The 121,896-nt window shown below is 39.3% G+C and overlaps 1 protein-coding gene across 1 annotated transcript; it reads left to right on the forward strand.

Moving 5' to 3' along the window:
* The first annotated feature begins 36,034 nt into the window (after positions 1–36,034).
* Positions 36,035–120,652, forward strand: LOC124794974 (N-acetylgalactosamine kinase). The gene is made up of 10 exons (XM_047258705.1): positions 36,035–36,440; positions 49,076–49,234; positions 62,993–63,160; positions 63,678–63,879; positions 63,960–64,068; positions 82,534–82,691; positions 88,580–88,720; positions 88,907–89,021; positions 118,077–118,275; positions 118,356–120,652. Exons 2-10 carry the CDS (start codon positions 49,086–49,088, stop codon positions 118,519–118,521), a joined length of 1,407 nt encoding a protein of 468 aa, XP_047114661.1. The 5' UTR covers positions 36,035–36,440; positions 49,076–49,085; the 3' UTR covers positions 118,522–120,652.
* The last annotated feature ends 1,244 nt before the right edge of the window (positions 120,653–121,896 follow it).

Here is a 121,896-nt window from a genome sequence, read left to right on the forward strand (position 1 = left end):
GGCCAGAGAGGCAGCTTCCTATACCAACATGACAAGGGACGGACGGGACCACACTAGGGATAGAAACCTCTTTCCTTTTAGAAAGCGTAGTTACCTGTTCCGACGTTGGTCCTACTGTTCTCTAGCAGACAGGCTTGTCTGCTACCATCCAGCATGCAACTAGAAATACATTTGCTCATTCATCCTCTCACCCAGAAGGGAAGGGGGATGACAGTATCTTATCATATACAGTATATAAAAGAAAGCAGATGTAGGTTCCGTATGAGACTGTGTGACATGAATTACATATAATCCGTGTTTTAAAGTGTAGTAGTGTGACAGATCATTCCTGTTTATGTGTAAAAGTAACACGTTTCACTGCTCAGTCTCCTCCCAGATAGTCAGAAACACCACAGTAAATTTAGAAGAGGAATTTATGCCGTAAATGACAACAGACTTAAGAAATTAACATGAAAGGAATCCAACAGAGACCTTTCAACACTGTTCCATTGCACTGTGTTTTGGACACTTCATTGGAACTCGGCATTTTAAGGTTCATGGACAAAAGCAGGTAAGGCATAGGTTACTTTTTTGTCGAAACTTAGTTGCTGTGACATCTCGATTCAGACTGATTGTACCCACCTGTTGAGAGAGAAAAACTGAAAAAAAAAACGCTAAGCGGGTTCCAGAGATATTAGTATTCAAAGTTCTGCTGTAAGGGGAATGAACCAGCTAAGTCAATTTTCCAGGGCAAAGAATCTGATAAGACCAAGTCAGCAGTGACTCATTCGGCCACGACAGGGCAGTGCAAACAGAACTTTGTGCAGTCTCAACCCCCCCCCCCCCACCCCCCCACCCCTCCCGCGCCCTTTCCGCCCCATAAAGAGGAGATAAGGAAAGGAAAGAAAAGAATCGTTACCCATATAACTTGGCGAAAAGTGTATCCCTACAAAAATCCACACTTTATCAACGGGCTAATTCTTTTTTGTTTATCCTGAACGGATTGTGAAAAAGAGCGCAAATAAAGTGATTTCATTCCTTTTTCACTTCAGCACTCATCCTGTGGATGAAGTCACTAAAGAGTTGTATACAGGATGTCCTAACAGATGTGGTGGTCGATTTTCCGGGATACAACAGGAACGATCATTCGAACCACAACGTGTAGTAAACATGGGCCTAGTGCATACCTAAAGAGCTATGACCAATTCCTCAGAAAAAGAAACGTCTTCCACATAGGGAAGGAGAACAAGTGCTCATAGTAGTTAAGGTATGCCCTTTAGAGCCGATGTTTACTAGACTTTTGGCCTGAATGATAGTTCCTGTCATATCCCTGAATGTTAACAATTTATCCTGGGACACCCTGCACATTTTATGATTATGCTGATGGTCCAAATAAAAGCTACACCATCTCCCCCTTTATTTATTCTGTAACTCGCAATCACATTACTGACCCAAAGAAAATAAAAATTATATTCCCTGTACCTGGCCATTCGTACTTAGAATGCGATAAAAATATTGGATTATGGAACTTGAAGGCACTGATGGAAACACCTGAAGATTTCAAAGAAATGATCAAAGCTTCCAGATGTGAGCCACCTTATCCTGTGGTTCAAGTTAATCAAGAAATGGAAAGCACTGTTTGACTCAAAGTACACTGCAAAACGCACTTTCTAAACTCAGCGTATTAGTATGATATTATCTGAATTCAGCCACTGCCGTATGCTGAAATATCAAACGACTTATCTACATCTACATGATTACTCTGCAAAACGCAGTTAAGTGCCTGGCAGAGTGTTCGTCGAACCACCTTCAAACTATTTCTCTGCTGTTCCTCTCTCTAACAGCATGCGGGAATAACGGACGCTTAAATCTTTCCGAGCGAGCTCTGATTTCTCTTCTTTTATTATGGTGTTTGTTTCTCATTATGTAGACCGGCGCCAACAAAATATTTTGACTTTTTGAGGACAGAGTTTGTGATTAAAATTTCAAAAGCAACGAAAAATGCCGTTTTTTTTTTCAAAGATTGCCACCCCAGTTCGTGTATCATATCCGTGGCACTCTAATCGCTATTTCGCGATAATACAGAAAGAGTCGTCCTTCTTGGAGCTTTTTCGATGTCCTCCGACAATCCTATCTTTTGCGGATCCCATATCGCGCACAGCATTCCAGAAGAGGGTGGACAAGTGTATTGTAGACCTGTTGCATTTTCTAGGTGTTCTGCCAATAAAATCGCTGTCCTTGGCTCACTGTCCCCACAACATTGTCTATGTGATAGTTCCAGTTTATCCGTAATTGTAGTCGCTAAGATGTATTTCAGTTTACAGCCTTTAGATTTGTGTGCTTTATCGTCTAACAGATATTTAGCAGATTCCTTTTGGTACCCATGTGGAATTGCGGATGAGTTCACACTTTTCGTTATTTAGAGTAAATTGCCACTTTTCGCACTATATATCATGTCTAAATCATTTTCCAGTTTAATTTGTTCATATGGTGACTTAACAAGATGGTAAATGACAGCACCATCTGCAAACAATCTAAGAGGACTGTTCGGATTGTCTCCTACATCGTTTATGTAGATCAGGAACAGCAGAGCGCCTATAGCACTTCCTATGGGAACGGCAGATATTAATTCTATTTTACTCAATGACTTTCATAGAGGAATGCAAATTGCCACCATAAGGACACCATAACAATGTCAACCAGTGGATGGGCTTGCCTGCTTGTCTAGTGCACAATAGCTGTGCAGCTATCTTCTACACGCTATACACTGAGGTCACCTAACATTGTGTCGAACGTCCTTTTGTCCAGCATAGTGCATCAGCTAGACGTGGAATGGACTCAACAAAACGTTGGAAATCTCCTGCAGAAATATTGAGCCATCCTGCCTCCAGAGCCGTCAATAATTGCGAAATTGCTGCCAGTGTAGTATTTTGTTTACTAACTGACCTTCCGATGATGTCCCACAAATATTCGATGGGGTTCGTGTCGGCAGATTGGGTGGCCAAATCATTCGCTCCAACTGCCCCTAACAATTGTGGCCCAGTGACACGGCGAATTGTCATCCATAAAATTCCATTGTTTCTTGGGAACATAAGGTCCATGCGTGACTGCAAATGGTCTCCAAGTAGCCGATCATAACCATTTCCAGTAAATGATCGGTTCAGTTGGACCAGAGGACCCAGTCCATTCCATGCAAACACAGACCACATAGATATGGAGCCACCACCAGTTTGCACAATGCCTTGTTGACAACTTAGGTCCATGGCTTCGTACTGTCTGTACTACACTCGAACCCTACCATCAGCGCTTACCAACTAAAATGGGGTATCATCTGACCAGGCCACGGTTTCCAGTCGTCTAGCATCCAACCGATTTGGTCACGAGCCCATGAGAAGCGCTGTAGGCGATGTCATGCAGCTATCAAAGGTACTTGCATCGGTCTCCTGCTGCCATAGTCCATTAACGCCAAATTTCACCGTTCTGTCCTAACGGATACGTTAGTCGTACTTTCCACATTGCTTTCTATGGTTATTTCACGCAGTACTGCTTGTCGCTTAGCACTGATCACTTACACGACGCTGCTGCTCTCGGTTGTTAAGTGAAGGCTGTCGACCACTGCGTTGTCACTGGTACAAGGTATTGCCAGAAATTTGGTATTCTCGGCACATTCTTGACACTGTGTATCACGAAATCTTGAATTCCCTAATGATTTCCGAAATGAAATGTGCCATGCTTCTAGCTCCAACTACCATTCCTGGTTCAAAATCTGTTAATTCCCATCGTGCGGCCATAACCTTGTCGAAAGCCTTTTCACACAAATTGGAATGGAAATGAAGTCCCATACTTGAGTACAAATGGAACCTCCTCCAATGCATTGTTCTTTTATACCCTGTGTACACAATACTACTGCCATCTGTATAGGGGCTTATCCCTATCCCATGACTTTTGTCGCCTCGGCATAATCTAACTTGAGTAATTCCGTTCTCTGTTCTACACCTCCTTCCAGTTTCCAGGCTAAATATCAATTATTGCAAAGATTGTTGAGTTTTTCCATTCTGGTGCTATAAAGTTCTTCGGTTAGCCGCCCCCAGCTAAATATACGTGATTTGAGTACTATCGCCGTAGTATCAGTACCATAATTTCATTTAGTCGCGATTATTGTGGAATGATTTCGTATGTTTGGCTTGATTTACCTGTTTCTTTCCCTTTTACCTCATGTTCCCAACAAACTATGGAATATTATGGATGACAGTTCGCCATGTCACCGGGCCAGAATTGTTTTGGACAGTTCGAATGAATGATTTGGCCACCCAGATCGCCCGACTCGAATCCCATCGAATATTTATGGGACATCATCGGGAGGTCAGTTTGTGAACAGTATTCTACACTGGTAGAACTTTCACAATTATTGACGGCTCTAGAAGTAACAAGGCTCAATATTTCTGCAGGAGACTTCCAATGACTAGTTGAGTTCATTCCACGTCTAGCTGGTGCACTATGCTGGACAAAAGGACGGCCGACACAATATTAGGTCACCTCAGTGTACGGCGTGTAGAAGATTGCTGCACAGCTATTGTGCACTAGACAAGCAGGCAAGCCCAGCCTCTGGTTGAGATTGTTTTGGTGTCCTTATCGTGGCAATTTGCATTCCTGCATTTCAGTCATCGAGCAAAACAGAAGTAATATCTGCCGTTCCCAGAGGAAGTGCTATAGGCGCTCTGCTGTTCCCGATCTACATAAACGATTTAGGAGACGATCCGAGTCGTCCTCTTCGATTGTTTGCAATGATGCTGTCATTTACCGTCTTGTTAAGTCACAAGATGAACAAATCAAATTAGAAAATGATCTGGACACAATATCTGTATTGTCCAAAAAGTGTAAATTGACTTTAAATAATGAAAAGTATGAACTCATCCACATGAGTACCGAAAGGATTCCGCTAAATATCGGTTAGACGATAAAGCACACAAATCTAAAGGCTGTAAATTGGAATAAATTCTTAGCGATTACAAGTGCGAATAAACTGGAATGATCACATAGACAATGTTGTGAGAAAAGCAAACCAAAGACTGTGGTTTTATTGGCAGAAAGAAAATGCAACAAGTCTACTAAAAAGATTGCCTACACTACACTTGCCCACCCTCTTGTGTGTTGCTGCTGCGCGTAATGGTATCTGCAAGAGATAGGATTGACGGAGGACTCTGAGAAAGTTGCAAGAAGGGCAGCTCGTTTCGTGTTATCGCGAAATAGTGATTAGAGTAACACGGATATGAAACACGAATTAGAGAGGTAATCTTTGAAACAAAGGCACTTTTCGTTGCCCATGAAATTTCAATCACAAACCCTCTCCTCAGAATGTCAAAATAATTTGCTGGAGCTGGCCGTTGTGGCAGAGCGGTTCTAGGCGCTTCAGTCTGGAAACGCGCCACCGCTACGGTCGCAGGTTTGAATCCTGCGTCGGGCATGGATGTGTGTGATGTCCTTAGGTTAGTTAGTTCTAAGTTCTAGGGGACTGATGACCTCAGATGTTAAGTTCCATAGTGCTCAGTGCCATTTGAGCCAATTTGTTGGAGCCCGTCTACATAGTGAGAAACAATTATCATAATAAAATAAAATAAATCAGAACTTACTCGAAAAGATTTTCCGCGTGCTGTTTGAGAGCGGAACGGCAGAGAAATAATTTGAAGGTGGTTCGATGAACCCTCTTCCAGGCATTTAATTGCGTTTTGCAGAGTAAACATGTAAATGTATATAAGTCGGATATTTCAGCATAAGGCAATGGTTGGATTCATATGATTTCATATTAATACGCTGAGTTTTGAAAGAGAGCCGCGTGGCGTGACCGCGCGGTTTGAGGCATCATGTCACGGGCTGCGCGGACCCTCCCGCCGGTTGTTCGATTCCTCCCTCGGCCACGGGTGTGTGTGTTGTTCTTAGCATAAGTTAGTTTAAGTTACTTTAAGTAGTGTGTAAGTCTAAGGGTCGATGACCTAAGCAGTTTAGTCCCTTACGAATTCACACACATTTGAAAGAGCATTTTGCAGCTTTCTTTGAGTCCAGCGGTGTTTTCAATTTCTTGATTAACTTAGACCACAGTCAGAGGAGGTGGCTTACATCTGGAAACTTTGATCAATTGCTTGAAATCTTCAGGTGTTCCATTAGTGCCATCGTATTCCATAATCCAATAATTTATAGCATTCTGAGAACGATTACCCATGTACAGAGAATGTAATTTTTTATCTTCTTCAAGTCACTAACGTGACTGAGGTGACTGAGAAATGGAGGGGTAGACGGTGAGGTTTTTATTTTGACCATCAGAATAATCACAAAATGTGCAGGATGTCCCAGAGGCAAGTGTCAGTATTCAAGGATATGATCGGAACGATCATTCGAAGCCAAAAAGCCTAGTAACCGTGGGCTCTAAAGTGCATAACTTAACTGCTATGATCACTTATTCGCCTTCGCTATGTGAAACAAATTTATTTTACTGAGGATGTGGCCGAGGCTCGTTAGGTATGCATTTTAGAGTCCTATACGTTTTGGTTCGAATGATCGTTCCTGTCGTATCCCGGAATATTGACCACACCTCCTAGGACACCCTGTATACAATCTTCAGTACCTCATCCACGGCATGAATGCCGAAGTGAAAAAGGAATGACGTTACTTCATTTGCGCTGTTTTTCACAATTCTTTCAAGATAAACATTAGCCCATTGACAAAGCATGGATTTTGGCAAGGGCTATATTTTTTGCAATGTTTATGCAGGTACCCATTTTCTTCTTGTTTTTCCTTGACTCCAATTTATGGAGAGGTGGGGCTTGGGGAAGGGAGAGAGACTGCATCAGAATTCTGTTTGCTCTGCCCTCTCGTTGCCGAATGAAAGTGGTTCAAATGGCTCTGAGCACTATGCGACTTAACTTCTGAGGTCATCAGTCGCCTAGAATTTAGAACTAATTAAAGCTAACTAACCTAAGGACATCACACACGTACATGCCCGAGGCAGGGTTGCCGAATGAGTCACCACTGACTTGGACTTGCCAGTTTCTTTCCCCTGTAAAATTAACTTAACTGGTTCATTCCCCTTACAGCAGAACTTTGAACGCTAATATCTCTGGAGCCGACTTACTCTTTTTTTCCAGTTTTGCTCTCTGAACAGAAGTGTATGATTAATCTGAATCGAGATGTCACAATGACTCAAAATATTATCACAAATCATGGAAGGCAAATCGAGAGCCAAGTACTCGACGAGCTCATGTTATTATATGGCTGGAACCATCTGTGCACAATAAACTACAGTCCTGCCAGTAAAATGGCATGGTGAAACGTTTCCATAGCACACTCAAGAAATCGCTAATCTATTATCTGTCAGAGTGGACAGAGACACTCATTGAGATTACGTTTTTCAATAACGTAAGATATTCAATGCTCTCCAACACAATTAGCTTACGGTGAAAAATTCTGAGTTCCAGTGAAATTAATCTTGCCAGATTCGACACAGCAAACGGAACCACAGTTTTGCACACAATTTGTAGAACAGCTTAGTGTTCGAAAGAGGAACATAGAACCAATCAACACCATCAGACAGTAAATGAAAGTATTCTTGCAGACATGCCATGTGTGGCTTCAGTACGATGCGGTTCGTTCCGCACCTATTGCGCCAAATGCTGGTCGTTACAAAGTGATGAAAAGGGGAAGGCACACTGTCAAATTCGATAAACACAGGAGAAAAGTAATGGTCTCCATCGAGAGGCTCAAACCAGCATACATGGAAGCCGAAGACATCACTTTCTGAGGAGCAAACTGATAAGTGAATCGACAGTTCCACGGAACAGGCAAAAACAGACATCGAACCCAACACTTCAGTCTCCACATGAGAGCAACCTACTGCTGCACCCACTATTTGTACGAGGACCGGCCATCAAGTAAGTGGAAGTTCCCTTACATACCAGGAACGCCTGGCTTTAGGGAAAAGGGGGACCCATGTGGTGACATCAATCAGACGATGCGTCACAACAAGTGGCTAGTGTTCTCTCTGGAATGTAAAAGGATTATCTTTGCTGCTGTCAGCAAAGGAACTCGTGTTTGCTCCCTTATGTTTTCCTTTGTAATGTGAGTTTGCGAGACGCAAATAAATTGTTGTTTGAAGTAACCTTTCGTATTCTTCTGCAACAAATGCATATATGACGAATTCCCAAAATTCCTCGATGAACTGATGGGGAAAGATAAGCGATGTTGTTTACTCATCAAACAGAAAACACTCTCCCCAACTGACACAACAGTCAGTGAAGTTCATTCCTTTACACACCAGTACCTCTCTCATATGTGTAACGATCTGATGGCACAATTTTTTATCGTGAACCATGTGCACCACGACCATATTATTGTCAATATGTTTTCGATAAATGGCAGCATCAGGTGTAAATAGTGAAATCCGTTATTTTGAACAATAAAGGATTTCAATATTTACGACCCATGCTGCCACTTATCCAGAAAATATATACAAATTTTTATTTAAAACATTCAAGTTTTCAACATGTTTCGACAAATTTACCAGGCCAAATTTCGTTAACTCGCTTGCACTATCGATATTGGCCGATGAAAAATTACTACTGTCATTACTGTCAACCACAGGGCGTTTTTTATCTGGACACAACAAAGTAACCATTGACAAACATCAAAGTAACCATTGACGATTCTGTGTTCCATTTAAGGAAAACAGTCTACATTACGTTTTGTTGACACATCTGGATGATGCACATACTTCACCTTTAATCTCCAGAATTAGCGTTGTTCCTTTTTTGATACTAAGCACATACCTATGTCCAACACAGTTCCTACCAGAAACAGACTGAATTTTAGTTCAGACTCAAAAAGCTCTCACTAAGTAGTGTTTTGATAAATTTTGCCCTGTTCCATGCATACAGTTTCACAGTACGACACCCAGTCCATCATGAAGTTTACGATCACCAACAGCAACTTTCATTGAGATTCGACAGTTTCCAGTTTCTGAAACAAATTCCCTTATTGCACATATGCTCACTGGTAACTGCATCAATGAGCCAGTAATCTTGGTCAACTCCTTGACTCATACACATAAGGGCATCTACATTCTGAGTCTTTTTGCCTTCCTTGTACTTCAATGCTCTGCAGTCTGTCTTCAAATGACCTCTTTTCTTACAATAACTGCAGCTTCTCGTTTCTTCCTGTGTTTTATTTTTTCAGTCTTTTGCAAGACAGCCCTCTTTATTACAAGCATAACAAGTAATTTCTTGCTACCGTCTTACACTGGCCAAAGCTACTTCCAGCCTATGGTTTCTCTCTCCCTCAGTGAGCAGTCTTGTAGTTAACTCATTAAGAGTTTGCTTCTCAAAAGGGACGAACTCCCATGCTGAACAGAAATGTTTGCACCTCTCGGGCAATGACACCAACACCTTTGTTATAATAATTTTCTCTCAGAGTGTTTCACCGACTTGCTTCAATTTAGTGTTAATTCTTCTATATTCGATATAACTGTAACTACCAAGTCATCGCCAAACTGGAGTGAAAAAACGTTTGCTGAAGAAGATGAATGCTCACTGTGGCCTCCTTCTCGTACATGGTCTTCAGTTTGGCCCACACGTCAGCTAATGTCATCCATATCACAATAAGTTACTGTGATTTTGCATCCTTTTCCAGCCATGTTTATCCTCTGCTTCTTTCTCCTTCGGAAGCTTAATAGCTGTGCCACTGACAATATCTAAAAAGGCTTTTCCTCAGAATATCACTTCCATTTGGAATTTCCATACTGCGAATGGTTCTCTCCAGATAACTTCAAGCATTCATACATAGATTGTTCCATGCCAACACCAATACCGTAATGACAAATTTTCTGTTGCTCTTCATACCCCCAAAATAACTCTTCCAATATCTGAAAAAGAAACTTATTCACCTGGGCCCATAACCTGTTATCTTGTGCAGTATATGAAGCTTGATAATAAGTTTGTACACAATTTATTTGAATATGTAATAGCTTTCAACTCAATGGTGGACGAAAATAATGTGCACACAGGGTCTAAATAAAATAAAAAAGCTACCGAGAATGAAAGTTAACATAAATCAAAAGAAGCAACCTTAAAACAGTATTAACATTGCATCTCTAACACTTTACAATATGTGGTTTCAAGCCGCTCCAAAGTACGTAGATTATATAATTATGGCCACTTGCCTACTGCACAATTTTGCTAAAAAGTATGAAAGAAATACACATAATTACATCACTTTGCAAGTATATTTGAGTAGTGAGGGGTCACACATTACAAAATTTACATTTACAAGGAGGGAACAAACTGACAGTTGTAATTTGTGTAAGAAAAATATTCACTAAATACTTCCATTCTGAAGCTGCATCTCTACCTTGGTTATCAGACACCAGATATAAGAAAACATCATAGTTGTAGCCAACACTCTCAAAAAATTGTTGTATTCTTTGACACAAAAACAGAAATATACATGTATCTATTTGCCAATGTTTTTATTTCTGCTCCTATTTTATTCCAGAGTGTGTTCTTGAGCTTGTTATCTATATATTTAGGGTGGAGAACTCTTACAATACAAGATAATTGTGCACTAATTCAACAAGTATTTAGTCATTCATGCTTGTGATAAAATAATGCATGTCAACTCAAAGTATAGCTGTTTTGAGGCCAAAAAGCGAGCAAATACTGGATGCAAGGAATGCGGCAGTTACAGTACAAGGTAGCAAGAGCACGATTTACACTGTCGTGGTCGCTCAATGGGCGAGTTTATATTCCTATAACAATATTTTCAACCACGTCAGCGGAATCACAGAGCGGTCACAGCACTGTTGCATCACTGATGTGTGTGAATACACTTTTACTTGTAGTTTGAATGACTAGAAATAACATTTCCAGGGTCCAACCTTACATAGTGAAACTGCTCTGGTGCTCAAATTATATATTTTAACAATGTGCATATAGTTCTGACTGCAAGGGATAAGACAAATAGTTAAAATTTGTTTGCGAAAGCGCAAGTTCATCTTAGCTGAGCTATAAGCAATTAACTAAAGGAACACTGATGACACTAGTGCTCTAATTACATTGTTTAAACACTGCACAGGATTATGCATACACTTGTTACATTCTTTCCAGGTAAACTAGCTATCACTAAAATAACCTAAGTTTAAAAATTAATCTTTTTCTAACTAAATAGTAATCTAATGTACAATCAATACTACACGGCCAAAGATAACTAAATGTTTCAGGCAAAGTACTGCTTGGAACAAAACTGAGAATCCACAGAATTCAGTTGTTATCTCTTCATTGAGAGTCCTACAGTCTGCTTTCAATGATACATCCATTCATATAACGTCACCAAAAACAGCCATTGAAGCTGTTATCAATGTAAGGTTGGCTTGAACATTCGATTGGTTTTCTGTTGTAGGTGATATGCCTTTGCCTCTAACCTTTTAATTGACCTACTGTCTAACATGGACTCAGAATCATGGTACAACTATGTATTTTACACATATAGAAATCATTGCCAGAAGTAAAAGAAATAAAAAGAGACAAAAGATTCTTGAACCCCAGAGCCTTGAATTTTTACTCTAACACCCACCTAGGCACTGAACATCCACCCCCCCCCTCTCTAGACACACACACACACACACACACATACACACACACACACACACACACACACACACACACACACACACACACACACAAACAACCTATTTTTGAACTTATTCTGCTTGCAGTTAAGAACCTGGCTATGGAATTTGAATAATCATCTTATTATTTTCTTTGGTAACAGACAGAACAGAATGTTTGGCAGATAAAGAGCACTTTTTCATGCATAGAGGGTGCCTGATTCTCTATATATGACTCCTTTAATTGCTCATATTGTTGCTTTTGATAAATGTGTATAAATGATCATTTAATGAGACTGGTATTCGCCAAAACACTATACCATATTGAAAGGGTCCTGTTGTCCCCTTACATTATCATTTTATTTACCTTCTGGTGATACAAAACTCTCTGATAGGCGTGAGTGAATCAATGTGGGTGTGTTTCTTGTTGCTATACGGTGGTTTAGTCTGCTGCAGAGAATCAGCAGTAGTCGTACAGAATGGCCAACCCCTCTAGTTTTCAGGAAGGCACAGGGGTTTGCTCTCCTTGCTTAAAAGTTACCAGTGTTAGGTTGGTGGCGGAAGTCTCATCTCTGGGTTTTCCTGGCTACGGAATAGCGTAGGAGACGTTGGAGTGTGCGAGACGGTCAGTCTGCTTCCAGCGCGCCGAGGGTCTGCAGCTGATTCAAAATGGTTCAAATGGCTCAGAGCACTATGCGACTTAACATCTGAGATCATCAGTCACCTAGAACTTAGAACTAATTAAACCTAACTAACCTAAGGACATCACACACACCCATGCCCGAGGCAGGATTCGAACCTGCGACCGTAGCGGTCGTCCGGTTCCAGACTGTAGCGCCTAGACCCGCAAGGCCACTGCGGCCGGCGTCTGCAGCTGAGCTCCCTTCGAAGGACGGTGAGTTGGTTTAACTGCGTGGCGCGTTGTCTCGTAGCGAGAGGGGAGCTTTTAGCTTTTGGTCTCGCATCTCGTCTTATAAAGATTCTTTAACCTTGTCGCAGCAAGGAATGCAAGGCTTCTGTTGACTTTCAGTTTGATTCCTATTGCAGACTTTGAACTGTAAGAAGAACATAACACAAAGGTGTTTCATATGTAAGAAGTGCGCCCTCGGTTCAGTGTGAATGTTTGTCTGCCGGCAACTGCGCCTGTTTACGTTCTAATCTTTCCTGAATCTTAATAATTTTGCCTCTCCGTGAATTTTCTTTGTCTCATTTACCTTTTGTCCATTGGGAGCCATCCACATGGTTTAATATTGGGGCTTGTTGGCCCACTGCCATCACCTTTTGTCCATTCAAATGTCCCTTCTGAAAAATGTTAATTGTTCCCGGCTGCGTGGTTTAATGTGGTTAAAACTTGACCACAATATGTAGAAACTGTGTCTCCGCAAACCATGTGTGCATACGAGTGTGTTGTGAATCGTGTACCGTTTCACATGCAATTGAACTTAGTTACCAGGCAACAGCAGTTTAGTAGATGCATTACATCAATGTACTAAGGAATAAATAATTTTGCCACCAATCTTATCCTGTGTGCCGACGTTATGTCTCTATTACCTACGCCATTTACTTTGTAGTTTCCTTGTTAGCCCATCCATAGCGTTTCCATGTGCACAGACCCAATAATTAGTGTTCCCTTTTTATTTAAAACAAATTCTTTAGAATAGATGTTGTTTTCAGAAGTGCTGCTGCAAGTTGCTCTTATGCACAGTGTTCACACATTATCTACTCTATTTTAATATTTGATTCATGTGAACGATGCCTGGACCAAACTAGTAATTACATCCCATTCTTTAGGAGTGATAGGACAATGAATGTTCTCTTATGAATCTTTTCTCATGATTAAATTGATTAATTTTCCGATTCAGCCAAGCCCTTTATTTGTCATGTGGCTAGAGTTGCGGGTGACCCAATATTTTACATTGATTTCAACGTCAGATAGCGTTTTCTTATTCAAAGTGAGCTTCACGCAAATTACACATAATGCCATTTTTTTCCACAACTTACATATAGTGACCATGATGCAAGCTAACTTACAATACCTTAAAATGTTACATTTGAGTGTACAGTAAGTACATAACACTGTTTCAATACTAAAGGAATTTTTAAACAATCTTAGTACACAATAGTACTGATTTAATTTTTTTGTTTGTCGATTCTGTACATTTTACCCATCTTAAATGTTCATCCAGCCATACTCCTAATAGTTAGTATGTGGTATCTGTTCTGCTTTATGCTGCCACAGTTCTACTGTTAGGTTGGTTCCTAGTTTCTTTGTTTTTTGGGTAAAGTTAATAAAAATGCCTTTTCATCATACACAGTTAGTCCTATATGCCTACATTATATGTTCTTCTTCTGTTGTCACTGTGACTTTGTACGGTATGTCATCTGCATTGACTGAATTAACAAACAGTAGCATCATTACCAAACAATATTTTATCTGCTGCTGATATATGGCTTGGTATGTCACTCATAAATATTAAGAGCAGTAGTGGTGCCAGTGCAAAGCTCTGTGGCACCCAGTTCAAACTCTGAAGTATGCTAAGAATAAATATGAATGTCGTATCTATACTCTTTGATGGCTGTTAGGAGGATGGGATTTCAACCAATGATATATCAGTACTAAAGGGTAAATTGTTGTTCAGTAATTTAATCATGCTTATATCTCAATGTGCTGAAACTGGACTGCTACACGAAAACTCTCTTGTGCAGCCAGTGGCAAACTTTATTGAATGTGTTCACAACAGAAACGGCAAGGAATCCGATGGGAACAGTACATTCAGCTAATTCCATAAAGATGCACTAATAATTAGGAATGGAAAATATTAAAACATAAATCAAAGACTAAACAAAACCAAAACACAGATGTGAAACACTGTGCCTCTGGTGTCTGGCATGAAATATGTGACAGTGAAATGTTTGTAAGCACATGCACTCGGCGTAAACGACACAACACTACGTAATGGAAGATGGTCAGTACATCAGTCCCCTCAACGGAAGTGGAATGCTATCAAAAAAGTGGGCTGGAAAACTATCATTACGGCTTAATCGTTAGATGTGTTCTGCTGGTGGATTCGCTAATGCTGGAGTCTTTACTAGTGATGGTGATGTTGGTACAGCTGAGAGATGAGGTTGGAGCCATAGAACTTCTGATGGGAGTGCTTCTTGAAATATGTATTCCATCTAGACTCTGTTGATGGATCATAGTGGATTTCCCATTAACCGAAATGTCAAGTGTTTATTTTACCCTTACTAGCACACTATGTTAGCCTCTGTACTTATGCTGTAGAGACAGTTTGATGTTCATCATTTAGCATGACATGGGAACGGGTACTGAGGTCCTGATACACAAAGGTACAGGATGTTTCATGTTTGAAATGCTCGCTTTTTGTGGTCTCTAAGTTGATGGACAATTTTGGGCTGATCTTGATGCAGCAATGGCAAAGTGTTCGAGTCCACAAATTCACCTGATATATGCAATGCTTCGCTGTACGTTAGTTAAGCCTATGAAGCGTCTGATTTATAAGTGTTGCTGAGGGCTTAATAGCACCATGGGAAGGGTCTTAGTTCACTTGGTGTCATGGAATGTCAGTTCTGCTTTAAATGAGTGGTGCCATCTCTCAATCATCATGTTGCTGGCCAGGTGGTAGCTCGTCGTTTTGGCAAAATTTGTCGAGTTGCACAGACAGATCAGACTCAGATTGCTCCAAACGGTCCATTATGTTGTACAGCGGACAGCTAAGTTGTGACACTCAGTGTGATACAAAAGTAAAGGCTACTTTTCTGCTGAAATATTGTCCATCAGTGCAGCTTCTGACCAATGTGTGAAACAGTTTCGGGAGTAGATAGCATTGGTCATTGGACAATGGTAATGGCCTGGCAAAATTGATATGGACATGGGCAAAGCGAGTGGTTGTGTTCGGAAAGTTCCCTGTAAATGTGTGCATTTGTTGGTGACTTTTAATGCGACATCAATATTAATTGTTTTGCATTTCTGGTCATATATAACGATTTGTCATCGGAAGAGTCCTTGATCATATGCCAGGGTGGCACAAATCGTGTAAAGTAGTGAATTCATCTCTTCTGAATGTGACTGGTAGGAAAGGATGAGGTTTCAAGGTGACATGTCGCAATACAGTTTAACATCAGTCTCAGAAATGTCAGTTAGCTGGAGGTATAATGCTGATGATGCTGCTGTTAGTAGTTCCCACAGTACATGGTCTGTTGGTTGCACTATGGCAAGCTTAGTGTAATCGATCATGCTGTAGATGCTGCTGACCCAAAAGAGACAATTCACCACCACACTGTTAATGCCAGGTATGTGTTGAACATAGGTGCTGAACTGTGAGATGACTGTGAGCTCATTGTGCCGCCTTGTCAAACAGTTCATGTTCTGAGCAAAGGCATACACAACAGTTTGTGATCTGTATAGATTATAATGACTTTGGCTTCCATCTGAGGCCTGAAGTATTTAATGGCCTTGCACATGACTACAAATTCTCAATCATGCGTTGCAAAGATGACAGCTTGTATGAGAAGAATGCTAATAGTTGACACATGTCACTGCATCATTGCTGTAGCACTGCACCAATTTCTGAGTGATTAGCATCAATTACCATCACCAAGCGCGCATTAGGCTTGGGGCATGCAAACAATGCAGAGTGTGTGATATTCTTTTAGCTGCTTCAAATGCCAAGTTCATACCACCAGTCTGTGCTATGTTTGAGATGCCTTTATTCTTCAGGTCAAATTCATGGCTATTGGAGCTCAGCCAAGTGTGGCAGATGGTGGCAGTAGAAATTCAAGGTGCCCAGAAATTGGTGCAATTTCTTGGCGGTTCTTGGCCATGGGACTCACAAGATAGTTCCACCTTCTCGGATAGCAGCAGCAATCAGATATTCTGTAACCTGGGAAATCCACGTGTATCTGGCCGAAGATACATTTAGTTCTACTGAGGACTACACCATATCGTTCCGACTGTTTGAACACTTCTATTGAATGTTAACGATGCTGCTCTGATGAGGCAAAGAAATCAAGATGTCGTCAAAATAGGCAAAGCAAAAGGACACACAACGTAGAGCTGAATCAATAAATCTTTGCCAGTTTGTGCAGCGTTCTGGATACCAAACACCATAAACATGTTCTTGAACAGTCCAAAAGGAGTAATTATAACTATCTTTGGGATATCCTGTTCGGATATGGGTATCTGGATTTGTGTTTTAGCACAATATAGTACACTGAAGATATTGGCACCATTCAATGCGTAATTGTGGTCATACAACAACAGGACAAGGTATCTTCCTGGTATAGTTTTGGTGTTGTGTGTGTTGGGGTTTTATTTTGTCCCATTGCACAATGGATTGATGCAACCAGTACCATTTGGTTCCTTCAAGAAACAATTTCCACCTCACACTATGACAGTAGTCAGACAGACGCTCCTAATGTACCAACAAGAACTGCTTGAAAAACATTCAGCAACAAATATCTTCTGGAGTCGTCCGCTGTAAGGAAAAGACACAAAAAAAAATTGTATATTCTTACGTAACTAGTGGAATACTTGGATACTGGAGTATTGCTAGTTAGTGTAAGATAAAACATTAAACGAACGAAATATATTATTTATTGCATAGTAGTGTAAGAAAAACATTAAACGAACGAAATATATTATTTATTGCAAAAAAATTCTGAGAAATCAAATGAAAAATAATAAATTTCCGGGTTCTTTTCGGAACAGTAGATTGCCTCTTATGGATAGGAATGCTGTTATTTTACAAAGTATGGAATGGTTGTTTTCTCCCTTTTCTTTAAGAACGTTATTTACTCTGCAGAATGGCTGAGAGCCACGCCTACACAACTTGAATAACTTTCCTAGGTACGGTCAAGGCTGTCGTGTAAGAAATGTAATGGAGTGGACTGTTAGGGAGGAAAGATGGGGCTCGCATACACTGTAGCACACAATACCGTGAGCTGTGGTGACTGCTGCCTGCGTTGCTCGCTGCTGTCCAATAACACAACTATCTCTTTCTGTCTGGATTGACTTTCGCCAATCAAACTCTCCCTACGCCTTGATGAAGTAAAGGACTCCTATTCGCCCCTAGTCTAACTATTGGCGTGGTACACTGGTCAGATAACCAGTCCACTGCGATGCCACTCAATATTTGCTCACAGGCATTTAACTAGTACTCTGTCTGTGTTCACACCGCACAATAAGTGTGGCGGCCAACACAGTGAACAAAGCTTAATCACGAGTGACTCAATATAGAGTATCACTCCGATTCGCTAACAGCAGAGGTGCTCTCCCAGTGAAATACTAAGTAGAGACTTTGTTCCTCGCTCTTTATGTACACGTAAGAGCGCACTAGCTCTCGTTACGTGTTCCCGTTCCAAGAGCGACAAAGGAACGGCCCCTTTTTCTGGAAATGTTTGCAAGGGTATATCATTTGCTGTCTTCCCTCACTCCTCTGGCTCTTTGTGTCAGAAATATTCCACCAATCAGCGTTGCTTTTTTAAACGGAAGAATGACGTTTCATTTGAGTCGAACAATGCGGAAATATGTAGCATCTCCGTTAGGCGTATACTGTCCTCCTGTGAGAACTTCGTAACTGCGCAGCTGGTCCATCACTTAATGTGTCTTCTGGGTGCTTTTAAGTCGAACATGGGGGTCGTTATCCCTTCGCTCTGGCAAAAGCTGTCCTCTCTGTGGGCGGTCGCTTCGGCTGAAGTAGTTATGCACCTACCCCTCTGAAGAGACGGACCTCCCAGTAGGCCGGCCGCCTCCCTAGAATGAAAATTCCTGTGGCCGACATGTTCTGTACGCCAGCCTCGACTTTTTCAACCTTGGTGCGCGCTTGCGATTTACTTATTAGATTTGAATATCGCTTATATGAATTCATACAAAATTGACTCTACGTTATAGAGTTTGGGTTCGAATGAAGCGTCTTGATGAGCAGAATACGGTTGTGAGGACGGAATATGTAAGAAATGAAGGTCAGGAGACCACACCACCTTACATTCCCCTCCCCCCCCCCTTGTGACAAAAATTTTGTCTGGGGTTTCTTAATGCTGAAGAAAACATTGGCAAAGTCAGGCAAGAATTGTTCTTTTAGATTTTACAATGAACTTTCTCAGTCATTCTTAACAATTTTGTAATTATTTCTTTATAGCTATTGTTTCTATTTTTCAATTATACAATTTGTGTTTTGTTGTTATGCAAACATAGACTTTACAAAGGTTGATTTTCTTTGTCATTGCCATTACGTGTCTCTGTTTATCTTTTTCATTTCCAAAAGTTGCTTTTACAATATTAATTTTTTTAAACTCATTAGTGTACAGTGTATCATGTCTTAGTGTGGTCATTTCTTTTCTTCAGTTAAGCTTTGCGTGAATGTTCGCAAAAGCTCTGTTGTGTCACTTTGTTTCGTTTATTTATTTCTTTTATGTGTCACTGTTTTTCTTTTTAAAGAATGAAGAAGCTTTTCTCTTAATTCTGTCCTCATTACTGATGTTATGATTGCAACAAAAATGTATTTATGAACATTCTTTACAGAAGGAAAATACTACATAATTCTTTTTCTAATTCTACATATAAAGGAAATAAGATTGTATGACTATCCTAATTCAGTTTCTCTCTCAAAAAACTTGAGGTATGTATAAATTAGGGACTTTGTATATTTGATAAAATAATTACTTTTACAAATAGAAAGGTAAGTATTATTCACATATATCTAATTTTTATAATCCACACTGGTTGTATTTACTCTGTCCGTTTCTTTGTTCGATGATCCCCATGGAAGTGCTGGAAGGCGTTGACTCATTTATATGGGTGTCACAAATCATGTGAGAAGCACTCTAGCATGTGATGCCGGGTCTTATTCGTTGATGTTACCATCATGAAGTGGTATTTGTAACCGATGGTGATGACTGGGGTTTATTGAGTATACGGTAATGTCTTGGTACTCCTTTGCTGTCTCACCCTCGGTGCTATGGCTGTTCGATGATTGTAGTAAGTTGGTGATTACCGACGATCGTCACCCAATATATGTGCCGTGACGTCTTGGTACTCCACACCTGGTTCGGTATGCCAGTTTGGTGATGTGGCAGGGAGAATGATGTTTATTTTGCTGAATCCATTTCTGGATAATGTTTGTTGGTAGCACTTAATATTCCGTTTGCCGTTCGTTTGTATTTGTTTGACTGTTCCAGGTTTATTTTTGGAGTGATGGTTGTAGTAATTACCATGCCTCAAAGTTCATGGAAAGAGTTTTGTAACAATTGTGTTTGTAGGATAGGAGAGAAAGGTATCTTGCTGTCTTCTGCCCTTCTTCGTCTTGCATCTTCTGTTCTTCTCTTCTTTCTTGCATTCTTCTGTTCTTATTGGGCTAGGGATATGCGAATTTTAATGTAGGAGAGATTTAGGATTTGTAGGATCTGACTGCCTTTCCGAATATAAGTTGATGAGTTTATTTCTTGTACCTTCTTTGTAGTCTCATGATATCATGATTCTCACCACTCTTGTCCATCAAGTAGCAGTATCATAGCATATGACATGTCCATGCTCACGTTGTTCTTCTGAAGTCCAACCTGGTTGCAACCTGCATTTCCAGTGTGGCATTGGTCTTCATGTTGTTGTCATTGCCCTAAGTGCTTTCTCAACATGTCTGTACCCTCTCTGTCGCTATCTCTGTAATATTCCTTCTTTTGACTTGTGTGTGTTATTTACTGTCCTGACATGCAAAACCAGATGTAATACTTGCGTGTATTTTGCATTCTCTGAATTGGTTTACAAAACATACTGTCACACAAAGCCAACTCTTATATTCTTATACTATACTGTTAATAATAAGCAATGTAACAAACAGAAATACAGTTACATATCCAGACAGCAAAACCACAAAAACAAGTGTAATAACCGTGTGTGTTAACCTAAGGAATAAGCATCAGATTTTAACTCATTTCTTCAAATAAGTCATTGGTTCAGAGGTATGGCAAATAACAGTAGTTAGACTACTATTCTTCGTTGATAACAATATATGTTGTTGGTATTACACTATTATTTGCCAGTCTAATTAGGCACACATAATGAAGCTGAGTAGGACAGCAGAAAAGATTACAACTCCCTACTTACCTAACAGACTTCACTTTAAATTTAGATAAAGATGGTTCAGCAATACAAGAAAAATTTAGCTGCTCGAAACAAAACTACAGCACCCAATTGCTTAATCAAACAGACTGATTTCATGAAAACAAAAGTAAATTTGGACGGGGGGGGGGGGGGGGGGTTTCTACGTCGACATATTTGCTACTCAACATTTCATTGATTCACTATAAACTGTTTAGTGTTACTATTTATCACCATTAATCATCAACTTAGTATTTCCTTTCATTAATACGTAATGTGAAAGCAGCAAACAATTTATCTAATGTGGTCTCTGAATCTGACATAACCTTATATAATCAATTTAACACAGAAAATAATAGCAATGGTAATTATGAAATTCTCAGTTATTCTTTCTGTCAATTATTTCACTGATTAATCACTGATTTGCCAACAATATATTAAAGATTTCACAGTCTTGGCTGAATACAGGTCACTCGGAATTTTCATTTACCAGTTTAGGATCCTGCTTGGTTTATGAGCGGGATAAATTACCAGGTGGATACAATTGTTAATTTGGATTATGGTTATTATTCTTAAAGCACATTTCAACTTAATGGTACACACTATAATACATAGCTAAAATGTCGTGCCCTGTAAGCTGTGATCAGCGACGATGGCGTTGGTGGCAACAACTGCATTAATATCAGAATGGCCAAGAGCAGTTATCCATGTCAGACTTATTTCCTCTTCATAGCGATGATCCATCTTATAATCATTAGCCCGTTTTTCTCCCCATAGCAGGCCGTGATAAACTGCAGTTTTCAACCGAGGCAGAATGCAACAATACGGCGCACTCCACACTACGCTGGCGCTGTACGTGCTGCGTCTAAGATCACTGGCCACCGAGTGACTATGTTCGTGCCCGCCAAAGCGCCCCAAACGTTTCCGCTCCCACCTTTTCCTATGCTTACACAGCTTTCCGTTCCTGACGGAACTACTCCATCTTTTATACTACACATATCTCATACAGCCCCAAGTGAGTGCCAGTAACTATTACATACATAATTATAGCACCTTTTTACATTTAATAATTATAACAAATAGCTATATTTACAATATTTGAAAGTAAATATTACACCATTTTTCTTAATATGTACATTCATTTTAATCTTATCAAAGAGTCTCAGAATCGATTTCGCTGCAAACAAGATGTCTCTACTTCTGCTTTAACAGTTTCAATAAAATATTTACAAAAATAAAATTTAATAAATATGAACAATAATGTCACACATGCCACTGTTTCAGTAATGTGTACTACCGTTAAGCATTATTGAAACAACCAAAGTTACAGTTTTTCATATTTTTTTTAACTTCAACACCTCAAATTTTTTTATGTTCCCTACGTAACCAATAAATCTCTTATACTAAACATCATACACTTTATAGTCATATAATAAATACACATAATCTCATGAAAAATAGAAATGGTTTCATACTAGTACTGTACCTACATATCCACAGAAGAAATACCTATGATTACATGAGAAAACACACCTTCTGCCATACAAGAAAATATACATAATTACACAAAAAATACATAGTCACATTGCAAATACACCTAGTACAGTATAACATTACTTTAGCAAAAAACATCTATGTACCCTTCATCAGTTGTTTTACCTAAACTATATGCTTTCACACCTCTGTTGCTGCCCCCAGTATGAGTTACTATGGCAGTCTATTATTTCAACAAATTGCTCTTTCACACCTTATGGCTGCCTCTATGTTTCAATATACTGGCAGTCCCTTTTCAAATTTATACTGACTTTTTGATCACCCGGTATATGTGAAATTACCACACGTTCTCGGCAGAGATCAAAATAAATCCACGGATAGTAATTCTAAACTATCGTTTGGTTTGATACTTTGCATTGCCCCTCTACTTGTAATGTTAGTAACCTTTGCCCTCTGACATACATCACAGGATTTTAAGCGACTAGTTACTTTCTTCAAAGCGTTGATACCAATTTTGGCTACGCTTGCTAATTTGTAGCACTTCTTTGCACCACAGTGCCCATAAGCCAAATGAAAATAGTCTATCAATTCGGTTTCGAATTGTGACGGCCAGCAAATTTGCCATTCCTCACTGTCCTTACTTTTCCTCACATACTATATTCCTTTAAATATTTTATAAAACTTAGGTATCTATGGACAATCTTTACTGTCAAATTTGACCTTTACTGATTTCTATACTTCATCGTCATTTTGCAATCTCCTCATCTTTTTGCAAATAGAAACTATCTTCTTGCTGCCCACTACACCCTTTAAATAAAATATTTTGAACGGCCCTTTGTCATAATTACCTTGCACATTTAATCCTTTACCATCTGGTAATCTAGACAAAGTGTGTGCTACATTGTTTTCTGTTCCTTTTACATACAGAATTTTCTAATCAAATTGTTGCAGATAAAGAGCCCAACGAGCTAAACTTTGGTTTATCAACCAACACTCCTTTAAAAATGTAAGTGCTTTATGATTTGTGTGTATAATTAATTTATGTCCCTATAAATAATTACGAAATTTTTGCAGTCCCCAAATTATAGCTAATGCTTCCTTTTCTGAAATTGTGTAATTCCGTTCATATCTAGTGAATGTTCTGCTTGCAAAAGCAATTGTTTTGTGCACAATGCTGCCTTCTTGTTCTACCTCTTGAAATATTTCTTCTCCTGTCCTTTAGTTACTACTGTCAATACTCATGTGAAATGGTAGTGACAAATCTGGATGGTGTAACGCGTTGTTTTTTAGTAATTCAGTCTTAATTTCTTCAATATCCTTCTGACATTCCTGCGTCCAAACAAACACACTGTTTTTACGTAACAAATTGTTCAATGCTTCACTGTTAAATGCATGTCGTTTTACAAACTTCCTGTAAAATCCGCATAACCCTAAGTATGCATTTAATTGTTTCTTATTCTTAGGAGGAGGACACCTTTCAATGACTTTACGTTTTTCAGGGTCCTTTACAATACCAGTTGTAACAATATGGCCTAAAATGTTATTTCTTTTCTTACAAGTTCACATTTTTTAAATTTCAGAGTCATTCCTCCCTTCTGTAAAGCCATCAGCACTTGTTCCAACAATTCGCAGTGTTCCTGCCACTCTTGGGTAACTATTAACAGATCGTCTTCATATATTGTAAGTCCAGTACTCAGAAGTTCTACCAAGTACCCAATCCAAAGCACGAGTAAATACTGACACTGATGTGTTCAGTCCGAATGGCAACACTTTATAGTGGTAACACCTTCCGACGAAGAGAAAAGCGGTATACTTTCTCGATTCGACACTGAGCTGCACCTGCCAGTAGCTAGCAGTCATGTCAAGGCTAGATAAATGCCTTACATTATAGAATTTCTGTAGCTTATCGTCGAGAGATTCAGGACGATCAATTTCCTTTTTCACTATTTTATTCAGTGTCCTTCCATCAATAACTATCCCACTCCACCATCCCGTTTGGCTACAATAAAAAGCGGGTTACTGTATTCGCTATTACTACGCACAATAATTCCCCATTCTTAGATTTTGTCGATTTCTGCTTGAACTGCCTGTTTCTTTGCTGCAGGCACTGGATAAGGATGAACAAAAAACGGTTTGTGTGGTTGAATTTCCATTCTGTATTCAAAACCTTTTATTCTACCTGGTTTGTCCGAAAATACCGTACAATTTTTTTCCAAAATTTGTAGCAGTTCCTCCTTTTGACTTTGATTTAACTCAGGTATATTGTTTACTAGGTTCATAATTTCTCCCAACATCTGTTCTTCATGCTTCTCATATGGTAAGCTTCAAACAGTTCAGATAACCCTTCGTTAACTGTTTCTACGTCATTCATCATAGCTGTAAAGTCCGCTTCTAACTTCTCGTCGTTTCCTCAAAACCCATATCCAAATTTACGTCCTCGTTTGTTATGCTAACTGTCTCGTTAGCACAATTGATACTCGCCTTTTGTTTGTGCAGTCAATCCACACCTAGGATTACTTCAGTACGAAGCTCTTCAATTACTAGAAAGTCATGTGAAAACGTTTGACCTTTTATCTTAAAATCGATCAAGATTTGGTTCTTTACCGGTTTGCTCCTTTTCCCAGTAGCCCATATAATACGTATGCCTTGGACAGTCATTACTACTATTCCAGGTTTGTTCGCTATGTATTCATAAAACGACTTAGACAACGCGCTAACCTGCGATCCTGTGTCTAATAATGCTCTTAATTTATAACCATATATCTCAATCGGTATAATAGCCTGCTTCTTAGACTTCTCTTCCGTATCGCCATGTCCTTCCAATACCAAGTCCTCATCCACCATTGCATCTTTCCACGAAATAGCGTTCGTTTCCTTTGATTGTACGTCTGGCGGCTCTTTCTTCCTTCTGATCGCAAATTCGTCCACGATCTCCTTCTGCAATACCTGACACATTCCTTCAATCAGTTCTCTCTTGTCGTTTTCGGTTCCTTCATCTGTAAATTCTTTCTGTTCTACGTTAGCATCAGTTTTCGGCAATTTTCCGCATGAAAGGTTTTCGTTTTCCGATTCTACTGCTTTTATAAAACAAAGTTTTTCTGATAATTCTCTTACGTCGATTTCAGAGTGACTCGAATAATTACTTTCTTCGTCTTCTTCCGAGGGAGCACTTTCTACACCGCTTCCAGGCTCTAGCAAGACTGCTTGTCGTAACTTCTTGGTAAATTCCCACGTCATTACTAGTCTCGAAATCCATGCATTTTTGGATTCTTTCGAGAGTAGTAAGATCTTCCTCCTTATTTTCGTTTGCAGTTCCCAGGTCTTTACTAACACAGAGATTGTTTTCATCCGAACTATTTCCTACATCTTTGGCAATGACATCAGCTTACACTTCAAATACACTGTAATCCTTGTGGAGTTCAATTAATCGCACGCATTCATTGTCTTTTAATTCAGGCTTATGGCTAACAGCAACACTTTCCTTCGTTTCATGGCCGCGGAATGATTCATCAGCAACGTGTAAGATTCCATCTTTCATTGTGCGGCTAAGTACGGCTTCCTCCTTTTCAGCCACTCGTATTCTTTGCACGGTGCTTTTTGTTTCGTTTAAATTGGCAGTTCGCGAAATCTGCACGGCTCCACTGCAGAAACTTTCCTCCCTTCCTGCTGAGTTCGCCGTATTAGCGCTACTTTGTGTATCTTTACACTGCTTCAGACCGTCATACAAATTGCTCATTTGTATATGCCATTTACCTATTCCTTCGGGCCAATTCTCCGTTTCCTTTGCCTCCCATTGTCTGTCGCCTGCCTGAGACATTCCTACTGCGAGCGAAACTCCTTCCACCTGCTGGTCTACTACTTCAGCTGATTGCCTCGCCAGGTTACTGACCGACTCTATTCCGTCATCTGCAGTCCGAACTGCTTGAGAGAACTTGCATTCTGCCACAGCTACTTGTAAACACGCCGTAGCGCCCTCACTGCGCTCTCGCCTGTCAAATTGCGGCACGCTCTCCGCACCATGTGTCACTGCGCGGCGACTGCTCCAGCTCGCTTTAGCACACACACAGCACTGCGGTACTTCTGCACTGCGCTCATGAGGTTGAAAACCTTTCCTGCGTCTGGGCCATTTACTGTGTTTCTTTACCGAGTCCGTCCGACCCTTAACATTCACGGACTCTAGTTTTCCGAACAATCCAGTGGGGAATAATTGCGCGGTCCATTTCCTCTACCGCGTCTATTAAAATTACCTCTTCCCCTTCGCATCATATTGATTTGATAACGTTCGTTATCTCTTTAGTCGTCATCATGCAATCTTTGGTTCCTATTCCTGCCGGCCGCGGTGGTCTAGCGGTTCTAGGCGCGCAGTCCGGAACCGCGCGACTGCTACGGTCGCAGGTTCGAATCCTGCTTCGGGCGTGAATGTGTGTGATGTCCTTAGGTTAGTTAGGTTTAAGTAGTTCTAAGTTCTAGGGGACTGATAACCACAGTAGTTAAGTCCCATAGTGCTCAGAGCCATTCGAACCATTCGTTCCTATTCCCGTTATTTCTATTCTGGCGGTAATTATTGCTTTCGCGCCAATGGTCCTATCACTGACCTTTTCCAGAAACGCTGAAAACGATCTGTAGTTACTACCCACATACCTCTTAGAATCTTCTGGCAACTTCTGCCAGAGTTCCCAAATAATTTTGGAATCTGATCAACGATTCCTTAAATGAGCTAACTTCCTATACCAAGACTTACAAAACTCTTTCATGATCATTCGATTCCTGCTTTCGAACATTTTGACCATTACAAACTCACGCCATAGGCTATTTTGTATATTTTCGGACCAGTATTCGTCCAAGAATTGTTGCCTAAACGTACAGAAGGACATTTTTTCAGTACTCAGGTTTATGCCCCATCTTTTAGCATCTCGTGCTAATCCACTAATTACGATGTTGATCTTTTCCTGACCAGTGCTATTTTCAGGAAAAAGCCTCACGATTTTTTTTATGAAATCCACAGGGGATAATCCGCTGTGTTTTTTGTAAGGGTCGAATTTTTCTTTGCCCTCCAATACTTTGCTATGATTTACTCCATTTACTACGTAAGAGATGTTGTTCTTAATTTGATTTTCAAGGTTGGTAACCTTCTTCTGAATGCAAGTCGCGTTATACAGCATTTTGCCTGGCAAAGTTCTACCTGTTTCTTTAGCCCTTTTTCAGTTTCTTGAACAGTATTTCTCAGTTGAGATATCTGTTCTTTATTCGTCTCAATGATGGTTTCCTTCGCTTGTGAAACCTCCTTTTTCACTTCATCTTTAACCATAGGTTCGACCTGCTCTTGTATTTTCTCTACTTCTGTTTCAAACCTAGCATTGATTTCAACGATTTCAGTTTGAATATTACTAACATCTTCCTTCAGATCCTTAATGTTACTTTTCATATTTATTAATTCCTCAGTAAGAAATCCTATTTTATTATGTACCTTTTCTATATGTTCAGTTTGTTTTTTAAGCTGTGTATCTACATGTTTTGTGTGTTCTTTAAATTGTTGTTTTGTGTGTTCTTTGAGCTGTTCATCCTGAAATTTAATTTGCTTAGTGTGCCTTTGAAGCTGTTGTTTTGTTTGAATTTTAAGATGTTCACTTTGGGATTTGATTTGTTCACTTTGGGATTTGATATGTTCACTCAGATTTTTGGCCTGTGTCTGTATGTGCATATTAATGCCGTTCAACAAAGCATACCAATCGACTTGTGATTGTGCTTTTTGTTCTGTGTCATTTCCCTGATCTCTGTCTTCCTCTTCAGAATCTAACTTTTCTTTCTTTATCTGGGATGGACTTAACAACATAAAAGTCTCATCTTCCAGATCTACCTGCTGTACTTGTTTTTCTACCAGTGAGAGAGATTCATTTATGTTTTGTTCACCATCACTGTGTACAGAGCTTGTTTCACTATCATCCTCCTGCTTCACTTCCCTGTATTGCATTGCCTTATCTTTATCCATTGTTAACAACTTCTCAAAGCACATGTATTGTTCCTATGACTGTAAAAGATCCGTGCCCCTTAACTTTCTGTACCTCTCTCAAAAGTCCTGGCACGCTGCGCCAAGTGTAATATTCCTCCTTTTGACTTGTGTGTGTTATTTACTATCTTGATATGTAAAACCAGATGTAATACTTGCGTGTATTTTGTATTCTCTGAATTGGTTTACAAAAAATACTGTCATGCAAAACCAACTGTAATATTCTTATACTGTTGTTGTTGTGGTCTTCAGTCCAGAGACTGGTTTGATGCAGCTCTCCATGCTACTCTATCCTGTGCAAGCTTCTTCATCTCCCAGTACGTATTGCAACCTACATCCTTCTGAATCTGTTTAGTGTATTCATCTCTTGGTTTCCCTCTACCATTTTTACCCTCCAAGCTGCCCTCCAATACTAAATTGGTGATCCCTTGATGCCTCAGAACATGTCCTACCAACCGATCCTTTCTTCTAGTCAAGTTGTGCCACAAACTTCTCTTCTCCCCAATCCTATTCAATACCTCCTCATTTGTTATATGATCTACTCATTTAATCTTCAGCATTCTTCTGTAGCACCACATTTCGAAAGCTTCTGTTCTCTTCTTGTCCAAACTAGTTATCGTCCATGTTTCACTTCCATACATGGCTATGCTCCATACAAATACTTTCAGAAACGACTTCCTGACACTTAAATCTATACTCGATGTTAACAAATTTCTCTTCTTCAGAAACGCTTTCCTTGCCATTGCCAGTCTACATTTGATATCCGCTCTAATTCGACCATCATCAGTTATTTTGCTCCCCAAATAGCAAAATAGCAGAACTCCTTATACTACACTGTTAATAATAAGCAACGTAACAAACAGAAATACAGTTACCTATCCGGACAGCAAAACCACAAAAACAAGTGTAATAACCGTGTGTGTTAACCTAAGGAATAAGCATCAAATTTTATCTCGTTTAAAAAAAATTATTGAGTGTTATGTAATATTTTGTCTAATGTAATATCTTGTATAGACACCTTTTATTAACCTGACACGTTCCACATCATTAGAAAGTGTCGTATTCATGATCTATGGAACAAGTACTAATCTAATCTAATGGAAAATAACAGTAGTTAGACTAGTATTCTGCATTGATAACAATATCTGTGGTTGGTGGTACACTATTATTCGCCAGTCTAATTAGGCACACATAATGAAGCTGAATAGGACAGTAGAAAAGATTGCAACTCCCTACTTACCTAACGGACTCCATTTTAGATTTACATGAAGACGGTTCAGCAATACAAGAAAAGTTTAGCCGCTCGAAACAAAACTACAGCACCCAATTGCTTAATCAAACAGACTGATTTCATGAAAGCAAAAGTAAATTTGGACAGGGGGGGTTCCTACATCAACATATTTGGTACTCATCATTTCATTGATTCACTATAAACTGTTTAACGTTAATATTTATTACCATTAATCATCAACGTAGTATTTCCTTTCATTAATACGTAATGTGAAAGCAGCAAACAATTTATCCAATGTGGTCTCTGAATCTGGCGTAACCTTATGTAATCAATTTAACACAGAAAATAATAGCGATGTTAATTATGAAATTCTCAGTTATCCTTTCCATCAATTATTTCACTGATAATCACTGATTTGCCAACAATATATTAAAGATTTCACAGTCTTGGCTGAATACAGGTCACTCAGAATTTTCATTTACCAGATTAGGATCCTGCTTGGTTTATGAGCGGGATAAATTACCAGGTGGACACAATTGTTAATTTGGATGATGGTTATTATTATTAAAGCACATTTCAACTTCCTGGCACACACTACAATACATAGCTAAAATGTCGCACCCTGTAAACTGTGATCAGCGACGGTGGCAACAACTGCATTAATATCAGAACGGCCAAGAGCAGTTATCCATGTCGGACTTATTTCCTCTTCATAGCGATGATCCATCTTATAATCTATAGCCCGTTTTTCTCCCCATAGCAGGCCGTGATAAACTGCAGTTTCCAACCGGGGCAAGATGCAACAATACGGCGCACTCCGCACTATGCTGGCGCTGTACGTGCTGCGTCTAAAATACTGGCCACCGAGTGACTTTGTTCGTGCCCGCTTACACAGCTTCCCATTCCTGACGGAACTACTCCATCTTTTATACTACACATATCTCATACAGCCCTAAGTGAGTGCCAGTAACTATTACATACATAATTATAGCACCTTTTTACATTTAATATTTATAACAAATAGCCATCTTTACAATATTTAAAGGTAAATATTACACCCTTTTTCTTAATATGTACATTCATTTTAATCTTATCAAAGAGTGTCAGTATCGATTTCCCTTCAAACAAGGTGTCTCTGCTTCTGCTTTAACAGTTTCAATAAAATATTTACAAAAAATATTAAAAAAATATGAACGATAGTGTGACATCTCGAAGCATATGGTGTTGAGGGAGTTGGTGATTGATGTTGGTGGCGATGTCCGTCTGTTGCGTAGAAATATTTACAGTTTTTGTTTTACATATATTTGTTATTGTTATTTACAAAAAAACTCTGATTTTATATAATGCAAAAATTTTCTGATAGCGGCAAATATTTTATATATATATATATATATATATATATATATATATATATATATATATATGATTTCTTTTCTTTATTCTAATTATGTCCTACCACCTCTTTATCCTTTTATGGGTTGTGTGTCATTTCTTGTTTGTGTGCATGTTGTAGGATACTCAATACTACAAGAAATTGATAGTCCGTTTTGTGTGCCTTTTTTTCTTTTAATTATGTTGTTCTGTTGATCTATTAATTTAATTTTTATTTAGTCGTTAGTATAAGATAGGGTGGACGTTAGTTTGCCTAACCTCTTCCGCATTTTTTGCGTCAGTCTTTATGTTTTGCAATATTCGGTGGCTTAACTTCTACTTCTGGTTTCCCTTTGCTGTGTTGTTCTTGTCTCTGTGGACCATAATTTCCTGTGTAGTTATTTGCGCCTTGGTCTCGCCAGTTGCTGTTTCTGTCATCGTGACCTCTTTCAAAGGTCCTAAACCTATATCCACCACTGTATAAGTATCCATTACCGTTCCTATTTCGGTACCAATTATTCTGGTTCTCGTTTCTAAGCCAATTACCTTCATTATGCCACTGTCCTGGTCTGTTAAATTGCCTGAAATTATTGGTATTAGGATTACAATAATTATTATTCGAATATTCGTTCCTAGACCTCTCCTTTTGCTGTTCCCGCTCCTTTCCTTTTTCTTTCACCTTGTCTTCTTTAAACATGACTTCTGAGGTCATCAGTCGCCTAGAACTTAGAACTAATTAAACCTAACCAACCTAAGGACATCACACACATCCATGCCTGATTCAGGATTCGAACCCGCGACCGTAGCGGTCGCTCGGTTCCAGACTGTAGCGCCTAGAACTGCACGACCACTCCAGCTGGCCTGGTCTGTATCATATCTACCCATAAATCCTGAAACTCCTATGCCCTAACAGCTACACAAAAATCTTAAAAATCCAAAATTTTCCAACACAATATACCACAAGACCTTGTCCCTACAATTCCACTTTCCTCGCTACTGGTATCTACTCTAATCCTAAATATTTGCAAATATCTCTGTAATACATGAAAGAAAATTTTTCAAAGTGTTAATGCTGCGACCTGCCATACCTAACTATCATATATCACCTATTCTGACACTTTTCTATCTTGGTAACGTACCTATTTTACATATCCTGGCAGTTTTGCCTATCCTGGCAGGGTCGGAATATTCTGTGAGTGTGAGGGTTTTATTTTGTCACATTGCACATGGATTGATCTAACAGGTACCCTTTGGCTCCTGCAGGAAACAATCTCCACCTCACTCTACTACAGAAGTCAGACAGCGCTCCTAATGTACCAACAAGAACTGCTTGCAAAACTTACAGCAACAAATATCTTCTGGAGTCGTCCGCTGCAAGGAAAAGACACAAAAATATTCTATATTCTTTTGTAACTAGTGGAATACTTGGGTACTGGAGTATTAGCAATAGTGTAAGAAAAACATTAAACGAACGAAATATATTATTTAGTGCAAAAAAATTCTGAGAAATCAAATGAAAAATAATAAATTTCCGGGTTCTTTTCGGAACAGTAGATTGCCTCTTATGGATAGGAATGCTGTTATTTTACAAAGTATGGAAAGGTTGTTTTCTCCCTTTTCTTTAAGATTGTTATTTACTCTGCAGAATGGCTGAGAGCCACGCCTACACAACTTGAGTAACTTTCCTAGATACGGTCAAGGCTGTCGCGTGAGAAATGTAGTGGAGTGTAATATTAGGGAGGAAAGATGGGGCTCGCATACACTGTAGCACACAATACCGTGAGCTGTGGTGACTGCTGCCTGTGTTGCTCGGTGCTGTCAAATAACACAACTATCTCTTTCTATCTGGATTGACCTTCGCCAATCAAACTCTCCCTACGCCTTGATAAAGTAAAGGACTCCTATTCGCCCCTAGTCTAACTAGGTCAGATAACCAGTCCACCGCGATGACACTCAGTATTCGCTCACAGGCATTTAACTAGTATTCTGTCCGTGTTCACACCGCACAATAAGTGTGGCAGCCAACACAGTGAACAAAGCTTAATCATGAGCGACTCAATATAGAGTATCAGTCCGATTCGATAACGTCAGAGGTGCTCTCCCAGTGAAGTACTGAGGAGAGACTTTGTACCTCGCTCTTTACGTACACGTATGAGCGCACTCGCTCTCGTTACGTGTTCCCGTTCCAAAAGCTACAAAGGAACGGCCCCTTTTTCTGGAAATGTTTGCAAGGGTATATCATTTGCTGTCTTCCCTCACTCCTCTGGCTCTTTGTGTCAGAAATATTCCACCAGTCAGCGTTGCTCTGTTAAATAGGAGAATGACGTTAGTTTGAGTCGACCAATGCGGAAATAATTAGCATCTCCGTTAGGTGTATACTGTCCTCCTGTGAGGACTCCGTAACTGCACAGCTGGTCCATCACTTAATGTGTCTTCTGGGCGCTCACACACAATGTAGCGGAATTTGCTTTTAAGTCGAACACGGGAGTCATTATCCCTTCGCTCTGGCAAAAGCTGTCCTCTCTGTGGGCGGTTGCTTCGGCTGAAGTAGGTGTGCGACTACCCCTCTGAAGAGACTTACCTCCCAGTGGGCCGGCTGCCTCCCTAGAATGAAAATTCCTGTCGCCGTCATGTTGTGTACGCCAGCCTCGACTTTTTTAACCTCAGTGCGCACTTGCAATTTACTTATTAGATTTGCATATTGCTTACACGAATTCATACAAAATTGACTCTACCTTATCGAGTTTGGGTTCGAATGAAGCGTCTTGATGTGCAGAATACGATTGTGAGGACGGAATATGTAAGAAATGAAGGTCAGGAGACCACGCCACCTTACAGTGTCAATAGCTCTATAATCACCACAAGGATACTATGCACCACACTTATTCGGAACTATATGTATCGGCGAGGACCATAGACTGCTGGACAAGGCAGTTCTCCCTAATGGATCATACTGTAAAACTCTGATTCTGCCATCGCCATCCAGTCCAGAGCCAAACGTCGTGGTCTACAAGATGTTGGTGGTCCATCTGTTGTCTTGTGTAACAAACCATGTTGTGTATTACTTACTTAGGGGCGCCATATGGTCATGTCAGGGCTGGAAATCCATGCAACCGTTTGGCGTACTCTCCATCTGTGAGATGAATCAGTTTGGCAGAATGTATAGCTGCATCTCGATGAAACCCAGATGCTGTCAGACCAGTGGCGTTATCAGTTAGGCGCATATTCTTTGTGTCTGGCGAGAAAGTCTGCTCTGATAGTGGGTTTGGTGATGTCCACGATGGTAAAATCCTGTGTGAAAGCTCGATGCAAACCCAGATCTAATTCTGGTTGCAGAGTACCATACATCGTTATGACCGAACTGTTCGCTGCAGTCAGACAGAATCATCATCTGCGCATCATGGTCCATGGACAAATACACAGATTGGATCCAGTGTCTATTAAATATTTCCAGCTAGACAGCCAATCTTTACCAAACAGGTGTGGAGACATGGACCAGCAGTTGGTGGAGGCACCTAGTTCCGACTGTAGCTGACATTCAGGTAAGTGTAGGAATTTGTGTATTTGAGTGCCTACTCGCGAATACCAACAGATACCTTGCTGCTCAGGCCCAATTACAGAAGAAGTCGTTGATGATCTTCTCCACGAATGTCAGCAGTTCCGATTCCGGCCTCTGCCGTTTCTTCAGTCGTTACGAGATAATAATTCGCCCATCTACTGCGTCACTAGATCTACCTTGGCTTATAAGACGTCGTAATGTGCGCGCGAAGCAATTGGCATCGGGCTAACACACTACGTGGTGAATGCGCTGATAGGAAGTAGCATCATTGCGTCTTGGAATTTATCTGCCAAACCCTCTAACGCGTTCAGCGATGTGTCAGTCTAGGATGATATGATTACTTCGATGGGCGGTGGTAAAGGACTGCTCCATATTGTGCGCAGTAAGTTGTCTGGTACCGTTTCCGCGTCCATTTTGCTTCGTAGGTGCCGCAAGTACTACAAAGGGTTTCTGTCTGTGGTATATTCTTGGGTGAGCACCATAGGTGAGCACCTGTCGGATTCGTTCTTCCTGCGATGCTGACACTTGCCAGATCGATTCTTCTTGCACTGCAGCGGTGTACTGGTAACCTAATTGACTTACTACCGCCGCAAACTTAGTAATATCTGCTGACATTTCGGAATAGAAAAACTAGGCTCCACTTGCACACGCCACAAAGCCAAATTGTGTGGCCAGAACGGTAGTAGACATACAGCCAGTACCGACAGGATTAGTCGTAGACGGTGAGCCAGTCATTTTGCAAATCTCCTCCACGAGCACTCGTTAATTCAGTGATACTATGCAGGCGATCACGTCTGCTGCGCCAGTTTGTCGGTACAAGCCAGATAGGCTTCGTTCGACGATTTAATCCTGTGTATTTATCTCAACACGGTGAAATTGAAGTACTACATGAAAAACTTACTCATGCAATGTGACAAATTTTACTGAATGCGGCCACAGGGGAAACGGCGAAAAAATATAACGGCTTCTTAGAATCCAATTCACAACTTAACATAAATAAGCCGGGAACATGACATTCAAGTTATGCCGTAGCTATGAACTAATAATCAGACACAGTAGACATAAAACCTTAAAAAGCATAAATCAAAGAGTAAACGAAACCAAAAACATGCATACAATACAGTGCCGGTGGTGTCTGGTGCGAAATGTTTGACAGCACAATGTTTGTAAACACACGCACACGGCGCGTGCGTCATATCGCTATGTAACGACAGATGGTAGCTACAAATCCCATGGAAGTATAGTTTCGTGAGCAGAAAATTATGATCAGCGACACCGAACACCTTACGTAGATCTAACAGGCTAAAATTCAATTTTTTTTATTACTTGTGGAATTTATGACCAGTTATAAAAATTTGGAGATGGCTGTGTTAGTTGGAGCAGTTGTAACATAGTAATTTTAGATTCTGGTTGTAACGACAAAGCAAACGCAATAGAAAGTTTAGAGTCATTGGGTAATTCGCATGATTGCAAACAATTGCGTCAAAGATGTGCTAAAATACTGACGGTGAAAAAAGCAGGTCATGGAATGAACCTGTACCAGAAGGCGCTGGAGAAATGTAAACAAGAGGAAAGTGTGAGATATAATTGCAGTCATCCTTTTTAGGCGCCAAACTTATGCGAAGCTATAAACTAACTGCAATGCTATATTAAAAAAAAAAAAAAAAATGGAGATTGAAAATTTTATCTTTGACTGTGCGCTGACATCTCATTGGTTACAATCGTTTCGTCTGCAGCGTATCAACAAACTCAAACTGAAGCGCTGTTTACGTGTAGCCGGAAAAGGCTTGCAAGAGATAACGTGTGTTTGCATTGACATTTACTCAACTGTTATCGTTTGTTTTCATTATGTAAACCATTTTATTTGTTTTAAAATTAATGTAGAGAAACTGCTATCTCTGTGACTGTGGTTTATTGAGAGCAAGTTTGGATAAGATAAAGTTTGGCCCATTTCGTAGGCACTTTATCGTTGCTGTACAGTGACAGCACACACTGTTTACTTTGCGTCTCAACCTGTTCGCTTTCGTTGCAAGTAAGAAGGTAAGGACGCCTCGCGTTTTATGTTTATGTCATTTTAACGATGGGATCCGTCTGTTTGGGCTTATAAGCCGCTGAAATTGTATTTATAGCTGTGTGTCACAAAATTTGTATTAGTGAGCCTTAGAACCATCCACGAAAATGCAGTCGTTGAGTTAAAATTTATGTAAAACTATAAGTCGAAATGTTGTTCCCAACACAGCTTGTGCTTATTGTAGTTTTTGGCTGCTCCACAGAGATGTCAACTTAGTGATCAAAGGCCGGTTGTTGACGCCGTGGCCCAGCTATGGCCCAAAATATTAGAATGTGAACCGGGAATCGCCGTAAAAGTATGCAATAAACTCTTGCATAATTTGTGTTATTCCGTATTTATTGTTTAAGTCTCGTATATCAAACAGATCCGAAAATGTTGTAGGTTGCATACATTCCGAAGCATCTAAATGACAGCGCCTTTTCTGTGGTTTTCACCAAAGAACCAGAGTCATGAGAGATACAGACGCATGCTCATGGGAAAATATGTTGTAAAAGTGAGAGTCTTCCGCTGTAACTCCATGAAATTGCCTTAGATATTCAGAAAACCATGTCACTTATACTACTTATATTACATAAGTAATTCAGTGAACTTTATCATAACTGAGTGAGGTTACGCCACAATGATTAAGACATTAGACCCAAATTCAATAGCAGTGGTCATGCTGGTTTAGTTTTCCTGTAGTTCTGTAAATCACTTAAATTGCAATAGTAATTATTTTTGGAGTCCATGCTTCATTCTTCCCTTCAAGTGTCCAATCCGAGCTTTTGCTCATTCAGTAATGACATCAATGTTATTGGATTACTCAGCTCAAAAACTTAATTTCTTCACCGTTATAAACAGGTATCTGCAAAAATATATGAGTGCTAGGTTATAGCAATTGCTTCTAATGCTATTGTAATGTGTGGAACCAGTTGCAAATACCCTTTTTTCTTTCTGCAACAGTAATCATCGCAATGACCAAATATTAAATGTGTCTATCTCATGCAATACTGTGTGGAATGATGATTTTTTGAGTGAGCAATGTGGAAAGGAAAAACTAAACTCCACCTCCTGGGCGGTAGGTGGGAAAAAGTTGCGTCTTGAATCCCTCATCCCTGCATTTTTCAGCATGGCATGGATGGAAACGTAAGGCTTCTCTATGCCAGTTAGTTACTCAACCACATTTTCTGCTTTCACATTTGGTGTCTTTGCCATGTCACAACCAGTTGTCACCTTCCAGATTAACCTAAACCTCGAGCTGGTTTACGGATCAGTCTGTTACCACAACCAAGACGTCAGAGTGGCCAGTATGTATCTTTAACCCATAACGTCTTGGTGGAGGAAGTTATGCACAGAAACCATGCACATACTCATTTTAGAGTGTGATACAACAACTTGGAAGTTTCCTAAATAGTATTTGTAGAAGAAAGAGGGAAAATTTTGAAGTGGCAGTATTTTACTTGTCAGAAATATGTTAAGTCACCACAAAAATGGTCAAAGTACACTAACAGACTGGACCAACTATGATAAATGTCAGTAAAGGCATACTCTTTATGTGATAACACATGTTGAGTACTATGTTTGCTAAAATTCCTCCAGAGCAAGCAGCTCTATAAATTACAAAATGAAGAGTAGTGACAATTTTCCATGAGAGAGATCATTTTCCTTTAAACTATCTGTGGTTATGTCATCAGGCCTTTTGGTCTAGTGGTAATGCACTTGACTGGAAACCGAGAGGTCGCAGAATCAAATCCCAGTCCCACCATAGAAATTTTTCAGTCTGACTTGATGCTAACTTTCACCTCACAGTGATGTGAAGATTTGCCAGGAATGACACGTAGTTCAGGTGTTACATTAAACTGTAGGTCGCCTTTCTCTGATAGAATTACTGTATTAGGTTAAGAACACACAAATCGCCAAAGTGGTATACAATTGAACAAACTTGTGAACAGCTCACTGACCATCCCCCCTGAGTGTCTCCTAGCCAAACATGCCATAAAAATTTACTTTACTTGTGGTTTCACCAGTGGGAATAATTAACGAACAACATAATGTTTCAGGTAGTGTGTCTGTTTATGAAAAGGAAAGCACCTTAGAAAGAATATCATTCATTTAAATAAGAAAGACTCAAAGTATACTGCAGGATCTCTTAAATCTGGAGAATCTTAACAGGACAATGTTAATAAAGAAGTTGACATTTCGCCATGAGCTGCACTACTAGATACTACCAGGTTACTAGGAGATTCTCCTGTTATGATACACTCTTTAGATGAGTTTAGTCCTGCTGGAGCTCAGAAAAGAATGAAAAGGGAAGATTTCACTGATGTGAAGGACTAATGAGAAAGCTGAACACAAACCTGGAAGAAACAGCCACTTTTATAATCATATTTAGGTTTCCATTTTTTTTTTTTTTCCAAAATGCATAATAGCTGGATTCCTCTCTCTTAGACATAACCTACTATTCAAAACTTGGTGAAGTGCTCTAAGTGTCAGCAGTCTGTGCCACACAAGTAGAGAAATCTGCTCAACTGACCCTACCAATACTCGATGTTGACTTTTTCCTGTGACATAATGATGTGACATGACATGTGCAAACAGCAAGAGAACAGAACATTGGCAACAGTTTTTTTCTTTCTTTTTCTGCCTTATTTTTTGGAATGTAGGTTGTGGTGATAGACTGATTTGCAGCATAGCCTGAGGTCTAGGTTAAATTCAAAGGTGACAGTTTTCTTGAGAGCTAGTGAAGCCAACGAATGCGATTAGAAAATTTCAGTTGTGTTGAAATACTTATCCTAAAATGCTTCAAACAAGGAAACAGATATAAACAGAAGAATGTAGTACCACCAAGAGAAACCTCAAATCAAAATAAAAACTGACCAAAATGACACTCAAGCAGTGAGCCTGTAATCACTGGTAGAATCTGAAGAGACAGAAGCTGATCCAACTAAAAGTGACATACATCTTCACATCTTCCTGAAAAAGCTGTCAGGTTCTTCAACCAATTTCTTTTATTTGAAGCTGTTTCCATCTCAGTGAAAATATAAAGTGAAAGCAAAAGAGAAACCTCACCAGTAAAATAGTTTACAGAATATACTAGAACACAAATGGGTTGAGAACTGATCTCTGGGAAATGTGCTTCTCGGAATAGCAGAAACCTCTCCCTTCTCTGCAAGACTCCAATTTTGCATATAACAAACCTCGGGTAATGGAAATGTCCAATTCCACCCGTCTGCTTTAACCAAGGACGTCACCAATATGGCGGAAACGACCATTCACAACTACTCCCATGTTGCTACTATAACGTCATTAGGTAAACGTGACAACAAACACGAAAATAGATAAAAGAAACCATCAAACACATATTCCTGCTATAATATAATGAAACTAATGGGACAAGCCAGGAAATTGGGGGTTTTGGGGTGGGGACAAACTAACAATAAACACACGCCACTAAACCAAACGACAAAACCGGTAAAATAAACAAACCACAACATTCGCAAAATCAACTAGAAACAATATCCAATGGAATCGAACATTTCCCTTGACCTATATAGGTCAACGGAAACTACTTATACCAATTCATAAACCCCAAAACCTACAACCACTTCCACAATCATCACTACCTCAAAAACCACAAGAAAACACAATACTTGGAATGAAACACTTCCCTTGACCTCACAGGTCAACAACAACACACAAAACCAACTCACCAATACCAGCAACACAACCTCCCCGACACATGATCCACAAATCATCTAACCAGACAAAAACATGGAAAAAAAAAAAAAAAATGAAAACTCGCCACATGAAAGAGCCGGCACTGCCTACTAGATCGGACACCACAATCTCTCTCTCTCTCTCTCTCTCTCTCTCTCTCTCTCTCTCCACACACACACACACACACACACACACACACACACACACAATCTATACACACAACTTCACCGACAGAATAAAGGACAACCAAGCAAATTTCCCAATCTCTCTCTCTCTCTCTCTCTCTCTCTCTCTCTCTCTCTCTCTCTCTCTCTCTCCACACACACACACACACACACACACACACACACACACACACAATCTATACACACAACTTCACCGACAGAATAAAGGACAACCAAGCAAATTTCCCAATCATTGGTACTAATGGCAAACAGGGACAATTTAGGTATTCCTGCAATTCAATGTAAAGACAATTTAAGCTGAGGGAGCATCCCCCTTTCCCCACCCATTCCTATTTTGTGGAGGACTTGGATACATACAGTGCACTACGGGGCCGACACTTACCCTCAGAAGTACACTGTTGAGTGCCTCAAGTCTAAAGAAATTGTATGACTTTTGAACAGAGGTTAGTGCACACACTTCGGCACTGCTGTGGCATCAATCTCCTCAGTCAGTATTTCAATATTCACTGCTGTCTTCACACACACTGCTCATGGGGATGTAGTTGATAACTTGCTGTTTCAATCTGGATTCACTTATCAGAACAGTGCTTAGAGATAAGCCTATGAGAAAGATGCACAACAAGGAAAACTGGGGCCTTCATGCCAATCTCTTCATCCAACTGTAGCATTTCCATCCAACACCCTATGTTATTTGTTGGATGTATTCCAACCTCCGCCTTCCCCTAGATTTACTGCTCTCTAATAGTACCATGGAAGTTATTCTCTGATTTTTTTTAACACCTGTTCTATCTCTCTCCTGGTCTTCTTGTCACTGTTTTTCATGCATTACTTCCCTTAACAATTCTAGAGGTAGCTTATCAGTTCACATGATTTTAAACATCATATTGTAATACCACCTCTCAGAATCCCCAACTACCTTCTTTTTGGTTTTACCGTAGTGCATGATTCACTGTCGTGCCATGCTGTGCCCCAGTCTTACATTCTCAGAAACTTGTTCCTTTAATTTGTGGCCTACGTAAGATGTTAGTGAACTTCTTTTAGCAAGAAATCTCCACTTTGCCTATGCTAGTCTGTTGTTATATCTTTCTTGCTTCGTCCATTGTGTGATATTTTCCTTCCAAGGTAGCAGAATTCCTTCAATTTCCTTACTGCATAATCCACAGTTTTGGTGTTTAGTTTAATACTAAGCTCTTTTCTACTGCTCCTCAGTACTTTCATCTTTCTTTGGTTTATACTCAATTCAGTCGTTAGACTGTTCATTCCATTCAACAGGCCCAGTAATTCTCCCTCATTTTCAATGAGGATAGCAATGTCATCTTCTTTGCTTAAATTATAACTCTCCCAAAGCTGTGTTATACTGTGACTCTAACACAGGTTACTCTGTGTTTTCCAAATGGACATCCTTTTCCTCTTCTACCACATTGGCAGACAGTTACTTATCCACGGAAATTCCATCATTGTATTCTTTTTACCTATCCAGTCTCTCTTCTATTTTTAACAGTAGAATTCCTTTTATACTCTTGATGATGATGCAATTGCTTTAATTTTGCCAAAAGCTATTTTGGCGTTTTGTAATGTTGATTGTGCTGCTGCTACTCATTTACTTTTTGTTTTCTTCACATACTTCCTGTGGCCATTATGCTTTATTTTCCTAACACTTCATATTAATTTCATTCTTAAATGATGTATATTGCTCTCTCTTTCTCCTTCCCTCTCTCCCTTCCCCTTTTTTGTGTTTGGAGCATTATTGTTTTCTTCTTTTGTCAATCGATTGAAGTGCACTGTTTCTTCTGTTAATAGAATTTCTTTGCAGTTACCTTCCTCTTACTTGCATTTGTTTGTCCAGTTCCTGTGAGGGCTAGTTCATGTATGTCCATTCCTCATCAAGTGAACTCCCTGCTGTGGTATTTATGAACACTGTATTTGGAGTCTCAGAGAACTTTAAACAAACATCTTCGTTCCTCAACAGTTCAGTATTGTGCATATTTATTGGATAGATTCTTCCTGGCGATTCTCTTAGAATTCAGCCAAATCTTCACCATTAGCTTACAAGATTGTGGTCTGAGTCTGTTTCTTGGTATCCTTTAAAACAAATATCTGATTTTGGACTCTCTCTCTCACCATAATGTAATCCCACTGTTATCTTCCTGTGCCCCAGAACATTTTCACATATATATTCTCCTTGTGTGATTCTTGAATAATGTGTTTGCTACTGTCCGCTGAAATTTATTGCAGAGCTCCAGGAGTCTCTTTCCCCTCTGATTCCTATTAGCGAACCTGTACTCTCCAGTAACCCTGTCTTCTACTCCGTCCCCAACTACAGCTTTCCAATCCTCCTGAATTATGAAATTTTATAAAATTTCCATCTTTCTTTACGTACTGAGTTACTCATTCAATGTCCTTATACACTTTCTCTTCATCTTTTATTTGTGACATTAGTATGTACACCTAAACTACCATTTACGTTGGTTTGCAGTTAAATCTGATGAGAATAATCCTATCCTATTCACAATAATTCACTCTTTGCTCTATCTGTGTATCCATAACAGACCCTACCCAGTTATTCCATTTTCTACTGTTCTTGATATTACCTGAATCAGACTGAACACAAATACTTATCTACTTTCCATTTTATTTCAGTGACTCCTACTATATGTAGATTGAGTCTTTACATTTCTCTTTCCAGATTTCTGTCTTACCTACTAAGTCAGAGTTCTGACATTCAATGCTTGGGCTCACAGAATGTCATTTCTTTGAGTGATTACCAACATGAATTGCTACACTGGTGAACCATTCACTCCACAGAAATTGTGTCTCTTGACTGAATGACAAGTCCCCTTATGCAATCAGCACAGGTGCATAGCCATGCAGAAGTACAAAGCAAGACCATCTGTTGTAACACAACACACTTTTAGAAAGAAAAGGTAAAATGTGATCATCCAAATAATGAATGGAAGAAGAGATCATAATAGAATTCTGGAACTCAGGACATCATTCTGCTACATCTTCAGGTGAATGGGAGATCACCAGAAGGATTTCAGACAAGGGTGCAAATATCAGGCAGTGCTTCAGTGAAAAAAATAATTCTTCAGAGCAGCAGTGAAGATAATGCCCAGACCATGATGGAGCATTTTGCACAAGGTACCACCATCACCAATCAAGAATCAGATTTCCAGCCTTTCTGCAGGAAATGTACTTTAATTGTACTGACATTCCTGTTCTAAGGGGATGCACAAATCTTGGAAAGGATTACATGAGCAGAGGTGAGGTTGACTGTGTAAACTGATTCCTCCCTCATTGCTGGGTAAGACAACTGCAGATTTATAAATGAGAAGGACAAAACTGTGTGTTCAACACCTTGTAGAACATCCACATTTTTGCACTTTTATTTATAAATATTAAATGACTTTGTTTATGACATGACACATATCACTAATGTGCTGTCACAGTTAGAGACCTTCACGCATTTGTTGCTATAGTACATATGGTGTATAAGATACCAATATGTTCCATCTACTTATAATCATCAGAGCTTTTAGTTGGCACAGCTCTCACTGACTTCATAATGTAACTGCCCAGCAGATATAACTTGCTATGTGATTTCAGTCCACACAGTGTCCTGTGGCACTACCTCTAGATATGTACTTGTGATGAGCTTTGTAACTGCTTGGGAGCTACGTATTCTCAGCATTGGCTGACACATATTGTTTGTTACTTTTACAGCATTACCTGCCCTAGATATCTTCTTCTCTTTCCTCCAGCCCTCGCATATTGTTCACTGGGAAGTTGTCAATGATCTGCATTCTGCTGATCAGTTCCCATTCTGTCTCCATCTTTCAGATGGCGAGTCCATGGGAGAGTCAAAGATGCGTGGGTAACAGAGCAAACTGGACATTTTACACTTGAGATCGCAAAAAATGGCTAGAGCTGAAATTACAAGCCATGCTATACAAGACTGAATCACATTAGTCAGTGTAAATAACTCCTCACAAAACTAAAGAGTAATTGGAACTGCAGCTGTGTAGTGCAAAACAATACACATTATGAAAACCCACAAGAATTCTTAATGTGCTTTTCATATGACACAGATGTTGTCATGCAGTGTAGTCAAGGATGGAAAAGCAATAAGAAATACCTCAATGTAACAGTAATTAGTATAATGGCTTCACAGTTCTGTGGCATAATCAATGGACTGGAAAGCAGCAACATGATGCTAGTGTCAGTTTGTGTCCCACATGTGGAATTTAAGTTCATATTATTGCATTATTTTTTTTTAATTTGTAAAAAAACAGAAGACAGTAACAAAATAAATGTTTCAGAGTACTTAATAAGTCCTTTATGGTCGTCAAAAAGGCAGAGCTTGAGGTTTCCTTACCTCTTGATGGTTCAGCCAAACACCTGTGACTTCAATAACTATCTTTATCTATATTTCTTTCCTGGCACCTACTCTGAAGCTTCAACAGTCATTGTGGTTTCCTGGTGCAGAGTAAGGCGACTTTTCTGGTATGGTACATTTTGTCTTTGTACATATATCATCAATGTGGCTTAGGTTTCATTCAGAAGGCAACCAGGTGAGGAGAGAAATCACATTCCATTCTGAAAACCGCTGCTGAGCAGTTCCTAATAGGGATACCAGAGACTGACCCTGCTGAAACTGACAAATCCCTCAAGATGTACATTTTCTGACCAGAAATATCTGGACATGTCTATGTAATATGTAATTGACCACTAGGTGTCATGAAAAGTGGACCTGCCAGTATAAAAGTAGGCAGGGAGTATTATGTTGTCAGTAGAGAGGTAGTGACAGCAGAATGGATTCATCAGGAGAGGTAGCTGACGTCAAGTGTGGGTAATATATCGGATGTCACCTGAGTAAGAAATCTATCAGGGACATTTCAACTCTTGTAAAGCTTCCTAAGTTGAGTGTTGTTAATGTGATTGTGAAGTGAAAATGCGAAGCAATAGTCACAGCTAAACCGAGACCAGTCAGACATCATATACTAATGGACAAGGTCCATCGAATATTGCAGGGAGTGACTGTAAAAAAATTGCATGAAATTAGTGGAAGGAACCTCTCATGATTCTGAGAAAGCTACCAGCAGTCCAGATAGCACAATGACTGTGTATAATTCTTGGTGTGTTTGCTCTGTCGTCTTCTTGATCATTACACTCCTTATTTCTCTTCAACTCGTATACTATTGTCTGAACAACACAGCCGAAATACTTGTTTTCAACGAAGTAAAATCTGATCTGTACCAATGTACAATACTTACATGTTCTCTAAATCATTTTCTGTATCAGGAATCTGACTTTGGAACAATCTTTCTCAAGATATTATAGAAATTAAAATCCTTTCAAACTTCAAAAGACATCTAATGGTCTACCTTCTGTCACTGTAACTATCACTTCCATATACTTGTCTGCAACTCACTCTCGTCAACCCTCCCTCCCCAACCACTTTTCCTTACCATTATGAACAGAATTCTCTATTGAAATTCACTTGTTCCCTAAGCCATTAGCATTTTCATTTCAATCTTGTCCTCTTTCATTACACCTTTCACTTCTTCTGATACCAAACAAGGCTTCAAAAATGCTAAACTAATTAATATCATTCTTGATGTCACCATTCTTTTATAATAATAATAATAATAATAATAATAATAATAATAATTATTATTATTATTGTTATTAGTGTTGGCATACCATCACCTAACCATGAACCCCTTACTGACCATTTCAGATTCCTGCAAGAGATCTTGATTGGTGTGCATTTGTATTGAAAAAATAGATCTTTGGTTGTCGACCTTGTATATCTAATTCATTTCAGTGCCCAAATGCAGTAGTATTTGTATGGGTGCTGGATCATGTAAGATGTCTGTTCTTTAAAGATCTGATCTTCCATTGTGGACGCACACCAAACCCGATCCCTTGCAGAAATCCTAAATGGCAAGTGAGCGATTCATGGGTAGGTTGCTTTGCTGGTAGTGTGAGGTGACAGCTCCCACTAAATTGGAAATGCAGGTTCGTGTTCCTCTCTGGCACAAATTTTCACCTGTTGCCATTGAATCATTCCAATGCCCAAAACCTTTGAATAAGGATCATATAAGGAGTCTGATACTTCGGACATGTCCAAAAGAGCAAACACAACATATACACAAATTATTATGATTGTTATGTAGTATTTCTAGTATGTGTTGCTCCTGGTCAGTTGTAAGACAGTGCCTTAAGGCCCTAGTCTGGTCTGGCTAGAGAAGCAATAAATAAGTAAAAAGAATGGGATTCAATGCTCAAGCAGCTCCTCATAAGCCATTTACATTTCTGTAGCCACTGCTAACCGATGCTTGAGTTGGTGTAAAGAGCAATGTCACTGGGCAGTAGATGACTGAAAATGCATAGTTTGGTGTTCTAAATAATCCTATACCCTGTGGTAATCTGATGAAAGAGTTTAGGTTTGACAAATGCACGGAGCACATTACCTGGCATCATGTGTAGTGCCAACAGTGAATTGTGGAAGAGGTGGTGTTACAGCATGGGAGTGATTTTTGTGGTTATTGTGTGGTCCTCTTATTGTCCTTGAGAAAACATTAATTTTGGAAGAATATGGACATATTTTACAGCTTTGTGTATTGCGTACGTTAGGGGAACAATTTTGAGATGATGATTGATTGTATTGGCATGACACCACATCTGTGCAGCAGTGGTTTGCGAACAGTAACATTCCTGAAATGGTTTTGCCTGCCCAGAGTCCTGACCTGAATCCAAGGGAAAGCCTTTGAGACGAGTTAGAATGTTGAATTTGCTCCAGCGTCCAACATCACTAACTTTTCTGGTTTCTGTTCTTGAGGATGAATGGGCTGCTATTACTCACAAGTATTCAGGCTGCTCCTTGAAAGTGTCCCCTGCTGAGTTGAAGCCATCATGAAGGCGAAGAATGAACACATCACATATTAATGTCCGCTAATAGGTGCTGGTATACTTTTGATTTATTAGTATAGTTGTCATACTTATGGAATCATAATATAGGTTAGGCTGGGCAGCATTATGCTGGCCATCTATCTTGTGAAGCATTCTAAGACCCACAGGACCACATGCAGCTTGAAACTGTTGCAGACACACAGCCATGCTGAGATGAATCATGGATTATTTAGAATCAAAATGGGCACTTTGTGGCATATATAAATGTATTGGACCTTGATTTGCAGAGGAAAGGGTGATTAGTCAGAAAATATCATATTGTGCCTGTCACAATGTTGTCTTCTGTAAATGCTAACTGTAATGTGGGTTCCAAACCATGTTCACTGAACCAGGAAATGCAGCTGTATTTTCTGACTACTTAACCTACTGATACTGGATGTCAGTTTCAGCCTATGACATAATGATGAGGCGATGTATGTTGTAATACATGCAAAGAAGAAAAGCATTGAGAAACTTTTTTGGTATATCTTATCCACCATTGTGCTGTGTGCTCATAAATGCCCCAGACACAGGTGCTGTCTAACTACCTTCCTCCATAAGGGCATGGTAACAAACAGCCTGTTGATGGTGAGGCATTTTTGATGAATAATTTTTCTTTTACTTCATTTTGTTTACAAGTTAAAAGTATCAGGAAGCAATCATAATTTATTTCACTTCTTCTCATACCAGAAATAGCAGTTCTGTCAAAAACCTTTTCGCAGCTGGGTTCTTGGCATCTGTCCATTTCTGAACACTTCATACTCCAGAGATCTCAAAGGGCTTCTTCTACAGGGATCAGGTGCCAGTCACCACATAGGGGTTTTCACTTTGTGTAAATGGCCAGTTGTCTGCAGTGCCTGCTATTGCTCATTGCTTTGCAGGGGGTAAAGTGTTTCATTATTGTTACATTATTTTTAATAGAGAATATCGATGATAAAGGAAGTAAATACTGGATGTGATTAAGTGTCAGACATTCTTACAAAGATAACATCTAACACACACAATCTTGCACATCAAAACAGTCTGAAGGGATAATAATCTGACAGTTCAATCTCTGGTTGTGTTACTGCTCAGAATGCATATATTTCTTCATTGTCAAACTTTCTAGTCATGTATTGCAGCTGGTAGGAAGTCATCACAGGGCTGAAAGAGGAACAGAGAACTGAAAAAAATATTCCACAAATAAACACTGTAACTGACTGCTTGTGCCAACTATAGGGTTTATATTAATAATATTTTCTTAAGGATTACCATTCTCCGGTTTCAATAGACCAGAACTTTGTCAGTTTGGTACATAGAAAAGTGTGCTTTCCTATGTACAGAATTGATAAAGAGCACATTTTTGTTTTCCCTACATCTGATGAAGGACTTGCTCAATAGCTTATAATATCTAGCAGTCTTTTTTCTGTATGCCTGTCTGCCGCTTAATGCCTTCTCTATTTGGTGATAGTTTACCCGTATCATTTTGTTTGTATTCAATACATTCTGATGAAAATTACCAACTTACCAAATATTGTAACAGGAACAGTAGTTTGAGCCAGATCTTCGTAACACTGAATATATGTATTTGACTAATTTAATTTGTTTCTAAAACTCAGATTGGTTGGCTCCAGTTGTGTGCTTTTTTTCCTCTCATTTCCATACAGAGCCATTTTTAATGCATTTTGAAGATATTTTCTTCCTATCTTTGTTTTACCTTTTTTAAACATTCATGCATGTAATTTATATGTAATATGTTGCAAATTTACTCACATAAATGATTTTTATAGGAAGAAACACATGGACTTGCCAGCTAGTAATAATGATAACATTCAGGTCATTCAAATGAGAAAAGATGATGTGGAAGAAGGCAGATTTCTCTCTCTCACACAATTATTCGAAGCAAAGTTCATGGAGAAGCCATCATTCTACGTCCGCGTTCCAGGAAGGTATTATGATGCACAGCGACTGCTAATTTAAATACCGAAGTATATCACCATTGGTGCGAATGTGTCATGAAATGTCAGATGGTGTGTAATGCTTTTGGAATTTTCCATTTGTTGTTTGGAGAAACTCTTAATACTGTAAGTTCTTGTGTGATTTATTGAATGTCTATGTATCAACTGCTGCTTGGTAGCTAGTACATATGGACTTCCATAATGTATTCAGTTGTAACATTTGATGTTTAGTATGTGGCATACACTTTTTTCCATTTATGTTGCTTTTCAGCTATATATTCTCACAGATAATCCTTAATACCTACCTACTTAATTGTCTCAACTGCTCAAAACTAAATGTACAAGAAGCAAGGAAACCAGAATCTTATTTATTTACCTAACACTCTTGTTAATGTAGGTGAAGTTTCAGATAGTGAAGTAAAAACAGATCAGACAATGTTGTGTAGAGATTTTTGACAGCATTTAATAAATGTTAACTGTGACTGCAGTCACTTTAATTTTCATAATTTCCAGTTGAACAATGGCCTCTACATTCATGATTGTACTGTATGTATATCTAATCAGTCAGTTGTGAATTATCTCTTCAGATACTTTATCTGTGTCTTCCATCTCTCTTGATTTGGGGTTTATTGACTTTTTCTTTTATCCATCTTTTACCAGTTTGTATTTGCCTTTCCTTGTCAGTGAAGAGACATTCATTGTAGTTCCAAAAGCAAGATATTTGGCTCATTATTTAGTGTGCCAGCACTTTTGTAGTTGTTTCTGCCATGGGACTATTAAATCTCTTCTCACCAGAATTACCTTAATGTATCTCTTTCCAAAGGTTTGTGGTTCCATCAAGGCTGGCCTACATGTAACTTTTGTCATCATTCTTGTATGATCATGCAAGACTGATGACAAGAATGACACAAACCGCACAGCTACACTATTCAAACTTTTGCTCAGTTTTTCCGAAATAGTTGTGGAAGAACTGCCGTCAATGACAGCTGCACTATGTGCTCTGAGAATACAAAGCCTACATGTTGTTCACAATGGTGCCGAGGTTGGTTATTGAAGAGAGGGGCATTCCTCTGTGTGAACTTCCTCTGAGAACTACAGCAGGAACTAGAAAATTTTATTTATTTATTTTTATTTATTTATTTATTGTTCCGTGGGACCACATTTAGGAGAAGTCTCCATGGTCATGGAACGAGTCAATACATGAAATTATAACACGATTGTAGAAACACATAAAATGAAACAAGTCGTTAGTTTAAATAAAGAAAATCAAGAATGTAACACTGGAATTTGCTTAATTTTTTATCTCTTCCAGGAGCTCCTCGACAGAATAGAAGGAGTGAGCCATGAGGAAACTCTTCAGTTTAGACTTAAAAGTGTTTGGGCTACTGCTAAGATTTTTGAGTTCTTGTGGTAGCTTATTGAAAATGGATGCAGCAGAATACTGCACTCCTTTCTGCACAAGAGTCAAGGAAGTGCATTCCACATGCAGATTTGATTTCTGCCTAGTATTAACTGAGTGAAAGCTGCTAACTCTTGGGAATAAGCTAATTGGAGCAATTATGTACTTATGGACACTGACATGTACAGTAAAGTGTTAATGCTTGTAACTCCAGAAATTGAAAAAGAAGATAATGTCATATGGGCAGCTATAAGCTTCCACTGGGTCATTCTGGTTTTTAGTAATTGACAGGCACAAGGACCTAGAATTGAATAATTTTGTATGAGGTACATAATAAATAATAATTTTTGCCCATGAAAATTACAAGTGATTTTTATTACTTAACTCATTTTCAGACTCTTCTATGTCTGACAATGATATTTGACATTCAAGGAGGGAAGTAAATCAAAGTACCACAATGAATGTGTATAAACTTCTTCTGTACCAGCTCCAGACCTCATATACCCTATAATTTTTGCACTCTGGATTAGATTAGATTAGATTTGCTTTCATTCCAATTGATCTATAGTAAGGAGGTCCTCCAGGATGTGGAACATGTCTGAAAAACAACAATATATGACAAATATTTACATCTCAAACAAATAAGCTAATGTACCATTCCACAGGTGCCAAGTGGAATGATCATCATTTTTTTTATGAACACTATATGAAAGAATCATTTTACAAATACTAATGCACTGAATTTAAAATAAAAAAGTTTTTTTATTTGTTTATGGGATAATAAATGTGTAATACAACTACTGTAATACTTATTTACAATGAACACATTACTGCACTGAAATGGTGCAAGAGTTACATTGTACTTATATATATACATACACACAAATCAGTTGGTTCTACTGAGAAATTCATCAATGGAGTAGAAGGAGTTGGCCACTAATAAATCCTTTAGGTTTCTCTTAAACTGAATTTCATTGGTTGTTAAGCTTTTTATGGCTGCTGGCAAGTTATTGAAAATGTGTGTTCTTGGATAATGCACACCTTTTTGTACAGGACTAAGTGACTTTAAATCCTTGTGAAGATTATTCTTATTTCTAGTATTGATTCCATGAATTGAGCTGTTGGTTTGAAAAAGTGATATATTTTTAATGACAAATTTCATTAAAGAATAAATATATTGGGAAGCAGTAGTTAGTATCCCTAGTTCCCTAAACAGGCTTCTGCAGGATGTTCTTGAGTTCACACCACATATAACTCTTAATGCATGTTTTTGTGCCCGGAAAACTTTAGCTTGGCTTGATGAATTACCCCCAAAAAATAATCCCATATGACATTATGGAATGAAAGTAAGCTGCCAGCATTTTCATTTTCATATCCCCTATGTCTGACACAATTTGCATTGCAAATAGAGATTTGTTAAGATGCTTCAGCAGTTCTGTGGTGTGCTTTTCCCAGTTGAATTTATTATCAAGCTGTAATCCCAAGAATTTAACACTGTCCACTTCTTCTATCTGCTTGTCATCAGATGTTAGGCATATACTCGTGGGACACCCTTACAAGTTCTGGACTGCATGTAGTGTGTTTTTTCAAAGTTCAGTGACAAGGAATTGGCTAGGAACCAGTGATTAATGTCCAAAAATAATTCATTAGCTGATCTTTCTAAGACTACACTTGATTTGTTATTTATTGCAATGTTTTTATCATCGGCAAACAAAACGAACCTGGCATCTGATAATGTTACTGATGAAAGGTCATTGATATACACAAGAAAAAGTAATGGCCCTAAAATTGAACCTTGTGGGACCCCCCCACATGTAATTAGTTCCCAGTTGGATGATGCTTGATACATGTCTCTTTCCTAATAACACCCTTTGTTTCCTGCCAGAGATATAAGATTTGAACCATTTTGCAGCATTTCCTGTTACACTATAATATTCTAATTTACTTAAAAGGATATTGTGATTTACACATTCAAATGTCTTTGACATATCACAAAATATTCCAGTTGCCTGCAATTTTTTATCTAATGAATTAAGCACATTTTCACTTAAGTGTAGATAGCCTTCTCCATATCAGAACCCTTTAGAAATCCGAACTGTGACTTTGACAGTATGTTATTTGAGATAAGATGGTTATAAAGCTGATTGTACATTACTTTTTCTAAAAATTTTTGAGAATGCTGGCAAAAGTGAAATTGGATGGAAATTTGATGCTATTTCTTTATCTCCCTTCTTAAACAGTGGCTTAACGTCAGCATATTTTAACCATTCAGGAAATATTCCACTGATAAACAACTGGTTACACAGATAGCTTAATATGTTACTTAACTCAGAATCACATTCTTTAATTAGCTTTGTTGATATTTCATCATACCCACTAGATGTATTTGATTTTAAAGATTTTATGATAGACGTTATTTCTGCTGGGGTAGTGAGGGTCAAATTCATATTATGGAAGTTACTTGAAATCTCTGGTCTGAGGTATTCCATAGCAGCATCTACAGAACCTGACAACTCCATCTTTTTAGTAAAAGTTATGAAATGTTTGTTAAAAAGTTCTGCAACACTATACACATCTGTCACCAGTGTATCATTTACTCTTAATGCTATTTGTCCCTCTTCATGTCTGGTTCTACCGGTCTCCTCCTTCACTATATCCCATATTGTCTTTATTTTGTTATCTGATATGACTATCTTTTCCTTGTAATATATTTGCTTTGATGTCCGTATTACAGTCTTTAATATTTTGCAGTATTTCTTGTAATGTGCTATAGCATCAACATCGGAACTGTTTCGGATTGACAGATACAGTTTTCTTTTTGTTTTACAAGATACCCCTATTCCTTGAATAATCCATGGCTTCTTTGTAGACTTTGTTCTAACATAGGTAAGTTTTTGGGGAAAACAGTGTTCAGATAAGGTAAGCACTTTATTAGCAAAAGTGTTATATTTTTCATTCATACCATGAGCACTGTAAACATCAGTCCAGTGAATTTCTCTGAGGAGTGTCCTAAAATAATCAATTTTTGGCTTATTGATTACCCTCTTGAGCTCAGATTTAACAGATTTTATATCCTGTTCAGTGTTAACATTTAACAGAAGGAAATGCATGTCATGATCTGAGTGGTCATTGACTATTGGTTTTGTAATATAATTTTGTTCATCGGATTTTTCTATAAAGATATTATCAATGGCTGTTTGTGAGCAATTGGCTATCCTAGTGGGGAACTTTACGGTAGGAATTAAGTTGAATGATAGTGTTACTAACTCAAATAACTTCCTAGTGGGAGAGTCTTTAATGGAATCTCCATTGAAATCACCAGCAACCACTAGTTCTTTGTTTTTGGTAGTTAAATGGCCCAGTACAGCTTAAAGGTGGTTTACGAAGAGATTAAAGTTACCTGCAGGTGCTTGATATACACTTAATATTATGAAGGATTTTTTGTGAAATTCTACTTCTGGTGCACATGCTTCCGTATGCTGTTCTAGGCAAAATTTATGAATGTCTATGTTCTTAAATTTATGACAGTTCCTGATGAATGTGGCAAACTGTTCAAAAGAAGTTGCCCATTTTGGTGACCAACTCTACTGTTGCGTCAAGATCCACTTTCTTGTACTTATTAACCAAAGTGATATATGCCTGGTTTTTCTTGCCTTTGTTGCTATAATTCTTAGATTTTACTTGCCAGAGACAAGGAAAACTTTGGTACACTGTATGAACTCTGCGAAAAATTTATGAGTCCAGTGCCATAAGTCTATAATTTTCTTTTGCCACTATATCCACTAAAATGACAGTTGGATTCTCTAGCATCACTGAGAGTAGACTGGCAGCAAAGCTAAGCTTGAGCGATAAGGCTCATGTGTGTCTACATACACAGATTTGTCAGCAGTCTTGCATGTACACAAAGCTCCAGTCCATCAGTCTTCTGCAACTTCATTCAGTTCATGCAAGACTGTCAAACTTCTGTCCACATAAATGCTTTATTTGACAAATCTGGTATGATCATGCTAGACTGATGACAAAGCATTATGTTTAGACCAGGCTTTAAATTTCACCATTATTTAAAACAGAATATCTGCTGCTGTTAATGTACTGTGACCTACATCGGTTGTCTGTGATTCTCTCTGTCCCATTTTCTTTCTGTACCAGTTTAGTTAGTAATTTCATATACCATTGGAACCACCCTAAATCATTTACTGTTATTGTATTATGCTACTTGGGAAATATATGCTTAATCAGATTTGCGATAGTCTTTTTGTTGTGCCTATCTGCGAGTCAGCATCTCCACTATATGGTGAGTAGCAGCTTTCCTTTTCATAATATTGTTACAATCAGATTTTATGATGGTTCCAGTCTGACAAAATTTTATGCAGTACCATGTGAGTGGTCTGTTATCACATGACTTGCAGATATGCAAGAACCCATTTTTCTCATATACAAAGTGTCTGTCTTCCTCCACTGCTGAATAGCAGATATGTTTAATATAATTTAACTCCCGAGAGCATGGTTGACCAAGGCATTAACAAAGAATCCTCATCTTTGAGCAAGTTGTTCAGTATGATACTAAAAAGCTCCAGCATATCACACAATAAAGGCTCAGAGGTGTTCTGTCGCTTGACTTTTGAGCCATCTTGATCTGGTTGCATTTAAAGAAGATACTTAAATTCATCTGTAATGACATCTGCCCACACAATCAAATCTGCCCACACAATCAACCTGCTACCACAATGTTATGATGTTTCTTGCAAAACTATGTTGTTGTTCCCTCCATATGTAAACTATATGGCATTGTGGGTCTGTCTTGATGCAAACGTGGATTTGCATTCTGGAGGACAACAATTCAAATCCCTGTCCAGCCATCCAGATTTACGTTTTCCATGATTTCCTTAAATTGCTCCAGGTATATGCTGGGATAGTTAGAAAAGGGCATGGCCAGTTTCCTTCCCCATCCTTTTGCAATCTAAACTTGTGCTCTGTCTCTAATGACCGCACTGTCAACTGACTGTTAAACTCTAATCTTCCTTCCTTTTGATGCAAACAAGGCAGATCCACAAGCCCAGATTGTTTTTACACAGACATGGATCAACAGAAGAACTGTTCAAGTTGCAATGATTCCATATGCAAATATGTTGCTTACCAAACCCAACAATATAGTTAATGACTCGTTAGCGAACAATGCTCATTCCACTTTGGTGTGTTCCAGTCCATGGCGTTCTCTCAGCCAAGTTTCATAGGTACTATAATACAGAACTGTTTTTAAAAAATATTAATCAAATTTCACAAGGTTATTTTATCCTGTACCTGGATGAAGATAGAAACTTGAAGTAAATTTTAACTTGGGCATTGAAACTGAAAGTGCACCTTCGCGGCAGTTGTAAGTTGCCAGTTCATGTGCTTGTCAGTAAAAGTTCCCCTGTTTCAGCTAGCTCACTCATTCATTAGTCAGTGTATGTCAGAGTGAGATGATGTTAATGTAGCAGCAAAAGTCATTTTGAGTTTGCTGTTAATGGGTACAATCCAGTTGCAACAATGCAGTGTGATCTCCATTGGGAGTACAGCACAGCTCAGTGCAGTAGTTGGTGACACCAGCAGTTTCAAGACACTTTTTTAGGCAAGGGAAAATTGACAGGTGGCCCCATGTGCTTCATCAAGACACTGAGCCATTCATCAGTGTACACATAAACCACAAAAGTCTACCTGTCGAGCCAATCAAGGCTAGTCATTCCTTTGTGTCTGTTCACCATATTTAGTAGTGACATTCGTGTTTCAGACTGTACAGGATTTGACTGCTACAAGCCCTTCATGATGATAAACAGCATAGTGTATATGGTTTTGTGAATTTGTTCTTAACAAGGGGATAGAAGATAACAATTTCCTTCCACATTCAATGTTCAGTGATCAGGCTACATTCCATTGAAGTGGAAAAGTGGACTACCACAATGTAAGAATATGGGTAACACAGCAGCCCCCTGCTGTGGTTGAGTGCAAGACTGACTCTCAAAAGCTTCATGTGTTTTTTGTCTTCCAAGATAACAAATGTGGACCATTCTTTTCTTGTGGAAAAGACACATACAGAAGTCACATTCCTGCATGTCATGGTGATGTGGAGTTTTCCACTGTTAGGAGAACATGCCAAAAGTTTCATATTTCAACATGGTGGAACACTATCCTACTGGTGCAGCGAGCTGCCTCAAAGGTGAATCGACCATAAAGGGAATTTGGGCCTCAGATTGCACGGTTGGCCTCCTACGGCACCTGATCTCACAGTTTTTTGAAAATTTTTGTGGGGGTTTGTTAAAGATTCCATGTACATCCCCTGCCAATAACATTGGGTGAAATTTGGCACAGAATAGCAGTAGTAGTGATTGCAGTATGTCTAAATACACTCATAAAATTGTCTAAATACACTCATAAAATCATAACACAAGTTTGATTATCATCTGAATGTTTGTGATGTGTTTGGTGGAGGGCACAGTGAGCATTTGTGAAAGGTAAGTGAAAAATTTGATTCTAGGTGCAATTGTAAAAATTACTCCAGGGTCGTATCTGCATGCATTGAAATGATATGCCCTTAAAAACTGATTGGTTCTTTTCAAAACAAAACCTGCATAGCCCTATGCATAAGTTAAAACTCAACCCAAATTTCTGTCTTCATTCACACAGAAGATATTGTCTTGTGAAATTTGATGTTTGAAACTGTTAACACACTCATCATGGCTCTTATTGCACGTAAGCTGCCATGGCAGAGATAATTGCTGATGTTTAGGTTGGTGTTCCACAATCTTGTCATTGTTAGTGAGATTTAGTACTGTTGCATAACTTTTCTCTGCCTATCCTGGTTCACTGTGAATTTGAGACAAGAATCATTCATGAATGGTATGCCTGAGCTTCATTGAATATCTGATTTTGTTTGAAAATAACTGAGAGCTTATACACTGGGACTCTCCCTATTCATTCTTCCTGTAACATTACTGATAAGATGCACCCAAAACTTGTCACAGGCACAACATTCCCCCCCAAAGCACAACATTCCTCCCCAAAGCACAACATCCTGAACCCCCCTCCACCTCTCAAATCACAACATTCCTTCAAGTGACGCTGTTGTAATGAAGTGCCTTCATTGAGACCTTATTGCTGCCTGAGTTTAAACAGTTAAAACATTGTTACATGAAAAACCTATCACCGTGCTACAGAGAACTGACTAAATTGAGATCTAAAGAGTCTAATTTACTTCAGCATGCAGTTTTCTGTAGCTATAGTGCATACTCAATTGTATACCTAAAAATGGCTATTAATAATTTATTGATGTACTATAACAGATACAAGGCATCCCAGGAGGAATGATGACTATTCAGGTATATGAGAGGAACAGTTATTTGAAGCAAGAAAGTTTAGTAAACGTGGGCTCTGGAATGCGTACCACAAGACCTATGAGCACTTGTTCATAAGAAGCCATGTGTGTGATAGTAGTGAAGATGAAAAAGTGTTTACAACTCTTAAGATATGCACTTTAGAGCCCATGTCTACTGTATATTTTGGCCCACATTACAATCTCTCAAAATATGAAAATCAAAGAGCTTGCAGAACAAGAGATTTGTTTCACATTATCGAAGATCATGTAGTGTCCATGCTCTTATGGTATGCATTTTAGACTCCAAGTTTACTATAATTGTTGCTTCAAATGATCGTTCCTGTCATATCCCTGAATATTGACCAGTCCCCTGGGAGACACTGTATACTGATAATAGGTAAAGTGTCCAGGATGTTTGCGAGTGTCTCAGTTGGGGGCTATTTCCACTTTGGAAATAAATTATATACTGACAAAAGTAGTTTTTACATCAGTTTCAACCATGTTCCCATGCTTAATGTATTTCAGCAAGGAAATGTTCATGTGGTATCCTGTGTCCCTACCTCTAGGTAAAAGTTGCAGACTCTGACTCTATGGCTGATTGCCACTCTCATGCTATACTGCAGCATTGATGTGATCCTGATGTTGGTTACTGTACTGAGATTGTGGCTGAACACTTCTTTGATACTACAGATATTGTTAGAAATGACCCAATGCATGAAAGAATGAAGGTAATTGGAGACTATCTCTTGTCTCAATCAGTCAGGAAGGTCACAGCTACACTTTCTGAACGTGGAAGACTGATTATGCATTATCATCATGTATTCGTTGTTCTACAGTCATTACTTTTTAGTATCGTATACCAACAATATTTTACTCCTAATTCTGAAATTACTTTCCAGATGTTTTTAGGTATACACTGAGGTGATAAAACTCATGAGATAGTGATATACATATACACAGATGCTGTAGTATCATGTACAAGAGGTGTGGAAGGGCAACACATTGGCGGAGCTGTCACTTGTACTCAGGTGATTCATGTGAAAAGGTCTTTGACATGATTATGACTGCACAGCAGGAATTAAGAGACTTTGAATGTGGAATGGTAGTTTGAGCTAGACGCATGGACATTGATTGCATTTTGGAAAACATTAGGGAATTCAATATTCCAAGGTCTACAGTGTCAAAATGGTGCTGAGAATACCAGATTTCAGGCATTACCTCTCACCATGCACATCGTAGTTGCTGACAGCCTTCACTTAATGACCAAAGCATCAGTGTTTGTGTATAGTTGTCAGTGCTAACAGACAAGCAGCACTGAGTGAAATAACTGCAGAAATCAAAGTGGGACGTATGACAAACACATCCATTAGAACAACACAGCGTAATCTGGTGTTAATGGGCTATGGCAGCACATGAGTGCCTTTGCTAACAGCACAACATCACCTGCAGCACTTCTCCTGGGCTCGTGATCATATTGGTTGCACCCTAGATGACTGAAAAACCATATCTTGGCCAGATGAGTCCTGATTTCAGTTATTAAGAGCTGATGGTAGAGTTCGAGTGTTTCGTAGACCCCACGAAGCTGTGGACTGGGTTCGAGTGTGGCACAGACTCCACGAAGCCATGGACCCAGGTTGTCAACAAGACACTGTGCAAGCTGGTGGTGGCTCCGTAATGGTGTGTACTATGTTTATGTGGAATGGCCTGGATCCTCTGATCCAAATGAACTTATCATTAGCTGGAAATGGTTATGTTCAGCCAAATGGAGACCATTTGCAGCCATTCAAGAACTTCATCTTCCCAAACACTGATGGAAGTTTTATGGATGGCAGTGTGCCCTGTCACCAGCCAACAGCAGTTAGCTGTTGGTTTGACAAACATTCTGGACAATTTAAGTGAATGATTTGGCTACCTAGTTTGTCCAACATGATCCCATTGAACATATATGGGACATAATCAAGAGGTCAGTTTGTGCACAAAATGCTGCACCGGCAACACTTTCACAATGATGGATGGCTGTAGAGGCAGCATGGCTCAGTATTTCTGCAGGGGACATTCATTGACTTGAGCCCATGCCACATCGAGTTGCTGCACTACATTAGGCAAAAGGAGGTCCAACACGATATTGGAGGAATCCCATGACTTAATTGTCACCTCGTTGTATGAGGGGATGTTCAAAGGTAAAAGTATGGAACCACATTGTAGGTATAATTTAAGTCTTTATTCAGAAGTAATTATCAGAGGCCTGTGCACAACTATCCCACTGTTTCACAAGCCAAACGATCCCCTGTTCCCAGAATTCTTGTTTCTGTGACAGTAGCCCAGTTCTCCACTGCGTCCTTTAGTTTGCCGTCAGAGTCGTAACACTTCTCTTTGATGTTTTTTTAAGAGACCAAACTCTTGGAAGTTGCAGGGTCACATGTCTGGGGTTTAGAGGGGATGTGAGGGGATGTTGAAGCTACCCCCACTTGATGACCTTGGCCATTAAACTTTGTGTGACCTTGGAGATATGTGGACATACATTATCATGAAGTAGAATCACTCACTCTGTGTGTAGCTCTAACTGTTTGCACTTGGTGGACTTGTGTAGGCTCCGGAGTGACTCACAGTACAAGTCACTGTCAATGGTTTGTCTGTGCTCAAGGAATTTGGTGAGTAGTGGGCCTTGGGCCTCAAAAAAGACAGTGAATATTACCTGCCTGCTGATAGTGTCACTTTGAATTTTTTGGAGGGAGATGGTTGACACTACATTCACATCCCTAGATGTCTCACTATGTTATCCCAAAATGCAAATTTCAACCAGTTTGTTTGTTACAACATTTTGTACCCCATCATTTGAATGCTTCTTATATTTAGTTCTGAGAATATTTTCCATATTTCCAGAGGAAAGAAGCAGTCATTCCCTTTTTCAAGCTGGCAAGAACAGTATGTTGATAAATAGTTAAAATAGTGATATCCTGACAAAAGTTTTGGATATAGCTCTGGAAAGAGCATTTTCTGATGACTTATGCCATATCAAGAAATTCAAAAATCCCAGAATGTTTTCACTGTGGCCAATGGGTATCATGTAACACTTTGAATATTCTAGGCTTGATGGTTGTGGCTGTTTATGATACTTATGTGCATGAACATGACATTATAAAACTGCCTCGAAACTTAGAAAACATGTTATATAGTATGGCTTCAAGATATTTCACAAGTCGGGATTGAAGTTGTGTTACTTAAGTTTTTTTGGATGCATACTAGTAAGCAAATCTATAATATTTTTATTCAGAAAAACTTAATCTCTCAAGTATCTGTTCTAGCAAGAGAACTATTCTGCATGTTTCAGGTAGAGATTATTTTGCAAAATACCACTTGCTGTCTTACCTGAAAACTATTGAACTTGTTAGAGATTATGCTCTAAAAATCAGGCAGTTTAGACCAAAGTTTGGAACTGCCAGTAATTTTATTCAGTTTTCACAAAAATCCTCGACAATTTAAGCATTGTGTAGGATTGAAAATTAAAGGACAGTAATGAATACCATAAGATAAACAAATGAACAGATTGTGACTTGTGATACAGATTTAAAGGCTAGGATGGAAAATAAACTAAGAGAATACAAATGAAAATGAGGACAGCAATGGAATTGGAAGTCATACAATAGAGACATACTACAGGAAGCTTTTGAGGAAGTGTTGTTGACTGACTGTAGAACAATTCTACTGCTTTTAATGTTCTTTTAGGGTAAGGACTGAAAGGAGAAATTAAGAGTGTTACAGCTTGTACTAAGGCATACAGGAAATTATTTTCTCCTCACTCCACTTGTGATTGGAGCAGCAAAGGACATGTCTTGCAATGGACCACACAGTATTGTGGGAATCTGTAGAAATTTATCCAAGAGACGCAAGACTCTAAAAGTGTTTCTTTCGACAAAAATGTATCATGTCTCCAGAACTAAATTTGAGAGGAAGTACACCAGACTTCAAATACATCAAATGTAAGCAATGTTGAACTTGGTCAAGAATGCCGCCCTATTGCTGATTGGACTATGAACTGTCATTTTTGACTTTGAAATCTGTGAGTCCGTAGCTCGTGGTCTAGCGGCTAGCATTTCTATCTCTGGATTACGGGGTCTTGGGTTCGATTCCCGTCCAGCTTTGGAATTTTCTCTGCCCGCGGACTGGGTGTTTGTGTTGTCCTCATCATTTCATCATCATCCTTTGGAAAATGGCTAAATTGGACTGTATAAAGATTGGGACTTTGTACGGGTGCTGATGACCGCGCAGTTGAGTGCCCCACAAACCAGACAACAACATCATCATCATCACCATCATCATCAAAATGTGTGGGAATCAACATCCCAAGGGAATATGTGGTTTCATTGACACCTTTGGTTTCATTGACACCTTTCATACTGCCATGTGACACCATTTCGTTTCAATATTGAGCAGCAGTATATCGGAAATGTTTTCCTCAGCCACTCATAAGAAAACTACATGATTACAATGCTTGACATTGTGCTTCTGGCCGCCACCACAGAGGCATCAAAAAAGGGATAAATGTGGGTAAGAGAGGGTGTGACAATCTTCTCATCATGTGACATCCCCACAGTGGCGTAGGTCAGAGTTGTGGTGAAATTTGGTGGCAGTGTGACATCATTGACCCACCTTACACCTTGCATGAACTTTTCTGCATCTGTTGACATTTCGTTGTTTGAAGTGTCATCAAGCCCGAGGGTAACGATGCAGGGCACCTCGCTTTTGCACTATTACAGTGGGAGGTTGCAGGCACTTTTCAGCTAAATTTTAGTCTTCTCCGTTGCAATGGGTGACAGTTACGGAGTTTTAAAAAGTCATCCTTTTATTGTGTTGCAACCTTCTTTGTGTGTGTGTGTGTGTGTGTGTGTGTGTGTGTGTGTGTGTGTGTGTGCGTGCGAGCGTGCGTGCGCGTGTGTGTAAAAGAATTCAGTTTAAAAAAGAAAAAAAATCACTTAATTAAATTTACATTTTGCTTCAGAGTCAATATCATTGGAGAACACATAGATTACTGCGGCTACTCTGTGTGTCCCATGGCAATTCAGAGGGATATTTTAATGGCTGTTAGTCCATCAGAAAGCAAGATGCTGCAGCTGTGTAATACTGACTCCAAATGTGAAGATTTAACCTGCTCTATTGACAATATCAAGTAAGCATTCAAGCAGTAGAACTAATGTTACATAATGGATAATCTGAGAATGAGTAATTGTAAGAACATGTTTGTTGCAATATATTTGTAATGTATTTGTATATCTATAATTTATTACAGGAAGGCATGAAAAGACTATTAACATAATTTCATAGCAACATGATGAATGGTTATTGAAATGGCTTATTGTGGACATGCATAAATATTTATAAGACTTATTTTGGTCTCTTCACATGAAAAATGATTTTCTTCCAACCTGGATTTCTCATTGTTTGATTTTATTAATGATTAATCTGAAAAAGCAAATTATCTGACTTTTAAAAATACAGCATTATTTTCACTTCAGAAATACTGCTGAACAGTAATAAACATAACTTATTTGTTTGCTGTTTTGAACAATTGCATTACGCTGTTTTCAGGATTAAAATTTTAGAAATTAATGTTTTTATGTGTTATTTTCTTGCCTTTGTCATGAAATTTATATTTATGCTGTTCAAAGTCCATTTTTTCCCTCTAGAATTGAAGTAGAAAAGGGCAAACCTCCAGAATGGTACAATTACTTCCTGTGTGGTGTGAAAGGAATTATGGATATTCTGCCAGACAAGACTTCAGTTGGAATGAATGTAGCAGTTACTGGTAATATTCCCTGGGGTTCTGGTTTATCCAGTTCAAGTGCACTAGTAAGTGCTGCAGCACTTGCAACAGCTCATGCAAATAAGGTAGATAAAATGAAAATTATGCAGTTAAATGCTGTGATGCCTATAACTAGATTTGTTTATAAATCTCTGTGTTCTTTCAGGTTAGTATGAAAAAAGTGGAGATTGCAGCATTATGTGCCCATGCGGAGAGATATATCGGAACACAAGGTGGTGGTATGGACCAAGCAATAGCATTCTTAGGGTCAAGAGGTAATTTGGAGTGTCTCAGTTCACATTTTTTACATCTTCTGTGTGATAGGTTGTAATCATTGAATTTTAATTGTTTACTATACATAGGCAAAAGACCACAGTGTCTGCATTAAAGGAATAGCAAGGTAGTTGATTTGTCACTGAAGTTCTATTTCTGTAATAGGTTTTTTAGTGGCATGTTGTACACTCGTAGTAATGGGATAATCATTTTGTCACCTCCTGGAATGTCATTTATTTGCAAAGGCACAAGCATATTACTGATCCTCCCAATTAACTACTTTGAGGAACTTGCAGAGAATACAGGGTGGTCCATTGATAGTGACTGGGCCAAATATCTCACAAAATAAGCATCAAACGAAAAAACTACAAAGAACGAAACTCATATAGCTTGAAGGGGGAAACCAGATGGCGCTATTGTTGTTCCGCTAGATGGCGCTGCCATAGGTCAAACGGATATCAACTGCGTTTTTTAAAATAGGAATGTTTTAGTTGGACCACTTTTTTCGCTTTGTGATAGATGGCGCTGTAATAGTCACAAATGTATAAGTGTGTGGTATCACGCAACATTGCGCCAGTGCGGACGGTATTTGCTTCGTGATACATTACCCATGTTAAAATGGACTGTTTACCAATTGCGGAAAAGGTCAATATCGTGTTCATGTATGGCTATTGTGATCAAAATGCCCGATGGGCGTGTACTATGTATGCTGCTCGGTACCCTGGACAACATCATCCAAGTGTCTGGACCGTTCGCCAGATAGTTACGTTATTTAAGGAAACAGGAAGTGTTCAGCCACATATGAAATGTCAACCACAACCTGCAACAAATGATGATGCCCAAGTTGGTGTTTTAGCTGCTGTCGCGGCTAATCCGCATATCAGTAGCTGACAAATTGCATGAGAATCCGGAATGTCAGAAACGTCGGTGTTGAGAATGCTACGTCAACATCGATTGCACCCGTATCATATTTGTACGCACCAGGAATTGCATGGCGATGTCTTTGAACATCGTGTACAGTTCTGCCACTGGGCACAAGAAAAATTACGGGACGATGACAGATTTTTTGCACGCATTCTATTTAGCGATGAAGCGTCATTCACCAACAGTGGTAACGTAAACCGGCATAATATGCACTAGTAGGCAACGGAAAAACCATGATGGCTGCGACAAGTCGAACATCAGCGACCTTGACGGGTTAATGTATGGTGCGGCATTATGGGAGGAAGGATAATAGGCCCCCATTTCGTTGATGGCAATCTAAATGGTGCAATGTATGCTGATCTCCTACGTAATGTTCTACTGATGTTACTACAAGATGTTTCACTGTATGACAGAATGGCAATGTACTTCCAACATGATGGATGTCCGGCACATAGCTCGCGTGCGGTTGAAGCGGTATTGAATAGCATATTTCGTGACAGGTGGATTGGTCGTCGAAACACCATACCGTGGTCCGCACGTTCACCAGATCTGACATCCCCAGATTTCTGTCTGTGGGGGAAGTTGAAGGATATTTGCTATCATGATCTACCGACAACACCTGACAACATGTGTCAGCGCATTGTCAATGCATGTGCGAACATTACGGAAGGCAAACTACTCGCTGTTGAGAGGAATGTCGTTACACATATTGCCAAACACGTTGAGGTTGATGGACATCATTTTGAGCATTTATTGCATTAATGTGGTATTTAAAGGTAATCACACTGTAACAGCATGCGTTCTCAGAAATGATAAGTTCACAAAGGTACATGTACCACATTGGAACAACCGAAATAAAATGTTCAAACGTACCTACATTCTGTATTTTAATTTAAAAAACCTACCTGTTACCAACTGTTCATATAAAATTGTGAGCCATATGTTTATGACTATTACAGCACCATCTATCACAAAGCGAAAAAAGTGGTCCAACTAAAACATTCATATTTCTTTACGTACTACATGAATATATAATAAAAAAATGGGGGTTCCTATTTAAAAAGATACAGTTGATATCCATTTGACCTATGGCAGCGCCATCTAGCGGGCCAACCATAGCGACATCTGGTTTCCCCCTTCAAGCTAGACAAGTTTAGTTCTTTGTAGTTTTTTTGTTTGACGCTTATTTCGTGAGATATTTGGCCCGGTCACGATCAATGGACCATCCTGTAGATGGAGAAACAAATTAAAGTTTTAGGAAGAACTCCGCTTACAGCTGGTAAAATTGTCGTTTATTGAAAAACGACCAGTTTCACAGCTTTAAGCCGCATCATCAGGTGAACCTAGGTGGTAAAAAGCAAAGTACAGAGTCACCACATTTTGCGGATATTAAAATTAGTGAAGGAATGTCTTAAATATATTCATAACGTTGAAATATCTGCTGTGGTTACTCAGAATATAAAATAGTTTTCAAATTAAAGTTCTTGCAGATGGAAAACAATGAATGTAGTAGAATATTTAGACTTATGAGAGATTATGCAGAAGCATTAAATTCTTTAAAAATGTGAAAAAACCAGTAATTCTGCGCTAAGGGTTTAAGATGAAGTACATTTCTGTGGAGAAATTGTAGTATAGTATTACATAATATAATAATTTATTCATCTAAGGATCATTATACTATGGCATAAGATTTTTATACTTAATACATTGAAAAACATGTTATGTATACAGTCGTGTAAATATGTACACACTTCCAGAGTGAATTTTCACTCTTCAGAGGGGTGTTGCAGAAGTCTGGATTTTGGCTTGAGGGACATTCACACTGGCGCAAGTACAGAGTGTTTCAAAAATGACCGGTATATTTGAAACGGCAATAAAAACTAAACGAGCAGCGATAGAAATACACCGTTTGTTGCAATATGCTTGGGACAACAGTACATTTTCAGGTGGACAAACTTTCGAAATTACGGTAGTTACAATTTTCAACAAGAGATGGCGCTGCAAGTGATGTGAAAGATATAGAAGACAACGCAGTCTGTGGGTGCGCCATTCTGTAAGTCGTCTTTCTGCTGTAAGCGTGTGCTGTTCACAACGTGCAAGTGTGCTGTAGACAACATGGTTTATTCCTGAGAACAGAGGATTTTTCTGGTGTTGGAATTCCACCGCCTAGAACACAGTGTTGTTGCAACAAGACGAAGTTTTCAACGGAGGTTTAATGTAACCAAAGGACCGAAAAGCGATACAATAAAGGATCTGTTTGAAAAATTTCAACGGACTGGGAACGTGACGGATGAACGTGCTGGAAAGGTAGGGCGACCGCATACGGCAACCACAGAGGGCAACGCGCAGCTAGTGCAGCAGGTGATCCAACAGCGGCCTCGGGTTTCTGTTCGCCGTGTTGCAGCTGCGGTCCAAATGACGCCAATGTCCACGTATCGTCTCATGCGCCAGAGTTTACACCTCTATCCATACAAAATTCAAACGCGGCAACCCCTCAGCGCCGCTACCATTGCTGCACGAGAGACATTCGCTAACGATATAGTGCACAGGATTGATGACAGCGATATGCATGTGGGCAGCATTTGGTTTACTGACGAAGCGACCGAGCGAGGTGGCGCAGTGGTTAGCACACTGGACTCGCATTCGGGAGGACGACGGTTCAATCCCGTCTCCGGCCATCCTGATTTAGGTTTTCCGTGATTTCCCTAAATCGTTTCAGGCAAATGCCGGGATGGTTCCTTTGAAAGGGCACTAATGACCTCGTTGTCGACGGGACGTTAAACACTAACCACCACCACCACCACCACCACCACCACCACTACTGACGAAGCTTATTTTTACCTGGACGGCTTCGTCAATAAACAGAACTGGCGCATATGGGTAACCGAAAAGCCCCATGTTGCAGTCCCATCGTCCCTGCATCCTCAAAAATTACTGGTCTGGGCCGCCATTTCTTCCAAAGGAATCATTGGCCCATTTTTCAGATCCGAAACTATTACTGCATCACGCTATCTGGACATTCTTCGTGAATTTGTGGCGGTACAAACTGCCTTAGACGACACTGCGAACACCTCGTGGTTTATGCAAGATGGTGCCTGGCCACATCGCACGGCCAATGTCTTTACTTTCCTGAATGAATATTTCGATGATCGTGTGATTGCTTTGGGCTATCCGAAACATACAGGAGGCGGCGTGGATTGGCCTCCCTATTCGCCAGACATGAACCCCTGTGACTTCTTTCTGTGGGGACATTTGAAAGACCAGGTGTACCGCCAGAATCCAGAAACAATTGAACAGCTGAAGCAGTACATCTCATCTGCATGTGAAGCCATTCCGCCAGACACGTTGTCAAAGGTTTCGGGTAATTTCATTCAGAGACTACGCCATATTATTGCTACGCATGGTGGATATGTGGAAAATATCGTACTATAGAGTTTCCCAGATCGCAGCGCCATCTGTTGTTGAAAACTGTAACTACTGTAATTTCGAAAGTTTGTCTGCCTGAAAATGTACTGTTGTCCCAAGCATATTGCAACAAACGGTGTATTTCTATCGCTGCTTGTTTAGTTTTTATTGCCGTTTCAAATATACCGGTCATTTTTGAAACACCCTGTATGTTTGTACCATTAAACAACAGGGGGCCTGACAGATTAAAATGGTGCATCAAACTGGGACTTGTCTCGGAACTTTTGCCTTTCATGGGAAAATGCACTACTGACTGAATTATCCAAGCATGACTCACCACCTGTCCTCATAACTTTACTACTGCCACTAAATCTCTCCTATGTTTCAAACTTCACAGTAGTTCTCCAGCACACTGTGTGAAATAAATATTCATGAAAGAAAGGATACTGAGAAGAATTGGTGTAGTCACAGCCTAGGGGGTTGTTCTAGTATGAGTTTTCACTCTTCTTTAGAATATGTGCTGATTTGAAACCCTCTGGTAGATATAAACTGTGTGCCAGATAGGGGCTCGAATCTTTAAACTTTGCTTTTTGCAGAAAAATTGTCTATTGGGCCGGGCATGCCTGCTGCAGAAGAACTGTGCAGTTTTGAAAGTTTGTTGAGGTATTGATCTTAGTAAAGTTGTTGGAGTCTGTCATTAGTTCATTCTCATGCCAGATAAATGTAACCAGGTAAACTAGGAAGAAGGCTGCCACTTTGAAAAAGCTACTGTCTTCTCAGCTGAATTAAGAGCTGCTGTTTTATTTCACATTTTTTGGGTTAACATTGACTTGATTACATTCGCATTCTTCAAAGAAAATAAGTATTTCGATCTGTGAATACAGATTCCTGGTTATAGACAGCCAATGCCCTGGTTGCGATGTAGATTTGCAACAAATTCTGTTACTTGCCATATATCTAACAGAACTTTGAGTCCAGATGTTTGGACAATTTATAAAACGAGTGGCCAATGAATTACATTTTCTTTATTTTTGTTTGAACTGGTTGGGGGTTCCCAATTTCTTTGTTTATATTAGAAGGGAATTTGCTGAGTACCTTTGCACCAGAGTACATAACTCCACTCTGAATTCTGTAGGAAGAGGAAAAGTCAACATGAAAGTAATTTTTGTCTCTCACATTGTGATTCTGTGTGTTAAAATTTGACTGAGAAGTAAATGTATTGGGAATTGAACATAACTGTTCCAAGATCCTTAAAAAAGCTTGTGGGGTATGAGTGATTACTTTACACAATATTTGTACTGCTCCCTTCTGCTGAATGAACAGTTTATTTACTTTAGGTGCACTGTGCCACAGGTAATTCCATAAGACAACAGAGACTGGAAATAGGCAGCCTAAGCTAATGCCCATGTCGTTAGGTCAGCACAGTGAGAGAGACCTCTAAGAGCAAAACATGCTGAATTTGGCTTCTTGTTTGGTTTGTCTATGTACTGACCCCTTTTAACTTGTTATTCAGCCAGACTTCAAGGAATTTTTCACAAAGTGTTTCACTTAATTTATGATTTTTAATGGTTGCAATGAAGGTAATTGCGAAAAAAACCTTGGGTAACAGAAGAAATACTTTGACTGATAACTGAAAGAAGGAAATAAGAAATGTTGAGGGGAACACTGGAGTACAGGAATATAAATTACTTAGGAACAAAATAAATAGGAAGTGCAGGGAACCCAAGGCAAAATGGCAGCAGGTCAAATGTGAAGAAATGGAAAACTAAATGTATGTTCAAAAGATTGATTTAGCGTATAAACTAGTCAGAATAACCTTTGGTAAAATCAAAAGCAAGGGCAGCAACATTAACAGTGCAATGGGAATTGCAATAATTGTAGGCCTCTGTAGGGAGGGGGGGGGTAGAAGACTTGTCTTCAGAGTTCATAGATGAAGAAACTGGAGTCGATGAGGAAGACATAGCGGATTCAGTATTAGAGTCAGGATTTAAAAGAGCTGTGGAAGATTTAAGATCAAATAAAGCAGAAGGGATAGGTAACATTCCATCAGAATTTATAAAATCATTGGGAAAATGTCAACCAAATGACTATTTGAGTCAAGTGTGTAGAATCTGAGAGACTGGTGACATACCTTTGGACTTTCAAAAAGTATCACCCACAAAATACCAAAGATAGCAAGGGCAGATAGGTGCAGAACTGTTGCACATTCAGCCTAGGATGTCATGCATCCAAGCTATGACAAGAGTAATAAACACAAGAATGGGAAAGAGAACTGAGAATCTGTTAGATGCTGATCAGTTTAGCATTAGGAAAAGTAAAGACACCGAGGATGTAGTTCTGACTTCATGCTTGATAATAGAAGTGGTGATGAAGAAAAATCAAGACACATTCATAGAATTTGTTGGCCTGGGAAAAGTATTTGACTATGTAAAATGTTACAAGAGGTTTGAAATTCTTAGAAAAATAATTGTGAATAACAGGGAAAGATATGTAATATACAGGGTGAATATAATTAAAGTTAAACTTCCAAACCGCCGTAGAAATAACACCACTCGTCAGAATGACATCAAATTGCAACGGAATATTATTGGAGAAGGGAGAAAACATGTGGCACAAGAAAAATAAACAGTTACAAAATGTAGCATTAGATGGCACTGTAAGCATCATAATTTAATAGTGGTCCACTACAAATGACAAATGAATCATACAACAATGCCTAAGGTGTACGTTTGACATTAAACGAACTGTACTACTCAGTGTGCTTGGGTGTACAGGTGTGATACTGTTAGTTACACAAGCCCATCCACCACAGCAACGTCATATAACATCGGTTGGGAAAAATTGGTTTTTAATTGTCCTGAAGCAAAACCACATAAAAAGCATCAATCACATCAGTTTTTTTATTGTCGTGAGGCCAAAAACTGCATAAAAAGCATCAATCACATTGCTTTTTAATTGTCCTGAGGCCCAAAACCACATGAAAAGCATCAATCAAAATCAAATCAGATTATTAATTTCCATGTGACTGGCACAAAACATGTTCAATGTGCTGTCCACCATTTTCCACAACAAGTTGAAATCGAGAAACAGCATGTTCCACAACTGATCAAAGTGTTTCCGGGGTCACATTCAGAGTGTGTTGCACAATGCATGCCTTCAATGCAGCTAAGTTTGCAGTCGGAACACTGAACACAACATCTTTTTGCCATCTTGCATAAAAATGAGCCCAACCATGCGTCCCCGCTTTTGAAGAGCTGGAATGACGTGGTTGTGCAAAAGACACTCGGAGCACTTACCAGTGATGGTACAGGTAACAAGACTACAAGCACCTGCCTCTTTGGAAAATTGTGGCCCTATGGTAAATGATGCCGTAAATCCGCACCACACAGTGACCTTTTCAGGATGAGGTGGTACTGGTTGATTTGCGTGTGGATTTTCCGTTGCCCGTGTTTGACAATTCTGTGTATTGACATATCTTGTCAGATGGAAGTGGGCTTTGTCTGTCTGTGAAATCTTCCACGGCCAATCATTGTCCACTTCCATGAGAGCTAGAAAGCAAAGGTTGTTTGTGCTGGCAGATCAACAGGAAGCAACTTGTGCACACAGATTATTTTGGATGGATACCAAAGAAGGATGTTTCATAGGATTTTACGCACCGTGCTCATGGGTATGTCCAATGTTTGGGCAATTCTCTGTGCACTACACATTTGCACACCACCACTCATCTCCTCCTGCATTGCTGTGGACACTGCTTCCACTGACATCGAATCAATTCGTTTCCTTCCTCTATCATGTTGCACACCAAAAGAACCTGTCTTTTTGAATTGCTGAATCATTTTCTCCAGGCCCACAGCAGTCATCGGACCAATGCCTTTTTTCAAACCCTTCAGTGTCTGGAACTTCTGCAGAGCAACGTGTGCCCAGTCATCACTCTTGTAACATGGCTTTATAAGCAGAGTGTGATCCTGCATTGAGACAGTCATGGCGAACATCACAGACGTGAAAGGAAGAAAATCCGTGTACCTGGTGTGTTTATACCAACTTCAATGGGTCATGCACATAACAGGTGTTTTCATTTACATATTCTGACACATACAGCGCCATCTGTTGATCAATTTTCACACTATTTTTCTTTTTCTTCTGCTGTACATTTTCCCGCCTTCTCCAATAATACTCCATTGCAATTTGATGGCATTCTGATCAGTGGTGTTATTTCGACAGTGTTTTGAAAGTTTAACTTTAATTATTATCACCCTGTATGATATGTACAAGAATGAAGAGGGAAAAATAAGAATGGAAGACTAAGAATGAAGTGCTCAGATTGTAAAAGATGTAAGTCAGGGTTTCAGTCTTTCACCCCTGCTGTTCAGTCTTTTCATCAAAGAAGCAGTGATGGAAATTAAAGAAAGGTTCAAGAATGGGATTAAAATTCTGGGTGAAAGGATATAAATGATACGATGTGCTTATGACAATGCTATCCTCAGTGAAAGTGAAGAAGAATTACAGGAACTGTTGAATGGAGTAAAGTCTAGTGAATAGAGGATATGGATTGAGAGTAAACCTATGAAAGAGAAACAGAAATGAGAGTAGCAATCAACTTAATGTTAAAATTGGGGACTACAAAGTAGACCGATTCTGCTACCTTGGAAACAAAGTAACACACAATGGATGACACAAGCAGGACTTAAAAAGCGGACAGCGAAAAGAATTGAAGTTTGTGAGATGTGGTGCTATAGAAGGATGTTGAAAATTAGATGAACTGATAATATATATATAAAAAAAGGGAGTGGTGCTCTGCATAATTGATGAAGAAAGGAACATATGGTAAACTATGATAAGAAGGCAGCACAGGATGACAGGACTAGTGTTATGACATCAGAGAGACCTAGAGGTAGGTGTAAAGGGTAAAGACTGTAGTGGAAAACAGAAATTGGAATACATCGAGCAAATAATTTAGGATATAGGTGCAAGCACTACTCTGAGATGAAGAGGTTTCACAAGAGAGGAGACTGATGACTCAAAAATGTCATCTTCTGGTGCTAGCAGGCATTCTGTCCGTGTTTAAAATTGCATAATATTATGTTTTGTTCATGCTGAAGGGAATTTTTCTCTGGGACACTGTGTGCTCCTAGCACCAAAGTTTTAAGATACTAGTGGTTTGTAAAGATTGATAGCAGTCATTGGTATGTAAATAGAGATTTGTGACAATGGATCTGCAATATTCTGTGCGCCTTACTTCAGAATCAACTTCATGATGAACTAGGAATTCCAGAAATGGGAAGCAGCCATCCTTTTCTATATCCATGGTGAATTAAATACTTGCATGAATGAAATTAAAAAACTACAAAAATTGATATAAGTCATCCTTCCTGCATTGTACACTTACCTCCAGAAACCTAGAGGTTTCAAACTTACAGAATCAAGTGCCTTGACCTCAAAATCTCCCATAAATAAATCAACCATTATATTGGGCAGAGGGCTTCCCATGACCGTCAGTGTGTTCATGAAATTCACCACTGAATAGAAAATAAGGTGACATTAGCACACAATCGAAACAGTTCTCTCTTTGTCAAAATATTGGGGAATGAGAGAGGAGGAGTCTTCTAAAGGTACCGTGGTATATAGTGATACTGTATCAAAACTAACCAATGCATCAATGTGGAGTTTGGCCGTGTGGCATCGCCCGCCCTGCCTGTGAGAGGACATGTGGCCGCTCCTTCAGCAAGGTCCGAGCAGGCACACGGGGGGAGGGGTTTATTAGTTATTGGGAGCTCCTACGTTAGGCGGGTGATGGAGCTCCTTAGGGAAATAGCAGAAAGGTCGGGGAAGAAGGCCAGTGTTCACTCTGTCAGCTTGCTGGGGGGGGGGGGGGGGGTGGTCTCATCCGAGATGTGGAGCATAGAGAGCACTGGGTGTACCCGACTGCAAATTGTTGCTCATGTTGGCACCAATGACTCCTGCCGTCTGGGTTCAGAGGCCATCCTCAGTTTGTGCAGGCGGTTGGCGGAGTAGGTGAAGGTGGAAAGCCTCGCTCGCGGGGTGGAATCTGAACTAACTATTTGTAGTATCGTTCCCAGAACCGATCACGGTCCTCTGTTTTGGACCCAAGTAGAAGGCTTAAACCAGAGGTTCAGACAATTCTGTGGAGATCTGCGGTGCAAATTTCTCGACCTCCGCTATCAGGTAGAGAAATGTAGGCTCCCCCAGAATAGGTCAGGCACGCACTACACGCAGGAAGCAGCTACAAGGGTAGCGGAGTACGTGTGGAGTGCACGTATGGGTTTTTTAGGTTAGAGAATTCCCTCCCTAGGCCCGACAAGATGCCTCCTGAGACGCGGCAAGGTAGGAGTAGGCGAAATGCAACAGGAAATAACAATGTTAATGTGCTAATAGTAAACTGCAAGAGTGCCTATAGAAAGGTCCCCGAACTGCTCTCATTAATAAACGGTCACAATGCCCACATATTACTAGGGAAAGAAAGTTGGCTGAAACCAGATGTAAACAGTAATGAAATTCTAAACTCAGATTGGAATGTATACCACAGAGACAGGCAGGACAGTGAAGGGGGAGGCGTGTTTATAGCGATAAGAAGTGCGATAGTATTGAAGGAAATTGACAGAGATCTGAAATGTGAAATAATTTGGGTGAAGGTCACGGTTAAAGCAGGCTCAGACATGGTAATTGGATGTCTCTATAGGCCCCCTGGCTCAGCAGCTGTTGTGGCTGAGCATCTGAAGGATAATTTGGAAAATATTTCTAGTAGATTTCCCCACCATGTTATAGTTCTGGGTGGAGATTTTAGTTTGCTGGATATAGACTGGGAGACTCAAATGTTCATAACGGGTGGCAGGGACAAAGAATCCAGTGAAATTTTTTAAAGTGCTTTATCTGAAAACTACCTTGAGCAGTTAAACAGAGAACCGACTCGTGGCGATAACATATTAGACTTTCTGGTGACAAACAGACCCTAACTATTTGAAACAGTTAACGCAGAACAGGGAATCAGCGATCATAAAGTGGTTACTGCATCGATGATTTCAGCCATAAATAGAAGTATTAAAAAAGGCAGGAAGATTTTTCTGTTTAGCAAAAGTGACAAAAATCAGATTTCAGAGTACCTGACGGCTCAACACAAAAGTTTGTTTTAAGTACAGATAGTCTTGAGGATCAGTGGGCAAAGTTCAAAACCATCGTACAGTATGCGTTAGATGAGTATGTGCCAAGCAAGATCGTAAGAGATGGAAAAGAGCCACCGTGGTACAACAACCGACTTAGAAAACTGCTGCGGAAGCAAAGGGAACTTCACAGCAAACATAAACATAGCCAACGCCTTGCAGACAAACAAAAATTACGCGAAGCAAAATGTAGTGTGAGGAGGGCTATGCGAGAGGCATTCAATGAATTCGACAGTAAAGTTCTGTGTATTGACATGGCAGAAAATCCTAAGAAATTTTGGTCTTATGTCAAAGCCGTAGGTGGATCAAAACAAAATGTCCAGACACTCTGTGACCAAAATGGTACTGAAACAGAGGTTGACAGACTAAATGTCTTTTTCCAAAGCTGTTTCACAGAGGAAGACTGCACTGTAGCTCCTTCTCTAGATTGTCGCACAGATGACAAAATGGTAGATATCGAAATAGACGACAAAGGGATAGAGAAACAATTAAAATCGCTCAAAAGAGGAAAGGCCGCTGGACCTGATGAGATACCAGTTTGATTTTACACAGAGTACGTGAAGGAACTTGCCCCCCCTTCGTGCAGTGGTGTACCATAGGTCTCTAGAAGAGCGTAGCATTCCAAAGGATTGGAAAAGGGCACAGGTCATCCCCGTTTTCAAGAAGGGACATCGAACAGATGTGCAGAACTATAGACCTATATCTCTAATGTTGATCAGTTGTAGAATTTTGGAACACATATTATGTTCGAAAATAATGACTTTTCTGGAAACTAGAAATCTACTCTGTAGGAATCAGCATGGGTTTTGAAAAAGACGATCGTGTGAAACCCAGCTCGCGCTCTTCGTCCACGAGACTCAGAGAGCCATAGACATGGGTTCCCAGGTAGATGCCGTGTTTCTTGATTTCCGCAAGGCATTCGATACAGTTCCCCACAGTCGTTTAATGAACAAAGTAAGAGCATATGGACTATCAGACCAATTGTGTGATTGGATTGAAGAGTTCCTGGATAACAGAACGCAGCATGTCATTCTCAATGGAGAAAAATCTTCCGAGTAAGAGTGATTTCAGGTGTGCCGCAGGGGAGTGTCGTAGGACCATTGCTATTCACAATATACATAAATGACCTTGTGGATGACATCGGAAGTTCACTGAGGCTTTTTGCGGATAATGCTGTAGTATATCGAGAGGTTGTAACAATGGAAAATTGTACTGAAATGGAGGAGGATCTGCAGCGAATTGACACATGGTGCAGGGAATGGCAATTGAATCTCAATGTAGATAAGTGTAATGTGCTACGAATACATAGAAAGAAAGATCCCATATCATTTAGCTACAATATAGCAGGTCAGCAACTGGAAGTAGTTAATTCCATAAATTATCTGGGAGTACGCATTAGGAGTGATTTAAAATGGAATGATCGTCGGTAAAGCAGATGCCAGACTGAGATTCATTGGAAGAATCCTAAGGAAATGCAATCCGAAAACAAAGGAAGTAGGTTACAGTGCACTTGTTTGCGCACTGCTTGAATACTGCTCAGCAGTGTGGGATCAGTACCAGATAGGGTTGATAGAAGAGATAGAGAAGATCCAACGGAGAGCAGTGCACTTCGTTACAGGATCATTTAGTAATCGCAAAAGCGTTACAGAGATGATAGATAAACTCCAGTGGAAGACTCTGCAGGAGAGATGCTCAGTAGCTTGGTACGGGCTTTTGTTGAAGTTTTGAGAACATACCTTCACTGAGGAGTCAAGCAGCATATTGCTCCCTCCTACGTATATCTCGCGAAGAGACCATGAGGATAAAATCAGAGAGATTAGAGCCCACACGGAGGCATACCGACAATCCTTCTTTCCACGAACAATACGAGACTGGAATAGAAGGGAGAACCGATAGAGGTACTCAAGGTACCCTCCGCCACACACCGTCAGGTGGCTTGCAGAGTATGGATGTAGATGTAGATGTAGATGTAGATGTAGATATTAAGCCTGAGGCCACTAAGTGTCTCAATAAACTTCACGGACTTACCTGTGTGATGGGTACACTTCCCTGAATGAATGGTTTTAATAATTAAGCTATATATTTAACAGAAAAATACATTGGGGAGCCAGTGGTGCTTATTATTGGCTGCATGGATGAAGGCAAAATGTCTCTTGGCTCACTCCTTGTTATTACATCTGTGGTAAGAGAAGGAAGGTGTCCAAAAAATGTAATCTCATAGATCCAGTAAATAAATGCCCACACATGTGCAGTGATGCCTTGAAACATTTATATACTGTTAATTTGGGCCAATTTTGAACACAGCTGTATAAGTCTTGTTTTTCCAAGAGGTTTGATGGCTTGTGTGGCCATATGTAATTCCAGCAGTTGAGAATTGTGGGCAACCACACATACAGGACTGATGGACACATCTGTGAAGCTTAAAGGCTACTTGATGTTCAACATGAGGATGCCATTATTGAACAGTACATGACCCAGTCAGCTCATTACTGATAGTGTCTGTTAGCTGTTTGTGTAGTCTTTGTGGGTTATCCAGTACTTTAATGTTTTGGAAGACCTTCAAAAATCACTTGGCCTATGACTTCCAGTGGCACAATCAAATGGACATAACTGGAAGTTACTTCAATAAAGCCATTTACAGTAACTGGTCATTCTAAACCTGATTTAATGCAATGTATATGGGATGCCTTAAAAGCAAAAATAGTGATAAGGAGTACAGTAATACCATTCACAAATCATAAGGAAGAGAGATCCAGGAAGCTGAAATGATATTTCATAGAGCTGTGAAAGTTCATACGCCGAAGTAGAGAGATAAAGAAACAATGACATTAGGAAGGAATTAAACATATTTAATGTAAGAAACAAAACTGAAGACAACAGAAGAAAATGGGATGAACATTTTGGCAGATTGAACAGTGGCAGAATACTTTACAAAGTCAGATATTAGAATAAGAAGTCTGGGAAGGGCAAGAAACAGATGTGCACCATAGAAAGTGTAGGCCTAATACTTGAAATGCAGGAAAAGAAGAAGAAGAAGATGAAGAAGAAGAAGAAGAAGAAGTGGTATTTGTTTGGTCTGTCTGCTTCTCGAGTGACCACTGGCATGAACTCAAGGTTTTCAGAGAGAGTTGTTTTACAGTATTCATCAGAAACAAAATCGAATTCAGGAACTGCTGCATCAAAATTCTCCCTGAACAATGTTTTTAGTCTTTGATATAATTTTGCATTAATCTGAACATCTCAATTCCACCCATCATAACTGGAAGAACTTTTTTGAACAGTTTTTTGGTCACGCTGCTGAGAAAAGGAGTTCATTTTGATTTTGCTGTAAAATTTTGCATTTTGATTTTGCCACAATAACTACAGCAAAATTGTGTGGCATTCATATGGTGTAAGGGATGCAGACTATTGGTAAAATCCACTTAAGTAGAATGTCATTGAAGCCATGATTTTGTAACAGGCAGCTTCCATGAAACAGGTGAAGGAGCATCCCTTTGGCCAGTCACCTAGGCATTGTGGGTTTGATCAGTGAGCAAGGGAGTCAGAAGTCTTATCAGAGGTGGGGGACTGCAGCTAAAAAGATAGGTCATAGTAAAACTCTATGTTGTTACATCAAACTGGAACAGACACAGATGCATGTCCTTGTCCAGTTGGCACAGAAGCTTTGTACTCGGTGTAGCATTCAAATAACTTCCGGGAATTCAGCCAGGTAACACTTTCAGTGACCGCCGATATTTTGGCGGGAGAACACCCCGCCATTTTCAAGGCAAACTGCAATGGACAGGCAGCGTACATGCAAATTTAAGACCTCGGTTCTTGGACTGAAGCAGGAAAGATAACACACACACACTGAACACTAGTGCCACCAAGGTGGTGCTGTATTAACTAATTTCTTTCGCATGTGTTGATATCCTCTTACTTTTTATTTAATGACCAGTATTACGAGCAGACAGATGGAGTTGCAATGGGTAGTCCGTTGTCTCCTGTGATCGCAAATTTGTTTATGGAAGACTTCAAGGAGCATGCATTGGAGTCGGCGCCTTTGATTCCCGCCTGTTTCTTTAGATACGTTGATGATACCTTCGTTGTTTGGCCTCATGGTAGGGAGAATTTGAATGTCTTTCTAGAACGTCTGAACTCGATCCACCTGAACATTCGTTTTACGATGGAGGTGGAAGAGGATGGTTGCCTTCCCTTTCTTGACGTGTTGGTTAGGAGGAAGGATGATGGATCATTGGGACATGCAGTCTACAGGAAATGTACTCACACCGACTTGTACTTACAGGCTAATAGTTGTCACCATCCGGCTCAGTCTGAAGGGGTACTTCGTACCTTGGTACACAGGGCACATGTCGTTTCTGACACTGAGACTTTGCCAGCTGAGCTGTCCCATCTTGAAGTTACATTTTGTCAAAATGGTTTTAGTGATAGACAGATTGAATGTGCATTGCGCTATCGACCAACTGTACATCAAGTGATTGATGATAATTCTGAGTCAACACCTAAATCTACTGCCTTTTTGCCTTACGTAGGAAACATGTCCAACAAGATTGGTTGTATTTTACAGAAATACTATGTGAAATGTGTTTTCCGACCTCCAACTAAAATTAGAGCACTTTTGAGTTCCGTTAAGGATGATCTTGGACTGCGTAAGGCGGGTATATAACGTGTTCCTTGTAGCTGCGGCATGGCATATATTGGTCAAACTATCAGGACCGTGGAGGACCGATGTACTGAGCATAAACGGCACACACGATTACAGCAGCCAAGTAGATCTGCTATTGCTGAACATTGCTTGGAGACTGGTCACCCAATGTTATATGAGATCTGAGATATTGGCATGCACGTCCAGCTGTTGGGACAGTGTTATTAGGGAGGCAGTTGAGATTAAATTAGCGAGCAACGTCGTTAACAGGGATGGAGGTTTCTGTTTAAACTCTGTTTGGAATCTGGCTCTCTCCCTTGTCAAAAAACAGAGGGACAGAGTCAATGCTACCTCACCTCCGAATTCATAGTCTCGCTATCGATAGCTCTGACTTTGGTCATCTTTGGTGGCACTAGTGTCTAGTGTGTGTGTTACCTTTCCTGCTTCAGCCCGAGAACCAAGGTTTTAAATTTGCATGTACACCGCCTGTCCGTTGCAGTTTGCCTTGAAAACGGCGGGGTGTTCTCCTGCCAAAATATCGGCGTTCGCTGAAAGTGTTACCTGGCTGAATTCCTGGAAGTTATTTGAAAGTTGTATACGCCAGGAGAAACTCTGGTCTCACATTGGTGTAGCAGATTTGACCATGCTTGAAGACCTCCACACTGCTAAGAGAAAGCATGCTGATGATGCATGCCAGCCGGAGTGACCAAGCAGTTCTAGGCGCTACAGTCTGGAACCGCGCGCCCGCTACAGTCGCAGGTTCGAATCCTGCCTCGGGCATGGTTGTGTGTGATGTTCTTAGGTTAGTTAGGTTAAAGTAGTTCTAAGTTCTAGGGGACTGATGACCTCAGCAGTTATGTCTCATAGTGCTCAGAGCCATTTTTTGATGATGCACATGGCGATGTTAACCAGCTGATGCCTGTGCAGCATCCTTGCAGCATGCTCAGCTGTGGTCAGGGGAACCAATTTCAACTTGACAGTGGCCTGTTGCATTTGCAGGATTCCATGAACAGCCCAGTGTCATCAAACCTCAGACCCTGCCAAACTCTCTGTTACTGGGTGGGTCATATTCTGCCTATTTACAGTGTCCTCCTGTTGAATTATTAGCTGCCCATGGGCGGAGGCACACCAAGTCGAGTGATAAAATGCTGCATTGGCATCTAATCATAAAGAATCTTCCCACATAATGGCATAATGCTGGGGGTGGGGGGGTTGGTTAGCAAGTTAGCAAGCCTTCAAGGACAGAAAGTGAACCGCCATGCTTTCATACTTTTTGGGGGTCATGGTATTCTGTCTGCATCACTACTATCCTAATTGGGAGTTCTAAAGGGAAATTAGTCTTCTTTCATAGGCTTCCTGTAATACCAGCAGATTACTCTTCAAATTCGAATGTCTTCAGTTTTCAATAAAACAAACTGTTATAAACAAGAAATGCAGACATACTCTTCTAGTGGTTGGACTCCACATGAAGTCAGTATTTCCCACACAGGCAACTTTACCTACTATCTTGCTCTTGGGTGTTAAGTAGAAAGAGCAGGAGAAAAATATACTGTTTGCTTCTTGTGGTGCTTCATGAGAAATACTAAATTCTGTACAATTTACGTTTTAATCTGTTCAAATAAAGAGTAACCAGCTAATAAACAATAGTTGATAGGAATCACTACAACTTCATGTGAAGACAAAGTGCTAAATGGCAGATAGGCACATTAAAGTATGGATGACTGTTCATTAAACTACAGTTAGGTGATGAAACATTCCTGTGTTCGTACTGCACTTCATTAGCAAAATTAATTCAAAAGAATGTAGTAAATGAAATTCAGTGAGATTACTATTTTCTACTCTCTAGAGCAACGTTAACATATTTGATAGGTGCATGGTGGAATTTTTGTCCCCCAATACAATGCAATCCCTATAGTATACCAAGAGAGTGAGTCAGAAGTAAATGGCAGATCAAATGAAGTGAATATCCATGTTCATATTTGTTATTCTTTGTTACTGTCCTAGTGGGTTACAAATTGGCAAGTGTATGCTAAGTTTTAGATTAATTAATAATATGCGTAATGTATAATTTCCCTGACTCCTGATTTTGATACCATTTGTACTGCAACACATAAGCATATGAGAATTGAAAATTGTGATTAATAATTGCAGACTGTCTGTTTTTCTAATGAGAAGAAGCTGCTATTCTCTACTTCTTTTGTTTTGGTATTATTCTCATTGCCACGCAGCTTCCTTTATGGTGATTGATTATTATTTTTTACAGAACACTTTGTAATAAAAAGTTTTGTATTGATTTAATTATTTTTATCTTGTTTTAGGATCTGCCAAGCACATTGAATTCAATCCTTTAAGAGCTGAAAACATTAAGCTTCCAAGTGGCGCAGTTTTTGTCATAGCTCATTCTCTTAGTGTTGTGAATAAAGCTGCAACACATGACTACAATTGTCGTGTAGCAGAATGCCGTTTAGCTGGCCAGGTATTTCTCATTAATATTATTCACAAGAGCGTAAGGTTGATTATAATATCTTATGGTTGTCATTGAAATTAACAAAATAATGTGGGTTTATTGTAGCTGGAAAAATCCATGTATTAGTTCTCAAATTAACAGTATTTACATTGGTAAAGTTAAAAAAAATTTATTCTGCCACAGGAATTAAACAAAATCCAAATGTTCTTATTTTTGAATCTTGACTCTGATTTTCCTTTGATGTGTGATTTCATCAGACAATTTATGACTTCCAAGAAATCTTCAACATATTTGTTAACAGAATTATGATATTGCTTTTTCTTCTACACTCAGCATTTAATAAAGTTCTTAAGTTTAATATATTTATTATTATTTTATCATTTAACATGTTTTTGTAAAAGAAAACGTGTAGCTCTCCAAGTAATATAGGTATATAAGCATGTAATTTGACACACCACAGAAATAACTGCACATAGAAATAGACAGAAAATGCAAAATAGCATGGCAACAATGACTTGAGGAAAAATGCAGAGCTGTAGAAGCCTGCGTGACTGTGGGGAATTTAAAGAAACCTCAGAGAAAAGAGAAGTAACTTTACATAAAGAAAGACCTCAGAGGGCAAGTTAGTACTAACAAGGAGATATTCCCAGGATGGGATCAACTTTTTGAAACTATCTATACAGCATGATAGGGTAGAGTCCCAGATATCACAACCAGAAGCCATTCTTCAAAGTGGACCCTCATTTGTGAATAATTGATGAAAGACTTCTGTCTGACACTCTGGAGCAGTGGCCGTCAAACTTCTTTGCTCAAAAGCCAATACTGACGTTGTGGGGTGACACCTCAGGCCACAAATGTGAAATACCATAAAGATAGTGAAGATGCAATACACTGGCCACCAGCCTGCAAGTGACAGTTGTTAAAAGTCGACACCATTTGGAACACTTTGTTCAATTGTTCTCTATTTCAGATTGCTGCCACCTCTAGCAACCCTGAACTTGTGACAGTTTAACTGTGTGACAAAGTGTTGGGTGTGTGAGTGGATGATAAATTGATTAATAACAGTAATTGTATTTATATTTAAATGTGCTCTTGAATATTAGGCACGATCACAAAAATTTGAGAAGTGATTTAAATGCCTGTTTTCCTGTCCTGTACTGTACTGTACTGTACTGTACTACAAGAGCCTTAATTAATTTTATGTCCCTTGTTACAATAAGTATTGTGTTTCTAGATAACCATCTCTGTAATGCACATTTGTGAATCCACATTACTTTCATATCAAAATTTATACCATAGCAGGCAATTAGTGCAAGTTGTGTATGCACATGAGCTGTCAGGACTGGACATTCCCATCTCAAATCTAACCCAGCAGTGACTGCAATGCTTACCCCTCTGTGGCTGCACTGCTTACCCCTCCATGACTGGGGTAAATGGCCCAATTTACTTAGCTCATAGCCAAATTCACCATTCTCAATTAAAGCTTTTGACATTATATACACCACCATATAGATGGTTTCAAAAAGTCAATCCTATCCCTGTGGACCTCCCCTTGTAAGCAAAGAAGGGAAGGCTGATGAAGAAGAAATAGATGAAAGTGAAGTGGGCAGTTTGATACTGTGAGAAGAATTTGACAAGCCTGTGAAACACCTAAATAAAAACAAATTTCATGGAGTAGACAACATTCCCTCAGAATTATGTGATTTGTGGGGGAGTCAGCCATGACAAAATTGTTTCACTTGCTTCAAAAGCTGCAGCATAGTTGCGAATAGAATCAGTGATCCAGAGTGTGTAGAATTAGTTCATTTATTACCGTCTATCATCACAAAAATTAGCATGTGATGACAATTTTTGTGACAATAGATTGGGATAACAGAAACATACTTAACTTGCTATGCAAGATAGATGAGACAGCTGAAAGACCCTTAGATTTTAAGAACAAAGTAATAGTCCCAGTTTCAAAGAAAGCAAGTAATGACAAATGTGAATATTATCGAACTATCAGTTTCATAAATCATGTTGCAAAATACTGACGTGAACTATTTTCAGAAGAACGAACAACTGATAGAACCCACCTTGGAGAGGATCAGTTTGGGCTCCGCAGAAATGTAGGAACACATGAGACAATACTGTCCCTATGATTTATGTTATAGGATAAGTTAAAGAAAGGCAGATCTATGTTTATAGCATTTTTAGACTTAAGAGAAAGCTTTTGAAAGCATTGAGTGGAGTATGCTCTTTGAAATTCTGAACATAACAGGGATAAAATACAGAGTGTGAAAGATCATATACAACATATGTAGAGACCAGTTTGCAGTTATGAGAGTTGGAAGATATGAAAGGGATGCAGTAGTTGAGAAGAGTGAGACACGGTTGTAGTCTGTCCACAATGTTATTCAATCTGTGTACTAATCAAGCAGTAAAGATGACCAAGGAAAAAAGTTGGAAGGGAATTAAAGTTCAAGGAGCAGAAATAAACACATTGAGGTTTGCTGATGACACTGTAATTCTGTCAGAGATAGCAAAGGACTTGAAAGGTATGTTGAAGGGAATTGATAGAGCCTTATATTGTGGCTTGAAGGGGTACAAAATATCCTCGTAAGGCTGCTGCAAATTTTTCATTGATCTAAAAATGTTCTCCAGCTATAACGTTTTTAGATGTGGGGGCAGATGAAAGTCAGCAGTTGCAAGATCTGATGAATTGGATGCACGTTCAAAAAATTACTATTTCAAATCCTTTCTCACATTCTTCTACATGTATAGTAGCTCTGTTTCACAGAAACAGAAATGTTGAAATCTGCAGTCAAATATTCCTCTACATGGAGGACTCAGGAGTATAGCCCTTGTTTAATTCTCAGACCACTGCAAGGATGAGTTATACAAAGATATTAGTGTCAGCGTTATGAGAAACAGCTAATATTGCTAAAATACAATCAACATAATTATCATCAACGATAGCAGCAGCAGCAGCAGCAGCCATTTTTCATCTACTGTTGGATCAAGTCTCTTCCAGACTTCTAACATACTAGCATCTTCAATCTTATGCACCAAAGTACATCTCGATTGTTTTCTGAGATTGTCTACCATCTTGCAATAGATTGCTGTCTTGGTCACTTTCTGTGATGAGCAATTCAGCAAAAAATGTAATCCATCTATCTTCTAGCAGCTTATCTGGCTCTGTTAAGCATGGTTTAAGCAGAGAATCTGGATTGGTAAAAATTGTTTTGTGACACAGGTGTTGCACATTAATTTTGTAAATACCTGTCTACACAGTGACATCAGTGTACCCTGCAGTTTTGACATTTTGTGAGTGCTGGAGCATCACTGTCATCTCTAAAATGAAAGTTGTGATGGTAAATTAGTTGTGATGGAGTTCATGCTATTTGCTTGAAACCAATACAAAAGGAGAAGGACATACATGTTTGAATTTGTGATTTGATAAAGTCAACTACGTAAGAATGATGTCAGAGCAATTTAGAGACCTTTATAACAATGTTCAATAAGAAAAGAAGATATTGTAATGCATGATTCTTTACTTTGGAATTGAAACTACAGATCTCTGAGCACTTCTTTGACTTGTGTAGATTCTTATTCACCTATATAGTATCCATTTCATGTTCCAAAATCCACAATTGTCAACTTATTATGACATTTACATCTGCACCTATAATCCACAAGGCACCTTGCGGTGTGTAGAGGGAAGTACTTTGTGTACCATATCACTTCCCTGCTTTCGTTTCCTGTTCTGGTCGTGCATAGTTTGCAGGAAGAATAATTGCTGGTAAGCCTCCTTGTGGGCTCGAATCTCTCCAATTTTATCTGTACCATATCACTTCCCTGCTTTCCTGTTCTGGTTATGCATAGTTTGCAGGGAGAATAATTGCTGGTAAGCCTCCATGTGGGATTGAATCGCTCTAATTTTATCTTCATGGCCTTCTCATGAGATGTACGTAGGATGAAGCAATGTATCTGAAGATTCGTCTAGGAACATACACTCTCAGAACTTTAACAATAATCCACATCTTGATACAGAACACTTCCCTTACAGTGTTTGCCAGCTCAGGTGATTGATCATCTATCTGATGCTTTTGTGGATACGAAATGAACCTGTAATGAAATGTGCTGTTCTTCTGTGAATCTTCCCTATTTCCTCTATCAGTCTGATCTGGTGCAGATCCCATACTGAGAAGCAATATTCAAGTATTGGTCGAATGAGTCCTTTTGTAAGCTACTCCCTTTGTTGATGGATTAAACTTCTTGAGGATTTCTCCAATGAATCTGTGTGGCATCTACCTTATTTGTGATTGATTTTATGTGTTCATTCCATTTCAAATCACTTTGTATGCGTACTCCTAGATATTTTAAGGAAGTAACTGATTCCAGTGATTGTTCTGCAATTGTGTAATCATACAGTAATATGTCTTTCGGTCTATGTATTCACAATATGTTACATTTCCTAATGTTAAGGCTCAATTGTCACTTCTACACCAAGCGTTGATCCTCTACAGGTCTTCCTGCATTTTGCTACAATTTTCTAGCATTGAAACTTCTCTATCTATACTACAGCATCATCTGCAAAAAGCCTCATGTAACTTCTGACAATATCTATTGGGTCATTTATATGTATTGGGAAAGTAATGATCCTTTAATACTCCCCTGGAGCACACCTGAAGTTACTTTTATGTTTGAAAACTTCTCTCCATTCAGACTGACATGCTGTGTTCTGTTTGCTAAAAACTCTTCAATACTATTAAACAGTTGGTCAGATATTCCATATGCTCATAGTTTGATCATTAGGCAGTAGTATGGATCTGTATCAAATGCCTTCCAGAAGTCAAGGAACACAAAATCTACATGGACACCTTTATCTATTCTACATATTCCTGAAGCTTTTGGATGAACAGTCCAAAGCCTTACGACTGACCAACGTCAGATAGTTTTGTGCATCTGTTTGATGATCCTTTTTGGGAACTGGTAATACCTGTGCTTTTTTTTTTTCAATCATAAAGAACACTTCGCTTCTTCAAAGACCTCCGGTACACGGCTTCTAGAAGAAAAGTGAATTCTTTCACATATGCTGTGTAGATTTGTATCGGTACCGCGTCAGGTGCAGTGACCTTCCCACTATTGAGTGATTTCAGTTCCACATCTTCGCAATGTCACCTATTTGGTAAGTTTCTTTTCTTTTACTTTCAGTTGTCAAATCTTTTTTGTTTCACATAGACTGAATTGTGTATTTTCACCTTTGACTTCACATAACATACTTTGGATAACTTCTGCATTTCCTCAGCTGTGCTTTTAACGAAGCTGGCTATTCAGTCAAGCTTTTCAGGGTGACTTCATATTGAGTGAGAGCATTGATTCCTTTTCTAAACCCAGAAAGGACTCTATATTAATCTTAGATGTCTTATTGTTTCTTACAGTATGTATTTTGGTCAGTAATTCAAACATCGTGAATCATTTGATGTTAATACCAAAAAAACTGTCTCAAGTGCCGCACTGCATTGCACACTGTTCTTTTAATAATAATTATCATTAACACACTACAAGGACCTGCGCATAGTGTAACTGCTGAAAGGCCAACCATTTTCTCAATTCACCACTTTGTTGCATTTATTGAAACATCACCTAAAGCAGAAACGCACATACCAGATAGTTTCGTGTCATGGAAATTTGAATGCTCCAAAACTGAATAGTTTTTGCCAATGACTTTTGCCGCTGCACTCCATGCATTTACAATGACTGGCAGCAAAGTTCTGAAACTTGTTTTACAACATAGTCTTGCTATGTTAACTAGTTCTTACTTTCCCACCTCAGTTGCAGTTTCATAATAGTATCAGTACATTGTATTTAATATAAATGACAACATTGCCAACTAGATGGGTACTCTTTTTCAGATTATAGCAAAAAAACATAATTTGAAATGGAGAGAGATATCTCAGCTGTCTGATCTTCAGAAGAAAATTGGATTAAGTCTTGAAGAAATATCTGAAGTTGTGTGCAGTGCATTACATGAAGAGCCATACACGAAAGAAGAGGTATGTCTCAGCAGGCACTACTTAGGTTTTTTTATAGCTATTTTAGGATTGTGTAGTACAGGTAGTTAAACAGAATTTTTGATCTTTATGATTTTGTTTACCATTAACATTTGATCTATATACATAAGTATGCACTCTGTTTCTGATACAGCAAAAATAATGCTGACTACGTAAATAAATTTACAGATTTGCAACGAGCTTGAGGTGAGTGAAGAAGAGCTACACGAGTACTCTCTGACTAACAACACCACACACATCAGCAAATTCAAACTTCGACAGAGGGCCCTCCATGTGTTTCAGGGTTTGTTAAGACTAATGTTTAGTTAAAAATCAAGTTTCTAAGGACTCAGCATTTTATTGAATTTGATGCATTTGCTAACATTCTTCTAAAGACATTCACAAAATTGAATGTTATATATGATACAGACGCTATGTATGTAACAGTGAGTTAGTTTTAGATACACTAATGAGCCAAGCTTAATTTCTTTTTTTTTTTTTTTTTTTTCAGCATACACTCCTTCAAATTCTTTGAGCACTTGAACAGTTATTTCTGTTGCAGTATTGTATGTTCCTTACTGACATTGTTTCACATACAGGGGAGGAGGAACATACTCAGAGAGTATGAGAAGGAAGTACAGTTACCTGCAAAGTTCATGCTGTTTAGATTATACAACCTAAAATTGTAGGCTGGATTGGTACTGTAACCTGGATACCTTCCTTTCTTTGAAACTGTGCTACTTGAACAAACCTGTGGTGCATTTGAATCTTTCAACCCATGACAACCCTTTCACCTGTTTCTTCTAAACTTGACAGAGGCTCTCCCAAAATACTGATGTGCTGGAGCCTATTCCATCTACTTCCTGGGGCATATTGCCCAGTTGCAATTGATAAACCGTTCATACTAAATGGCAAGCACGTCTGGAAACTCATTGGATGGTGAAGATTGCTGAGCACCAGCTGGTGGCTGCCACTAGTTCCATGCAAACATGAACGTAAGATATGTTCCAGTGAATACCATGTAACACCATGGTGGGATACTGTGTAATACTGTGCTAGGATGTTAAGCAATGGAAAATCCAGAATGGAATTCAGATATTGTTGTTATGGTGAAATTTTGTGTGACGCAACAAGAAATGGAAACCTTGGCTTAGCCATCTGGATCAGGATTATGATACACAAACTTCTTCAAAAAGAAAATTTCAAATGGATGTGCTCTGTACTGAATGGAGGGATGCTTCTTGAGGCGAAATAGTCATTGCTGGGCAACCTCTGGAGCAGCTGCTACACACCAGTGGCTTGAGTAGAGCTTTGGTGCTCAGTTTGACTAACATCACCTTCCCTAGCTTGTTGTGGAATGTAAATGTATCTCACATAGTCAAATAGTATCACAGACAACAGCTCAGATGATACATTAGGAAATGTCTGCACCCAAAGGCCTCAAATATGTTATACTTATTAGCAACGGATAGACTGTTACTCACAACAGAGATGACACATTCTGTTGCAGACAGGCACAATGGAAAGACTGTCACACATTGAGCTTTCAGCCAAAGCTTTCTTTAGAAATTAAACACCTATTCTCTCTCTCTCTCTCTCTCTCTCTCTCTCTCTCTCTCACACACACACACACACACACACACACACACACACACACACACACACAAGCAAGCACACCTCATGCACGTGATTGCTATCTCTGGCTGCTGCAGCCAGAAGCTGGAGGTAGCAGCCATAAGTGTGTGGAGTGTACTTGCTTGTGTGAATGTGTGTTTTCCTTTTGAAGAAGGATGTGACAAAAGCTCAATGTGAACAGTCCTTTTGTTGTGCCTGTCTGCAACTGAATGTGCCATCTTTATGGGGAGTAGCTATCTTATCTTTTTTGTAATATTGTTGATATTCAAACCTGCTCTTTAAGTCGTTGTTTTTCATGTTCCAAACTAATCAGCAGTAGTAGGTAGTTATAGAATACACTCCGCTTTCCAGAACTGAATTATTATCATAAAGGGGATAGAAGGCATCTTTGAGTAGTCCTCCCCATATTACATTTTGAAAATGCTGGGTACATTGAAATACATAATGATAACCCACTGACTCAAATGGCAACAGCAAATTGGGTATTACAGCCACTAAGCACAAGATTTTTGAAGGGTATCCCACGTAATGTGAAAAACACACCAAAGTTATTTACAATAATTTCTGTGAAAAATGTGGGAAACCCATATGTGAGGGGTAAGCTAAACCATCTGTCTGTTGCATTACATGCTTGAATAACTATTCAGTGTGGAGTAGAGAAGCAGAAGATTCAGGGTATCAGAATTACAAAATTAATACCGGAAGCAGATTGGGGGGGGGGGGGGGGGGGACCTATGTAAGGCTCAGTAACCACCAACATAATCTTCACCTCTGCTTCCAAATTTAATTCAGCAACACTGACAGTTTCTCCCAGAACTATTACTAAAGCCAGGTCACTCTAGAGTTACCAAAAAAAAGCCCAAACAATGTGTCCTTGGCCTAGAAATAAACTATCTTTCTGAGGAAGAAGTTTCTAAAAAGAAGAAGAAGGAAGAAGTGTTGTGCTGTGTCAAAGAGGAAAAGTTGTATGGTTGTATGCCATCTGATAGCAGAAGATTGGTGTTATCAGTCCCCCCCCCCCCCCCTCACACACACACATACATACAGTGAGAGAGAGAGAGAGAGAGAGAGAGAGAGAGAGAGAGAGAGAGAGAGGGAGGGATTGGTTTTGGTGGCTTGCTACATTGCCCCAACACTCACTGCAGCCCAGCTGGAATGAGGGGTTGTGTTGTGTTTTGTTGGAAAGGTGTGAAAGTAAGTTGGGGATGAGGAAGGAGAGGGTGGAGTGGACAGAAGGGTGGTTGGTGGTTGGGAGGAAGAGGCATTACAGAAACTCATTATATACAGTTCAATACTTCTCATAAAACATCAGAAACTGTAAAAATAGTTTACTCAAACAGTGAAGTACGAGGGCATTTCGAAAAGTAAAGATACAATGGCTCGCAGTCCTGAAATAGAACATTTATTTAGAAAACATCAGTTACATCTTATTAACTGGATTATTTGTTATTTTTCGACATAATCACCCCCGTTATCCAAACATTTGTTAAGTCGGTGCACAAGCTTTTGTATCCCACAGCCTGTTGTCGGAACCACATTTCAACTTCATCTTTGATCTCTTCATCATCATGGAATGATTTTCCACCAAGATGTGACTTCAGGTAACGGAAGACATGGAAGTCGGTGGGTGCAAGGTCCGGGCTGTATGGCGGATGGTCCAATACGTCCCATTTGAATTGTTTGAGTAGTGCTTTGGTTACAAGCGCTGTGTGAGGCCAACCGTTGTCACGAAGCAGGCGAACTCCACTTGTCAGCATTCCTCTGCATTTGTTTTGAATTGCCCTTCGAAGATGTTTAAAGTGTGGCAATATGCAGCAGCATTAATTGTCGTTTCAGGAGGTGTAAATTCCAATAGAAGAATGCCTTGTCTGTCCCAAAAACCAGAAGCCATGATTTTCTTTGCTGAAATCGACGTTTTGCATTTCTTGACTTTTGGTGAATTCGAATGGCACCATTGCATTGATTGTTGCTTGGATTCAGGTGTATGGTGATAAACCCATGTCTCATCACCTGTCACAATGTGATCAAGGAACTCATCACCTGCTTCAGCATAGCATGTGAGGAAGTCGAGTGCAAAGCCCATCCTTCTCTTTTTGTGTTCTTCTGTTAACAATTTTGGAACCCACCGCGCATACAATTTCCTGTACCCTAACTTGACAGTCACAATGTCATAAAGAGTTGTCATTGACACGTCCATTATGATCTGTTGCAATTCGTTCAATGTGAGATGTCTATTCGCACGAATTGCTTCCTATGTTCTCTGAAGAAGGGCATCAGAGATCACAGATGGCTGGCCTGTTCTTTGTTTGTCATGAGCATCGGTCCTACCTTCAGAGAAATGATGACACCATTTTGTTACATTTTGTCGATTCATAATGTTCCCATAAACAAAAACAATTTCTTTGTGAATAACATATGCCAGAGCGCACTTCGCATTTGGTGGGATTCTGAATCGGCGCAGTCATTTTAAACGCGACCTACTCCGACCAGATGCAACGTTCAACTGCCAAACGACCGCGAGAAGAAAGCTAACGGTTCAAGGTTAACACCAGTGTTGCCAACCTGCTCACCAAAATTCTTCTGTTCCTCTGGCGTACGGTGTATCTTTACTTTCCGAAATACCCTCATACAAGAAGTGGAAAATGTTACATTGTAGGGACTAAAGACAGGTCAGTCAGAAAACCCACATGACTAGAAATAAAGAAGCACCTGAATTCAGCTACACATATGGCAGACATGACCAATTCTACAAATAATTTGAAATTAAGTAGCTAGCTTATTATGCAGTTTTTGAATCAGTAACAAACTATAAACTGATTTTTTGAATAAGGTCAACTTTCGGGGATAGTATTTTCAGAAGCTAGAATTATGTTATAAGAGTTATATCTATTGACAAGAAGTGTACTACATGCTTGGATATGCAAATGAGTGGTATATCAACACATCTTCACACAGTATGAGGCACATTCATCAAGTAATGCTGCACTTTTTTTAAAAAAAGCTTTATTCAGGACACGAATGCATCATATTATTCCTCACTTTTTTGGTTACAAAACCCTATTTTTTAACACAATCTCCATTCAATGCGACGGCCTTACACCATCTTACTGGAAGGCCTTTATGACCATATGGTACCACTCTACTGGCCTACATGAGAACCAATGTCTTGCTGCATCAATAATCTCCCCATCATCCACGTACTGATTCCCACAGGGTGCACACTTCATTGGACCATGGTAGGTGTGAGATCAGAGCTGTAGGGTAGATGAAGAATAACAGTCCAGTGAAGTTTTGTAAGCTCCCCTCAGATGCGCAGACTTGTGTAAGTCCTTGCATTGTTGTGGAGAAGGAGAAGTTTGCTTGCATTTTTGTGGCAACAAAGACCTGAAGTCCAAAATTGCAGGAGTCACAGCTATGTACGGCCAACAGGCACGCGGGAGATCAGACAGGTCTGCACCTATGAGTAGAGATGCTCTGGTTTTCTACCAAAAGAAACTCAGTGACAGCTCTCTGCTTGGAATGTATCCCTGTTACAGGTGCCATTTTGAAGACTACACATAGCACTGCCACCTAGCAGAATTCATGAAACTATAGACACTAAAATGGGAATGTTCCACGATGTCCGACACAAATTCTGCACTGTTTTTCAATTGCAAGAAGCTGGAAAAAAATGTGTTACATTACTTATTGAATGCCCCTCATGAATCGGAGTAATGCCATCTTTATTCTGTAAGTAAAGAAAAATTATGCTGTGGGTTTCTCATGCAGAGATTGCATTTGAATTGTGTTTGTTTGATAGAAAATCATGTTACGGCTTATGTAACATGGAGTAACATCTATCGGCACTTGTGCATTTAGACAGTGACAGGATTATAGCTTATCAACTCTGCATTTTATCATTCTGTAATATTATTGCTCATTGGTAAGAACCCCATGACAGAATATGGAATTCATGGGTTCAGGAGGACCATACTCAATGCTATGCAGCATTTCTGTGGCCTCATATTACTGCACATTGTTGAGTCAGTCCTGCAAAGTCATACAGCCTTGAGTCAGGAAAACATGTGCCCTTACAGACCATGTAATGATGTCTTAAACACCATGATATATCAGCATGATGACAAGTCTTGCAGCTTCCATTGACACAGCAACAGAAGCAGCAAGAAGCATGCTGGCAGTGGTGCACCTAGTGACAGCACGGGACACAAAAATGTCACCATGTCATCAGTCCCAGTACTCCATACAGTGTGCTAAGGGATGTACGTGTATGGGGAGGCTCTGAGGAGAACAAACATTACCAAACTGCATTTGTCATCATCATATGGGCCCAGCACCTCGCGTTGGTGTATGGTGCCATTGGGTACACAACTCGATCGCCTCTGGTTTACATAGCTAGTAATTTTGACAGCAGCTGATATGTTTCTGACATATTGACCCTTTCACTGCTACAGACATGCTTTTTGCATTCCATGCTGAGGCAGCTTTTGTTATGGCTGTATTGCTTGCCAAATCCTGGTAAGGTGCTGAGAGATGGTGTTCTGGCCAATATGAAATACTTACCATCCAATTTTTTGGAAACTATTTAGCGGAAAAATTTGAGTTTCACATAGCTTACAGTCTGATACCTTCAATCAAGAAAGAATTGAATTTCTCTTCTTTGTCTGTCACACTTACTATGCTGCATCAAATTAAGTAAACATTGCACAAAATTTTAAAGATTTTGCATTACATAAACTTTGTATATGGTTAATTTTAGCTCATACATTGCAGTGAATGGACTGTAGATAAGATATTGAAATTTTATTTAAAATTGAGAGAAGAAGAATGCTTCATTTCATTCTTGAGTTATTGGGCTTTACATCCAAAGGACAGTCACATGTGACGCATCCATTCATATCCTTGCGCATCGTGAATCGTGTGGTCATAAACATCTTCGTATCTCATAAATGACTCAAGATATGGAAGCAAGGGTTTTTGCAAATGACCACACTTAATAAAATACGTATGTTGTATGATAAATACTCGAAACTTTTTTATTCACTGAGATATGGGACTAACTTGCTTGCAGCTGTGAGAGGTCAGTGGCTTGGGACACTTCCAGATGCCTGTAGCACTGAAAGAAAATCCAAGCAGTGTGCTTATACAAGTCCACAACACCTGGGGAATGGCATAGCAGGATGAGTATACACACCTGCAGCAGTAAAAGGGTTAAGGCTGCTGGTTGTGCCCTATCTTTGAGGTATCTGTGATGTTATCTTCCAACAATATAAGGCAAGAATGCATGTTGTTCATGCTGTATTGATCTACATCTATACAGGAGCTGTTTGACTGTTGCCTTCACCACCATATTCCCAAGATATTTCACAAATTGAAAACATCTGCTCACAGATTCTCAAGAGACCGTCACATCTCCATTTGCCAATCACTACTGTTGGTGAATTTGGGCATGGTGTTGAAGCACCATGGAATTACATATCCATATCTGAATGTCATTTTGACTCAATGTCCCGCCAGATAAAAGCGATTACTGCTGCAATAGTTGGGTGTTCTATGATTTAAATTTCACATCCTGTTTTCCCTCAGATCAACTCCACAAAGGTAAATCATTTTGTTTTAACTGAGGAAACTCTTCTTATCAGGCATATGATGATGACCACTCTCTGTGCTGTGGGCATGAATACGCCTTTGTCACATTAAGACAAGGGTTGAGTAAACTTTCAGTTGACTCTGTGCTGATAATGAGAAGAGTGATGATACAAATGGCTTAAAAAGATTAGCACATTTTGCCCTGTTAGTGGCTGTGAGTAATTTAAAAATTTCTAAGTACACCATAAATTCTTGTGCTTCTACCACTATTGTTTATGAAACATGGCTGAATGGTTGCAGAACAGTTAGCAGATGACAAGATATTTGACATCCACGCCTCATCTAAACAGGTGGCTATCAGAGGATAGCATGCTTTATGTAGTGAAGTAAGCATCAACCTGGGATCCAAGTGAGACCAGACCACCATGTAGCAGAAAGATTCAAGTGTTTTGAGGTTCATTGAAGATTTCTGCAAATGGGAAATGGAAGAAGACAACTTGTGTGTTTGTGCTAACACTCAGACTTGCTCAATTCAGATTGAAATGAGTACTGTAGCATTGTGAACCACTACATTACGTTCTTCCTTTTAAGCAGGACCATTTAACCCATTACATCAAACTAATGATCATGGCATTATATGTCATCTTCCACAGAATGCTTGCTTGACCACTAGTACCACACAATGTTTGCATGTTGATGGTAGCAGGTCATTAATTTGAGGATTCATGGTCTCTATGAGCAGTACAGAAAGTTCCACAAAAGCTGTTATGATTTCCGAGATTGACCTGGTTAAACATACAAGCACTCTTCCAGCTACCCAGCCTCTTTGACAATTCAGTTCCTGCACTCTAGAAGTAGTTCAATAGACAACATGTCTGAGCAACAAAACGTGTCTTCTGACATCAGCATAGTTGATGACTACTTCTCAGCTGATGATGGTGTCTTTCTCATTGGAATGTGACAAAACCACTTCCTTAAATGGCTCCATAAACTTTTCCAGTGTAATAATTGGTTTATTGATATAAGGTCTCCAACCAGAACATATCATCATCTGGGCACAATATTTTGGCGGTCCACCTGGCCGCCATCTTCAGGAGAGTAGGCCGTCGCACTATCTTGCCGGAACTGAAATCAAACACGCCGTTGCCACTCATCTATACACCGACTGTGGGTCCACCATGTGTGTGCGAGCATAACTGCCCTCTAGTGACAGGCACAACAGTGCACTGCTGAAGAAAGCTCGCAGAAATGATAAATCGATATCAAACACTGTTGACAGTTTTTGAAGACCGAAACAAGGACTGTTGTTTCTTAATATCAAACAGAACAAGGTTCCATCTCTTACTTAAAGGATACCTGTTATTTCTATTTATAATATTGTCAGATAGCCAGATTGCAATGGCTTCTTTTTCTTCACAGCCCCAATATCCCGACATTGGGACAACACTTGTGCCTCATTGTACAACATATTATGTTGTTTAGTACAACAATGTTCTGCCACTGCAAATTTTTCTGGCTGAAATAAACACATGTGGTGATAATGCTCCATGCAGCGATCCAGGACTGCATGAATCGTTTGTCCAGTATATAGACTCCTGCAATGCCAGGGACGCTTGCAGACCCCGGGTTTTCTCAAACCCAAATCTTCCTTCACCGAGCCCAGCAGAGCTCTGGTGTTAGCTGACAGATGGAATACACTTTTAATCTCTAATTTCTTTAAAATTCTTCCTATTTTTGAGGATATGATCCCCACAAAAGCTAGGAATGCCACCAATTTGTTTGTATCTGCTGTTGATTCTCACAAAGGTCCAACCTGTAGAGCACGACATGTCAGATTGTCAGTATAACCATTCTGAACACAGCTTTTACATGATTGTGTTTTTGTGTCAAACTATCTGCATCTGATATGACCTAAGCTCTTTTTACCTATTACGTAGAACCCCGTTTTATTGGTATTACAACTTGATGCATTAAGATATCAGTATGTATGCATGGGCTTACGATAAACACTATGTCCTAATGTCCCATCATCCCTTCTGTAGACCAAGACATTTTAAAAATGGAAGTTTTCCATCATTTTCAACTTCCATGGTTAATGTTGGGCTGCAGACATTTAAATGATCTAGGAAATGATCCAGAACATTCCTCACATGTGGCCATGCCATAAACGTATCATCAATGTATCTCCAGAAGCAAGTTTGTTTCAAGAACACCATCTTCAGTGCCATGTCCTCAAAATCTTCCATAAACAAATTGGCAACTATGGGGGAAAGTATTTGTCATTAAATAAAAAATACGTTGACTTCAGCACATGGGGACAAAGCTTAGTTGTTTCTTCATCCAATTTTTCACCAATTAACTGCAAAGAATCTCCAAGAGGAACTCTGGTAAACAGACACAACATCAAAACTAACGATAGAATCTTTGGGACTGAGACACAAAGATTTCGAACACTGAATAAAAGTCAGAGAATTGGAAATATGATGTTCGCATTTCTTCCAGCAGACAAGGGAAGCACAGTGGTTCTTCTCTCATGGGATAATTATGTGGGTAAAATGGATCTTTTACTTGCAGACTTGGCATACCAAAGATTGCAGAACGATCTGTCTGAACATATAAAATGCAAGTTGCTTTCACTTTTGAAGAAGAGTTCATTATCTGACAATGTTGTTAAAAAAACTTAGATCTGGTGCTGCAGTCCCACCGAGATTATACGGTTTGCCTAAGGTACACAAGCAAGGTGTTCCTCTTCGGCCTGTTGTTTGCAGTTTGGGTGCTCCTACTTACAAGGTAGCCAAGTATTTACTGTCCTTTCTCAGTTCCCATGTCGGAAAATGTGAATATCATATTTCCAATTATCTGGTTTTTATTCAGTGTTTGAAGTCTTTGTGTCTCAGTCCCATGGATCTGCTCATTAGTTTTGATGTTGTGTCTCTACCAGAGTTCCCCTTGAAGAGTCTTTGCAGTTAATTGGCGAAAAATTGGACGAAGAAACAACTAAGCTTTGTTGCCATGTTTTAACATCGACATATTTCTTTTAATGACAAATACTTTGAACAAACTGACAGAGTCGCCGGTTTGTTTATGGAAGATTTTGAGGATACGGCACTGAAGACGGCATTCGTAAAACCAATCTGTTTCTGGAGATACGTTGCCGATCCGTTTGTGGTATGCCCACATAGGAGGGATGCTCTGGATTGTTTCCTAGATAATTGTAATTGTCTGCACCCCAAAATTAAGTTCGCAGTGGAGGTTGAAAACCATGTAAAACTTCCGTTTTTAGATGTCTTTGTCTAGAGGATGGATGATGGGACATTAGGACATAGTGTTTATTGGAAGCCCATGCATACGGACCGATATCTTCGTACATCAATTTGTCATCCATTGTACCAACGCAATGGGGTTTTATGTTCATTGGGTAAAAAGAGCTTATGGCATATCAGATGCAGATAATTTGACACAAGAACTGGATCATCCAAAAGCTGTGTTCAAGCAGAATGTTATACTGACGTCAGATCTGTCATGCTCTACAGATTGGACCTTTGCGGGAACTAACAGAAGATACAAACAAATTGGTGGCATTCCTATATTTTGCGAGGATCATATCTTCAAATATAGGCAGAATTTTAAAGAAATTAGATATTAAAAGTGTATTCTGTCCACCGACTAAGACCAGAGCTCTGCTGGGCTCAGTGAAGGATGATTTGGGTTTGAGAAAACCTAGGGTCTACAAGATTCCCTGGCATTGCGGGAAAGTCTATGTTGGACAAATGATTCACACAGTCCAGAACGCTGCATGGAGCATCATCGTCACATGCATTTATTTCAGCCAGAAAAATCTGAGTGTTGAAACGTTGTCTTACTGAAGGACATAAAATGTTGTTTGATGAGACACAAGTGGTTGCTCCTGTATCGCAATATTGGGATTGTGTAGTGAAAGAAGCCATTGAAATCTGGGTATCTGACAATATTATAAACAGAGATAAGGAGTATCCTTTAAGTAAGAGCTGGAGTCCTGTTCTGTTTGACATTAAGAAACAACAGTTCTTGTTTCAGTCTTCAAAAACTGTCAATAGTGTTTGATATCGATTTATCATTTCCGTGAGCTTTCACCACCGATGCACTGTTGTGCCTGTCACTAAAGGGCAGTTATGTGTGCACACGTGCATTGGACCCACAGTCGGTGTATAAAGGAGCAGGTGCGGTGTGTTTGATTTCAGTCCCTGTGAGATAGTGCGATGGTCTACTCACCTGAAGATGAGGGCCAGGTGGACCGCCGAATTGTTGTGTACAGATGACGATATGTTCTGGCTGGAGACCTGATATCAGTACAAGCACTTCCTTATAGTCTTCTAGATTTCTTGACACTACTGTGGACATCTGATGCTGCTATTTATCTACACAGTGAATCACAACTGTCTTATGTACTAAAGCACGCTATTGGGTGGATGGCCAGAATATTATGACTGATAGTTCTGGGAAACTGCTGTAGGTGATATGGAATTTGCTCTATTTCATTAACTAAGAACTATTTTATTTTAAAGAGATCTACAGAAGATTATGATTAGTCTGAGAGCTAATTCTGCTACTGTTTCCATATGAACACCTGCTTGTATTTTGTCAGGACCAAGACAGTGTTAAATTTCTGTAGTTGACACTGGTTTCCAACACAACTTGCATTAATATCTGTACTACTCAACTTGTTAGTGTATAGTGTTTGGATGCCAAAGGATTCCATGAGTTTCAATGTGAGCTTTCATTTTGCTGGTGTCCATGTGGTTGAAACTGTTCCAATAAGCAAAGTTACCATGAGCATTAGGAAATGTATCACTGATAACTGGATTCGGAGATGATCACAGCGATAGAAAATCCTGTCAATCTGGTCAGACTTACGTTAAGATACCTGCTGAATCAGTTATGTGATTAATGTAAAAAAGAATGAATAAAAGAAATGGTCAGGAGAAATGCACATTTGACGAGATCTGAAATTATCATGTGTGTGTTGTGTTGCTGTCTTCAGTCCAGAGACTGGTTTTGTTGCAGCTCTCCATGCTATTATATCCTGTGCAAGCTTCTTCATCTCCAAGTAACTAATGCAACCTATATCGTTCTGAATCTCCTTAGTTATTCATCTCTTGGTCTCCCTCTATGATTTTTACCCTCCACACTGCCCTCCAATACTAAACTGGTGATCCCTTGATGCTTCAGAATGTGTCCTACCAAGCGAGCCCTTCTTCTAGTTAAGTTGTGCCACTCATTAGTTACGTGATCTACCCATCTAATCTTCAGCATTCTTCTGTAGCACCACATTTCAAAGGCTTCTATTCTCTTTTTGTCTGAACTATTATTCGTCCATGTTTCACTTCCATACATGGCTACACTCCATACAAATACTTCTGTGTGTCTCTTGTATGCACAGTATATGGACTGGTGCTGACTGCATAGCAGTTCTTTTTTGGCTGGTGTTATGCCTTCTATGTTAATAGGTATAATCATTAACTGTGGCCTGAAAAGGGCTCAGGTATATATGTTTCTGTTGTGAAAGGATGAGCAGTCAGATTATTTTGATCATATTCTGAAGTTGCCCAGGTTACACGTGATTACTTTTATCATTCCGATCGCAGATCATTGCAATTTTCTTGGAGGCTTGTTTCATGTGCAAGTTGTGACATGCGCAGACCAAAAATAGAACAAATGCTTCTCACCATCGAAAGACCACATTTCAAATACAGAAGTGCTATTTTGTTCATCCAGATACCCAGATCTTATCCACAGAATTCATGGAGGAAAAGAACTATGAAATTCTTATTTTAGAAACAGTTAATTGCACCATTACATTACTTAATAAATCACCTGGTGCTGAATTCACTGTTAACAAACCATCCAATTTTCAAAATAAACATGTGCAGATTGTGATCGGTGATTTCAACAGCCATAGTACCATTTGGGGCTATGATCATGAAGAAGAGAATGGGACAGCAGTACAAGTGTGGGCAGAAGCAAGTCACCTGACTTTAATCCATCGTGCTAAACTGCCTGGATCTTTTAACAGTGGCAGTTGGAGGTGAGTTTACAATTCTGACCTAAGTTTTGGTAGTACCAGTATCAGTCAACAATGTGTAAAATCTGTCTGCTCCTCGATACCAAACTCGCAGTATAGACCAATAATGTGTCAATTATTTGCTGCCATAAGACCATAGAAGGTATCTTTCCAGAGAAGGTTTAATTTTAAGAAGGCTGATTGGTTATGATTTGTGGAATTGCTGGACATTGAAGTATCTTATATAGAACCAGTACGTGAATGCTATGACACCTTCACGGCAGCTGAAAAGAGATGTTCGAGAATGTCTATTCCTTGCGGCTGTCTAATATCTTATAGCCCCGGGCTTACTTCACACCAAGCCACCCTACTAGTGGAATACAGCTACTTATTTGAAGAAAACTATTTCAGTGAAGAAACTGTGGAAACAAGGCACAATCTTATTTCCTGTATAAGGGAGGCAAAAAGGGATAAGTGGATAAAAACTATAGAAAACTTGGATCTGAAAAGAGAGAGCCATAAAGCTTGGAGACTTCTGAGACACCTAAACAATTATCCGACTAAGACCATTACGCATCATAATATCACTGCCAATCGAATAGCACATCAATTACTGATGAACGGGAAGCCAACACACAAATCACAAAAACTGAAATTGCAAAGAGAAGAGCAAGAGGAGAATAATGACCTTACGTCATCATTCAGCCTGGAAGAACTACAGAAGCCTATCAAACAAAGTAAAGCAAAGGTAAATCAGCTGGCTTGGATGATATACGAACTGAGCAAATCGAACACTTCGACTTAAATAAAAAGAAATGGATTCTTCTACTTTTCGATAACTGTGTAAGCAGAAACCAAATTCCAAAGATATGGTGGAAGAGTCGAGTGATTGCTTTGCTGAAACCTGGCACAGACGGAAATGATCCAAAGAATTTTAGACCAGTCGCACTGTCATCTTTACAAATTGCTGGAAAGACTGATTTTGAATCGCCTATCACCTGCAATTGACCCCTCACTTATACCTCAGCAATCTGGATTTCGTCCAGGTAAAAGCTGTACTGGACAGTTGTTAAACCTCACACAGTTTATAGAAGATGGCTTTGAAGCTCGGAAGGTGACAGGAGAGGCATTTGTCGGCTATCAGAGGCATATGATACGGTCAATCACCAGGTACTACTAGTCAAGGTCTACAATCTGACCAAAGATTTTGGACTAACAAGACTCATCGCCTCCCTTCTGCAGAATCGCAGGCTCTTCATTGACTTTCAAGGACAGCATAGTCGATGGAGATTACAGAAGAATGACCTCCTGCAAGGAAGTGTTTTGGCTCCAATTCTGTTCAATATATATACAAAACGACCAACCTATAGACCCCAATGCCAGGAGCTTCTTATATACTGACGACCTCAGTCTAGCCACCCAAAGCACAGATTTTGAATCAGTGGCAAGCAACCTCATGAATGCCCTTGAAGATCTATTCAGATACTGCAACACAAACCAGCTTAAACCAAACTCTTCAAAGACCCAAGTGTGTGCTTTTCATTTGAGAAACAAGGAAGCCATATGCAAGTTGAAAATAGTATGGTTGGGGGTTGAACTGGAACACTACGGGACTCCAAAATATCTAGGAGTGACCCTTGCTAGATCTCTCACTTTCAAAAAGCACTGCATGAAATGCAAGTCAAAAGTCTCCACCAGGAACAATCTCCTATGGAATCTGTCCAAATCACAGTATGGTAGTCAACCTGAAACAATGCAATGGCACTATGCTATTCTGTGGCAGAGTATGCCTGTCATATTTGGTATAATTCAATCATGTGAAACAGGTGGATGTAGCTGTCAACGAAACCTGCAGAATTGTAACAGGTCACTTGAAACCCACTCCAGTTGAAGGCTTTACCACCTCACAGGAATAGCACCACCACCTGTTCGAAGGGAGATAGCTGCAAACAACGAAAGAAAGGTAGTGGAACAGGAAATTAATCATCCTCTGTATGGGCATTAACCGCATCTGCAACAACTGAAGTCAAGAAGAGTTTCCTTAGGACATCAAAGGAACTTATAAACACTGCTGAAAAAGCTAGGTTACAACTATGGAGGGCTACAACCTATCTTCCCCTTGGTTGTAAAAGAGTTGTTGAAGCTTTACCTGCAGGCCATGGTGGGGAATGGACAACTTGGAAGTCCTTGAATAGACTGAGATTCGGAGTTGGAAGATCAAAAGTTAACCTGGCAAAATGGGGATATACTGATCCAAATAATATTCGGTGTGACTGTGAAGAAGAACAGACAGTCTGGTACATGCTTCCTTGTCGATTGTGTCCAGCCTCCTGTACAGAAGATGACCTTCAACAAGCAACAGAAAATGCACTGGAAGTGGCCAAGTTTTGGTAAAAAATAATTTAATCATAACTGTGTAAAATGTATGTACATGTACCTGTATGTTTCTGACATGAGAGTAATAATAATACTACAAATACTTTCAGAAAAGACTTCCTGGCACTGAAATCTATACTTGATATTAACAAATTTCTTACTTGATATTAACAAATTTCTCTTCTTCAGGAATGCTTACCTTGCCATGTCCAGTCTATGCTTTATATCCTCTCTACTTGAGCCATCATCAGTTATTTTGCTTCCCAAGTAGCAAAACTCATTTACTACTTTAATTGTCTCATTTCCTAATCTAATTCCCTCAGCATCACCTGATTTAATTTGACTACATTCCATTATCCTCATTTTGCTTTTGTTGATGTTCATCTTACATGCTCCTTTCAAGACACTGTCCATTCCGTTCAGTTGCTCTTCCAGGTCCTTTGCTGTCTCTGACAGAATTACAGTGTCATTGGCAAACGTCAAAGTTTTTATTTCTTCTCCATGGTTTTTAATTCCTACTCCAAATTTTTCTTTTGTTTCCTTTACTGCGTGCTCAATATACAGATTGAATAACATTGGGGATAGGCTACAATCCTGTCTCACTCCCTTCCCTGCCACTGCTTAGCTCTCATGCTCCTCGACTGTTATAACTGCCATCTGGTTTCTGTAAAAATTATAAATAGCCCTTCGCTCCCTGTATTTGACCCCTACCACCTTCAGAATTTGAAAGAGAGTATTCCAGTCAACATTGTCAAAAGCTTTATCTAAGTCTGCAAGTGCTAGAAATGTAGGTTTGCTTTCCTTAATCTATCTTCTAAGATAATTCGTTGGGTAGGATTAGTGAATATGAAGAGTAAATGGGTGAAATGGAGAAGATTGCTTGTGGGAAGTGGAGCTCAATAGCAGCGAAATAATTTTATGTTCTTGCAACTGCTTTTCCTAACTATCTTCCTACCTTCTGGTAAATTCTGCCTTGATTTATTTCATATAATTCTATCCTATTAACCAGTCAGTATTTGCTAGTACAGTTTTTCTTCTCCTTGTAAGGTTTTACCAACCTGTATGTTAATTTAATATGAATGTGAATAGAGTATAAATATTAAATGTACATCCAGTTTATCTCATAACTACTAATGTTACTCATTGCATAAATTGATTAATATTTTAAACAAACAATTCAAAATGGAATGTTAGTAATATTTTAGTCTTCAAAGAGGAACAACTGGAGTAGGACTGAGGGTACAAAATATTAGAAAATCTTGTTAGATGTGTAACTTTTTGGAATTCTCGACCAAAATAAATAAGATGCACACAAAAAAGCAAAAGACATAATTATCCTCATGCAGTACTTCCCATTACCTTGTTAACAAACAATATCATGTTGATTGTTTGTTTACCACAACCAACTTCACATAAAGAGATTTCTTTACTTCCCTCATTGTGTCTTCAAAACACAAATTAAATATCAGTGACGGCAGCAAGCAACATTTTGTTACACTTCACTGATTTTGACCTCTTGTATCATTCCTTAAGCACTGACTTCTCCAGGGACTTTTTTAAACAAAGTGAATGGATAGTTCTTCTGTCCTTGCAGTTTAAGTGCAAAAAATTATTTGTTACATTTTATCAAAACCTCCTTCAGATCTATGTGTGCAATCTATGATTTCTAATTTTTCTTAAATATAGCTCGTTATTGAACACAGTGCTAAAATTACTTCTAAGTGATACTGATTTTCCTGAAAAAGACCAGAACTTCTTGTAAACTACTTTCAGTTTTACATTTTTCGATAACATACTCTTGTGAATAGTTTTGACTGATATGTAGAGTGGACATAGGTGACGACTTTCCAGGTAGAATAATGGAGACCACAAATACCAATAATCTACACTTTATTGGAAGATGGAAGCACATGAAAACACATGCATTTATAAGTCATCAGTTATGAACTGAGGCAAATATTGTCACTGCAGCAGAGCTGTAGCACTCACCAAAGAATCTCCTTGCTGGATTCCACGACTGCTGCTAGGTCATCACAGATGTGATACTTGACAGATCGTGCTATAATTTTCAAATCTGTGTGCTCTTGCTTTCTTTGAAAGTGCAATAATTATATTCTTTTTCAAGATGCCATGGAACTTCCCAAGTTACATATGTTTTGTTGTTGTAGTATGCTGAAAATGGCCTTTAGGATAGAATAATGACTAAGTTGTGATTGTGCATGCTCTCCTAGTTTGGAATGTTTTACATCTACAAATGCACACATAGTACACAAACCACTGTATGGTGCATGACAGAAGGTACCCTGTACCACTACTAGTCATTTCCTTTCCTGTTCTACTTGTACAAATAGAGTGAGGGAAGAAAGATTGTCTATGCGCCTCTGTATGAGCCCCAATTTTTTGTATATTCGTTCTTACACTAAATGCCTGTTGGCAGTGGTAGCATTGTTCTGCATTCATCTTCAGAAGCTAGTTCTGTAAATTTTCTCAATAGTGTTTCTTGAAAAGAACATTGTCTTCCCTTCAGGGATTCTCATTTTGGCATTTATCCGGTAATAAATATGCAATCAGTCACTTTTTTACGATTTTTTCAACCATGAACATGTTTTCGAGCCATTGCAGGCTCATCTTCAGATGGAGGAGTTACAGGAATATTATGTTGTGGACCAAGTGTAGCTAGATGCAGTGCTGGTGCTGCTGGCGAAAATGATGGAAATTTAGTAATCGGTGACAAAACATTTACGAATCTGAAACTTTTTTATTGTATCTGAACTCATAATCTGTTCAAGAATTCTGTAGCAAACAGATGTCAAGGATATTGGCCTATGGTCAGCAAGCAATGCATGATTGTGTCCAAGATTTGCAGTCTTTCTGGACATTTGGACAGATGAAGTAGTCTGTGAGAAGCTTCATTACTGGACAAATCCCAGTATGTGAAAGCCCAAGTAATTTATTGAAAATAGTTCGTCTCGTGGTGTCTGATACCAGTAGATAAAGGCAGTCTTGGGAGACATCACATAGTACTTGTTTTGAAGAGCCAAGGATGTTGTGATGTTTGATGTGCAGTCGCTTTGTGTTGCCGTCTAGGAATTTACATAACGTACATGCTCTAGCTATGCTGTTGCAAGTTTGTCAAAATTGGTATCTATTGAGAGAGAGTTCATCTGTGAAAGGAAGCCAGCCATGACTGTGTCCACACCATGTAGACGTGGAACATTGATTGTGAGTTGTGTAGTGTAAGTATAAATGGGGGAAATACCATAGGCAACAGTCTTTTGCAGAGTTTCAAACAGAATCCAGTGGTGGGTGATAATCCATATAGACTGTCAAAGACGTGCCCTCATGTCATCTTTGAAGTATTGTATTGCTTTCGACAATGCCAACAGTTCTCTGTCATAGGCCAGTCACTTATGCTGTGAGTCGGTCAGTTTTTTTGGAAAAGAAATGCTGTAGCTGTTGTGTGCATGCTACTGACTGTTGAAGAACAGCACCAGTCACAAAGTTGCTCATGTGCATGGTGACCATCAGCTGGGTAGTGGATGAGCTAGGGTCTTAGCCTGAGAGAGACAGTCTGTAATTTTTTCAAATGCTTGTCGGATCTGTGGGGTCCAGTGAATAGTCTTTTTGCCTGAGTTGTGTTTACTTGTAAACGCATCTGTACGAGGTACCTGGATGGTGGCAGCATTAGGCAGGTATCTACGATAATTAATTATCAAGCTGAAAAATCAGTACAAGTTGTGAAAGGCCTGTGAGTGCAGCATGTGATGTTTAGCTTGTTAAGGTGTAGACCAAACGCAGTCATGGCAAACCAAATGACCAAAGAAGGCAACCTGAGACTGGCTCATCTGACACTTGTCATAGTTGATCGTGACACCAAGTTTGTGTAAAGTATCGAAAACTGGTTTGATGTGGTCTTGTTCCTTTTGGAAGCAGAGAAAACTAAAATGTCATACAAGTAGGTGTAGCAGAAGGGAAATTTGAAAAGAGCATTGTCTACGAATCTTTGCCAGGTCTGGCTTGCATTTTTAAGTCGTTATGTCGTATAAAGAAATTCATACAGCCGTAAAGGGATTATGATTGCAGTCTTTGGAACATCCTCTGGATTCATAGGGATCTACAGACATGCTTTCTTACAATTCAGCTTACTGAACACTGGGGTGCTTGTCAGATAACGTGCAAAATCTGAATGTTAGGGATAGGCTAAGTGTCTGGTATCATATGGGAATTATAAGGACTGATAACCACCGTATAGGCTATAGGTGCCATCCTTCTTAGGTACAAGATGAATGGGCAAGACCCAAAGGCTATCAGACTGTCTAATAATCCCAGTTTGTAATAACCTCTTTGTAAAGAACTTAACCACAGTAAATCTGTTCAGAGGTAGCCTACACACTTTGGGTGGGCCTAGGGTGGTGTTTGTTTTATGAACTATACTCTTGTTGATAGCATACATGGATGATGGGAGATGGGAAACATATATGGCAAGTGCACGGGCACTAGAGGAGCAATGCACTTGACTAACCCGTACAGGTGCTGATGAAACTGTTACAGTTGGCTATGGTGGTGTGTGAGTGTTTGTTGCCGTATGTCCTGCATCTGTTGATTCATTTGTGATGGGGAAAAATGAAATGATCAAGCTGTTCCAAGTATATATATGTCAGCAGTTAGCACAAATTTTATCGGAAGTGGCGTGCTTTTCTTCACATTGGTGAAATGTTTCCTTCAGTACGTCGAATTATTGCTGGGTGGTACATTGTAATTCCGCTGATGATAACAGGCAGTCTTTTGATATCTATTGACTGTGTTTGTACATATCAACAGCACTAACAGTTTGCGAGCTGAGGTACATAGTCATTGGTTACATGGGGGATGGTACAGCACTGATAATTCCATTCACAGAACGTCTGCTTCTGTGATGTAGAAGAGGTCCACAAGCCAAATCAGGACTGAGGCAAGATGTCTTAGAACTTCAGACCCCAGTACTGGTTTGTGACATCAGCAATGAAAAATTTCCAAGAGTACATGTCTTCTAAGTCGAAGTCAAAGCTTCAAGACATGTTTCCATACACTGCGGTGGATGAATCATTCACTGCAAGGCACTGGTTGTAGGTACATGGAATAACACTCACCTCATATCCCATGTCAACGAGAAAATATTGGTGGCAAGTGTGACCCAGGTTGTAGAGTCTGTCACAAGAAGATGGTGTGCAGTGAGATTGGCTCACATGTCAAGGTAGTAGGCGTCTTGAATTGGGGCAACAATTGTTCTTCCCATTTAGGTAGTCTCAGGATGCCTTGCAGTTGTGAGTAATAGTGCCAGAACAACCAAGGAGCCAACAGAGGCGTGTTTGTGTCTTTTTGTCAGGAAGCTGATTGCTGTTGCCAACCAATTGTCTGTTTGTTTTGGCTGGCCGGTGGTCACTGCCTGGGTGGGTGGGAGTGACGTCATCCTCAGCAGCATCTGTGTGTGCTCAGAATTGTTCAGCTGCGTATTGCTGTATGTCAAGGCATGCTTCCCAATTGAGGCAGGACTGGTTGTTGTTGTTCAGTGAATTAAGACATTGTTGGTGTTGTAACAGGGCTTGAAGTATGTCTGCCAAACTTCATTTCTTCTCTTGTGGCTCAATCTCTTTCAAGATAAGTGCTCATTCTCACCTGGGGAGGTAACTTCACAACCCGCACTGTCTTTGCCATGTCATATTTGTTGGTAGCTGGAGGTGAAAAAATAACATCACTAATGATATTTGCATACTTACCAAGGTGGCACAGTAATGTGACGAACATGGAGCTGATGTCAGAAATGCCATGACTGCCACATAGTTGTTTTGGCTGGAAAGAAAGTGTTCGTGCACGGCCCAACTGAGTTGACTCCATTTGGCAACGTGAATAAATTTGGCAGAACCGAATGTGACACAGTAGGTGCAACACATCGAGTGACATTCGATGTGTGTCCATGACAGTTTGTTGAAAGATGTCTCATTTGTTTATCGAAGAGTGGCATTCATAGCCAAAGTCACCCAGAAGGTCGGTAACTCCAACATATTGCTCAGGTACGTAGAGGTCACAGTTCATATCACCAGCACTGCACAAGAAAATATCAGTTTCAGATTTAAGCAGAGGCAAAAGTTGTCGCTGTTGCTGCCGAGCACGTAACTCAACACCGTGTAAGTCACTGCCTTGTAATTGCTTAACTTCAGCACTAAGGTTGTGTGATGACTCCATTGTTTCTGCAAGCAAGATGAGTCAAAGAACATAAAATAGTTTATAGCTCTTAGTGTTGTTTGACGCGGGGTCACCAATGTAGATTTTCAAATCTCTGTGCTTTTACATTCTTTGGAAGTGCAATAATTATATTCTTTTTCAAGATATAATGGAACTTCCCCAGTGACACATATTTTGTTCATGAGCTTGTATAATTCTTGCTCTGTTGTGTGGTGTGATACCTGTGGAAATACACTGATATTTCATCAATATCTGGGCAGTCTTGCCTTCTGTGTTTGTGCAAACCTTTTTGAAATACAGAAAAAGAGTATGGAATTTCCCTTTCATCTTCATGCCCCATGTCCTTATTTTCAGTTGGCCAAATTTTTTTGTGGCAGGTTTAATATTTCTCCAAGTATTGTTTCCATTTATTCACCTTATTTTCAGCTTCCATTTACCAACTATATTTTTCGTCTCTAGTCACTATACTCCCTAAAGTGATTGTTTAGCATATTTGTACAGAATCACATTACCCTTTTTCAATTATGCCTCGTATTTTGTGAAATCATTTCTCCATTCAGTCTTTTTTAGCTTCTCTACATTTCTGGTTAATATCGTTTGTCAGTGACGTAAAAAAAAAAGGTTGAAAGTGAATGGCACCAGTTTACATTTTTTCATTTCTTTACTGCAAACAATATTTCATGCATTATCCAAGGGCATTTTCTGCCTTTTTCAATCGTAATCCTTTTCTACTGCATTTCATCATATTTTCCTGAAATGTGCTCTTTAGTTTTCATTTCTTTTAGCTTGTCTAGGTTCCAACATTTCAGTCAATTTCTCTGTAACTTCTTGAATTTTAACAAGCATTTCATAAATACTAGTGTGTCAGTGATATTTTTTCACACACTTGCGCTACATGACGTCAGAGTGCACAAGGTGTTTTTTTGGTGATGATGTTTTTTAAGTTTGCTATAATGTTATGTAGTTTCTTAACGTTGTTGGATTCTTCTGGTCAAGTAATTTTGGCAAGACTGAAACTAATAAAGAGTTTCCTTCAATATACACTGCACTCATTCTATTTATGTGGTGTAGGTCCATGCCTACGTAATTGATGATCTCTGACTAAGGATTTTCAGGCTTTTAATTGATTGATGTAAGTCTGTGGCAATTCTAAACAGTTGGAACAATGAACAACAATGGAAAATGATAACTGTCTGATAATGGAATAAATCTGCAGACTTCAGAATGAAATAGAAATGTTGCAACTGCATCTTTCAGAAGATACGAACTTTGAGTGTATGCTGAACAAAAGAAATGATATTGATTCAACAATGCCAACACAGTGCAGTAAGGCAACATTGTCAGAAATGTTGACCACACCACAGCAAGAAACAGCTGTGGATCTACCCACTGGTTTCAGCAATTCACACATTCAGTGGTTGCAATTATGAACATTTTCATTCATGCCTTTCCAGCCACATACGAGGTTTGCAATAATAGAAAATGTATTTCAACAACAGAGAGTAACCTAAACCACCAGACCTCGGCATCGATGTCAGATGTGATGGTGAGCTCACCTACAGAAGGAGCATACGGCAGACTGAAGGAAGTTCTAATTTCTTGGTGCATGAAGGCAGTAGACATCAGCATCAAGCAGAATACTGGTGACATTTACACAGCCTGGTAGAGTGTTCGACAGTCTCTAAAAGGTTACTGTTACAAATGGCAATAACTTCCAGCAGAAGTAAGGACTGTCCTAGCCATATACAAGGAGAGATAAGCTGACAAGCTACTACATACTGTGGACAGAATCTATGAGATGCGTAAGCCAGCTGCAATGTTACAATGATGTCAGCAGATTCCACATATGATTACCACCATGATCAGCAAATTGAAACCGGAGCCGTAACTATAAACAGTGCCACAGTCACACCATGACATGCAACAAACATTTCAAATGAGGTTAGAGATTTGAAAGCTATTCTAGAGGACCTGAGAACACAACTGTGCAGGCAACAGCATGACAAGTTAACATTAATCAGGTGTGAAAATGAGCTAGACATGAAACACGAAGCCAGGAAGAGGATGTACATCAAGTGTGTTGCTACAGTAAATATTTTGAGATGCACGTCACCATGTTTCTACTCAAAGAGCTGAGGTACATGCAGTAACAGTGCAATGTTTTTGTGTCAGCAACAGCGGTCATCACCACATACATCTCCTTTTATTTTGAAGAAGTTGTGTGTATTAGAAAAGCATACAGCCATTAGGTTTTTGGTTGATACTGGGTCAGACATCAGCTCACTTCCTGACAGCCATGCACCATGCAACGAACAAGACATATAGTCATGTGTGAAAGTAGTGAATAACACTGATTAACACATATGGGCATAAAGTATGCAAGATTGATGTGGGTTTCTTCAAACAGTTTACATGGTCTTTTGTGATAACTGATATATCGGACCATTGATTGGGCACTGTTTTTCTAGCTCATTTCACGTTGACAGTCGACTTACAGCGAGAACATTTTTAAATTTGACAGACAACAGCACTGTATCAGGCACTAAAAGAGGTACGATGCCTGAGAAGCTTCAGGCGATTGGCAACTCTGTATCTGAGGAGCTACATAACGAAGAGAAAAGTCAGAAACTTCTGGATGACCAGGCAATATTAACAATGGATAATCAACTAAAAAGGCTCACTGAAAAGAAATTAAACATAGTATGGTACTTTATATTCATACCATGCTGAGGCAGTCAGTTTCATGACTAGCACAGAGAGTTGCACCAGAGAGGCTGGCAGAAAAAAGGTGATATTTAAAGAAATGTTAGTTGGGAGTAATTTGCCAGCCAGATAGCCAGTGATCTTTGCCCCTACACTTGGTATGGAAAGACGAACAGATAATGGAGGCTGTAAGGGGTTTACCAGGCATTAAACTTGAGGATCATCCCACATAGGTATCCAGTACCCAAAATACAGGACTTCACATGTTCTCCGGCCAGTGCGAAAATTTCTAACATTCTCTACTGCAAGAAAGCTTACAAAAAGATACTAGTAGCTCCAAGAGGCATTCTGAAGACAGTAATGACTACGCCATTCAAGTTACCCAAGTTTTCCTTTGTGCCTTTTGGCCTTCAATAATGCAGTACCAACTTGGCAGCATTTTATTGTCAAAGTGATGAAGGCATTGGCATTTTATTTTGCTTGTCTTGATGACATTTTGATGTTCACACTGGATACTCAAACACATGAACACTGTCTGTGTCAAGTCTGCAGGTGACTCTTTGATCACTGAATGGTGTTAAACGAAAATAAGTGCATCATGCACAAGAACCAAGTCGCTTCCCTTGGACATACTGTGTTGTTGTCAGAAGGTACATTGCCTCTGCCAGAGGCGATCATGGCAATACAGTCTCTGCCAAAACTGGTGAACTATCAAGAGCTGAGACAATACATGGGAGTAATAATTTTTTTTTCAAATCATCTGCCAGCAACGGCTGATGTGCAAGAGCAACACATTGGTGCACTCAAGGGACATGATGCCAAGGGTCAGTGACTGATTAGGTGGACACCAGAAATGAACAAAGCATTTAGTGATCTACAAGCAACCCTCAGCCAGGCAGTGATCCTCACTCAAACCAGTTCAATATGCACAGCTAGCTATTGTTGTAGACGTGAGTCAGTCAGCAATTGGGGCAGCGCAGAAAGGGCAGTGGTAGCCACGCAGTTTTCCTCCAGGAAATTACAGGTATCAAAGCAAAAGTGGAGCACATATGACAACGAATTGTTGGCAATCTATGAAGCAATTAGATACTTCTGCCTGCAAACAGAAAATAGATGAGTGACCGTGTTTACAGACCACAGACCAATAACATGTGGCTTTAAAAACACTAGTGATAAGTGCTCCCCGAGACAGTTCCATTATATTGAGTTCATAAGCCACTTTACGACATATGATGTAGAAGAAGTGCAGAGAATTTGATGGCTGACTATTTTTCACATATTTGTGAGAGTTCAGAGATTATAGACTATGATAAGCTCATGGTGGAACAGACTGTGGATTCAGAACTGCAGCAAGTGTTAAATGACCCTTCTACAGGTCTGAAATTTGAACAAATTGTGGTGCCTAACTCTTAGCTGAAACTGTGGTGTGACATTTCTTAAAGCAAGCCAGGACCATTCATTACAGAGATGTTCTGAAAGATGGCATTTGGCAGTGTCCACAGCCAATTGCACCCAGGAGTCAGTGCTACAATCAAGTTGCTTACAGAGCGCTTTGTGTGGCCTGCTATGAAGAGATGTGCACCTTCGGGTATGTTCCTGCATTCCTTGTCAGCAAAGTAAAGTGGGCTGAAATGTACATGCTGATATTGGAAATTTTCAATGTTCCTCTGCTAGATTTACATACATTCATGTGGACCTGATCAGACTTCTTCCACAGCCAGAGAGTTACAGGTATTTATTTACAGCCATAGATAGGTGTACGAGGTGGGCAGAGGCAACTCAAACGGGCAGTATATCAGTCAGTTCTACAGCGAGGATGTTTCTATATATGTGGATTGCATGTCTCAGATGCCCCCTCCATGTTATGACTGATCAAGGATGTCAGTTTGAGTCGATACTGTTCCTAGAGCTGGCCAAAATGTGCCGTTTCCATTGCCACCACATGACTAGCCGTCACCCAGCCAGTAATGGTTTGGTGGAACAGTGGCACAGAACTCTGGAAGGAGATTGATGTGTCATCAAATGAGATGGATAGAAGTGTTACCATTAGTGTTGTCAGGCCTGTGAACACCTTACAAACTCAGCATTGGTGTGTTTGTGGCTGAGATAGTTTACGGTGAACCGCTACAGTTTCCAACAGACTATTTAGTACCAAATTCACTGCCAAACCCACAGGACATCACTGCATGAATATACATTGTCCACTGCCTTCCCATGATGGCACCCACAAGGTGTTTGTGCACAAAGACTTACACAATTGCTCTCACATAATGTTATGAACAGACTCAGCCAAGTCATCCTTACAACCACTGGATACTGGCCCTTTTAAAGTGCTGGTTGGAGACAAGCACGCCTTGGAGATGTAGTACTGCAACGACTCCAGACACCGTGGCTGTACATCAAGACACAGTAAACACAGAATGAACTGAAAAAAACCTCTGTTATGACATCTGGGACAGCATCACAATTGACAGTTACGTCACCTCCACAAACCACAGCTCCCGAGAGATCCAACGCACACAAGAGCCGACCATCAGATTAAATTAAAGTATCAAGACAGCCCATGGGCCCTGCACTTGGGGGGGGGGGGGGGGGGGGGGACACAGGAGCTGTGTGGGGCTGTGATATTTTCTTGTGCATTTGTGCAATGTGATGTCAGAGTGCATGAGATGTTTCTTTGGTGGATGTTGATCTTTGCCATCATGTTATGTAATTTTTAGTGTTGGCTAATTCTTCTTGTTGTTAAATAATTTTGACAAGATTGGGCCAGTTGAAGAGATTTGTTCATTCATTATATGCTATGCATATTTTATGTATGTTTGTAGGTTCATGTCTACATTAGGTTATGTTCACTGTAGTCGTCAACACCTGGATAATACCTTCAGTTCTTAGCTGCATCACATAATCTCTATGTCACCAAAATATAGGCAGTCTGATCTTTTTTAGATCCCCTGGCATCTTCATACATGTATCCTTATTGATGCAAATTTAGACAGTGTGTTCTCAGTGATTAAACTGTGACCAACACAAAATTCTTTTGATTTTTCTCCTCTCTTGTTTTGCCAAAACTAAAAGCTCCCATTTGTTTCTGTCTATTCGTTCACCAATGGCTACATTCGAGTCTAATTGAAGTCCCACTTGACATATTTTATGATTTCAGTAATATTATCACTATCTTCTTCATGTTCACTGTCATTGTCATTTGTGATGTCATAGATATGCATACTTTGTTTGATCACAATATCTACTAGATATCTGTTCAATTTCATCATCAGTGTTCTTTCTGTTTGTAACAAATAAAACTTTACTGTCTGTTTTCTGATTCATTACTTTTTTTTACTCCTTCTATACAATTAAATGAACCAAAAACCACCCTCTTCTGGTCACCACATCTCACTGATTTCTTTTTCTACCTTCAGATTTTCTGGTTTTTTGCTCAGCCCTAGAGTTATCACATTTCACATAATTGCAATAATCACCATTCTCTTTTTGTCAGATAACTCCTCCTGAGTGGTTCCTGCCTGGAGATGTGAATCGTGGACTATTTTAACTTCAGAATATTTCATCAAGAAGGAACCCAGCAAGTCATTTTTGCCAGAGAACTTGGGTAAAATATTGTAAAATCACTTAAATAAGCAGGCCTATCATCAGGAAGCTGGAACTAACATGGATTAGACTTGACTGTATCCAACAATGTAACTTCTATTGTAAAACAATGGCAATAATAATAATAATAATAATAATAATAGTAATAATAATAATAGAAATAATAAAAGTAAGATGCTTGTGGTAGTTTTCAAGTCGTATCATGATGGATTACCTTCCACAGAGTTGAAAGCTATGGTTTCCTGAAATTTTTGTAAAAGGATTTTGAATAAGTGTGTGTTCAAACAAAAATATAAAACATGTGGCCTGCTCTAGTCTTAAGCAACTTAACAGCCATACATTATGATTGCTCTGTCATCAGTATGTTGGTAATCTCTGGTAATCAAAACAATAGCTACTCTGAATGTCTTCTGCAAGTCCATGATGGGTGAGTGGAGTTACATAGCACAGATCATCTAATGCCTGCACATTCTGATAGCAAAATGACCTTGTACAGTATTGGGATTAACAAACCAACATCTAACTTGGAGAAATGATGACTGTTTTGATGCTTTGCAGTTGAGATACTCTTGTTTGAAATTGTGCTGCCAAGGCAAATAATGAGACACAAAGCCTTGGAACTTGATAGTCACATTATGAGGATCTTAGGGTACTTGAAATAAAGAAATTATCATGATTTATCTGCAGTATGGACGTGACATGGTGATCACCGATTACATTTAATATGCCTTAATCTAGTGATGCGTCCCTCAAAATGAGTCACTTAATCTCAAGTGGTCGGGACCTTGATGTATATATTGCCACCTAATGTGTCATAGCTTTTGTAACATATTTAACACTTGTGTTATGATGTTATGATTAATGCTCTATACATTTGAGGAATGCATACTTTTGTACAGTTCTTATTGGTTTATAATTTATACTTACAAAACTGGTTGTAGAGCTGGTGCTCTCACTTACATCAGTGTACAAATGATTGTCTCATTCCTCTCACTGCATGATAACATAATGTTCCATTTTATTTAATTATCTTCCTTAAAATGTGAAAGTATGATGCGTATCATTTTGATGTACAAAGAGTGAGGTTCAGAAACTTTGTCATACTCATGATTACTTCAGTTGTCAAATATAGCACCAAACTTTTTGTTATGTAGAGAGCATCCAACAAAAGTTTATTTTCTTGTCTTGCAGAGGCAGCCCGTGTGAAGAACTTCTGTGCAGTTTGTCAGTCTGAAGCAAGTGATGAAGAAAAACTGGTACAGCTGGGAAAGCTTATGAGAGAGAGCCATCAAAGTCTGCAGCATTTGTTTGAGTGCAGTCATCCTTTGCTGGATGAAGTTGTTCTCTTGGGAGAAAATGTGACACTGGGGTCTCGACTAACAGGAGCTGGGTATGTAGCCATATAGGTATAGGTTATAAAGTGCTAAGCTCCTACAGTCTTTCATACTTGTTTTCATATTTGTTTTACAGATGGGGTGGCTGTACTGTTGCTTTAACAACACAAGATTCATACAAAAAATACATAGAGAAATTGAAAACCAATTTCTATGCCAAACACAGTGAAATACAAAATATTGATACACTTGTATTTGCAACAGAACCAAGTGAAGGTGCTGAAGTTTATGTGGTTGCTTAAAAAGAGGGGATAGAAATTATCGATAGCATTCCTGTTTAATTCTGGAATGATCACTACGCTTACCTTAATCAAAGGAAATAATATGGCTTTAAATGATACACATATATATTTTCATAAAGTACTCTATGCACTGAAGTAACTGCTATTATGAGCTGTGCCATTAGATAAAATGCTCTTACTTATGAAAATCATGTATGCTTCTATGTGATGGCAGTAAAACAAATTTGAAACACTTTCAGGTTAGAGTACGGCTGAGGTAGTAGAAAAAAAGAAAAGGTAATTTTTCTTCTCAGTGTCTGTTCCACAGTGTATACTGCGAACCTTCTTAAAAAAAAAATCAAACTTGTGTCGAGCTTTCCAGTATATTTTTACCGTGTATGAGATATGCAGAAAGGTTTCCCTCTAAGGTCATCAATAAGTTACGTGTGTTTCCACCGAGTGAAGAAAGAGTGATTGATGATGCACTGGACTCACATTTAGGAGGAGTGGTGATCAAACCCTTATGTGGACATCCAGGTTTAGACTTGTCATGATTTCTCTGAATTACTTGAGGATAATGTCACAGTAGTTCCTCTGAAAAAGCCACTGCTGATTTGGCATCCAGTCCTTGCTCACTCTGAGCTTGTGCTCTGAGGACATCATCAATGAAACCAGTCTGTAAACCTCCTTTTAAAACCTTAGAGCAAGTTATGTTTGCATGAACTTTGCATGAACTTTAAATTTTGACATTGTGTCCATTCTGTTTTACTTTGAAGTTTTTGTTATTTACTGGCCTTATCATGTTAAATATAGCAGAAGTGGTGAGTTGCCCACAGACAAAAGAAAACAAAAATTTGCCAGCTTTTGGAATAAATCCCTTTTGAGCTAGAGTACAAACACACACACACACACACACACACACACACACACACACACGCGCATGCGTGCGTGCGCACCCAGGCATGCAAACCTGTGTCCATCCATTGTATGAGCTGTGTTCAGGCAGCACATCTCCTTTACTCCTGAAGTATTTGCGTGGTGCCAGGACTTTCCTCACTGAACCCATTTGCCACCATATCATCACTCTGAAGATTAATTTCCTCAACATTATGTTCATGGTTCAGTGCTTCATTTGGTACTTGAATGCTCTATGTAAAGTAACACAACACTCCTATGTTGCACTACTTCTAATTTTTGACAAAATAATTTAATTAGATAGATAAAAATCTACTCACCAAGCAGCAGCAGGGAAATGCACACGTGAAAGACGGTTAATTCTAATTTCTATTTTTTAATTTATTCTTACTGTTCCCTTTCTAATTACTGTTTCTGTTATCTGTTTTGCACAGTAATCTGCTGTTTTCCAATCTTTCTGGATATGTTTTTCTCAGTTGCAATCCTATGCTGGTTTTTGACATTCCATATACTTCACAAGTCTAGATAATCTCATCCTTTGTTGTAATATCTGTGTTCCTAATCTGATAATTATTCATTAGTTTTGGTAAGGTGGTTTTAATTTTTTAAATTCATGTTACCATTGCTACCACTTTCGTGTCAGTAAATCACTGAGATACATAATGTTCCTCCCTTTTGTGTATGATTCATATTATCAGAACATTAGATGCCTGCATGTATGAAAATGTAAATTTTCTTAGTGGTGTGTCCCTAGCAACAGCCAGATTGGATGTAGTATTCAAATAGTAATACACATGTGAAATGTGGTGTACATGAGGGGAGAGTTATTGAGAAAACATAACAGAATAGAAAACTTACTTATAAACTGAATTGTAATTACAAGCATGAGTTTCAAGCTGATTTTTTCAGTTTGTAGGTGTGATAGAATCTACCTCTGTTAAAAAATCACAGCTAGTCTATGTTACGTCAGGGGAGTAATGATAAATATGAAGTCCCAAGTATAAAACACATGAAACTTTTAAGTCTGTTGGATAGACACAGCTATTATTAAACTGTGAATGTATGTAAATAGAGCTGGCAGTAAATAGAGCTGGCAGATCATTTTAGTTGGAAACCAGGAAAATTGTGAGCCTGATTTGTGGTTTTGAGTGATATTTTGTTTTGAGATTGTTTGTGACACAATTTGTATCTCCATATGTAAACCATCTGGATTCAAATAAAGCATAATTATAATGTACTTGAATAGAATGGTACAAAAATAAGTTGAAATGTTGTAACGTATAATGGTACTCATTCAGTGTGTAAAAGAAATGTTATAGATAGAAAAATGTAAGTTCATTGCATTAAATTCATTTCCTGTATGAAGATGTGATGCAAGAATATCTTGGCCTATGGTGAATTGAAAATTGTCTTGTTTTTGATTGTAATTAGGTTTATTAGATCACCAAATCTTTTTATACTAGTGCAATAATTGTTTGTCCTTCAGATGATGGTGGTGTTGTTGTTTGGGTGGTCTTCATTGCAAAGACTGATTCCTGTTACTCCCATTGTTTGTGACCCTGCCTCTGTAAATCATGCAATTTCATGAAGAAACGTTAAAACATAATTTGTAATTATCTGATTGGTGAGCAGTGTAGGTATCAATTATATATATTCTCTCTCTCTCTCTCTCTCTCTCTCTCTCTCTCTCTCTCTCTGTGTGTGTGTGTGTGTGTGTGTGTGTGTGTGTGTGTGTGTGTGTGTGCGCTCGCGCGCGTTTAAACTACTATATGATTATACATTATTAGTGAGCATTTTGTTTTACAATGGATATTGTTAATACTTCTTGAAAGATTTTTTTTCTCTATGGATACAAGAATTTATTTTGCTCCATTTTGTAATTGTGTCAATGTTTTCAAGACCACATTGTGTTATCTTCTTTGTCAAAGATCCATATTTGCTTGGTGTTTGAATTGCCATTTCTGTGCTTTGGCAATAAGTCAGAGGGCTATTGAGGTGGTTTAAAATAATGATTATGACACTTATAAAGTTATCACACAATCCACATGTGTCTGAATCTTACGTGTGTTAAATCAGCCATCAAACAGAGGAAAAATCCAGGACACCTGGAACCTACCTTCCTGTATAAAAGATACCAACCATTTCCTCCACTGACCCTCCACAGTTCCCGTCCTTTTACCACACCATCCTAAGCCAACCTACTCATGTGCCATCTAGACGAATCCTTCCTAAAAACCCAGAATCCTAAACCCCTCACCTGGTTTAGATTCATTGATGACATCTTTGCTATCTGGATCGAAGGTGACGACACCCTATAGGTGTATAGAAAGGCCACACATACTGATCATTATCTGCATAAAGATTCAAACCACCACCCTAGACAAAAAAGAGGTGTAATGAAAACCTTGGTAGACAGGGCGTAATAAATTTGTGAACCTGTTTATTTAAAAGATGAGATTGAACATCTATGGTCAACTTCTG

The sequence above is a fragment of the Schistocerca piceifrons genome, chromosome 4 (genome assembly GCF_021461385.2).
Source record: "Schistocerca piceifrons isolate TAMUIC-IGC-003096 chromosome 4, iqSchPice1.1, whole genome shotgun sequence".
NCBI classification, from domain to species: domain Eukaryota; kingdom Metazoa; phylum Arthropoda; class Insecta; order Orthoptera; family Acrididae; genus Schistocerca; species Schistocerca piceifrons.

Excerpts from the sequence above, each read along its gene's own strand:
- LOC124794974 (XM_047258705.1), top strand. The coding sequence starts at position 49,086 with ATGGACTTGCCAGCTAGTAATAATGATAACATTCAGGTCATTCAAATG. Across the intron at positions 63,161-63,677 it reads TGCTCTATTGACAATATCAA|AATTGAAGTAGAAAAGGGCA; the intron begins GTAAGCATTCAA and ends TTTTCCCTCTAG. Across the intron at positions 64,069-82,533 it reads AGCATTCTTAGGGTCAAGAG|GATCTGCCAAGCACATTGAA; the intron begins GTAATTTGGAGT and ends ATCTTGTTTTAG.